The sequence below is a fragment of the Gossypium arboreum genome, chromosome 5 (assembly GCF_025698485.1).
Source record: "Gossypium arboreum isolate Shixiya-1 chromosome 5, ASM2569848v2, whole genome shotgun sequence".
In the NCBI taxonomy this organism is placed as follows: domain Eukaryota; kingdom Viridiplantae; phylum Streptophyta; class Magnoliopsida; order Malvales; family Malvaceae; genus Gossypium; species Gossypium arboreum.
In genome coordinates this window covers 17000976-17145154 of record NC_069074.1, presented here as the reverse complement: position 1 = coordinate 17145154, position 144179 = coordinate 17000976, and the positions used below count along the sequence as shown (strand labels likewise).

Below are 144179 nucleotides of genomic sequence, written 5' to 3'. Positions count from 1 at the left end.
AATTTATTTCTTAATATGTATATTAAGTGTTTTGAAGTAAGAATTATTGTGTTTTGCAAATGAAATGGATTGATATAGTATGTGATGAATTTATTGAATTTATATTGATTGAATTACGATATATATATAGATATATATATATTGAATATTGAATATATATTGATTATTTGAATTGAATTGAAATATAAATTGTTTGAAAATTTTAAATATGAGATTTGTGATATTTGGATATTTGTTATTGAAAAGTGAATTGAATTGTATTGAATTATGAATTTATGTGATTAATTAAAATGTGTATTGATTGAAAAAATTGAAAGTGAATTGAATACCCTATTAATGATGTCGGGCTGAGTCGGACATAGTTGGCATGCCATAGGATTGGAAGTGTTCAGGATTCTTCGACCTCGAGTCGATGAGACACTGGTGTCACTATATTTCTTCGGATAGATTCGATGAGGTATCGGGTACCAACTTTACTTGGCTAGGCCGATGAGACACTGGGTGTCAAATATTGCTTCGAACTATCCGATGAGGCTTTGGGTGCCATATTGGTGTGTTTGGTTGGATCCGAGTATCTGCCAAGGTCCGAGTCTTGTTAATAGGGGTAAATAAGTGAAAAGATAAGTTGAGTGAATTTGATTGATTGAGCTATTGGAATAAAATGAGAAATTGAATTGAGAATTGAAATTGAGATATGAGATTGAAAACATGAACCAAAAGGTTCATGAAATGAGTGAAGTTCAAATGGATGATGATTGATGTTAGAATGAATTAAAATGGTATATTGTTAAGAAGTAAAGTGTGAAAACAAGTGAATTGTGAATATATTGTATAGAATTTATAAGGTAAGTAAATGAAAAGAATTGAACAAATATGTTATTGTGTTTGTTATATGACTTGTATAGAATTTATATGGTAAGTAATTGAAATTTTATCTATAAAACAAATAAATGAATACTTATAATTGTTATTGTGATTTTAAGTTTAATTGTTATATTATTAAGTGTTCGGATTATGGAAACACCACTTGAGTATACCATACTCGCCAGACGGTTTGTTTCCGCTTGCAGTCTAGTAAAGATAGAACGTTGAATCAAGATCCCAATTCGATCCCGAATTCATTAAGGTAAAGTGTGTTAACTATTGGTAATGGCATGTACCTAGGATGTTTTATGAGAGTAATTTAGGTTGTAGATGTACTCATGAAATGAGTAAATTATGGTTGGCAACGGTATGTAGTATGAATTTTGAAATTTACTAAAATTCAGTAGTGATTCTAAATTAGTCCCGAATTGAATTTATCGTTCATATTGGACCGCGAGGGCCCATTAAAGGGACGACATCTTAAAACTAGGATGTGTGTAAATATTTATTTTAATTAATGACCGAAATTGGATTGTACTGACTGGTAATGTCTCATAACCCTGTTTCGATGACGGTATAGGGTTAGGGGGCGTTACATTATCAATTTTCCTGCTGATTTCATGCCCTTGCCGTCCAACCCAAATAAATTTTGGGTCTAATTGCCTTTTAAATCATTTCTCATTAGACTCTTAAGCTATTTAATCATTCTAGCAACTTTTACACCTATTACAATTTAGTCCTTTTCATTTAATTGACTACCCAAACATTAAAATTTCCTAACGAAATTTTAATACCACATTACTAACATTTCATAAATATTTATAAAATTATTTTCGACTCAGTTTTACAAGATAGAGGTCCCGATACCTTATTTTTACCCAATTTCATCAATAATTTTTTTTCTAACTAACCACTAAATCGGTAAAATTTTTCTATCAATATTTTCATACAATTTTCCTATCATATCAATTTTCATGCAAAAATATTGAAATAAATTTCTCTTTAAATCGGATTTGTGGTTACGAAACCACTGTTCTGATAACTTTAAATTTAGGTCATTACATCATGTTACTGGTTACATGTTGTTTTAGTGAATGTTTTTTAATATGCATGCAGTGATTGTTTGTAATGACTTAAAATTTACGAGTATCGAAAAAGTACATTATCAGGCCTCCGTCTTAACAAAATGGATTCGTAAATAATTATTAGAAATATTTATGAGTCTAGTGGTGTGTTTAATTAGGTTTTAATTAAGTGAATTAGTTTAATTTAGAGTAATTAGGAAAAAAGACTAAATTGAATAAAGGGTAAAAGTTTAATAATACATTAAAAGAAAATAATGAGGACCAAAATGGAAATTAAGCCATTAAAGAGGAATGAGGCCGCATATAAGTAATAAAATCCAAGATCTTATGTATTAGCATATCTTATTATATTATTGTTATTAAATTGAATTATATTATTATTATTATTATTATTATTATTATTATGAAATAAAATATGATTTTGACAAATGGATGGTTATAAAATATACAAATGTAATAATATATATATACAATTGTAACATATTTATTTAATTACTTTTATTAAAATAAATAGATATTTATTATTATTTATAATTGTTTAAATAGATATTATTTTAATTATATAATATTATAAAAAATTATATGACAAATAAATTAAATGGTGACAAATGTAAGTGATGATGAATCCAAGTGTACTAAATAAAATATATACATTTGTAATTTATATATGTACTTACTTAATATCAAAACAAATATATATTTATTATTTTATTAAATTAAAAGATAGTTATTAATTAAATAATTATTCATAAGATTTTTATGAAATAATTAGATAAAATCATGACAAATGTATGGTATTGATCATGTACAAATGTAGAAAAGTAAATGTATACATTTGTATTATATTATTAATTATATGATAGATATTTATAATAATTATATTATAATATATTAAGTTAAGAAAATAAATAAAACAAATGAAATAATAAAAGAATAAAAAGAAAGACAAAAGAAACAAAAGGGTAAATGTAACAACCCAAAATCCGTGGGCACCAGAAAAGTGTGTTATCGGGCCTCCGTCTTAGTGAAATAAGTTCGAAAATAATTATTAAAAATAATTATGAGCCTAGTAGTGTGTTTAATTAGGTTTTAATTAAGTAAATTTAGCTTAATTTAGAGTAATTAGTAAAAAGGATTAAATTGAATAAGGGTAAAAGTTTAATTATAGATTAAAGAAAAATTAAAAGGACTTAAGAGGAAATTAAACCATTTCCTATAGCTGAGGCGGTTTAACGTGAAAAATATCAAAGATTTTATTTATTAAAAATATATATATATATTTATTTAATAATTAAGTATATTATATTATATTATATTATATTATATTATATTATATTATATTTAAAAGAAACAAATAAGTTAAAAGAAACAAATGAAAGCAAACGAAACAGAGAAGAACAGGGGAGAAAGAAAGGAAAGAAGAAAGAAAAGGGGAAATAAGGTTTATGAAGCTTGGAGTTAATTGGTAAGCTCAATCAAGTCCTTTTCTCATAATTTTGATATTTTAGAAGTCTTAAAACAAGTTTTTGATGAAATTAAGTTGTTAGTTTGGAAGTTCTTAGGTTTTTAAACAAAGTTCATGTTGAATAAAATGATGAAATAGGGGTTTAATTGAATGAAATTCAAGTTAGAATAGATATAAGGATTGAATTGCAAAGTAAGCTATAAGTTTTGTGTTTTAGGGATTAAATTGAGGAAAATTCGGAATTAAGAAAATATGTTGAAAATTTAATAGTTAAATTTGAGTTTAAATGAAATTTTAATAGGAATAAGGTGTGAATTGGTGTTATAAATTTGGTTATTAACATTTTACATCAAAACAGTTTTGGGAAGTAGCAATGGTCTGACTTTGAAAATTCACTAAAAATTTTATAAATTGAACTAGAGGATGAACAAAATATGGAATTAAAGCTTATTGAGTCTAGTTTCTTATAGTAGAAACAGTGTAAGCAATTAATTGATGAATCAAGAGATATTTGAAATTTTGTAATACTGGTTCGGGTGATTTCGAGATGCCCTGTTTTAACTTTGGAAAATCATTAAAAATTGTACAAAAATTATTATGGAGTGTAATTTATATATGTGAACTCCTTAATAAATCTAGTTTCAAAATAAATAAACAAGAACCTTATTCGAGTTCTGTACAATGAGATAATTTATTATTAGTAGAGAGAGGTCAGAACTGTCAAATGAAATAACAGGGGAGTATTTAACGAATAAACTGTACTAAATGGCTAGACCAAAAATTCTTAAAATTTTATGGTTAGAAGATATATGAGTCTAGTTTTAAGGAAAATTTACGGATATTAATTTGGAGTTTCGTAGCTCAAGATATAAATAATTTAGTAACAATGACTCAAGTAGACAGCTTAATGGTGAAATTATATATATACATTAAAAATGGTTAAATTTGCATGTTTAGGCTCATGAATTAAATTGAATCATGTTGTATTGATGATTATAAATTATTATTTTCGTAGCCAACAAAGAACCTGAAGCATCAGCATCGAAAGGAAAGGAGAAAGTCATCGAGGACTAAAACGGGAGAATTACGGTGTGTATTACTATAATTCGAATTTTAATTATTATTGATTGCTGAATTTTTTTTTATTGTTATGGATGGTAAGTAAGACTTGAGGTAAGTATGTGAAATTGATATGAATATTGAGTGAAAATGAAAGTGATGCAAATTGAATCAAATTGAATTAAATAAGTGAATTATGGAATATGTAATTATTTGAAAAGCGTATTGATTGAAAAATGATTGGTGATTTGAATTGTGAATTGAAAGTGATATAGGATTGAGAAAGTGAATTGAATACCTTATTAACTAGTCGGGCTGAGTCGGATATAGTTGGCATGCCATAGGATTGGAAGTGTTCAGGATACTTGACCTCGAGTCGATGAGACACCGGGTGTCACTATATTTCTTCGGATAGATTCGATGAGGTACTGGTACCAACTTTACTTGGCTAGGCCGATGAGACACTGGTGTCAACTATTACTTGAACTATCCGATGAGGCATTGGGTGCCATATTGGTGTGTTTGGTTGGATCCGTATCCGCCAAAGTCCGAAAGTTACGTTAATAGGGTGAAAAATTGAAATGTGAATTTGAGGCATTGAAACGAGAAAAATAAATTGAATTACAATTGAAATTGGAATTGTGATAATAAGAGAAAAGTATGAAATGTATATTCATAAGTGATATAAATTTAAGTTTGAGAAAATACATTGATTTATGAATTAGTACATATGATATTAATTGTTAGGTATTTTAATATTTATGTTTTTACTATTGTTGATATAATTTGAATTATGGTAATATCATTGAGTATATCCATACTCAGCAGACGGTTGTTTCCGCATGCAGTTAGTAGAAGTCAAGTGTCCCAGTTCAGCATCCAGAACATTCCCGATTCCAACACAAATTTGGTGATGTATATTTTTCTTTTGGGTAAAGGTGGCATGTACATAGGTGTTGTTTAGTCACTTGAATATGTATATTACTTTGGGTAGTGAAGGATGAATTATAAAATTTAGATGGTTAAATGAAATAGTAAGGAAAGTACATGATATTTTGATACATGAACATTAAGTTGTTAAATGAATGAAGTTTTAATCAATTTTGAATGATGCTATGATAGTTATTAAGTTAAAATTTTGTTAATGCTATAAATAATAGTTATATGAATGTGAAATATTGGTGTTGGTTGTTTTGGTTTGAATTTGCAGGAGGTTTAGGTAAAAATAAGCAGAAATGCTACCGAAATTTTTATAAAAAAAAAAAAATTGGAATACTCGAACAAGTCCCGTTCTACTTTTAATACGTGCTTGAACTTTGAGAGTTCAAGATAGGGACTCAATTATTATACTATACTATGAAAATTTTTAATAATTGTAAATTATTAGTAAGTTGTCTGATATGTCCGGTAATGCCTCATAACCTCGTTCCGGTAACGGTTTGGGGTTAGGAGGTGTTACAGTAAAAGAACAGAAAAGCTTTCGAAATAGAGCAGGAAAAAAGAAAGAAAGAAGAAAAAAAAAAGAAAAAAGGGGAAATAGAGAATTTGAAGCTTGGAGTTTAATTGTTAACGTAATACAGGAGACCTCGACAAAGAAAGGAAAGGAGAAAGTTGACGAAGAGTAATTTGAGAATTACAGTTTATATTTCTATAAATCGAACTTAACATTTAAATTTTTGTTTTTATTATTATATGTGTATGGAAAGATATTAAGGTAAGTATTAGTGTTTTGATATTGAATTGAATGTATGTGAATTTGTGGTTATTGTGAAATGGATATTAAAATGATTAATTACTGTGAATTGAGAAATGAATTGAATACCCTATTAACTGTATCGGTCTGAGTCGGATATAATTGGCATGCCATAAGATTGGAAGTGTTCAAGGATACTTCGAACTTGAGTCGATGAAGCACTATAAGTGTCGTACTGTTACTTCGAATTCGAGTCGATGACTACTGTACTGAATAATTGATAGATACTGAATAACTAAATTACTGTATAGAATAATTAATAGTTATTGAATAACTAAACTACTGCACTGAATATTTGATAGTTACTAAATGACTTACTGTACTGAATTACTGTTTGTTATTGATTGTTTGATATTGAATAACTGATTATTATTGAATAACAATAAACAAATAATTGTTATTGAAAAATAATAATTGATACTGAGTTTGAAATAAAATAGAGTCTTGGATTAAAAGGTGAATATTTGAATAATTATTGAATTTGAGTAGTGTTATATATGTATTTTATAATTAAAGTGTTGATTTATAGAAATACCACTGAGTGCATACCCAACGTACAGTTTGTTTCCGTACGCAGGTTAGGTACAAAAGTGACTAACGACTCAGCATCTAAGTCAATTCCGAACTCAAATACATGGTGATGTACTTTTCTCTTTTGAAAATGGCATGTACCTAGGTTGTAATTTGTTGTTAATTTGATACATAAATATTAATGATAAATGATGGTAATGGTTGTTCCATATAATTACATATGTCCTAAACGTAGTCTATATCATAGCTTTAGGCAATTTTGTTTAATGATAATTTAAATGAATCAATTAGACATCTTATGGTAGACTGTTATAAACATAAAAATGTTGGAACTTTATATTATTAGTTTGTTATAATTAGGGATGTATAAATTCATGAATTGATTTATTTGTATTGGCCTTGATTTGAATTTTTAGGAAAGGTTATATATTTATAAATGGGTTATATTGAGTTCGCATAAAAAAAAAAGAATATTTGGAGTACCCGAACAAGTCCCGATTCGATTTTAACGTGTGATTTAGACCTCGAGGGTCTATTGTAAGGACTTTTTAATTAAATCAAGTTATGTATGTCATTTAGTTTGAATTAATTGTAAATTGTTTGATAGGTTCGGTAATGCTCCGTAACCCTATTCCGGCGACGGTATAGGGTTAGGGGGTGTTACATTGTTGGTGTGTTGACTATTTTTTAATATGCATGTAGTGAGTATTTTTTTATAATATGCATATAGTGACTGTTTTTTAGGGTGTGTGTGTGTGTGTGTGTGTGTGTGTGTGTGTGTGTGTGTGTGTGTGTGTGTGTGTGTGTGTATCATTGTTGGTGGGGCTGCTCAAAAAGTTGTTTTAGTGATTATTTTTTAACCAAGCGTGCTGACTATTTTTTAGGTGTGTTCTATTACATGCTAGTGAGGACAAGTATCAGGTTGAATATGGTCCTGACAGCTAGCATGTGGTGGACTTAGTTGAGAATTTGTGCTCCTGCAAGAATTGGGATCTCACTGGCATCCCTCGCATGCATGCATTGGCTGTCATTCATATTCCTAGAGACCTATGTACAAACCTGGTACACCAAGCAAACTCAACTTCAAATTTACTCCTACTTTATAAGTCCAGTAAGGGGTCCTAAATAATGGGCCTCTTTGTCAAACATGCTGCCAATACTGCCTCCTACTCTAAGAAGACCACCTGGCAGGCCTACTAAGGTAAGAAAGAAAGAACCTGATGAAACACAAACAGCAGAAAGGTTGAGCAAGAGAATGGTGGACATGAGGTGCAGTAAATTCAAAAAAATAGGCCACAATAAGAGGAGTTACAAAGGGGAAGTTGGCCAAAACATTCCAGTAAGCCATTTACCTTAAGTTTTTGTATACTTCTGTTTATGAATTTGTTTGACACATTTTTCTGGTTCCTGTAGGTCAAAAGACATAAAGTTGGTGTCCCAACTCAACAACAAGCTACCCCAAATCAGCAAAAGAGTACCCCAACTCAACAAGCTGCCCCAACTCAGTTACCTAGTACCCCAACTTATCAACAAGCCGCCCTAAGAGAAAAACTCTCATTCAAGAGAAGACCAACCACTGTTAGATTGATGCCTCCTACTCAAAGGTCATCCATGACAGACCATTGATAATGATGTGAACAAACCTTATTTTGTTAAATTTTGAAAATGTGTAAATTTGCTTGCTACTGATCTATTAACTTAGGCAGATAAATTTTTTGTAAATTTGCCTATGATTTCTACTGTTGATAAACTTAGGCATATAATCACTGAATTTTTTTGTAAATTTTTCTACAATTTACATCTGTTCACTTGTGTTGAATTGTAGGAAAATTTGGCAATATTTTGCCCCTCATTCCTTTTGTAAACAGTTTGGCGTTTTGGCCTTAATATATGAGTATTAATCTATGCTATTTTTGTTATCTATTATCTTCTAATATATTAGTATTGAAAAAACAAATGTGTGAGAATTGAGAAATACATATGTGTTTTTTCATCTGTTATCTTTTTCTGCATTTTGAGTATTGAGAAATACATGTGTTTTTCCATCTATTATCTTCTCTTCTAACTGTTGTAAGCAACAAAAATATTACAAAATAATTTGTAATCAACAAAAATATCTCATTTCAAGTCTTTCAAGTGTTTGTAAACAACAACATGAGCTGGTTAGCCATGTATACCAGCAGCCATGTATAACATATGTTAAGCAACAATATACCAGCAGCCATGTATACCAACATAACCAACAATATACCAACAACAATATTACAAAACATAAGCTGGTTTTCAATGCTAACAACAACAACTTAAGCTGATTTTTAAGGTTTAAAAAACAACAACAAAGTTAAAAATACAAGCACCAAAAACCAGGTTCTTCTCTCCCTCCTCGCATCTTCCAATGTCCTCACTTTTTTCAGAAGACCCAACAACACAATTCATGATCGGGGCGTCAATGGCAGATCAAACCAGCTGAAAAATCGACATGGTTTTCGAAATCCAGAGCCAAATTTGTTACACCCAAAAAACCTCCTACCTGGATTGTCATTGGACCAAGACATGTTTAACTTGGCTGGGTTTCCACAATAGCACACCGGAATCACTTCAGGCATCTCTATTTTTCCTCTTCTCCTTCTTCTTTTTCTTCTTCTTCCTTTTCTTTTTCTCTAACCCTAAAATGGTACTGGTAGGGCTGTTAAGTGAGAGTAACCAGCCAACTGGACAATTTTTTGACACCAACGACACCGTCAATTGCCGTGTCATTTTGTTGTAACGTCTGTGACGGAAAACGGTAAAAAAGACTGTTTTGTAACTTTTCAAAAGTTGAGTGACTGAAATGAAACCTAGGTGACTGTTTTGTCAGCTACCCCAAAGTTGGGTAACTGATGGTGTAATTTACCTTAAATTTATCTTACTTTAAGAACACAAAGTTATCCAGAAAAGAGGGTAGTAGCTTTTTTTTCTTTTTTCTTTTTTAGTACAACTATTATTAAAGTTCTAAATTTCTAAAGAAAAAAAGAGGGAAAATGTTTGAAGCTAAGGATAGTAACAAGAAAATGAAAGGACAAAAAGGTTAATATATTATTTAACACTCGAATTTGGTTTCAAAATTTAATTTAATACTTGTATACATAAATTAATATTTATTTAATATATGTATTTAAGTAGATTAATATTTATTTAATACATGTTTTTAAGTAAAAGTATTTAAATACTTAATTGAAATAAAAAAGTAAAGTACAAAATTAAAAATTCATATTTCAATTTAAATATTGAAATCAACCTCAAATATTAATTTTGGAAAAATTTAGATATCAAATTAAAGATTAAAAATAAATTTAAATATTAAATAATATATTAAAAAAAAAAGGTGTTTGGAAACTGTTAAGATTACGTTGTTCAGTTAAGATGAGCAGGGCATCCAACTTCGTCGCTTCGGTGTAAAGTAATGAATTGTCACTGCGCTTTCAACAGAATGACCCTTCATAGATGTGATTTCTCGTCTTTGACAGTCCAATTGTTTTGGACTTGGAAATGATAAAAAGCTCAAGAGCCATCAAGCAAGGCAAGGCCCGCAAATTGGATTGTGGGTCCACTTGCAAGAGACTACTGACAGTTGGCCCTCAATCTTACACTGTCTCCAAAAATTATAAGAGTATATGTAAAATTAATATTTTCTAAATTTATAGTTGTTCCCTCAATATTATTATTAAAATTTGAACTCTTCAAAAATACAACATATTTTAATAAAACTGACCATTATTAATCATGCCAATCTTGTCAAAATCCCAATCTGTTTTCAGGAAATATAAATGGGAAAATGGAGACCCCGTAGAGAGTATATTAATGGTAGTATTGATACTCTAAACCATGTTGGATTATTAGGTCAAAGTTCAAACTCTAAAGCATAATATCCAAAACCAAAAGAAAAATCTCAAATAGCATTGGTATTTGACCGAGACTTTAGGATTAAGATAAGGGATATGACTTGATTATCTTCTTGAAATCGGTTCCACGTTGTCTTCCGTAAATTGCAATCTTCATGCAATTCTCTTCAAGAAAAGAGTATCGATTTCGTGCGTAAATTTGCTTTGATATGAATGTAGCATATAATTCCAAGCAGATTTTACATAAAACAATCACCATCTATATATATTGGATGATCTCAAATGGTGTTTTCATCCATTAAACTAAAATAAGCATCTGTTCTGTATGCGATTTCACGTATCCTCCAGGCACTCCGTCTAAAACTAAAGTAGGGTTGGTCATTGGTTCTTATCAAGTAGCTAAACCTTAGCTCATATATATTTTTTCTTAAGTCTATAGTTAATTATCATGTCCTACAGAAAAAGAAGATGAAAAAATGCTGAGGTTTCACCTATCCTTTAGTCTTTCTCCTGGAGCTCAATGTGAAACGGTTGGCGTGAGGGAAAGTTGAGAAAGATTTCTCCCATGAACTGGTGATACCGGAGAAAGTGATGTCGCTGCCAGTCGCAGGAGGTTGTGTTGAATTCAAATGATGAGCATTTTCCTTAGATGTGTGCATATTGATTTTATCCTGCATGGGACACATGGTCAGAACTCTTGGGAACTAAATCTATTTAATCTTTCCATTTTCAAAAAACAAAAATATCTTTCATGGCGCTAGAGCTGAATCAGAACCATACTCTGCTACACGAAGGTGACTGAAGTTAACTGGTTAGCATGATCCACATGCTATGACATCGACTTTAACAAGATACATACCAGATGAACATAGAGAAATGGTGAAAATCTACCTGTTGTGGATATTGACGTACTCATCGGTCTCATCTAATATCTCCTCCTGTCAGAAGCAAGCATTGACAAAAGAGATTAACACGTAATTCCCATAAACCTTTTTAGCATACTGGAAATAGTTGTTCCAAGCTATCAAGCCACCACCAGAGGTAAAAAGATTAATATCATTACACCATGGGGAAGGGAGAAGTAATATGAAGATCCCAAAGATGGTTGGTCTCTTCATTACCCCCTGATTGCAAGAGATTTACCTGAAGCAGTTCTTCAATAACATCCTCCATGGTGATAACACCAACAACCTCTTCATTTGATCGAAACTCAGAAATAGGAGCGTTTTCAATGTCCAATATGCAGTATGAGCAACCTCTGTGTCGTTTCTTAAATGCAGGAGTAGTTGGTGGACTCTTCTTTGTCTGCTGACCTCCATCACTGTTAGTCACAAGTGTCTGAACATCTTGCGAGTCCGACTTAAGCCCTAATTTTAGGGCACTTAAGCCAACCTCACGATCATCTGGAAATGCATGAAGGTCGGTGATATTTTACTTCAAAAGAACAAGATCAGTCAACCTAATGAAGGTATACTTAACCAAGAAAGAAAGGTACTTGTGGTATGTAACAATATGCTAAAAAAATTTGTTTAGAGCAATTGCTTTCCTAGTACGTATATAATCACCTTTTCTTGATGTCTCGGGTTCACCTCTTCGCTTCTTACAGCTGTCCTTAAACTCAAGTCGTTCACCATCTTTACCTTTCTTCACAGATTCTTCGCTCTCATTTAGATCCTTATATACCACAGCAATGTGGCTGTGACCTTTTTGGAATTCATTAAGAATATCGTATAGTGGCATGTCCTCTGGCACCCTGTACAGTGAACAAGAATAATAGAAGAATAGATTTTACTTCTTTCTTGTTGTAAGGAAACAAAAACAACAACTAAACCGACTGAAGCTGATTATAAACATTCCAAAGGGACATACATATCCATTGTTAAATTTTGTGTCCTTATCTCTTTTCCACCTATTTAGATACTAAAAAGTTATGCTATAGCAGAAAGACGAGATACTGTACCGTGGGATTTTTCTTATTATCATTTTTCTCAAAGGAACTGGACCTTCTGAATCAATTGTTAACAGATTTTTAACCTGCACATTTCAAGCCAAACCCAGAAGAAGAATGTAGTAATTAAAGAGAGGAAAACATAAAATAAATTCGAATAAAGCCATGCCGGAGATAACCAATATAAATAATATTATAGAAATGATCTTAAAATGAAAGGAATTGCTTTTTTGGGAACTACTAAACAAAAAGGCAGCAATGGAAGTGAAGTGCATCCTTGCAGGAGCTAGTAGGAATTTGATACAAAGTTTTCAAGTGACAGAAATCAATAACATGTATTATGAATGGTACAAACACAAACTATTTCCAAAATAATACTCAAGATAGGAATAAGATAAATACACAATGGGTGAGCTGATAACTGTTTAAACAAAGGTTTCAAGTTGTACCTACTAGAGTGTCTTAAAGGAATAAGAGAAGGCAAGCAAAGAACAAGGTATTTTTAGGACAGATAACAGCACAGCTAACATGATACTCATAGCATTCATCAACGCCCCAAAGATGCATCTTAGCATTCTCTAACTCCAAGGTTATACATGGCCAAAAAGAATCCAAGGTTTTACCAGCAAAATAAACAAGAAATAGTAGCTCAGTTCTAAATTTCGAATGCATACGTTTATTGGGCTTCGTCATTATGTAATAAGCTTTTAGGTCAAGAAAATCACATTTGATTACCAATGGCTATTAGTAATGTCACTGCAACTCCCTGCCATTATTCTTACCTTATTCATCATTTTGTCTCTTAAAAAGATATGCGAACTGCCATTGTTAACAAAAGAATCGCAACAAAAAAATAAAGGAGAGATTTCCGTCAAAAGTTTTTCAGAAACAAAGACAGGAATGGGAGGCAAGGTCTCATATGACCATGGAACAGAAGTGAATAGCTGGCAAATAAGTGTAAAGTATCCTAGCAAGAAACTATCATAAAATGATAGCTTGTGCAGAGAAAGGAAATTACCAGAACAAGTCCAATTATATTTGTTGGGTTTCGATAATACACTGGAACTCTGCTATGACCCACTGCCATTACTTTATTCAGCGTTTCCCTGATTTGCAAAGAGAGAGAGAGAGAGAAAAGCTTAGAGCATAGGTAGAGTGGTAAATCCTGTTAGCAATTCACTGGGATCCACGAACCCACGAATCAAGAATGGTATCCAGATCAAGGGAAAATGCGTTTGATATTGGCGTCATGGCAACTTTAGCAGTCTTTTCGGTCATTTCAAGTGCTCCGGCAATGATAGTCGTCTCATCATGAGTCAGATCACCACCTTTCCCAGCCTAAAAAAAGAGCATACATATAATGACATACAAAGAAAAGCCAAGGACTGCATAAAGCATTCAAACATAAACCAGCGGTTTTAAACATATATATAGTACCTCATTGCCATGAAAATCCACAAAAGTCTTTAGCTCTGCTCTCCGAAGGAGGGCAGCGTGTCCCTTACCCAACATCCAGTCCAAAATCTGGAAAGTACATGATATTGATTGAGAGAATATAAATATAAACCCGGTTTCTAGTATAATACTAGCAATATAGTTGCCAAATTCAACTATATCTAGTAACAACTTATTAAGAGCACAATATACAGAAAATACCGATATTCCTAACAGCATAATAGAAAAATTTGTAGATGACTATACCTTGCTAATTGGATAAGAAATTGGAAAGAAAAGAAAAAGAAGAACACGGACAAGAGGTGCCATTATCGCTCCGACTTTCAAGCCATAACGAGTGCAAATGGCTTGGGGCAATATCTGCATGCAGACATAAAAACATATTTTAGCAACACTACTGCAACTTCCTCCTAAAGATAGCAAGCTCAATCCATTAACAACCAACCTCTCCAAACATGAGGATCAGAGTCACTGATATCAGAATTGCAGCCCACGGAGGCACAAGCTTGTCCAAAAAAATGGGAAGAGCCTGCATAGAAGGAAAATAAGTTAGGAAACAAGCAACAACATTGAAGAGAGAAACCGATAATGATAGTTTAGAGCATTAACCTCCATTGCCAAGGAGTTTCCAATCAATAGAGTACATAGCAGAAGATGCTGATTTTTCACCACAGGAAATATCTTTGCTGCCAAAGAAAAAACAAAACAAAACGAAAGTTATTATTGTAAAAAACGCCATAAAGTTCTCACCTTCTTGTAATAGATCAGCTAACATGCTAAATAAAACCCAATTCTACATGGAACTGATTGTTGCTTTGTTTATTGACTAGTTTACTTTTACTATTCTTTTTTTCTTCTTCCAGAATCTAGAATACAGTCAAAAGCAAACAACAAAATAACAACCAAGACAAAGCCTTTAAGAAACCTTGAAGTCAGTAACCGGCCGCCTCACTTCGGCATCAACGTCATGTAATAAACCTATCGTAGTACGAAGTAGGAACCGAGTAACAGGACTCGGTGAGTGGACTCAATTCCAAAAGCTAATTAAACCTTTTTTTTGGCTTTTAACTATCTAAAGATTCTAAACATAAACTATATATGATCAAGCTCTTACATTGATAGCTTAGTAGACCAACCAAAGCATCCCTATTCAAAGCACCGACAAGCTATTCGATACAACAGTATTAAAACCCCGCAATCACCAGCTATACCCGAATTAACTGAATTGACAAAATCAAGCGAACGAAGTACAAGAATATTGCAGTCAATAACTCATTAAAAATGAGAAAGTAAGGAGCGAAGGTTACCAGCATGGGTACGATCTTGAGGACGGCCAGACTTGATGAATACTTCAAGGTCCACGAGACCCAGAGACATAAGTCCAAGTGTTAGCCCAGCCATCAACCCAGCAAAACACACCAACCCCGCAATTATGAGCAGGTACAACGAGAATTCAACTCCGCAACAAGGAACGTCTGAAGCCATCCTTTCTGTTCTCCCTTTTCTCTCTGTTTAGTGTTGTTTTATTAGCTCTCTTGAAATAGCAATCAGGATTCTGTAGAACAGCCGGGAAGTTTGTCTGTTGCTTTGTCCTTCCAAATGATCGGAGAGACAAAAACAAATGTGAAAATTTGAGCGGCCCAAATAAATAATGTGCTCACGTGTACTGTAAGGATTAGTTTACTACTGCTTTGTGTTGTTGAAATAGGGAATTCTTAGGCTTTTGTCCACTTTATTACGGATCTCTGCAGCTTCGATTTGCTTACGTTTTAACCAGCAGTCCCTCTGGGCTCACTTTTTTTTTTTTTTAAAGGTAAACTATCTCATTAGTTAAATTAAAATAGAGTCATTTATATCTAAAATTTTTAATTGTTTTTTTAATTTCTCAACTTATTTATCGTAACAAACCCAATAAAATAGAGTAAAACTAAAAGTACCGCAGTTAAAAATAAACACCCATCCAGAACCCTTCATAGTTGGAAAGCTCGAATTTAAGCTCAAGTTCCATTTCTTCATTTCAAAGCTTACAAATGGTTGATCAGGACCTCACGACATGGTGGCTTGTTTCTTAGCAACAAAATAGTTCCTTCCTCATTTCATTAAAGACCCAGAAATGTTTTGTTGATAAAACTGAAAATGTGTGTTCGGTTTCTTGTTTTTCTAGTGGTCGGACACTGCGTCCTGTGAAGTCGAGGAGAGGTGGTGGCAAAGAGGGCTGGGTTTTATAGGCGAGTTTGTCGAGGGAGGAAGGGTATGTTGGGGAATCAGGAGAAGATTGAGGGCAAAACGGGGATAACAATTTAGAAGCGGTGGAAATGGTGGAAGAGGAGAAAGGGAAGAAAGGATCAAGTGTTTTGAATACCACTAAACATCTCTGGGCTAGTGCTGTTGCTGTTATGGTTTCAAAATTTTATTTTTTCTTCTTCCTTTTTTTAAAAAAATTCTTTTTGATTGTTGGGAAAAAATGGGTATGAAGACAATGATGGATGATTTGTTTGTGTCTTAGTTTTAACTTTTGTTTCAGATGGAAAATTGAATAACAAAACTTCGATGGTGGATATTCACTGTTTTAAGACTTTTTTTAAATTTTCCATAACTGGGAAAAGAAACCAAACCAGCCCCGTCGGCAGCCCATTGGCCGGAAACATCTCTGACAATTCTTCTAAAGAACAAGATCGATTCCTCCCCGTAGCTAATGCGAATCGCATAATGAAAAAAAAAATCCCTCCCCGTCAATGCAAAAATATCCAAAGAAGCCAAAGAGACAGTGCAAGAATGTGCATCGGAGTTCATCAGTTTTATCACTGGCGAGGCCTCCGATAAGTGTCTGAGGGAGAAAGGGAATTGTTTGGGCATGTCGTTTTCCTATAACCCAATTGTCGTTTTACATTGTTTAAATCCAGCGAAATTTAACTTTTTAATTACGTGGATAATAGATGGAAAATTGGCTGATTTGGCATGGCCCGGTCAGCTGCTGTTAGTGAGATAACAGTTAAGTGATCATTCTGAAAAATAAAAATATTAATAAATTAAATTAAAATGATCAAAATATTAATAAATTAAATTAAAAATGATCAAAATAGAAATGACCTTAATTTAAGGTGAATGTCTAATTTTTAATTATAATTACATTAATTAAGAGGTTAGAGACAAGTGTTAACTGAAAAGTTGGTTGGTGTACAAAGTGTAATATTACTTTTTTCAAAATTTAGTTTTGGGAAGATGAAGAAAATTAGACAATTTAAGTAAAGCCGTGGCATGCGATGAAACTTGAGTTTGCGTGTGATTTTAAACTTCTTAATTTTGATGTTTGTAAAACTTTAAATAAAAAGAAAAACATAATCGGAAAGTTCTTGATTGTCACTCGGGCTTCAACTTTTAACTTTTTCTCTAAAAATGCATTGCGTTTTTTCGGATTTCAATTTATTTCCAAAATATAAAGATTAATATGTAATAATATAACAATACAAGGAAATTTTAAGCGCCACTTCCACTGTGAAAATATAAACATGAACATTAACAGATTCAGATTTGTCATAATTTGATTTTTTTAACATTAAATTAATTTATTTAATTATAAAATTAATTAAATTTAACCTTTATAATATAAGGATTTACCAGGTAATTTAATTTAAAATGTAATTATAAATCTTAACTATTGGATGAACAAATGTTTCATTTTACTCTTTTGCCTCCTTCGTATCTCTCATATCCTTGGCATAATGTTATTTTTCTTTTAAAAGGAACTTATTGAAGTCGTGGGATAAACAAATTAGATGTATTATAAATTCAAATTTCAATTTAATTAAATAAATTAAGATAAATTATATTTAGAAAATTTATGTTTTGATCTTTTATTTTAAAAGTTTATAAAATGATCACAATATTATTTAAATTTTTTATTTAAATCATTGTCTTGATAAAATTATTATTTTATGGTCTTTTTCTATTTGCACGGCTTGCAACAACCAAAAGCTCACCTTTTCTTTTTTTCTACAATTATTTTTTGGATAAACTATATAAATGGTCACCCAACTATGCTTATGTTTCTATTTTGGTCACCCACCTTTAAATTTTTTTTTAATTTAGGCACTAACATTTGATTTCATTCCTGTTTTGGTCATTCCTCGTTAAATTAATAACGGAAAGCATTTTTCTAACTGGTATTATAATACATTTAGTCCTCAATACTTGCATATTCTATCAATTTGATCCTAATTCTAAATAATTCAATAAATTTAACCTTTCACATTTATAGATTCTATCAAATTGATCCTTAAATGTTCTAACAAAAGCTTTCAACTTTTAAATAATAGGCATTTCACATCTTGAAACTATATCTTAAAAAATTCTCTCAACTAATTGAGTTGTTTTTCAATCCAATTCTTAATATCATTGAGTTTATCTTGAAATTTTATTTCATTTTATTTTTTTCATTAGTTTTCTTCTAAATATAATGTTTTATAACATTTTATTGATAAAATTTTAGCTAAAGAAAATAGAAAAACCTTTAAAAAACACTTTAAATTTACTTTTTGGTTAATTGTATGATATTCCTTTTAAGGTACATAAAAATAGTCTTCAAAGTTGACTATTGATATTGAAAATTAAATTCAGAGTTAAAAATATGGCTTTGAAAAATCCAAATATTCAGTAAATGATTATAAAAGAAAAATTATGAACATTTAAATTTCATAAGGAAAAATGTAAAAGAATTAATTGAATTTCCTTTTGTTATATTGATAATGAATTTTTTTAATTTTATAAACCGATTAAGAGATTATTACGTGTTTTATTTATTTTAAATTTTAAATCCACAATAAACAATACATATTACTAATAATTTGATTCAGTGTCAAATCATTTATCAAATTAATTAAAACTAAAATTATGCAAGTTAGAGTGAAAATTTATTTTTATAGATATTAAATTATTTATACAATTTTATTATATATTGTATTTTTAAATTTGTATTTTTTTTCAATGATATTTAGTTAATTTCTAACAATAACTTTTTAAAAATATAAACAAAATGATTATGTATTGAATTGAATAATTTCAACCATAAATAAAACAAGTAATAGATGTGGAATACTACATTTTAAAAGTGAAAGTCTTGGTTAGGAAGTTTAAGGATCAAATTGATAAAATTTATAAATATGAAGGTTAAATTTATTAAATTATTTAGAATTATGATAAAATTAATAGAATATGTAATTGTTGAGGACTAAATGTGTTATTATATCAATTAAAAAAAAGCTTTTCGTTATCGATTTAACTGCGAGTGATCAAAACTAGAATGAATTCAACTTTAGTGTCTAAATTGAAATTTTTTAATGTCGAGTGACAAAACAGGAACACAAGTATAGTTGGGTGACCATTTGTATAGTTTACCCTAAGTTTTTTATGAAATAGTTCGAATGGCACAAATCTGCAAACTAAAATCGAAACAATTTTTTTTTAATATCTTCAACACTAACTATCAGATTGATTTAAACCTATGGTATGTTCTTTGATTGGTACTAATCTAATATATCAATTGTCGAATTGTAGTTTAAAGCTCGCTAGCCAAATTTTTTTTAATAAAAACTTAACGACCCAGTAACATAAATACAAATTTTCAAATAATTTACACCCTAAATAAAAACTTCTAAAAATTGCAATAATCATTTTTTAATTTTTTAAAATGAATCATCAAAACCTAAATTTACTATTAATTTAGTGTGTTAGTTACCAATAATTTATTATTTTAATTAAGTATAGAATTAAGGCTACCGGGGCCAGTACTAAATCTATAATCCACCATAAAGACATTATCCAAGTTTTGTTTTATAGTGATGCCACGTGTCACTCCATCTTCACTAACTAATTTGTTTGCCTGAATGTTTTCCTACAGTGTTTCGATTTCTCCGGGGTGGAGTGAAGGCTAAGAACTGAAATCAGGCATATTAATTTCCCCTCCCGCATCTTCCCTCGCTATTTTTTACCATATTCCATTCACCATCCATCATGGATGAATAAAAATGAATCCAGTTCTGATGGCAAATTCCATACTAGAATAAATAATCCTTCTTTTGTTTTCCTTTTTCTTGAAGCAAACAAAGGAATTAGCTCAATTCAATTGTTTGGCTCGTTGTTTTGTTTCAGTTGCAACTTCCTTTGTCAACTTGTAACTGTACATTCCCCTTTTCTTTTTAAAGCATCGAAATTAATTTCACTGTTTTTATCACTTCCACTCGTTCTTGAGATGTCTGTTTAAATCCACCTTGCGAATTCCCAAAATACCAATTGCCTTTTCCCGCTCCCGTGACTTTCCTCCTCCTTTCTTCTTCCCCGTTTCTTCGCTTCTTCTCTGGGTTTCCCGCCGAAGTTAAAAGCTATCAGCGCTGCAGGTTACCAGTTACTGTTTTAATCTTTATTTGTTTGTTTGTTTTCTCTCACCTGCTATTTGCATGTTGCATTTGAGCTATTTTTCCTTTTTTGGTTGTGGTTGAGTTTGGGGAAATTGTTTGTTACGTGACTTTTGTTAGTTTTGATTGATAAATTGGAGATTTAGGTGTTACTTGGAGCATATGTTCAAAGATTCTTTGTTTCAGAAATTAACGTGGTTCACTACGTGATAATTTTTATTTGGCTCCTGAAGTAAGCTGTCAAGTTTCTGTCTAGTCGTCTATAGGAAACCTCACTGTTTATTTTTATTGATTAGTAACTTCTTTAATATGATGGAAATAGCAGATGTTCTGAAATTTGTTATAGCTACTTAATGAAATTGAGTTTTCAGAAAGAAAAAAAAAATTAAGTACCGGATACTTGGAATTTATACTAATTTATTAGGAACAATGCATGATGTCGTGTGGAACAAGTTAATATATGTCATCCATTTGGTTTCTATGTTCTAAAACTTGCAGTCTCACATGAACCTGACCAATCCCGTATGATGTCATCTAAAATGATTTTCAACATAAAGCAGACCAATGCTCATTCTACTCACAGCACTTGGAGTAAATTTATTCCTCTGGGACATGAGGACTGCTTCATGTTACCGGTTGGACTCTATAATTAACATTAATGCTAATCCGGTTTTCTCCCAGCTAATCTATCCAGGGGCAAAACAGCCACACTGTTTCTACTCAATGGACCATAGTGGCAGGACTATGTTAAGTGACAAAGTATTACAATCTCATGGTGGTGAGAAACCACATATATGGTCATCTCTTGAAGGTGGATCTCGAATTGATATAGGAAAACAAATTTTCTGCAACAGATCATTGAATATGAGGAATATTGTTGCTATTGGATTTGATATGGATTATACCCTAGCACAATACAAGCCTGAGACGTTTGAGTCCCTTGCATATGAAGGCACAGTAAGAAAATTGGTGTATGATTTGGGCTATCCTCAAGAGGTTTGTCAACTTTCGACATATTTTACATCAGCCAAGAAAAATTTTCCTAAGTTTGAGTGGTATGTGCAAGCATGCTGATAAGGACAAATTTTAATGCAGTTACTAGAGTGGACGTTTGATTGGAAATACATGGTTAGAGGTTTGGTTCTTGACAAAAAGAGAGGCAACATTTTAAAGGTCGATCCATTTATTTCTGCTGTAGTTTCTCCATAGCCAAGTTAATGGAATATTTATCTCTCTCTCTCATCTACTTTTCTTGAATATGATTTGTATTCATGGTTGTGCCTTTTATAGATGGATCGACATAAATATGTGAAAGTAGCATACCATGGATTCAGAGAGTTGTCCAAGGAAGATAAAGTTGGCACCTACGGAAATACATTCATACGGGATTCCTTTGATGAGCCAGATTATGCCCTTATTGATACACTATTTTCACTAGCTGAAGCGTACTTGTTTGCTCAACTTGTTGATTTGAGGGACAATAATCCTGGAAAAGTTCCAGAGGGTGCTGAGTAAGAAATTAATTTCCTCTTTTCTTTTTTTTCTTTTTTTTTTGGTTATGATCAATAGGCCATTTAGTCCCATCAGTGCAATTAGTAGTCCATGCTGGTAGAGGCATTTAAGATCATATCAAGTTTGAAAACAGTACATCGTGGTTGGAATTTAGATGTGATCCAAGTTTACCTATGTAGTTTCTGAACTTGAATTTAATGAACAAACTCTATTGTTTTGATGCTGAACTATTAACATATACTTGGAATTACTAAGTATTTAGATCTTAATTCCTTTTATCAGGTTCTGTATATTAACCAGTGCCAGCTATAAACGATTCTTTCAGTTACCCTCGCATGTACAAAGATGTACGGGCTGCAGTTGATTTGTGCCACCGGGATGGAACCTTAAAGCAAGTGGTTGCAAAGGATCCTAAAAGGTAAGTTGAAAAGAGGCATTATTTTATTATTTAGATTACCACTAAGTTTAAGAACGGTTCTGAATTCCATTTAAATTCACATGGGAAAATTTTATCTTTGTTTGAAGATATTGTTATAGTGCATCTTGAAGTGGTTTTCATGTATTTATTTTCCCTTTTTTTTCAAGATATATCAATGAGGACACTTCTATAGTACCTATGCTCAAAATGCTGAGGAATTCTGGCCGTTTAACTTTCTTGGTGACAAATAGGTATATTTCCTTGGTGATTTTAGAATCTAATTGTTTAGGCAAAGGTAATATGGGATTCAATGCAATTTTTCTTGTCCTCTTTTTTTTTTCTAATAAAATATCCCTAAGTTGGAAAAGTAACATTTTATACCTATCCTACTAATGGTTTTGCTTTCATACTTAATGATTCTCAAGGCTTTCTTTTTTGCCTTTCTGACTTCCATTTCTAAAAGGTTGTGCAGAGCAATCATTTGATACTTGATTGAATCTCTTGCAGTTTATGGGACTACACAAATATTGTAATGAATTTTCTCTGTGCATGGCATACGTTGGATGGTGGTATTACATTCAAGTTTGATTGGCTCCAATATTTTGATGTTGTCATCACTGGCAGGCATGATCTTTTATTTCGTATTATTGATTCTAAATGTTGATGCTTTTTGACCTTTCATCATTTGGAGTTGTGAATTCATTTCAACCTAGTTTAACATGATCCTAGAGTTACTCTTTGATTTTATTTAATATCTATGGTACATGTTATCTGTTCTATCCTTTGATTTCTCGTGCTGAAAATGGAAGTATTCATGCAGCGCAAAACCTGGCTTCTTCCTTGAAGACAATCGTGCCAATATTTTTGAGGTTGAACCCGAGTCTGGAATGCTCCTCAATACTGACAATGGCACTCCTATGCCTCAGGTTGGGTAAAATATACTTTCCTCATTCTGTCTAATTGTCAGTTGATGATTTAAACATAACTTTGATATTAGGTGGGAAGTACTTCACCAAAAATGCTGCCGAAGGGATTAAACAAAAGATACCGAGTTTTCCAGGTATTTTGAATATTATCTATTATTAAAATTTAAAATAGTGGAGTTTTATTTCAATTAAAGTTTCTTCAAACTTGTCAGGGAGGCAGTGTTGGTCATCTACATAAGTTGCTTTCTATCGAGTCAAGTACACAGGTGATTCTTGTTAACTTCTTAAGTTGTTCTATTTTGATCATTGTATCTTTGGCTTGTTGAATTCCATAATAATTACTCTGTTGTCTTTTATAATCTAATTAGTTTTATGCTTCTATTAGGTTCTCTATGTTGGGGATCATATCTATGGAGATATTTTGCGCAGCAAGAAGGTTCTCGGTATGAATTTATATCCTTGTTCTCCTTTCCCCTTTTTGATGTAGAAGTTAAATTTCTTGTTTTTGTTTAATTTAATCTTGTTAGATTGGACCTTTGAACCTATCTGAACGAGACAATTCTAATATATATTGGTCTATGGATTATAAAGTGGTTTGTAGTATTAATGCAGCACGGTTAGATGGAATTATGACTCTAATTTTTCTTCTTCTTTTTCTTTTGCCTAGACTGCAAGTATTCAGTGAACTATATTCAACGCTTGAAAAGCAATAGAATATAGGAACAATAAAATCCCGAATCGAAGGCAATGTTTATGCCAGAAAAAAATTAGACAATATTAGTTCTTATTTTTGCTGTATAAGTATGCAATATTTTCTCCTGATTTCATTGTGCTTTTGGGAACTTAATATTCCTTGTGTCATCGAATTTCCTATATTTCTTCATTAATTCTCATCAGTAGTTTCACGATGATCATTGCCTTTAAAATGAGCTAATAATGTATTTTTGCGCAAGATGTTAACAACCTTGTTTCTTTTGGTGCATGGGGCGCTTTTAATTCTGTAATTTGTCAATGATTAGGATGGAGAACGATGCTTGTTGTTCCAGAGCTTGAGAGGGAGGTTGAATTGCTTTGGGAATTAAGAGATACGCGAAAGGTGGGTTTACATGTTGAATATGATGTTAAACTGAGATATTGATCATGATATTTCAATTTCATATCATACTGTTTGGATAATTTATTGTAAAATTCTAATTTATTAGGAAGAGTTTGTTGTAATAACACATTAGTGAAGAACAGTTTGCATGTTGCTTTTTTCTTCATGGTAATTTGTTAATCTATATCTATATTTTCTCATGGTCCTTCTAACTGTTTAATAAGTTTTGAGGGGAAATCTGCACAAAAAATGTAGAAGTTTTAAAGCATGAGAGTTCTTACTAACGGTCCTGTTTATCATAGTATTTTAATTCCTTGCAACTAATACATGTACTTCCATGCAGCAACTAAGGTTGTTGAGGAATGAGCGTGATCTTGTTGAAGACCGAGTTCATCATTTGAAGTGGTCTCTCAAGTACGTACTTATTTTATCATTAAAACTGATGTCATCAGTATCACTACCCTTGAATGATGCATAAGAATCACTACCCTTCTCCGTGTATCACACATAATGGACATGACAAATTAATATCGAAACCCTGGATTTGATTTCTTATTAATTTCTACTTGATTGCATCAAATCTTTAGTACAAGGGAGAATTTTCATCTTTGCTTTTGTAATTTTTGGTTATTATTTTTTGGTTTGGTTCCATTGGTTCTCTTTTGAGCAAAGAGAGTTGCATTCTTGTTATTTAGATTTGAAAGTCTTGGTGATGATGAAAAGCAGAATATGATTTCAAGTCTGGGTGAATTGGAGGTTAGACCATTTGACCTTGATCTGTTTTATGTAGTGCCAGATGGATGACTTGAAGCTTTCTAATGATTTTATTTTCAATTCTCTCTTTTAACAGTCGCAAAGAGATCAAGTGCGTCTCGCTCATCAACAGGCTCAAGGAGATTATCACCAAAAGGTAGAAGAAACTTTTCTATATCCTTAGATTATTTCGAGACGTTAAGGGGGCTATCAGGCTTACGCAACCTTTGAATAAAGATACTTTCAATGACTATTTTATTACGAAACAGTTCCATAAGATCTGGGGGCAACTCATGAAGACTGGCTATCAGAACTCTCGCTTTGCTCATCAGGTACCAATACTATTAGCTTTGGATGCAGTTTCTGAAGGATCTGAGAAAACTGCCTAGATTACTGTATCGTTAGTACTTGTTATTATCACTGATAATTTGCTTTACGCTTGGCACGACGCAGGTTGAGAGATTTGCATGTCTTTACACTAGCCAGGTCTCTAACTTAAGCTTGTATTCCCCAGACAAATGCTATAGGCCAAGTGAAGATTTCATGCCTCACGAATTTCATATTCTTCCCTCTTGAAAAGTGAAAACTGTTCCCTGACCGACAGCTGAACGTAGAAGCAAATAATTTTTGTTCTGTTCTGGTGCCGCAGAAGTAGTAAAGCCGGATCCTCGTATTCATCTTAACCCCTTAATCAACGAGATTCATTGTACTTAAATTTCCCCATTTACATTCTTACTCAAAAAAATGCTTCTAGTCATCGATACTCGTTTAGTACATGTGTTCTTTTTTTTCTTCTTAAAATAAAGTTTGACATAAGTATTAAACTTATTCTCTAAATATCTGAAAAAGTAATTAAAAATGGTGTTTGGGACACAGATATATATATATATATATATATATATGATACTCATCATTGATGAATTAAAATGACAAACTACACTGGACCTCGGATTGATTATAAAATTTTATTTTTATTTTTATATTTTTCATGTTTGTTTTACTCTTTATATTTATATTTAAGATTTGTGATTATTTTTAACGAGATCATTTTAAAACTTTAATGTATCTTATCAATATAACCTTGTTAGTTTAAATTGTTGTATTTTGATCGTTGATGGAGAGTACATTTTTTTTCAATGGCATTTTATGCTTCATGTTCTTGGTATTAGTAGTGGCCATATTTGTAAATGGACTCAAATTGATGTACTTGTACCAACTTAGCCCATAGACAAATTATACGTATAGATGACATTGGAGTCTCAGGACTAAGATGTCGACTCGCCCAAGTCTACATACTGGACTGGATGGTTTAACATAACTGTGATTATGGTCCACCCATATTACTTTTTTGTTTTATTCTTTCTCTAAAAAAACCCTTTAGATTCGGACCATATTCATATGATCCTTTATCCGCGGCTCAACATTGGCTTTTATACAGTGGTCCTAATTTGTTCAGTCAAATTTGATGGTCATGATTGAACGAAAAAATCCCTCGATAGCTATATCAGCCTATCACCCTAGATTGGGAAATATAAGTGTAAAACCCCCAGAAAAAGATCAAGAAATCGTCTAATTCCAATCTAGGTGAAAGTACTTGTTAAGACTCTCTATTATAGGTATTGACTTAATTTAGTCCCTTTTATTAGATAGATTAATTTAATTTTTGTCCTGTTAAAAAATCAAATAAATTTAATAATTACTGTTTAAAAATAATATAAATTTTTTATTATTTACTATGTAATTTTAAATAAAATATTTTATTTACAAAACCATAAAAGCCTACAAAATATAACTATGTTATACAATAAATGACATTTTAAGCGATAAATGTTAACTCTAATAAAATTTAAATTTATTTGATTTTTAATATTACAAAATTAAATTGATTTATTTAATAATATAAGGACTAATTTGATGTATAATACAAATATCTACTAATTGCATTCACTCATCTCTCTAACATTTCAGTAGATGAAAAAAAAAAACTAATTTTCCACACTTTAGAATTAATATGCTTACTATAAAAATTGCAATAATATGTTTTAGGTAGTGTTTGGAAAGTCACTTAATAATATATTTTAGTAATCATTGTAGTTTGTAGATTCTATTAAATTAGATGTAATTGGAGCACCACAATTATTCTTTCCTGTTCTTAATGGGAGGTGAGAATTGAAGTAATTATATTGGTAATTACATCCAAATCCAATTAATTTGTGGCTTTCAAAACACTTTTATAGGATTTAACTTTAAAAATACTTTTATACAAGTTTAAGTTATAATATATACATATATATATATATTATAAACATAACACAAATAAGTATGAGTGTTTGGGATGGTTATGACAAAAAAATTCTAAAATTCTATTATATAAATAATTTATAATAAAATTTATATTATTTAAATCGTAAAAAAAACTGAAATTATGCTAAACAAGTATATTATAAAATTAATTTATGTGTTATAAAGGTGTTATAACGTACTTAATTATAAAAGTTATGACTGAAAAATATTGTCATAATTTTTTTCGTGTCCATGCTATATTTTATAAAAGGCAATATACTTATTTATATAAAAAAGTGTTATAATTTTGAGCCATAATTTATTTATAAAAAATACCTTTATATAATTTTGAAAGAAAAATTATATTATTTATATATGATTTATAAAACATTTTCTATAAAGGTTATATTTTATAAATTTTATATTATTTTTAACTTAATTTATTTATTATAAAAAGGTTATAATCTAACATAATATTTAAATTTTTATAATCAAAGTTACAAATTGTTTGCACTATGAACCTAACTATAATGTAGTAGATGTTATTTATGTAAATACAAAATATTTTCTTGCACCATATCATGAGGCACAATATCATTTGAGAGAATAGTGTCAAACACAAATGCCACAGATAACTCATGAAATCTTTAATTTAATACATTCAAAGCTTCAAAATGTCGTTGAGGACATTTGTTATTCTAAAAAATAAAAAATTTCTCGTATTAACAACATCACCTCAATAAACATAAAAAAATTGGATCGTACTAGTATGTTGTATACTTAACAACTTCATTCGTAAGTAGAATTAAGATGATCCATACTTTAAAAAGTACACGGAAAAAAATATATTGATACAAATTTATATTCAGATGATGATAAAATATATATGTTAAATGTTAAAGAGGAAATAACCAAACAAATATAGAATGTTAGAGCAATTAAAAAGAATGCACATAATGTTTATTTTATTAATAACTATATTAGCAACTACTTTCTTGAACTAACATATTACATTTTATTTTATTTCAATTTTGTTATTCATTTAGAAAATTTTTATTGTACTTGATATTTTATAGTAATTGATATTTTTAAAATATATATAAATTATGTCATTGTGTTATTACCATTTATAATTATAATTTGTACTGCCAAATATGACACAATAAATTATGATTTAATTACACATAGTCAATCGATATATCAAGAGAACTATAATTCTTTATAATTATATAAAAATATAATTACTGTTCTAATAATTATACTTTTTCTAATTATTTTGTGTTACGTAAATAACGCTGAGTTACTCTGATTTTTGTTTTGTAAATATATTTCTTGTTGCATTCAACTTCTTAATAAATAACTTTCTTTAAAAAGTTCTTAATAAATAACTAAATTAAGGCACAAGATGTGATAAAATTCAACAAATTTGGTTAAAAGACAAGAGTTAAAATGATGAAGAATATGATGTTTTAGGGTAAAATTTTATAATCCTATGTATTTTTTAGGTTTATCAAAATCATAATTAAAGTGGGATCGGATTGACGAGTAATACTAACTCAATCAAATTCTTAATAATAACTTGATTATGGTACACTACGTGTGTAAAAAGAATATGTAGAAAATATATTTATAAAAATTTGATTGAAGGATAATACGAAGTCATAGTTGAAATGGTAAAGACAATTAAATTTATAATATTTTAATTTAAATTTTATCAAACATGAATTTTAAGATTTCAAGTGATTCAAAATGATAAAATATCCTCACAATAATATTTATTATTTTATAAAAAAATTCGATAATTAGTCAACGGAGTGAATAACAATTTATTTAAAACTAAAGTGGTTTGGTGTTTCTGTTACTTCTAGCCAAGGGCATTTGTCTTTCGAAAGCATTCCAGCCCAAGGCATAAATTTCTAGATATGGGTCAATTTTCGAAAATGTAATTGCACTAGAGTTGCTCAGAATAATGGTCCACAGATTTTACTTGCATTTGGATTGGGCATAAAATGTGATCTCCAATGTGCTAATTTCATGGAAGAGGTAAGGAAATAATTTGGATTGGAATTAAACTGTATAATTTTATAATAATTATAAATCAAAATTTAATCTTTAAAGGGTCCAAAGTTGAATTTCTCTCCTGGCAGAATACAAAGAAAAGGGGAATATGTTTTTTGTACTCCATTTCTATGGTGCTCTTTGCATGGGAAACAAAGGGAGTTGTAATTTTACAGCATTGGGTCAATTGGCTAATGAATGTTTGATTTGAGCAGTGAAAAAGTTGTCATAAGAAACAACAAAACAGAAAAAGGGAGGAGAATCTTCATCTCACGCCATTGTCACTGCTTATTCAACTCTATGAATCTCAAGATTCGACTCTCATCTTATACAGCCTGGCAAAGTTTGACATTCTTATCTCTCAGCTCAACCCATGCATGCATATCTTTCTCATGATGCTGAACCAGACGATCCAACTTTCATTTGCTTTGTTAGCCCCAAAGTGGGGAAGGAATTCTCAAAGTTGAATATACCTATCAACTTTGTACTTATATTCATATTAGCTTTTTACTGATTCCTTTGCTTTCATGTATTTTTTTCCCCTCTTTTTTAAGACATTGGTCGACCCAATGAGATATTAGTTGTTTTTGACAAATTATTTAATTCTAATGATTAATTCAATTTATTAGTTGTTATTTTGAATCATATATTTGTATTATTACTATAGTGTTTAGGAGTGAAATTCATAAAATCAAACTAATTTATGCATAACTTTTATCTGTGTAAAAACTACAAATTATTCTGCAGAGATCGCCTCAATCACATTAAAGTTAAACATTATCTCTTATAAATGTGATTGATATATATTTTTTCCTGATTAGGTTTTGGTCCAGAAAAATATTTCATCATTTGCTCTTAGGGATCCACAACTTTTGACTTTTATTTGAAACAGGTTGCTGGCTTGTCCTCGTATAGATTATTCCCCGACGACTTCTTTGCTTGTTGGATGTTGCAGTTAGGTTAGGTCCCCCACAATGTAAAGAGGCTATGCAGTAGTGCAGACAGCAGATTCATGGATCCTCATCACTCACCCTAAGCAGGAATAATATTCAGCCCCCTCGTCTGGTGAATCCGACGGACACATCTTGCAACTTCAGACCATAATTTGATAGCCCTAGATGGCTAATCCTAATCTCTCCAACTAGAAAACAGAATCTAAATTATTCAAGTCCTTAAAAGGCTGTTGATAGCAGGAAAATGGTACACTTTTACTTTTGGAAATGACATGGTTAATAAGGTAGCCTGATATTCCAAGATAAAATAAGCATGTGTTTATGAACAAGCAGCCCTATCATAGACAGCTTATATGGCATTGCATGTTGTTACTCAGCTTTTAAATTTATTAGGAAGTTGTTGATAAAAAACTTGTGTTAAAATTAATAAAAAAAGAAGCTAAGTTTGTTTTTAAAATACAACTAGTTATAAAACAACATGAAAATATAGTAACAAAATAGCATTTTGAGTATTATATACGCACACTATAATTTTTCATCAAAGAATGTGGTGCTTACATTTTTCTATAATATAACAACTTTCCAAAAACTTATTTTTTTCTCTACAAAATTTTCTCAAAAAATTATTATTTTCAAATAATTTAGGTAAGATGCAAATAAGAATAATTATTTTTAAAAATAAAAAATTGTAACACTCCCTAATCCCAAACCGTCGCTGGAACAGTGTTACGGAACATTATCGAACCTATTAGACAATTTACAATTAATTCAAATAAATGACATACATATCTTGATTTAATTATAAATTCCCTATAATGGATCCTCGAGGTCCAAATCACACGTTAGAATCGAATCGGGACTTGTTCGGGTTCTCCGATTTTTTTTTTCCATGCGAACTTAATATAACCCCTTTATAGATATCTAACATTCCCTGCAAATTCAAATATTCACCTTTCAATCCAGTGCTCTATTTTATTTCAAACTCAGTATCAATCATTATTTTTCAATAACAATTATTTGTTTACTGTTATTCAATAACAATTAGTTATTCAGTATCAAACAATCAATAACAATCAGTTATTCAGTCTAGTAATACATTTATTCAATGCAATAGTTTACCCCTATTAACATAACTCGAACTTAGACGGATACACGGAACCAACACACCAGTACGGCACTCAGTGCCTCATCGGCTTTGCCAAGTTAAACAATAGTAGTACGGTACTTAGTACCTCATCGGATTAAACCGAAGTAACAATAACAGTACGACACACATGGTGCTTTATCAACTCGAAGTCGAAGTAATAGTACAACATTTATAGTGCCTCATCGACTCAAGGTCGAAGTATCCCTAAGCACTTCCAATCCTATGGCATGCCAACTATATCCGACTCAGCCCGATACAGTTAATAGGGTATTCAATTCATTTCTCAATTCACAGTAATTAATCATTTCAATATCCATTTCACAATAATTACATATTCACATACATTCAATTCAATATCAAAACACTAATACTTACCTTAATGTCTTTCCATACACATATAATAATAAAAACAACAATTTAAATGTTAAATTCGATTTATAGAAATACAAACCGTAATTCTTGGATTACTCTTCGTCAACCTTCTCTTTTCCTTTCTTTGTCGATGTCTCGGGTTCTTTGCTAGTATAAAAATAAAAATAAAAACAATTTATACTATTAATACAACACTAATTTATATTGAATAATTGCATTTTTTATTCAATTTCTACCTTACTTTCAATTAGGTCCTTACTAACTCATTCACTTTAATTTATACTTCATTCTTATTCAAATTCCTTCCATATTCTACTTAACTATCTAATGCTCATGATAAAACTCTAATTTAAAACTTCTTTCAATTTAATCCCTACAACACAAAACTTATAGCCTAGTTTACAATTTAATCTTTTAATCAATTCTAACTTAAAATTCATTCAATTAAATTCCTAATTAATTATTTTGTTCAACATGAACTATGTTCAAAAACCTAAAAACTTCCAAAACCTCAACTTAATTTCAGCAAAACTTTGTTCTAAAGCTTCTAAAATATCAAATTTAAGTAAAAAGGATTTAATTGACTTACCAATTAAAGCTTAAAGCTCCCAAACCCTACTTTCTCCTTTTATTTTCTTTCTTTCTTTTCTTTCCCCTGTTTCGAAATGCTTCTGTTGTTCTTTCTTTCTTTTGTTTTATTTATTTATTTTATTTATTTTATTCTTTTACTTTAATAAATTAATAATAATAATAATAATAATAATAATAATAATAATAATAATAATAATAATTATTATTATTATTATTATTATTATAAATATCTTATTTATTAACAATATATATATTACAATTGGACACACATATATTTTACACTTGCCTACTATCATTACCATCCAATTGTCCTTATTTTATTTATTTTATATAATATAATATTTTAATATAATAAAAATCTTTTACTTAAATAAAAAGTAATTAAATAAATATATTACAAATGTATAAATATATGCATTACACTTCTATACTTTAATCACCATACATTTGTCTTTATTTTAATTTATTTTTAATAATAATAATTATAATTTAATAATATAAATTATAATTTGATAGAATAATAATGATAAATAATAAATATCTATTTAATAACAAATATATGTATCACAAATGTAAATGTAACAGTCCGGTTTAGACCCTAGTCGGAATAGTAGTTTCGGGACCACAAATCCGAGTTAGAAAATATTTAAATATTATTTTCTGTGTTTACAGTATGCGACTAAGCATGTGTGAAAGTTTCGTATGAAAATTTTATTGTTTGTGTGCCTGATTGGCAAAAAAGACTTAATTGCGCAAAATGTAAAAGATGTGTTCCAATTGTTAAAGTATCAAATTGTCATGTCTTTATATATGTGGAGTCCTTATGATGCAATTATACCATGGTTTAAATGAACGGGCATATTTGGATATGTGATAGTGGATTTTAAATGAATTTAGCAAGGCTAAATAGGTAATTTGTGTAATAAAGATTAATTAAATCAAAACAAAAGCAAAAATTCATTCATTTTCACATTGCTTTGCCGAAAATCAAAAAGAAAAAGAAAGAACAAGAGTTTAGGGTTCGACTATTGATTTTGGTGATTAAGGTATGTGTTTTGATCCGTTTTTGATAATTTCTATGTTTTTGTGATCGTTGTTTTGTGTTTTACTAAGCCCATGTCTCAATTTCTGTTTTTGTGGATGATTTTGAGTTGAACTATTGATGAAATTATGAGCTTTATGAAGTTTGATGTTAGTAAATGAAAGATATGTATTGGGTTAGTATATTTTGTCTTTGAATTTTTTATGAATTTGAGTAAAATGGGCTAAGCATGTGTAAAAGGAAATTATGTATATTTTGTGATTTTGTGAAATAAGGATTAAAGTGTCAAAATGTGAAAATGTGAGGGCTAGTTTGTAAAGTACCCTAAATATGTGTTTTCGGATTTATTTGAATGAATGTGAAAGTGAATAAGTTAAATTTGATTTGATATAGATCAAGAACTAAAGAAAACGGAATTAGATCGGGAAAAGTCGAAAGTCGTCGAGTAGCTGATTCTGTTTATTAGAATCCGTATGATGTAAGTCGATATACAAATAAATGTATTTTGAGTTGAATTTTTATTGATTATATGCTTTTGAACAATGTTGAATGATTATATGTGTTGAGAATGAGATATCCAAGAAAGTATCGACAAAGTTTCGACGTTCGAAAAGCCCTGTACGAACCTTAGGAATAGTTAGGATACATATGTCATGACATAGGATCTGATATGTGTTATCGTGTAAGATCACGTCTGGGACGTTGACATCGACTTATGATTTATGTGTAAGAGCATGTCTGGGACGTTGGCATCGTACTTGATTTCGTGTAAGACCCTGTCTGGGATAGTGACATCTATATTTGATTACATGTAAGACCACGTCTCAGACGTTGGCATTGTACGAGCTTTCCGAGTTATCCGCGTATCCTTATGATTCCAAATAGTTCAACGGGCATTCCAAAAAAATAGATGATTATGTGAATTTGTATCCGACTCAAGTACATTTAAATTGTATACCATGTTTGAAAATGAAAGGTAAGTATATGTACCTTGGTGAATATATGATATAAGTATGAGTTGTTATAAGAATGAGATATGATATGTATATGTGAATCATGTTCAAATGAAATATAAGAGATATATGGCTAAATGAATGTATTTTGCCTTAATTTACTTGAATGAATTGATGTTATTTGTTAAGTTTATTTGTATGGCTTACTAAGCTTTTGAAAGCTTACTTTGTGTGTGTTTGCATTGTTTTATAGATATTGTAGCTATCGGGAGCTCGGGGATCGTTGAGGATCATCACTACACTATCGAACCTGTAATACCCCTAACCCGTATCCATCGCCGAAACGGGGTTACAGAGTGTTACCAATACATACAGAACATTTACAGATTAATCGAAACAGTACTATTCACTTTCTGAGATCATATATATATATATATATATATATATAACGACCTTTATTTAGGCCCTTGAAGCCCAACATGAACATTAAAATCAAGTCGGAGCTCAACTGATTTCTCGTAAAATTTTTCGCTTAATTAATTTTTTTTTAAAAAGTTTACTTGTGAACAGTACCCACACGCCCGTGTGATTAGGCGTGTAGATTCCACACTGTGTGGCTTGGGACACGCCGTGTCCCTTGTCCGTGGAGCTTCGCTTTATGACATCATCATCAATTTAGGGCACACGCCACATCGCACGCCTGTCCTAAAGTCGTGTTCCATATCGGGTGAGACACACGGCCGTGTCTCTGCCTGTGTGGTCAATATCTAAGCTATTTTCCAAGCCTTGGTCGACCTTAATCTCTTACACACTTATACAAAATCAAAAGCATATAATATGGTATTCATTTAATGATTAAACATTCTCAATTAAACTACAAACATAGCATTTGTATGTCATCATACATGTGTCTCTCATACTCATTTTACCTTGTCTATTATGGTACCACTTATACTTTTATACCATGATTATCATCTTACCAAATATTTTCAGCTTAATCATCAAGCATATATATTTAAAGCTGGATCATATCTTTATAAAATACCACATTTCAGATGCGCGGAATAAAATACTTGCCTTAGACATTTCAATCCAACTTCATACCCAACAAGCATCATATTAAAACTAGTCATATATATACATGTCATGATATGTATCATTCTCATACTGTTTTCTTATAAACATATATCATTTGTTTTCCTCCTCCTCCTCTCCATTCCACATCCTTAATGTATATAACATTCTTGTAAGTACAATTTCACAATTTACTTATTAATGCTCACATCAAGCTGTTCACACGAGTCATAGTCACTCAATCATTTATAATTCGAGCTACAGAGCTCGAAATTAAGATCCGTAAATTTTCCCTGAAACTAGACTCACATATCATTCCACCATAAAATTTTCAGAATTTTTGGTTTAGCCAATTAGTACAGTTTATTCATTTAATTTTCCCCTGTTTCACTATCCTATGGTTCTGACCTCTCTTCACTAAAAATTAATTATATCATAGTACAGAACTCGGATAATATTCCATTGATTTCTATTGAAAATAGACTCATTAAGGATTCTAAGCATATAAATTTGAGCCTCTAATTAATTTTATCCAATTTTTGGTGATTTTCCAAAGTCAAAACAGGGGAACCTGAATTCGTTCTAACCTTGTCTCACAAAATTCATTATATTTCATAATTTACAATTCAATTGCTTACACCGTTTCTTCTATAAGAAACTAGACTCAATAAGCTTTAATTTCATATTTTATTCATCCTATAATTCAATTTATACAATTTATGGTGATTTTTCAAAGTCAGCCTACTGCTGCTGTCCAAAACTGTTTTAGTTCAAGATGTTTATTACCATTTTTCCTCTAAATTTCACAGCTCATACAATTCAGTCCTTGCTCAATTAGCCCATCTATTAAGCTAATTTTTCTCAATTAACATTTTATTCCATCATTCTAAACTATTACACAACCTTTGAAAATCAGAATTTTAACACTAAACCTTAATTCACAACTTTTTCACAATTTAGGTCCTAGAATCAATTTCTATTGAAATTACTTGATAAAATCATCAAACAACAAAATCAAAGCTTCAAATTCATTTTATATCATCATAAACAGCCAACACTTATCAATGATAGCTTTTAATTTTGTTCATAAAATCAAAAACTAATGAATTAAACACTTGGACCTAATTGTAAAAGTCACAAAAACATAAAAATATCAAAGAAAAGGGCAAGAATTGAACTCACATATGTTAAAGTATGAAAAACCAGCAGCTTTCAGACCTCCCATGGTGTTTTTGCTGAAGAAAAATGATGATATCTCTAGATTTTTCAAATTTGTCTTGTTTTATATGTTTAATTTACAAAATTTCCCATTTTGCCCTTGTTTCTCCTTGTCTTTTTTGTTGATTTTCTTGCCCAACCGTCCAGCCCATACAATTTGGGTCCAATTGCCTTTTAAATCCCTCCTTTTTAATCACTTAAACTATTTAATCACAATTTAATAAATTTGGCATTATTTTCAATTTAGTCCTTTTTAATTAATTGACTAACCAAACGTTAAAATTTTCTAACTGAAACTTTAATACTAACTTAATAACACTCCATAAATATTTATAAAATATTTATGGCTCGGTTTATGAATCCGAGGTCTCGATACCTCGTTTTCACCCTAATTTCTTGATTAATTCTTTTAAAGTCGCAAAATTCATTAATTAAAAAATAATTCTTTTAAGTTCGCGCTTGGCCTATAATTATTATTTGTTAAAATTTCTAAAATTAATCGTCGGATTTAGTGATCTCGAATCACTGTTTCCGACACCACTGAATAATTTGACTGTTACAGAACCTTATTTTGGTACCTTTTGACATTGTGAATATTAGAATATGGCATGTATAGGCTAGGAGTATTTGGATATGTCTTGTAATGTATATATATCATGCCATGTGATATGGCTAGTTTGTGGTTGAACTTATGGTTTGATTTTAGTATATGATATGTGATGCAAATTATGCTTATGTGATGTGTTTATAAATGACCAAATGAAATGGTCAATATTGGTAAGTTTTAGTATGTGCAAATTTGAGATATTGGTAAGTGTATAACATGTGTTTGAATGATGTAAAATGAGGTTATGAAACAAAAGTTTAGATATGATTTCGTCTTATGTTTTGGTGTGATTTGGTATGACTATTAAGCATGAAATTGGTTGATAATGTTATGGTATGAATGATGTAAGTTTTGGTATTGAAATTGGCTGAAATTATAGTGCAGATGTGTTTGGTTTGATACTTGTAGGTTTGACCCAAATTGGGTGGCAAATTGGCTTTTCAAATGGCCTATTTTTGTCCACACGGGCAGAGACACGGGCGTGTGCCTCAGCCGTGTGCAACACACGGTCATGTTGCATGGCCGTGTGTCCCTAAGGTACCCTACGATTTTAAGTTAGTCTTGAGCACGGCCAAGGCACACGAGCGTGTGGCTAGCTTTGTGACCCAAGTCAGTTTTGACCACGGCCAAGGCAAAGGGGCATGTCTTGTGACCATGTAATTAAATCAGTATGTATGTAACGCCCCTAACCCGAATCCGTCACCGGAATAGAGTTACGGAGCATTACCGGAGTTACCGATTCATTTATCAGATATTTCATTAATCCGATATATTTTCTTTTCCACGTTCAAGTCTCGTATTCAAGTCATCCGGATCTTTATAAAGAAGTTTGATCGTCGTTTTCATTTATTTCATGTTCTAATACATTCAACTAATGCTCTAAACAAAATTATCATTTTACCCCTAAAGTTTTAATTAATGACGATTTCATCCTTAGGTTAAAATAAAATAAAATTATTGCAATTTAATCCTTATTTCCAGCCGTTATTCTCACACAAATTGATAACAACCTATGAATTCAATAAAATGTCAGAATTTCCATAATTTCAACACTTTTCAATTTAATCCTTAAAACATGTTTTTCCCTGATATTGAGCTAAATTAATAATTTCATTCAATTTTGTAATTTAAATAATAAAATAATCTATTTCATGCTAATTGGTCATTTCTAACATTTTTTTACAAAATTTCCCATAAAATTTTACTTTTATTCAATTTAGTCCATGAGCCTAAAACATACAAATTAGCCATGCTAGCTGAATATTCATACATATTTTCCTCCTCCTCCTCTCCATTCCACATCCTTAATTTATATAACATGCAACAAGTAACATTATCAATAATTTCACTATTTACTTATGTATATTCAAAACTATCCATTTGCGTCATAGTCACTAAATTATTTATATCTTAAGCTACAAAACTTGAAATTAAGATCCACTAATTTTCCCTGAAACTAAACTTACTTATCTTATTACCATAAAATTTTCAGAATTTTTGGTTTAGCCAATAAGTACAGTTTATTCTTTAAATTTACCCCTGTTCTGCTGTCTGACAGTTCCGACCCTTCTTCACTAAGAATTAATTATCTCATCGTACGAGATTCGGATGATGTTCCCACTTATTTCTATTGAAAATAGACTCTTTAAGGATTTTAAACATATAAATTTAATCCCTTAATTATTTTTATCCAATTTTTGATGATTTTCCAAAGTTAGAATAGGGGAACCCAAAATTATTCTGACATTGTCTCACAAAACTTATTATATCTCATGATTTACAATTCCATTGCTTACACCGTTTCTTCTATAAGAAACTAGACTCAATAAGCTTTAATTTCATATTTTATTCATCCTCTAATTAGATTTATACAATTTTTGGATATTTTTCAAAGTTAGACTATTGCTGCTGTCCAAAACTGTTTTAGTGCAAAATGTTGATTTTTATTTTGCCCCAAATTTCACAGTTCATACAATTCAGTCCTTACTTAATTAACCCCTCAATTAAACTAATTTTCTCAATTAATACTTTTCCTGGACATTATAAGTTATTTCATAACTATTGAAATTTAGAATTTCCACATAAAACTCTAACTTCAAACTCTTTTACAATTTAGGTCCCAAACATTCACTTTCTATTCAATTCTTTCAATAAAATCAGCATATAAACAATTTAAAGCTCTAATTCTATATCAAATAATCATATACTTCCAGCACATATTCATAGAAACTTTCAATTTCTTTCATAGAATCAAGAACTAATGAATTCAACAAATGGACGTAGTTGTAAAAGTCACAAAAACACAAAAATTTCAAGAAATGATCAAGAATTGAACTTACTTGCAGTAAAAATATAAAAAACCAGCTTAAGGGAACTCTTCCATGGTGTTTTTTCTGATGAGAATGCAGAAAAATAAAGAGAAATCTAGATAATTCCACTTTAGTCCTAGCTTTATTAAGTAAATTTTGCAATTTTCCAATTTTGCCCTTATTTTCTTGGTGATTTCATGCTCTTGCCGTCCAGCCCAAATAGCCCTTGGGTCTATTTGCCTTTTAAACCCTCTTTCTTTTATCATTTAAGCTATTTAATCATTTCTTACAATTTTGCATTTGATACAATTTAGTCCTTTTGTTCAATTAGCTATCAAGATGCTTTAAAATTTCTTGTGAAACTTTAATACTAACTTATTAACACTCCATAAATATTTATAAAAATATTTATGGCTCGATTTAAAATTCCAAGTCTCGATACCTCGTTTTCAATTCTAATTATTTTAATATATATATATTTTTGTACATTTCACTATTTCAAAATTTTTCCTAACTTCACATTTAACTTATACTCACTAAATTAATAATATTTCCTACTCATTTGTCGGATTTAGTTATCTCGAATCACTGTTCCGACACCACTGAAAATTAGGCTGTTACAATGTATGCCATGTTTTGACACGGTCTAGACACACGGGCGTGTCTAGTACCGTGTGAGGCACTCGGCCTGTTCACACGGGCGTGTGATCTGTTCAACTTTGAAAAATGTTTAATTCAAAAAATTTTATATGATCTCGGTTTAATCTCGTCCCCTTTCTAATGTATGTTTAAGGTCTCGATGTCCTATATAAGGGACATTATGATTATGATTGACTATGATTATGGATAATTTATATGAATTGTTCGTAAAATGTTTCGATTCGTCTGGTAACGCTTTTAACCCTAGTTCGGTGACGAATTCGGGTTAGGGGTGTTACAGTAAACATATGTATTTTACATTTGTACATTATCATCACCACCCACTTGTCATAATTTCAATTTATTTATCATATAAAAATCTTATAATATAATTATTTTAAATTAATTTAACATAATTTATATCTAAATAATTAATTATATAATTAAAATATAACATAAAAATCTTAGATTTTTATTACATATATGCCGCCTCATTTCTTGTTAATGGCTTAATTTCCATTTTAATCCTTTTTATTTTCTATTAATCTATAAATCAACTTTTATCCCTTATTCAATCTAGTCCTTTTTACTATTTTCTCTAAATTGAGCTAATTTCACTTAATTAAAGCCTAATTGAACACAATACTAGACTCACAAATATTTCTAATAATTATTTACGAACCCATTTTATTAAGACGGAGGCCTGATAATGTACTTTTTTGATGCCCGTGAATTTTGGGTCATTATAAAAATAATACTTATGTTCCATCAAATTTAAGCGCAAACCTCTATCTTTTGATGATATATATATAAAGCCCAATAGGTATGGGTTCGGCACCAACTCAATTATTCAAGTTATAAAAGATTTATATATTTGTTAGTAAAGTGGAATTACTAACATTGTAAATTATTAATAGTTGTTTAGAAATTGATATAGGTATTGGTTAATTAGGTTTAAATTCCTTGTAATAAACTGCGGTTGCAATGTAACCTAATAGTCACGTTGTAAACGTTTTGCAAGTTACCGTGCTACAATATCAACAGAACGCAATAGAGGTATTGTATCACGAACCGTTGCGAACAAAATTCGTTACGTAATACTACAATGCGATAATATTCAAACATAACGTCGCAACAATTTACTGCATAAAGAATCTTGTTTTTTATGTTAAAATTATTATAGGGAATTGAAGAAAATAGATAAAGAATTAGTTAAAATTAACTTTTAACCTTCTTTGAAAGAGTTGGATAACATAATTGAATTATGCAATGAATAAAAATATAGCCATGGATGATTTGCAGATTTTCGAGTTAAAATAATAAGTTAGAATTATTCAATAGTTAAATTTAATAACCAGGTAACATAGTAAAACCAACATAAAATCAAGAGTAAAAGGTTTCTTTGTTCAAAAGAAAAATATATAAATAAATTAGAATTTTTATTTTTACAAATTAAATAAAACTCATAAAAAGAATTATTAAGATTAGAATAGTATAAGTATAATGTTTTAAAATATTATGATTTTTTGAAAAAATTGACATCCACAATAATCATTATGTGATATGTAACGTCCATGATATCCGCGATGGCAACCACAATTTAATACTTATTTTTGTGAGCAAACTGTGTTACTTTTTTGAGAAACAAAAAAAGTTACCAGGTTTGAGCAAGCACCTCAATGCAAAATTCCGACCTGAGTTAAACAGGACCGCTTTTACAAGTTGGGGTGGTCTTCAAACTTATGAGCTTTCTGAAATAAAGTCCTGGATTCCGTAGCCCCATCCTCAACTTGCAGAAAAGTTAGGGAAAAGAAATATACAGAAAAGACATGTATCCAATAGGAAAATGAAGTTCTCCTTGCAGTGGACATGGATGATAAGGATTCTAATCATCACCAAGATAATCTTCTTTCTTTGTAGATATTCCCCCCCAAAAGTTGGAAACGCCATATAGCCAACTACATATAATTGGCTTTGCCGTTTCTCCCGTCCTTGTCCAAACTAAAGTTAAACTTAACGCTTTCTAATATATTATGTACTTACTAGTTTACCTCAACAACCTTCTTTTCTATCCAAATTGTTTTGAATAATTGTAAAGGGATGTAATCTTTTAATAATGTAATCAAGATTTAATTTTTACTTATGAAAATAGACTACATTTCATATAATAAAAGAGCAACCGCAACCAATTTCCCATGACCTATTAGAGACGTAATCTAACTTTTACATCTATAAAGTGAGATCATTTCATTTATGATTGATCGGTTTTTCAAGAATTTTTGCAATACTGTGTTTGACAACCTGTCAGGTAACTGATAGTAATATTCATTAACTACGACCAGATTTCCAGTGCAATAATGTGGACTACTTTAAATTAATAACCAACATTTTCAGTGCGTTTACCATTACTAGCATCTAAGACCTGATGAATCATTCTCAGTAGGGGGAGGGGGGACATGAACAAGTACAAAAAAATAGTACGGAAAGATCTAGGCAGCCATCTAAAACAAAACAGTCTTTGGATGCTCCTGAGAAGACATTAACAACAAATAATAAGGGCAGCTTCTGCCAGTTTTAAGATCAATTCACCACACAGAAAACGCCTCGAAAGAAAACAAAATAAAAGAGGTACAGCAATCTCGACGTGAATATTTTACCGGGTAGCTATGGTGAACCCGTGAATATTGTTAAAAGGTTATCAGCACACCCACTGGTTGGCCCACCCCTGAAGATGAAGCCTGTATCTTACTTCTGCATACACTGGTTGGTACACCCTGATGTTATCCACAGCTACTGGAATAATCCTTGGCCCACCCTGCTCAAGGCTGTATCTTACACACTGCCATTAGAGTACTGAACTGATGCTATGTTAACTTCACTTGGGAGATTTGTATATATTTATTTATTATCTGTATCCATTACTAGAATATTTAAGCAAGTATCATTTAAACCTGATATTGGACAGTCGGGAATCTGAGATACAGGAGGATAACAAACGAACTAATAGCACTGCTTTGAATTCTAGTGTGAAGTATAATAAATGAGGAATTAATTAGTACCAATCTGGGAAAGGGGTTTTAATATAGCAAGTTTAAATATATAACACCTTGATATCAAATTTATATATGTCACCTTAAATACGTTTATTTTGAAATTTTGATTCTTTCTATGAAATGTTGTCCACAAAAAATAATCAGTTCCAGCACATTTATCATGAGGGTGGACAGTACACTTTCGAATCCAGTGCATCACCGCAATCATCACGAGTAAAATTTTCCATCCACTGTAATAAACCAAATCCTATTTGATCCTAAAAAAACCACCTATTTTTCTTACAAGGTCCCGCTGTTTTGCAAGGAAAGCAACGGCAAAGTATCAGACAAAAGCCCACCGGCCCACCATTTCCAACCCCCACTTTCGATTACTTGAGCTCCCTCTTCTATATAAAGAGCACCATTGACAGTTTCCTCATACACAACCTTCCTACAGTTCTTTCTCCACTTTCTTGTGCGTTCGTTGACCCTTGTGGTTATCGTTGCATAGTTTCTGCAACTGCAATGGCCTCAGCTTCGAGCTGGACACCAAAGCAAAACAAGTTGTTCGAGAATGCTTTAGTTATCTACGACAAAGATACCCCAGACCGCTGGCACAATCTAGCCAGGGCAGTTGGAGGGAAAACCGTGGAGGAAGTGAAGCTACATTACCAGAACCTTGTCGAAGACATCCAACAGATTGAGTCCGGCCAAGTGCCCTTACCTCCTTACAAGAAAGCTGGAGAGAACAAAGGATACAATTTCATGGATGGAGAACAAAGGTATACCCATGCCTTTCAGCCCACCCCCCCCCCTTTTTAATTTTCAATGTTTTTCACTTCCCAGTGTTTATTAAGATGGGAGAGTTTCATAAACTTATTAAGAACCATTTATCCATGTACTTGATAGAGTACTGCATGGCTAACAGCTTACTAAACACTGTTATACACTACTTGCAAATTGCAATATTAATTGTGGCATTTAAGTTACCCATGCACAGCGAAGACTGATGTTTCTTGGATCTGTTGTTCTGCAGGATGAGGAATCTGAGGCTTCAGTGAAATATGAGCCGGAACCGGTAGAAACAAAGGCCTTAGCCTTTAATAAAGCAAATGCAGCCAGTTGTCTGGTGCAACAAGCAGCAAATATGTCGCCTATTATTTCGTCTCAAAGTGTATCTTAAATTGAAAGTTGTATCTTCATTCTATATACTTCGTTTACACTAGTTGTGCTTCCTTATATGTACCAATTAATTATCTCATAGCACTGGTACATAAAAAAGTTCCTCTTATGTTGTTCCTGTTTTTAATGAATATATATATCGTCCATTAATCATTAATGAATGTCTTTGTCTTCGTTTATATTAGAAATAGATGTTGCAACTTTTATGTATTATTTTTATCAGCCGATAAATCTAGATACAAATGTGTATTTTGATATAAAACCTTTTAAATAATAATTATTCGTATTTCAGCAAGAAATTAATTTTTATATATTATAAATGTCTTAAAACTCAACTAATTAAATTAATTTTAAAAATATTATATGATTAAGTATAATTTTAAGTTGTTACACTTGAATTAATACCCAATCATCATAAAAATTTTATTTTAAATTGTACAAATATATATGATTAAAGTAATACTCAATAATCATAAAGTATTGAGAATATTGATATCTTAAGTTCGAGTTTCACGAGGCGTGAATATTTTGTATGAATTTTCTCTTAAATTTATCTTAGTTTTAAGTCTACCATTTGTGGGTTGATTTCAAATTTACTTGCTCCGCCATACTTAGTACTGATTTTATTTTAGTTATAATTATGTGATTGAATTTGTATTTTAAAAAAAGTCCTATTTGTTACGGGGTTGGGCTTCAATGTCAGAACAAAGTTTATTTAATATAGTAGCTGCATTGGTGGGCCTAATGGCCCTTAAGTTGAACTCTAGAAACGCAATTAGGGCTTGGGACCAGATTTTATTTTGGTCGTCTTGCTAAACTCACGCGCCCTCGTCTCTTTACCTAGTTAGATGAGTCTCGTCGCTCTGTTTTTCTCTACTTGTTCGTTGGCTCCACCTTTGACAAAATGGAAGACAAAACTAGTCCCTTCAAGGTACGCTAAAAATCGTCATTTGCTCAACAAAAAAAAAAAAAAATTGTTTTTTATTTTCTCGTAGTTTTCCAAAAAATTCGGGACTATATTTGCTGGCAAACAAGAAATCTTAACATCTGCTTGTATAATTACCAAACTTTCTTGATCAAGGCCACATAAAGTAAATGTTCTCAGCTGTGTCAAGTACCTAATGAATAATATCAAGAGAAAATATCTTCAAGAGCCCTAACATATGTGAGGAGCCTTATTATATAACACATGTTCTCAAGTACGAATACCCAACACCCAAAATTGTTTTGGTTTGAACCCAACTCTCATTCCAATGTCCTTTCATGATTCCTTGTTTATGTGCGTATTGGCTACAGTTCTCCAGCTTTCTTGTTCCCATTATTGGTACCTGGACCCACCATGGTAGCCACAGCCCACGGAAATGGCATCAAATGCATATGAAATAGTAATGGAGTGTGTCTTTTGCTCTTACCCACTACTTCATGAATGTTCAATTACCATTTCTATTTACTTATCTGAAGGGGGTAAAAAGCCCATTGTTGATTGAAAGATCTGCACTATCTAAGGTCTTGGAATTATATGGTCATAGGCACTCGATAGATATTGTTAAGGTTACAAAGCTGGAATTATGTGGATTGCAGTTGTTCATACGTCCAGTCTGAAGCAGCATCTTTTTTTTGTGGTAGTTGGTGGGTTTTTACTAACTGAAAAATAATATTTTAAATATCAGAGGTAGATAAAATGTCGTTTGTTATCTTTATTTGTAGGGTCAATAGAAAGTGTCATGGATTTGCCGAAAGCTCTCACAGACACACTAGTAGGAATATCCGTTTCTCCTCTAGGAGCTGCATCGTTTGATTCTTTTGTAGGACCTTGAGGGGAAGCGAATTTCGTCAAAAGAAATTTGTGATCTGGCAAATCCTTCCATATTGCTCTAGGTGAAAGTTGTGTCTCCTGACTCTACTGAGAATCCGAGTGTCTAAAGAGACGATTGGTTCAACCAATCATATAACACTTTATACTAGACTCGATTGTCGGGTTTAAGTTATAAGGTATCACATTCGTAGTCGGAGCAATTACGATCATTTTACACTCGATTTGAATTATAAGCAAAAAAAAGTTGTATGAAATGATATGTTGTAACACCCTTAACTAGTATCCGCATCCAAAACAGGGTTACAGAGCGTTATCAGAGATTTTCAGAACATTTACAGACATTTCATGTTATTAACTATTTATATATTGAGATCCTTCAAAAAGTCCCTAAATTGGACCCTCGAGGCCCAATATGAACATTAGAATCAAGTCGAGACTTAATCGGGAACTCTAATAATCTTTTTCGCGAAATTTCAAAATTTTTCCAATGTAACAGCCTAATTTTCAGTGGTGTCGGACCAGTGATTCGAGATCACTAAATCCGACAAATGAGTAGGAAATATTATTAATTTAGTGAGTATAAGTTAAATGTGAAGTTAGGAAAAATTTTGAAATAGTGAAATATACTAAAAATATATATATATTAAAATAATTAAAATTAAAAATGAGGTATCGAGACCTCGGGAATTTTAAATCGAGCCATAAATATTTTTATAAATATTTATGGAGTGTTAATAAGTTAGTATTAAAGTTTCATCAAGAAATTTTAAAGTGCTGATAGCTAATTGAACAAAAAGGACTAAATTGTATCAAATGCAAAATTGTGGGAAATGATTAAATAGCTTAAATGATAAAAGAAAGAGGGTTTAAAAGGCAAATAGACCCAAGGGCTATTTGGGCTGGACGGCAAGAGCATGAAATCACCAAGAAAATAAGGGGAATTAAGGGCAAAATTGCAAAATTGCAAAATTTACTTAATAAAGCTAGGACTAAAGTGGAATTATCTAGATTTCTCTTTATTTTTCTGCATTCTCATCAGAAAAAACACCATGGAAGAGTTCCCTTAAGCTTTTTTTTCATACTTTTACTGCAAGTAAGTTCAATTCTTGATTATTTCTTGAAATTTTTGTGTTTTTGTGACTTTTACAACTAGGTCCATTTGTTGAATTCATTAGTTCTTGATTCTATGAAAGAAATTGAAAGTTTATATGAATATGTGCTGGAAGTATATGATGATCTGACATATAATTAGAGCTTTAAATTGTTTATATGCTGATTTTATTAGAATTGAATAGAAAGTGAATGTTGGGGACCTAAATTGTAAAAGAGTTTTGAGGTTAGAGTTTTATGTGGAAATTCTGAATTTCAGTAGTTATGAAATAACTTATAATGTCTAGGAAAAATATTAATTGAGAAAACTATTTTAATTGAGGGGTTAATTAAGTAAGGACTGAATTGTATGAACTGTGAAATTTGGGGCAAAATAAAAATCAACATTTTGCACTAAAACAGTTTTGGACAGCAGCAATAGTCTAACTTTGAAAAATCTCCAAAAATTTTAGAAATATAATTAGAGGATGAATAAAATATGAAATTAAAGCTTATAGAGTCTAGTTTCTTATAGAAGAAACGGTGTAATCAATGGAATTGTAAATCGTGAGATATAATAAGTTTTTGAGACAATGTCAGAATGATTTCGGGTTCCCCTGTTTTGACTTTGGAAAATCATCAAAAATTGGAGAAAAATAATTAAGGTATTAAATTTATATGTTTAAAATTCTTAAAGAGTCTATTTTCAATAGAAATAAGAGGGAACATCATCCGAATCTCGTACGATGAGATAATTAATTCTTAGTGAAGAAGGATCGGAACTGTCAGACAGCAGAATAGGGGAAACTTTAAAGAATAAACTGTATTTATTGGCTAAACCAAAAATTCTGAAAATTTTATGGTAATAAGATAAGTAAGTCTAGTTTTAGGAAAAATTTTCGGATCTTAATTTTGAGTTCTGTAGCTTAAGATATAAATAATTTAGTGACTATGACGCAAATGGATAGTTTTGAATATACATAAGTAAATAGTGAAATTATTGATAATATTACTTGTTGCATGTTATATAAATGAAGGATGTGGAATGGAGAGGAGGAGGAGGAAAATATGTATGAATATTCAGCTAGCATGGCTAATTTGTATGTTTTAGACTCATGGACTAAATTGAATAAAAGTAAAATTTTATGGGTAATTTTGTAAAAAAAAGTTAGCAATGACCAATTTGCATGAAATGAATTATTTTATTATTTAAATTACAAAATTGAATGAAATTATTAATTTAGCGCAAGATCAGAGAAAAACATGTTTTAAGGATTAAATTGAAAAGTGTTGAAATTATGGAAAATTCTGACATTTTATAGAATTCATAGGTTGTTATCAAATTGTGTGAGAATAACGGCTGGAAATAAGGATTAAATTGCAATAATTTTATTTTATTTTAACCTAAGGATGAAATCGTCATTAATTAAAAGTTTAGGGGTAAAATGATAATTTTGTTTAGAGCATTAGTTGAATGTATTATAACATGAAATAAATGAAAACGACGATCAAATTTCTTTATAAAGATCCGGATGACTTGAATACGAGACTTGAACGTGGAAAAGAAAAGATATCAAATTAATGAAATATTTGATAAATGAATCGGTAACTCCGGTAATGCTCCGTAACTCTATTCCGGTGACGGATTCGGGTTAGGGGCGTTACATCCAAGCTGCAGGGCTTACACACCCGTGTGGTCCGAGGACACGCCCGTGCTACAGGCTGTATTCGATCTCGTGTAACTCTCTGACTTGTACACACGGCCATGCCACGCGTCTGTGTGCTAGGCGGTGTGGTTAATTAATTCAATTCGAAATTAGGTGCAGGTTTCACACGGCCAAGACACACACCCGTGTCCCTGCCCGTGTGCTCAATTCTGAGCATTCTGTTTCTCTAATTTAAGGTGCAGGGGACACACGGCCTAACTCCACACCCATGTATCTGGCCGTGTGTCACACACGGTCTAGACACACGCCCGTGTGTTTGCCCGTGTGGACAAAATAAAGCCATCCTAGCTTCATTTTCTACCCAAAATCACACTCATGACCTGCACTTGAATCATACATCCTAATACCAACCATTTCAAGCATTCAAATTAAGTAATTCCATCATTCATCATGGCATATCAATTCATGCATACATGTCTATAATTTAACCTTAGTTAAGTCCTCAAGTTAGACATAGTTTGATCAAAACTTAACATATATGTAGCTACCATAGTTTGACATTACAAGTATTTTAAAACAAACCATTACTAGCCATTCCAATGGCTAGATTACAAGCATCATTTACATTTACATGCCAATATGACCAATATATCCTATATATGCTATTACAATCATAATTGATTTACCATATTGTACCGACATGGGCCAATGGATAGTGTGAGTGATCCCCGCCAAGCTTTTAATCTAACGAGTTTCTGATTTACAACAAAACAGGAAAATAAAATTAAATAAGCATAAAATACTTAATAAGTACGTACAACATAGTACTTAACTTGCCATTCATTCTATTATGAGGTAACTATGTAAAGCATATTCAATCAATTTGTCCTCAAGTCCTACACACACATCCTCATTGCCCTTATTAGTCATATAATCCATAATAACATCAAAACATATATGGGCTCAACAACAATCAAGATTCCAAGCACATATTCTTTCTATAACATGTATTCATTCAACATGCATAATTCATCTCATTATTACAAGTATAATTTGATACTAGTTCATTTCAATGTTCAGATCATTTCATATCAGAACTTTACTCATGTTACTTGGAATGTCAATGTCATGATTAGTACACTCAAGGTGTATAAGTCTAATCAACGGTGTACATACTCATCAAATAAATTCCATATACAATATCATCATTTCATATTTCCATAAATCAATTATCACGTATTTCAGGTCGATATGTGTAATAACTCATTTCTTATTCATATCTTCTCATGTCAAGAACTTTTACCCGTTGAATTTATCTAAAATATCGATGGATACACAAGTACACACGTGGTGTACGAGTCAGGATTTGTCAATTCATATTCAATGGTACTCATAAGGTATTATTTCAGGGAGTATACTCGATCCACACATGTATACAATAGGATTACTAGTCCAGGCTAAATCCTTTTTATGACATATGCTCTGAGGAGCTTGATCTAGATTACTCGTTCAGGCTAAATCCAATCCATAACATATGCTCAAGAGGACTTATATCAGGATTACCCATTTGGGCTAAATCCTTTATGTAATAAGGTCAATAGGATTACTCATCCGAGCTAAATCCTGTCAGCAACAAATGCAAGACCTCATTCATTTCAGGAAATCACATATCCATCGAATTTCCATTTTATTCAACCGGGATTTTAACATTTTTCTCAAGCATTATCGGGCATGTGATTATTTCATACATCCAAAACATTCATATAATTCAAATAAACACATTCCACATTCATTTCAAGCATGTAAATAACATTCTCATCGTTTATCCTTTATCAGCTATCAGACATTATCATTTAATTTAAACCTTTTAATTTATCGGGCTTGATCGAATATGTAATCACTTTACACAATCAATGCAAGCATGTAAATAAACACAATTTAGTTACATGAACTTACCTCGACAATGTTCGTGTAAGTAAAATCTACTAATCCGACATTTTCCTCTTTCCTCGTTCTAGTTCCGAATTTGGTCTATCCAGATCTATACGAGTAGATTTTACATCAATTTATCATATTTCATACTCATTTGGACTCAATTTATATCTTAGGCAAAATTATCATTTTGCCCCTAACTTTTACATAAATTCTCTGTAACGCCCCCTTACCCGAGACCGTCGCCGGAGTCGAGCACGAGGCATTACTAAACTTATTTGAGCACTTAAACAAATTCAGACAAGCTGTCCAACTGCGTCACAGTTGCTTAAAAATTCATATCTCAAGTTATGAAACTCGAAATCCAATTCTGTAAATTTTTCCTTAAACTAGACTCATATATCTATTTACTAATTTTTTTCTAGAATTTTTGGTCGGGCCAATCAGTACAGTTTATTAGTTAAAGTATCCCCTGTTTTAGGGTTTGACTGCTCTGACCTCTGTGGATTATGAATCAGATATCTCCTTGTACAGAGTTTCAATGACTATGCCGTTTATTTCTAATAAAACTATACTCAATAAGGAATTTGTACATATAAATCATGACTTCTAATTATCTTTGTACAATTTATGGTGAATTTCCAAAGTCAGAACAGGGGATCTAGAAATCGCTCTGGCCCTGTTTCACAAAAATTTAAACATCTCATAAAATATAACTCATATACCTGTTTTGTTCCATTCATATGAAAATAGACTCATAATTCTTTAATTCCATATTTTATTCATCATCTAATTATATCTCTACTATTTTTAATGATTTTTCAAACTCACGTCACCGCTACTGTCTTAATCTATTTTATGGTAAATTTTACCTATTTCATGATTTCCATGGAATAACTAGCATTTAGGCATACATAACACCAAATATGTCCTGATTAGCCATTCCAACAGCTAATCATTATCAAGCATTTCCATACCACTCAATAACCATATCATAAGACTATATACACAAAATGATTATAATGCTATACATGCCATACTCAAAATATACAAACCGTTATACCAAGATAATACACGGATAGTGTGAGCGAGCCTCCGACCGTTCCTGATTTCCGAGCTGGCTTGTCAAAACTACAAGGAATGAAAAGGAGGGAGTAAGCATAAATGCTTAGTAAGTTCACATGCAAATAGCAAGTAACACAGCTATATAAGTAAACATAAAACATCATTTTCATAATCATCACCGAGACATTCATATCACATTTTCATTTACAATCTTACCATATTGTTGTTATGTCGAGTTTTCAACCCGAGGGTTAAATACAAACCTGTTCAAAGTATTCATTTTACGAAACTTACCAATACGTCCCTTTCATCTCTAGTATTCCTCCATTTGAGTAGAATTTTACCCGTTTAACACATTGGAATATAATTCGGATACATGGAAAGTTTGCACATAAGTGCCACATATGTAGCCAAGCTACCATGTAACCCGCCCATAACCAAACTCAGACTCAACTCAACGAGCTCGGGCGTTCGCATCCATAAGTGAACTCGGACTCAACTCAACGAGCTCGGATACCTAGTTACATCTCTCGAACTCGGACTCAACTCAACGAGTTCGGATGTTCAACCATCCTAGTGACATGTCACTTGTATCCTAATCCATTCCTAAGGTTCAACGGGACCTTTTTCCCAATCATGTGTCCCAACTTTCTCCTACGGAATGCTGATACCGATACTCAGTAGTATTTCACATTTTCCAAGTATATCACATAATTTGACATATTATCAAACAATTATCACGAGTATAATATTTCATAATAATTATCATATCATTTAAATAACATAAAAATATTTAAAATAATAACTATGTTACCAACATTTACATATGAACTTACCTGGCTGATTTGTAGAAGATATTGAAATTTAGGGACTATTCCGCAACTTTTTCTTTTTCTCGTTCTTCTTTGGATTCTTGATCTATAATATAAAGTATTTCTACTCATTAGCATTTATTTGAATTCTATTTCACTTCACAATTTATGCTGTTCAAATTTTGAAATTGCACTTTTACCCCAAAATTTATAGTTTTTACAATTTAGTCCCTGCTCATTTCACCCATCAATTGAACTAATTTTTTTCTCAATTAACATTTTATTTTATCATTATAAATTATTTCACAACCTTTGATATTCTGAATTTCAACACTAACATCTAATTCACAACTTTTTCACAATTAGGTCCTAAATACCATTTTCTATCAAAATGACTTAATAAAACAACCTTAATATGAAATTAGAACTTCAATTTCATAATAATTCATCATATACTGCCCTTACTCAGCCAGGGTAACTTCCAATTTCACCCACCAAATCAAAAACTAATGAATTAGATGATTGGACCTAATTGCAAAAGTCTTAAAAATACAAAAAAATAAGAAAAGGGTAAGAAATAAATCACATGCAGTGAAATTGTACAAAACCAGCTTAAAAGCTCTCTCCCATGGCTGTCTGGCTGAAATTATGAGAAGAATGGCCTAGCAATCTCTTTCAATTTCAATTTATTTGTTTAATTTTGTAAAATTTACCATTTTACCCTTAGTTCACCTGATTCCAGATTTTTTTCTTGCTTATGCCGCCTCATCCATTCCCTTTAGGCTAATTTGCCTTTTAAGTCCTCCCTCATTTAACACTTGAGTCATTTAATCATTTTATCAAGTTTTGTACCTTTTTCAATTTAGTCATTTTTAATTAATTGACTATCCAAACGTTAAAATTTTCTAACGAAAACTTAATACTAACTTATTTACACTCCATAAATATTTTTAAAAATATTTATGGCTCGATTTATGAATTCGAGGTCTCGATACCTCGTTTTTATTCTGTTTTATCTACAACTTCCTATACTACATAATTTCATTTAATTCAAAATTATTTCTAAAACCACACTTAACATTTACTTACTAATATCTAAACTCACATGTCAGATTTAGTGATTTTAAATCACTGTTCCGATATCACTGAAATTTGGGCCGTTACATTCTCATTTCGTTCCTAGGCTCGAAAAATAAAATTTGTGCAATTTACTCCCCATTTCAAGCCTAACCAAAATTCCGTTACAAAATTTACAACACATGTATTCATAAAAATTTAGCATTTTTCTTCAATTTCACAACTTTCATTTTAGTCCCTAAATCATGTTTTCATCAAAAATCACATTGTAAAAGTTGTTTATCTATCAACAACCTTTCATTTTCTACCATAAATTTTAAATTTACAGCATATTCATCCATGACCCAATTTCCATACCTTGATAACTTTTCAAATTGATCCCCAAATAGATAAATTAAGTTATCCTAGTTTAAAAAATATCAAAATTATTAAAAACAAGCCAAGGAAACTTACCTAATTTGGCCATGAAAGTTTCTTCTCTCTCTTAGGGTTTTCATATATTATTTTGAGGAAAAAGATGATAAAAATTATTTTTATTTCTATTTAATAATTTATCATCTTTTAATAATTTTGATTTCTAAATTAGTCTTTAGCCTTTTTCTAATTTTCCATGGATGAATCATCCAAAAATATCTACTAACTTTTCATTAATGGTCCAATTACCATATAAGGACCTCAATTTTTGAATTCCATAGCTATTTAATCATTCTAGCTATTAGAATTTAACTTTTAGATTTTCTGCGATTTGGTTATTCCCGTAATTAAACACATAATCGGTAAAATTTTCTTATAAAAAATTTCACATGACATATCTATCATATTACAGAGCATGTAATAAAATAAAAATAAATTTTATTTTCAGCTCGAATTTATGGTCCCAAGACCACTATTCCGATTTCACCGAAATTAGGTTGTTACATATGTATTCATTTATGGGTCTTATACAAGTTTACAAAAGCTTTATTGTTAACCCGAGATCAAGTTAAGACTAATTTGTAAATGTTTAAAAGTTTGAGGTTGAAGTCGCGACTTTAGAAGTTCCTTAATGCGACATCACATACTGACTTAACTTTGTCGATGACCAATGCTTCACATTGTGACGTAACAAACAGTTCGAAAAGGTTAAGATGACGCCAACCTGCAATTAAATAAAACAACCAACCTATATTTTTCAACCACATTTCCGAGCCAAATACTCAACATCAACAAGTTTAATTCCAAACCTTTATACCATACCTATACAATCACATTTGTAGTTTAAGTATCTAACCAATTCCATTCAACAAATAAACAATATTCGTGGTTCTAACTATATTAAACAAGTAACATGGTTTCACACTTCGTTGTATCAATGTAATAACATTCCTTACATTTCAAACTCTATAGTAAATTCACATTTGCAACATTTAACTACTTGCAAAATATCGATTCAAGTTTCAATCATTCACATAAACATATATTATACCCAAAAATCAGCTCAACCTAGGTATTTGCCATACTTAAAATAAGATGAGATTTATATAAATTTTGTTGAGTTGCTGGATCTACTACTCGAACTCTTGGGAATCTATTATACTTTGCGCACTAAGAAAACAAATCGTACGCTGAGCGAAAACGCTCAGTGGTATTTCTATTATTCAATATAATATAAAACAAGCTTATACAAATGCACAATTCAATTCATAACCTAATCTCAAGCCATTTCATGTCATACATGTTCATTTTCTTATGGTTATGCACATAACCAATCTTACACATCAATTCATAAACATGTTCATGCCAAATCTACCATTATTACATAACTTGCACATATTCATTTTACACTTCAATTCATCATATGGGTATCTAAACATACCATTCATGTTATTCATCATTAAGTATCATTTCTTTCATTTGTAACAAGTTAATTATTAACATAATAAAATAACCAACTCATGTAATTGAACTATGCCATCTAAATATATATTTGCTATATCACGCTTTTACTTATTTCACATTGTAATTTACAAGCATGCAATAATTAAGTTGTATTTATTAATAAATGTATATACTCAATTCCTGTTTCCATTTTAGTCATTTCCGAGCCTATAAGCTCATTCATATTCAATAGGGCCCTAGGACTTGTTTTCAAATTGTTTCGGCCAATCTTTCACATGTTATCGTATATCATTTCATTCCTATATCATTTAACCAATTCATATGTTTATAACCCTAATAACCGGACATAGACTCAAAATGGATATGTGGATCTGTCACCCAGGGCTACCTAGCAACGGTGATGCTATACATGTACATATTACCACTCCGGGTTGCTTGGCGGTAATGGTTTTCTTAATTTGATTAATTTGTCACCTCGGGTTGCCCGACAACGATGAATCTATATGCACAATCTACCACCCCAAGTTGCGTGGCAATGATGGTTTTCAATTAATAATCTAATCTTATGGCATGCTAACTATATTTGACTCGATTCAAACAGCTAATAAAGTAATCAAATTTCTGATTTATTATATAATTCAATTCATATACCAATATTCTCAATTCATCAACAATTCATAATTTCATAACATTTATCACATGCTTCAATCCAATTTCATACCAATTATCACATATCAAGTAAGTTATGCAACTTTTTATTCTATTCAATTTAGTCAATATAACGAAATTTAATCTCAATCATAGTAATTCAATTCAGACAACCATTTCCAAATCACTTCAATACCATTTAATGTAAAATGTTATGAATATGCAATAAATAAATTGGTCTTGAATAATAGAAATACAAAACAAATTTTCGAGCTACTCGTCGATAATTTTCGATTTTTTTTCCCTCTCGAAGGTTCTAAGTCAACATTAGCTAAATAAAATTACAAATTCAAACATATTTTATAATTTATTCAATTTAGTCTCTAAATCTAGGACAAACATAACTTTCAATCTAGTGTTTCAAATTAAAATCCGATTTCACATATATTCATTAGGGACCTTCTATGTTCTATTCCTACCGAAATTTCATGACACTTTTACATTTTAATCAATTTGGTCCCTAATGTACAAAAATCAACAATTAAGTTTTACAATTTAGTCATTTTTCTTAATCTAAGATTAATTTCTAATAATTCCACACCAATTTCATCTAATTCTCATCAATGGTAACTTTTTAAAACTTTAAAATTTTTACAAATTAGTACATGAGCTAGCTAAATCAAGCTCCCATGATTCAATTTTCATAAAAATTAAAGAAAAATTGACTAGGGACTTACTTGAATTAAGGGCCAAATACCTAAAAACCTAATAATGGTGTTCTCCTCCTTGGTTTTTTTTTTTTTTTGGTCTGTTGGAGAAGATGACATTTTATCGCTCCTTCCACTGATTTCCCTTTTATATTAAGGTTAATTTGCTAATTAACGTAATTGGTTATGTTTTATTTTAATTAATCATTTTACATAGTTAATCAACATATAACATTATCGTCTACTATCTCATTTTTATTAAGGGTTTAGTTACCATTTTAGACCCTTGGCTAATTGCAATTTAAATTCTAAAGCTATATCCTAATTAAAAATCTATAGCAAATAGATTTTTACAATTTAGTCCTAAGCCTTAACTGACCACAATTTCGGCTAAATTACTTAACCAAAATTCAATTCATCTATATACAAACTCCATAAATATTTATGGATTTAGTTTATGAAAACGAGGTCCTAAAACCTCATTTTTCAACAGCACTAGAAACCGGGTCGTTATAAGTAACCTTTTCAGACAATTGAACTCTTGATAGAGTCAAGAAAAAAAGTTCCCATCAAAGACAATACTAAAATTTTAAGGGTCCATTTACTTTCGATGATCACTCTTCGCAGATTTCTCCCAATAGAATCGATCCCCTCTCAATAGACATTATTTACATTTATATTAATCACTTCATAATATGTGTTAAATATTTTACTTCGCTTCAAATGTACTTAATGTTCTTAACTTTTAACAAATTACTGAAATTTGCCCACCTTCGTTGAGGATTTTAATTTTTTTTTTAATATGGTAAAGAGAACAAGTTCTAACTGCTAAGTATTATAATACAATATTTACTAAAAGTGATCCTTGATGCATCACTAAATACAACATTTTCCAACTCCTTGGGTGGAGTCTCTATTAAATTAAAACTTAATTCTTCAACCATACATGTATAAGGTGAAACTTAAGTTTACTAAAACTATCAATTTTTTCAACTTGTGTTCAGTCCTAGACATTTTTTTTTAGCGATGAATATGTTCGCCACTAGATCCACTACTCAATTAGTTTCACGATAGACGTGAGTAATTTGGATTTGCCATTGCCTCTGAAGCAGGTTTCTTTTCTCACCTGCCTTCTTTCAAATCCTAATTCTTCGATTGTCAGTTTCAATCTAGTATTGGTGAAAAAACATTTTATAGTTTATCACCCTCAACCTTTGGATTGTATGTAGACAAGCAACATTCTTTCAAGTGTACATAACAAACACATAGTGAAACCCATATCTGGTATAGTTTAAAGTATCATGGAAAGTCATTTATTGTATTTTGTCTTTTTATTAAAAATTATTTTATTTTGTAGTTTTTAAAAACTTTTAATATATTTTTAGTTTTTATGATTTAAAAAATTGTATATACTTTTATTTTTATTTTTTATTTCTCTTTGAAAAATCGAATTATGATGTTAATGACGTCAATATTGCCATGTGCCATTATCTAAAATTATCACGTGTATCAGACTTAATACCATTAGAAAAAAATATTAAAACCCTATACAAAATGAAAATTCGGGTACCAACTTGAAAAAAAATCCATAAGTACCAGTTTGTGAAAATGTGCCAAATTCGGGGTTTATATTTAAGTCAACTTAAAACAACAACAACAACAACAAAAAATTTATATTTTAATGATTTCACTTATATGGAGAAATGATTAAAACTTTTGTAAGACATTTATTTAACATAAATTCAAACCCTCATACTCGAACCCTCACTCTAATATTATATAAAAAATATATTATAATTTTTTTCCCGCATGACAAATATGGATAATACCCATTGTCTTTAGATAGATGGTTTAAAAATTAATTTTTTTAATAAAATACATGTCTCTAAATTAGAATACTATAAAATTATTTAATTCTTAACTTCGTTAGTATTGACATTGTTGCTAGTATAAAAGGATGTGAGTTTGAGTGTCTTGAAGTGCATTATCCTTTTATTTAAGAACTGGAAAAGGGTTATAAGTAGTTTTAGACATTGTATAAAAAATATTTAATAATTTTTGTACTTAATTTTTTATATTTGAAGTATATAAAATTGAAATTAAAATCAAATTATTATAATAAACTATAAATATATGAGATGAGTTGAAATATAAAAGAATAATACTTTTTTAATCAAAGAAGAGAATAATAAAATAAAATAATTAAAACATGACAAACATGAAAAGAAAAATAACAAAATAATTAAAACACGAGAAAGGACATAAACAGTGATATCAAACAAATAAAATTTTATATAAAACAAACAACTAATGTGTAAACAACTATATAAATTTGTAATACTTTGAATGTGAAAGAAAAACAAATCATGAACACGAAGATGTTAAACAACACAAATATTTTAAATAAATTATCGTGACATTTATATAAAAGTTGACATTTTAAATATATGCAATGTTATTTTAATTCAATATTCAATGTTAATATTATATATGAGTTTTAATTTTGTGTTTTATATATGAAATTTTGATTTGGTTTAATTTTCACAAATTATTGACAATATTATCGAATTAGCACAATTTTGATGTTGATATATTACATACATAAATAATTATATTAATCCAATATGAAAAATAAATATATGTATTTATTTCTTTAGATGAATATGATTGAAGTTAAAATCAAGTTTAATGTATACATATGAAATACAATTCAAGTTTCATATATATAATTGCACAAAATCAAAATTCATTTATCAAATTATATATTTGACAAAGTTCATGTAGTTATATTTTTATTTATCAAACATTTTTTCACCAAATACAAGGATGATAATAAAGTATGCAAAATATAAACAAATTAACATATAACAAAACACAATCATAGTCATCCGAAAGGATGTGGATTCAAGTGTTTTAAAATGCGTCTATCTTCTTATTAAATGTTTGGGAAGGTGTTATGGATAGTTTCTAGATATTGTATCAAAACCTACATTTGTTGAATTAATAAAACCTTTTCACCCCTTAATCAAAGTTTTATTTTGATGTGTTTTATATATTTTAAATTATACGTATAGATATATTCCATATGTTATTATAATTAGCTTCAAACCATAGAATTGATTTAAGTTTTTAAATTGATTATATCACATTTATGGATCAAGTGATTAGATTTTTGTGAATACTTATATTCAAATTTTAACATTATTATTCATTATTGATTTAGAAAAATGAAGATGGATATCCTGTGTATCTATTATTTAAATTTAAATTACATTTTCAAATAATTAATTACAAATTTATAATTTTAATTTTATTTATATAAATTTTTTGCATATTTAAATTCAAATTCTTATAAATTTAGTTAAAAATACCAATATAATTTATAGATAACTTTTGACCATCTTCCACGCCACCATCATTTGATGAACCCATTTGCTTTCACCGGCATAAGAGGAATGACTTTGACCACCAGTTGGCGAGATTTAAATAAATTTAATCGAAATTAAACAACAAACAAATTGTCATGACGAGAAATAGCTCGCTGAATTGTTAGTGGTAACGCATTTGAATAAATGCTAATTAATCTGACTTTGATTATATTTTAAATTTAAGATTGTGTTTGGTTTATAGTTATTAAAATTTACTTTTTACATTTTTTGTCTTTTTTTATAGTAAAATTTGACTCGTAGATAATGGAAAATACATTTTTTAAATTGAATTACTTTTTTTAATGGTGTAAGTTATTCTTTGAAGAAAAAACTTTTCTACAAGTAACTTGATTTTTAATATAAGAATTAACTTCAATAAAACTAAATATTATTCTATTTTTAAATCTTAATCTTTAAAAATATTAAAATATTGATCTCAAGTATTATAATTTTCTAATACTATTAAACATAAATATTTATATTTTATCATATAATAAATTATTAATGTAATGAATTAATTATTATTTTAATAAATATTTAATAGTACAATTTATTTTAATAATAAAATTTAAAATTAATGATAATTTTAAATATTATTCTTAATATTTTTGATTTTTTCTCAATATTTTAATAATAAATATATTTTAATTTATACATAGTTAGTAATAAATGTTTTATAGTATATAATATAACTATTTTAAAAATATATATAGATATGAGTATTTGTTTAAAAGTTATTTAGTTTGATTTTTCCTTTAGTTTTAATGTGCCACTATTTACTCTTATATATATATTTAATATATATATAAGGAGTAATATTTGGTGCCCTACGGGTGAATCTAGGGAGGGTTGGCAAGGGCTCCACCCTCTTAAAATGAAAAAATTTCTATTTTGACCATTTAAAATTAGTAAAAGTAAAATTACACTTTAACCATTTAAAAATATAAAATTTTAATTTAATCTTTTAAAAATAGCATTTTTACCATCATAAAAATTACAATTTAATTTTGCCCCCCTAAAAATATTGTCTTGCTTACCTGCTGCTAGTAGAGTTTTTAAACACTACAAGTAGGATTAAGGGTTGACAAATGACTTATAGAGACACAGTAAAATATTAAAATAATAAATATTAAAAAAGAGAAATATTAATTTTTAAAGTTACTTGTAAAATAAAAAGAGAGAATACACTACTAGTGTACCAAATACTAACACTATATTTAATATATAATTTCAAATTAAATTTTAATTACGCATAAATATTATATTTAAAATGAATTTCGATTATCAAATAAAAACATATCTATAGTACTTTGTAATAAGTATAATTTATGTCATGATTATTTTTTAAAATAATTTTAAAAATATTTAAAAAATGTAAACTCAAGATAATCTAAACATCAAATTTGTAGTACTTAAAAATGAGTCTTATAAGAAATGACACACAACCGAAATCTAGATAAAAATAATAGAAAGGACTAGTTTTGGTCGTAAAGCTTGACGTCCTTATATTTTAGGGTAGGTGGAGGCATAAATTTTTTTTTAGCTGAAATTAAATAGTATATTTTGATGATAGTAAAAATACAAGTTTATCATTTTAATAGTTTATATAATCCAATATTACTTCTAAGCAATACCAATCAAATCGACCAAAATGGTATGATTATGATGTTGGATCATGGAATATTCATCTTGACAAGAAATTATCTATATAATATGATAAAATATGTATCACAAACACAAGGGCTATAGCTCAGTTGGTAGAGCACCTCGTTTACACGTGCGCCAATATTTTTCAGGGAAGTCTATCATGCAATCAAAAGAATTGACGTGGATCAGTGTTAGTCGTAAAGCTTGACGTCCTTATATCTTAGGGTAGGTGGAGGCATAAAAATTTTTTTGGCTGAAATTAAATAGTATATTTTGATGATAGTAAAAATACAAGTTTATCATTTTAATAGTAAAAATACAAGTTTATCATTTTAATAGTTTATATATTTTTAATTTAAAATTTTATAAATTATAAAAGATTTTAAAAAAGTTTCATTTAAGATCGACCCCACCAGCCCCCGGCTCAGCCACAGACAGTGGGGCTTCCCAGCTGGCCCCCGATGATCCCAGTAACGTACCTTTTTCCCATGCAGGTTGGCAATTTTGTATTATTGCAATTTAACGACCGGCTGACTCAGTTTTCATAGCTGGCATTTCGACATAAGTATTGAAGAACAGATTTAAAGCCGCGGAAATTCACGAGGTTTATGTTTGCCGAAAAAAAAAAGTGAAAAAAGGGAAGCAAAAACCTATTAGAAAAGCTGAAATGTAAGGTCTAAACAAATAGTAACAAATAAGGAAAGTACGTCTAAACCACGTCCAATACAAGGAAAAGAGTTTTTTCTCCTGGGGAGGGGCCTTTAAAACTTGAGATTATATTCCATCTTTGCCCTTTGTTTTTACCCTTCTTTGGAGCTTCCATATTTCTGGAACAAAGTTGATGCCCTTGGGCAAGGACCTGCTGTAAATCTAACTCTTAGATTTTGCTGGTCCCGAAAGCATCTACTGGTCTGAGGAAATTAACGATCTTCTTATCCCAAGCGTCAAAATCTGACCAGACCCCTGGGCTCATTACTGTTAACAGACCAGGTCGGCACCATGAACCAAGGGGGCGTAGCCACCACGAACGGTGGCTCGGGAAGCGGCTCAGTCGGCGTTCAGATCCATCAATCCCGAAGGCTCCCGGATTTCCTTCAAAGCGTTAATCTCAAGTACGTAAAACTAGGCTATCACTATTTAATTTCCAATCTTTTGACCCTGTGTTTTATTCCTCTCATCGCGGTGATCTCAATCGAAGTTTCTCAAATGAATCTCGATGATTTACGCCAGTTATGGGTTCACCTTCAGTACAACCTGGCTAGCATAATCATTTGTTCTGCTATCTTAGTCTTTGGGTTAACAGTCTACATCATGACTCGACCCAGACCCGTTTACCTTGTTGACTATTCTTGCTACCGTGCTCCCGACCATCTTAAGGCGCCCTATGGTCGTTTTATGGATCACTCTAAGTTGACCGGTGATTTTGATGAATCGTCTCTGGAGTTCCAGCGCAAGATTTTGGAGCGCTCGGGGCTCGGGGAAGAGACTTATGTGCCTAAAGCTATGCATAACATCCCTCCAACGCCCTCCATGGCGGCGGCGAGGGAAGAAGCTGAGGAGGTTATGTTTGGGGCACTGGATATTCTTTTCCATAACACAAATGTCAAACCCAAAGATATTGGTATTCTTGTTGTGAATTGTAGTTTGTTTAATCCAACACCTTCATTGTCTGCCATGATTGTGAACAAGTACAAGCTGAGGGGAAATATTAGGAGTTTTAATTTAGGTGGGATGGGGTGTAGTGCTGGGGTGATCGCCGTAGATCTTGCTAAGGATATGTTGCAGGTACATAGGAATACGTATGCTGTTGTTGTGAGTACTGAGAACATCACTCAGAACTGGTATTTTGGGAACAAGAAGTCCATGTTGATCCCCAATTGTTTGTTTCGCGTCGGGGGTTCCGCTGTTTTGCTTTCAAATAAGTCTAAGGATAGGAGGCGGGCTAAGTATAAGCTTATTCATGTGGTTCGAACACATCGAGGAGCAGATGATAAGGCATTTAGGTGTGTGTATCAGGAACAGGACGATGCAGGGAAGACAGGTGTTTCACTGTCTAAAGATTTGATGGCCATTGCCGGAGGTGCACTGAAGACCAATATCACTACTTTGGGTCCTCTCGTGCTACCAATCAGCGAGCAGCTTTTGTTTTTCACAACCTTGGTGGTGAAGAAATTGTTCAATGCCGGTATTAAGCCTTATATTCCAGATTTCAAGTTGGCATTTGATCATTTCTGTATACATGCTGGGGGTAGAGCTGTGATTGATGAGCTGGAGAAAAACCTGCAGCTGCTACCAATACACGTGGAGGCTTCTAGAATGACACTCCATCGTTTTGGAAATACTTCTTCAAGTTCCATTTGGTATGAATTGGCCTACATTGAGGCCAAGGGGAGGATGCGGAAGCGAAACCGTGTTTGGCAAATCGCATTTGGGAGTGGCTTCAAATGTAATAGTGCAGTTTGGGAAGCTCTTCGGAATGTTAAGTCATCTAGCAATGGTCCTTGGGAAGATTGCATTGATATGTATCCTGTGAAAATAAACACCTAGCTGAGCAATATTTTGAGTTAGATTCTACATTCAAATAGAGGATTTCATTGGTAGGCAGAACCGCTGTGCCTTGGTTTATCTATAGTTCTTGATGTGTACTGTTGTGTCATTCTTATTCTCGGCATGTTGTCAAATGTGTTTTATTTTTATCTTTTTTCTCTCATTTACTTGCGCTTGCATGCATATCTGGAGTACCATCGTGTGAGACTTGCTCATTTTGTACTATAATTCTCCATGTACTAGTAATTGACCTGTTTGAGACTGGTAGTTTTTTTTTTTTTGAAAATTTTCATCATTATGGCATCATTGCATTAGATGCTATTTAGATTATTCATTTCTCAATTTTTTGTTATCAATTTCTCTTAAAAGTATTCATGCCAAACAATGTCTGACATAAAACTATCATGTACGTTCATAAATGACATACATTTCAGCTGCGGCTAAACGTGGAAAGTAGTTATAGCATGAACTGAGATTAGTGGTCCTTGCTTTCCTGCTGTTTCTATTTCGGTCAATACGTTTATTCCTAAGGTAACTGATTTAGATGAACTTATTGTATCTGACCTGCAATAATAATATTGTCCCAACACATGGTAAAGACCAGTCATTTATAGGTTGTGATTGGAAGACGAGGGAGAAAGAAAGGTTGTAGTGTTTGTTTCGTTTTTGTTCAAGGCAAAGCACTTTCGTATTTTGTTCAAGGCAAAGCACTTTCGTATGAATGAGTTAATATCACTAAAATAGGTAAAGACAATACAGATATTTATTTGACGATGAAATTATGCCTTGTAGAAATACAAGCCAGCAACAAAGGGTGCTGGCTAGAGCGTGTGCCTTTTTCCATGCCAGAAGAAGAAAATAACATAAAAAAATTATATATCTATTGAGATATGTGACAAAATGAAAATTACTGTGACAAAATGCGAATTGTAGGAACTGGCTTGGCTTCTTTTAAGTCAAAGGGAAATTGCAACCATTGAATCATGAGGGTGAAGGGAGATCGAGTTTGTCAGGAAGCCAAAACAAAACATTGCTTCAATTATGGTGTCCATGTTAGTTATTTGAGATTTCATAATTTGATATTCAAATTTTTAGTTTTTGTTAACACTATCAACCTTGTCTGGCTGTCCAGTCATTATAAACAAAGGACCAGTTGGACAGTCAAAGTCCTAGTATAACATAATATCAGTGTTTGATGTTGCATTTAGCAACGAAGGTTAAAAACAGCAATAGCACGAGTATAATTAACTCCATTTTTCCTTAAATAATTTCCGGCTGTGGACTGAAGTAAATGTTGATGGGCCAAAACCTGCGCAATAGGTGGTACGTTACGTAACTAGGGCTAGTCCTAGGCCGGCTTGATTTGAGCAACCCTTTGGTGTGAAGTGATAAGCACGCGCTGTAAATGGGAGTGGAATATGAATAAGCGATAAAACTTTACCTTCTCGGGAGACAACACTTGTTCGGCAACTGAACTGAGATGCAAAATTAAGAACACAGTTCAGAATTAGATTGACAATTTTAAGGATTAAATAATAAAAAAAGGGGTCAGTCACTCCACTGATCTATGTTTGGAGTCATTGGACTTGCTCTCACAATACCTCCACTCGCTCATCTATTTTCCTTCCACTACTTCGACCCTTAACCCCGCTGCCCATCGTCAACGTCAACGTCAACGCCAACGCCAACGCCAACGCCAACGCCAACGCCAACGCCGCTTTCATTCTCCAAAGATTTTTAAATTATATCTCAGATTTTGATCGATTTCAAATGGGCGAACAAACCCCGTCGCAGCCTCAGCTGCAGGTTCAATCTCAGCCACCTAATGACTCCTCTACTACGACTCAAGCCCAAGTTCAAAACCAATCTGGAGACCCGAGTAATACCTCCACGGCCGCTGTTTCCACCGTTACCGCCGCCTGTACCGCTATTGTAGCATGTGGTCCGACGGAGCTAGTCAATGTTCCTCTCCCAACCTCGTCTCCTCCTTCGAAAATCCCTTCCCGCCCTCGAAAAATCCGGAAACTCTCCCCTGACCTGAGCTTCGACCCTAATGCCTCCCAACAAGCAACGACCTCCTCCTCCACATCCCTGACCGAACAGCGTAAAACTGTCGGCAGAACTTCCAAAACAAAACTCAGTCAACATCGAGCCCTAGCGGTTGTGGCTCCACGAATCATTGCTCGGTCCCTCTCTTGCGAGGGCGAGGTCGAAACCGCCATCCGCCACCTTCGCGACGCCGATCCCCTCCTCGCTTCCTTAATCGACCTCCATCCACCTCCGACCTTCGACACTTTCCATGCCCCTTTCCTCGCGCTCACTCGGAGCATTCTCTACCAACAGCTCGCTTTCAAAGCCGGAACCTCCATCTACACCCGCTTCATCTCTCTCTGCGGAGGCGAAAACGGGGTTGTTCCTGAAACTGTTCTATCTTTAACCTCTCAACAGCTGCGACAAATTGGTGTCTCGGGACGAAAAGCGAGTTACCTTCATGATCTCGCGAGAAAATACCAGACGGGGATATTATCGGACTCGGCGATCGTAAATATGGATGACAAATCACTTTTCACCATGCTTACGATGGTCAATGGGATTGGTTCTTGGTCGGTTCATATGTTCATGATTTTTTCGCTTCATAGACCCGATGTTTTGCCAATTAATGATCTCGGGGTTCGAAAAGGGGTTCAATTGCTCTACAATTTGGAGGAGTTGCCAAGGCCTTCGCAGATGGATCAATTGTGTGAGAAATGGAGGCCATACAGGTCGGTTGCTTCCTGGTATCTTTGGAGGTATGTGGAGGCCAAAGGAGCGCCTTCGAGTGCTGCCGCGGTTGCTGCTGGTGCTAGTCTTCCACCGCTGCAGCAACAAGAGGAGCCGCAACAACATCAGCAACAGCCCCCGCTTATGGACCCCATTAATAGCATTCTCAACCTTGGGTATGATCTCTTTCTTGGAGAAAAGAAAAATGTGTCCTTTGTTGCATGTTTTGGTGTTACTAGTATTAGTTGCCATCTTAAAAAAAAAAAAATGGATTGTTTTTTCCTCGCCTTATAGTAGCTGGTTGATGCCCATTAAGAGACATTTGACATTTTCTATGACCTTGCCCCGTTTTACCTTTTTGTGCCTATTAGAAGATTCACTTCAACAGTTATATTTTCTATGTAGGATTGATAGTAACCAGGGGCTATTTTTTATATGTATTTCAAGTGCTGTTTGTTAGACTTGAAATTTATTACTTTGTTGTCTTTAGGTCTTAAGAAAGTTATGGAAGTCTTAGAATACAAATCTCCTGTTAGGATTAAATATTTACATGCATGGATATTATGTATACCCTGCAATGTGTTATCATTATCGGGGGAAAACAAATCTAGAAAAGGGAACTGGCCTCCTAACTTAAGGCAACTGGCAGGATTTGTGTCAACTTCGAAAAGTGCTCTGAAATGCTATATGAATTTATAGAACGCTTTGTTAAAGGATATGATTTTTATCGAAAATTACTAAATAGAGGTGCTAAGGGTATACTTTAACTAACATTTTGTAGAATTTTATACCAGTAAAGCAAATTTAACTTTTTGTTTTCATTTCTATATTCTTTCAATTTACATGCTATGGGAATCCAGTTTATCCCTTTATCTTTGACCTTGGTTCTTTAGTGTTATTATATATATTATCTATTAAAAATATCAAATCTTGATAGTAATTACAGAATAGTAATATGGATTTGGGAGAGCATGTTTAGATCTATGTTTATGTTGGCATGAAAACACCTTAATGATAACTTGTTCATGTTTTGCATTTGAAAGAAGACAATGAATTAATGTTTGGTCATCACTGCAGTTAGAGTTAAACAGAAGTAGAAATAGATGTTAGTTTGCCCGAAAGTGTAACATTGCAAGCTGCATAAACTTTGGGGACACTTTTTCTGGGAATGAAGTTTGGGACTGTTGTGGATACTCGTGAGGCGTGACACCATGTTCAAACAGATCACTGTTTTATGATTATATGTCATATGTAGCTTGATAATGGTGCAAGTCAAGGTTTGAATTGGAGATAAATAGCAAATAGAACCTGTCCATCATTATATGCTTTTCAGCCTTATAAGTTTTATGTGCCTGAATTCTTATGCTACATTGCTGGGAATTGTGGTAGACTCTTATTATGGTCATGGATTATGAATCTAGTTACCTGGTGATTCAGGGGAAAGTCCGATTTAATTTGATGAAGCCTTTCCCTTGTGGTTTCTGTCACATGAATAATTTATGAATAATACATGGAACTTGTCGAAGGGAGCTCCTAACCTTGAAACTGGTCGAAGGGAGCTTCTAATCTCAGATTCGTAAGGAAGAGAGTCTTAACCCCTATAAATTGGAATCTTTCCATGCTTGGTGCCTTTGACCTGTCTTGTCCACAAAGGCAACGGTAACAAATTTTGAGGTTTGGATTCCCATTCTATTTAATGAAGTTTTATGCAAAGTTTAGACAATCTTACTGCTGATTGATTGTCTATGCAAAGTTTAGACAATCTTACTGCTGATTGATTGTCTATGCAAAGTAGCATCTGTTCTTTAGTTATATTCTCTTCTTTTTTTTTTTTTTTTCTATGACCAGTTTAGTTATATTCTTAGTTTGTTATGAAGTTGCATCTCTTTCACTAGTTTAAGGAAAAAAGCCTGAATAAAAATTAGCCTAAGGAGATATCCCTTATTATTTTTCCCTTGTTTCTTTAATATTGTTCTCCAAGTGCCGTAAAGTTTCTATAATTTTCAAAAGAATGGTTGTTGTCCTCTGTTCAAAGTTCAGTTAGATTACCCTGTGGTATCCTAGGTAAAGAAGTAATCTTCAACATAGATCTAAACTATCAAATTGATATTAAGATATCAACAAGGATAGTAATGCATAATTGGCTCCTCTTAGAATCCCAATCTACTAACTTATGCTATAGATTTACATGGTAAAGTACAATATCATCATGAGGTTATATGATCCATGCAACCTGAAAGCTATCTTTTTCTTCTTTATTTCTTGCTTGCTTGGCTCTAAAATTTATGTATAATGTTTATGTAATGATTTTTCTGTCTGTTATATGATCAGGGCCTGTGCCTGGGGGCAATGATTGTCATTGGAGATGGAATGTTTGGCATTTGTCACAATCCATGGATCTGAAAGGCAGGCACTTGAAAGGAAAAATGTTTGCGTGAAAATTATTGTTCTGAAAGCCATTAAAATTATAAGCCTTAAGAGTAAAGTCTTTTTAACTTTGGTCTCCTAAATCTGCTTTGAGATTGAATAAACACACTGCCCGGTTCTTTGGTCTTCTTATTTTAGCTGTCAGCTGTCTCATATAAGACATTAATGGATTGCAATTCACTGTTGGAGTGGCTTTGTGTCTCTTGAGTCGTCTAATATCTGGCCGCATGTTAATTAATCAGGGCCCACTCCGAATTAATTGAGAGCCGCAAGGGAATACTGGGTTCCTGGTGATATAAACCGGAAATGTTGAAAATCTAGATGGAGAATAGTTTTAGTAGCTAAAGTGCAAAGATTAATGTAACAGGATTACCATTAACCAAACAGGGTTTCGTTATCATGCCATTTGATTTGAAGACATGAACTAACCAAAAGATACCTAGACTTAATCATCTATTTGCCGCATATTCCATATCATTATTGGCATTAAGCCCTTGGAATTCCCGCAAACTGTTTGCAGGGGTTTATGGTAAGATCCAACATTTAATTTGTTATATTCACCTAATATTCTATTGTTAATCCGCTTCTGTGAGAAGCTGGGACAGCATCTAATAATCAAGCAAAAGCCGTCTGGGATGTAACGGGGACAATTATGTACAAACATGAAGAAGGTGACATTATTACCTATTTACGGGTAAATCATTCCAGGATCATACTTGGATATTCTCACGAATATTTTGTTGTGCTCAGTTTTACTATATGATGTCTTCAATCAATGCTGACGATATACGCACCTTATCCCCCAGCGTTGACCTCGCTTTCCTTGCTATAAAAGTGGATTAACAGGTAGACAAAACATCAAAAAGCACAAGACCAAGAAATATGAATTATGAGAACTACGACCCTATTTTCCCTGACCAACCAGTTGTTGACCAATACCTTCCCCTATGGGCTAGCCTGTCAGCCTTTAGGTCCAAGCCAGCTTTCATTTGGTCCGAAGATGGCACGACCAATGTAAGCAATGGCTCAACACTTACCTATGCTCAGCTCAATGATTCAGTGCAGTCCATTTCTATCCAGCTGCTGCACTCACTACAAAGAGGCGACACTGTAATCATTTTATGCACGCCTGGGCTGGAGCTGGTTGAGATTATTTTTGGGTGTCAAAGAGCCGGCCTTTTGAGCGTGCCCATATTCCCACCTGACCCTTCTTTTTCCAAACAAAACCATCATCACCTGCTCAGAGCTCTCTCCCAGACAAAGCCTAAAGCTGCCATTGCTCACCATGATTATATCACAAAAGTTCAGCAATATCTCTCTTTGCCCTCCAAAGACAAGAAGCTTGCCCAGATGTTACAGAACCTGAAGTGGGTTCCTACTGAAGATGTCAAACATAAAAATGCAGATTCAAGACTGGATTCTATGTCTTATGACGGTTGCAAACCTGATGAAACTTACTTGATTCAATACACCTCAGGTGCAACAGGGATCCCAAAGCCAGTGCTTGTGACAGCCGGATCAGCAGCTCACAATGTTAGAACAGCAAGGAAAGCTTATGACTTACATCCAAATAGTGTAATCGTCTCTTGGTTGCCTCAGTACCATGATTGTGGCCTAATGTTTCTGTTATTGACCATTGTATCTGGTGCAACATGCGTGCTAACGTCACCTGCAGCTTTTGTCAACCGGCCTAGTCTATGGATCGAGCTCATTACACAGTTTAAGGCCACTTGTACTCCGGTTCCATCATTCACCTTGCCACTAGTCGTGAAGCGTGGTGGAGTGGAAACAGGAAGCTCACCTATCAATCTATGGAGTTTGAGAAACCTCATTATCATTAATGAGCCCATTTACAAGGCATCAGTTGAAGAATTTCTTCATGTGTTCAAGCCTTTTGGATTAAACCCATCGTCCATCTCCCCCTCTTATGGCTTAGCAGAGAATTGCACTTTCGTTTCCACAGCATGGAGAAACGATGACAACTCTGGAAACTCCTGTTTCCCCGTTTTCCCTTCCCACAACAAGCTCTTACCTATTGCGAGACTTGCCAGTGAAGAAGAAGAAGAGGACATGGACATCATTGTAGTGAACGAGCACACACACGAACCTGTTGATGATGGAATCGAAGGCGAGATTTGGGTTTCGTCTCCAAGCAACGCCTCAGGTTACTTAGGCCATCCTTTCTTAACTCAAGACATATTCAAAGGTAGACTTAGTAACAAGGTCAGTCGGTGTTTCGTCCGGACCGGGGATAAAGGGATTGTTAAAGGGGAAGAAAGATTTCTCTTCGTAACAGGTCGTTGCGCAGAGGTGATTAAGCTCCCAAACGGTCAGGACATACACCCTCATTACATAGAGACTGCAGCTTACAATAGTTGCCCACAGTTCATAAGAGGGGGTTGTCTCGCTGCATTTGATGTTTCAAGAATGATCGCTCTTGTTGCAGAAATGCAGAGGAGTGAAAAAGATACTAAGATTTTGAGGAATATATGTGAAAGAATCAGAGAAAATGTTTTCGAAAACGAAAAAGTTGATGTAGGGATGGTAGTTCTTGTAAAAAGTAGAAGTGTCCCGAAAACAACTTCGGGTAAAATTCAAAGGTGGGCGGCTAAGCAGTATTTTCTAGGAGGTAAAATGAATGCTTTAATGGAACTCAAGTTTGATAACGATGGCGGATTCTTGCGGTCAGGTAATGGAAGAGGAAGCTACGGAGAAGGGGAAGAAGGAAGAGCAGTGATAGCCGAAGAAAAAGAAGAGGTTGTTTATTCACTCTCAAGTGCTCCATGCTTGGCTCGATTGTAAGTAAGTGCATTAAGAATCTATATAAGAAAAGGATGTTGTGTTTTACTGGTGTCATGCCCCCAAAGGCCAAATTAGTGTAAAAGCGTAGTTCTCTTAAACGCCCTTTTGCATCTATTTCTTTGTGATTATCGACCACGGGTTGAGAACTAAAGAGTCGACAGTGGTTAATTTGTATGTGGTTGCAAGCCAACTATATGGCTCGTTGCATGACTGAGTTCATAATATATTACTTACTATTTAAGCTTTTTGTCTCTGCATTTAAACTAACAAAACCTGAAAATCTTTTTATCATACCCAAGTAAACTATTAATTTATGAATGATGTTTTGGTTTGGATATGAAATTCAGTTTATTGGGCCCAAGTCTCCAGGGGAGTTTATAATGTTTTTAATGACAAAAATATTTCTATAAAAACATAAAATGGAATTATTAAAATAATGATTGTTAAATATCATTAAAATATTTATAAAATAACTAGTTTTCAATCTCCTATTTTCCGTAACATTCATTCAGCATCCTAACTCAAAAAATTTGGTTCCTGAAAGTATTAAAAATAATTTGTATAAGAATTTCCGGTGTCGAAGATGATATTATTTCAGAGTTCAAATAGTAAGTGTTTTTTTTTTTGGGGGTAAAAATGAATGTGCTTGGTACATTCTCAACAATGTTAATCTGGGCTCGAGATGGGAAATTGGAATTGAAGAGATGCATGAGGGATATAATCCCATTTCTCCACCTGAATAATGGGAGGACTTAAAAAGGGAATTTGACTATATATTTGGGAAAGCCCTTGGATTAAATGAATTAATGTTGGTTAAGTGGACATTTTGTTAGCTAAAATACATGTCTTACGGTTAACGGAAGGATAAATATCATCCTTTGGATCACTATTAGTTTAGCTAAATATATGAATGACCCTTGGATTATTATGGATAGAAGTTCGTTTATAATTTCCGGGATGAATGAAACAGGCAATGGACGCCTTCCTAACCCACTTGCCTAGTGTGTGTGAGATGTTAAAGAGAGATAAGAAAGAAAAGGTCAGTTGATGAGAAAGCGAGAAAAAGAAATTGGTTTTGAGCTTAGTATATATCCAAAGTGAGAAGTAATGAATAAGTTTATATTTTTATGTTTAATGTCCTGTATTTGGTATAAATAAGATTAATCGTGTTTCTGTGTGTATTTTAAAGAGGAAGAGGAAGAGGAAGAAAGCTTTGGTAGGAATGAAGGGAAAGAGTAGGACTTTGAATAAAGGAAAGGGTGGAAGGTTGGGATATTGTAATTAAACAATCGATAGTTTTGAAATGTGTGAAGATGACATGACAACAATGTTTAAAGTTGGTAAATGAATGTTTAAGCTCCAATTGGAATGTTGTTATAATAAAAAAATGATTCCACATCTCAACATTGTATATATTAAAAAGATTGTGGTTAAAGAGATATCTAAAATTTCTTTAATTGAAAAAGTGGAAGATGATTTATCGCATATATATAAACAATAGCAAGTTACATGCACTATAATTGCGTGCAATATATTTTCATCTTTTTTTTTTTAATTTTTTAATCAAATTGAATTAAATTTTATTTAATTTGCAGTTTATTTATTTTTATCTAAAAATAAACCGTTTAAATTTATTTAAAATAAATATTTAATTAAATAAGAAAATTAATTAGACAAATATCCATTTTCTTTTAACTTAAATATTTATTTATATATTATCTATTCTATATTTTGATTTTAACTTAAATTTTTTAAATAATTATCAAAATTGGATATAATTTGGATAATTTAAGTAAAATTAAAATGTAAGTAAAATTTACATTTCTATTATATTTAATAATTAAATTTTATTTAAATTTTAATTAGATAATCAGAATTTAAAATTTAGATAAATATTTAATTAAATAAGAAAATTAAATAGATAGCTATCCATTTTATTTAAATTAAATATTTATTTATATATTATCAATAATATTATATTTTAAAATTTTAATTTAATTTTAATATGAAAATTTTAAAATTAATTATATAATTTGGATAACTTAAGTAATATTAAAATATAAGTAAATTTTACATTAAATTTTTTTATATATTATCCATTTTATTATAAAATATTTACTTAATTAAATAATAATATTAAATATAATAATTTGGATAATTATTATAATTAATAATTAAATTTTAATTACATAATGAGAATTTTTAAAATCCCTTATTTAAAATCTTTAATTACCGTGTCTTTATTCAGGGTTATAAATAGGTGATTGCTAACAATAATTTTTAATCACAATCTGTAGGTTTCTTAGCATTTAGCTTATCTTTTTTGAATGAGAAGAAAAGGGAAGCCCCAAGCACTTGCTCTACATTGGGAATAGAAAAGTCAGAGGGTAGCATTAATATATCGTCAAAGATAAAGAGAGTTAGAAGTGCATATTGGAAAGTCATCACAATCAAACCATTTCCATTTATCAGATTCATAATATGGGTTTTTGAATAAATTATTTTCAATTATTTATTGAATAATATTTTAAAATATTGAATACGAAACAATCTCACTAGTATAAATTTCACAACGCCTATATTTAAATTTAAAATGTTTGATCAGAAGTATTTCTAATTACACTTAGTCTTTAACAATGCCCGGTCAATTTGGTGGAGTCATGAATTAGAACTATAAGGGTATGTTTGGTTGGTTGTAATGTAATAGAGTTATAATCAATAATTTAATTGTTTGGTTGAATAGAATGGAATAGAACTTTAATAGTATTCTTGTGATTGGTTGAATGGAATGATGTTGTAATAGCATAAAGAAAAAAACTAAAATGACCGAATACCTTTAGCAAAAAATTTTTTAGGTAGATGATTATTGTTATTTCTATTAAATTTTAATAAGATTATTATTAAAAATAATTTAATAAATATAATAAATAATTTAACCATATTTTGACATAATTATTATTCATTATAATTTAAGAAAATGATATATAATTTAATAAAATTCTTAATATAATTATTATATGAATTAAAAACCATAATATATAACACTATAAAAATAATATGTAATCTACTTTATTATATTTAAACTACAATACATATTTAATGTGCTAAAATATCATTAGTGAAATAAATAATTTAAATATTTCATGAATACATAAACTTTTAAATCATGAAATAAGATCATTATATTTTAGATATTTTATAAATAATTTTCCATAACAAAGATATGAAATAATAAATTACTACTAAATATATATATATATATATAAAACTCAATTCACAATTTTAATAAAAATACATTTTAATAAATTTATAATCTTTTGTTTTATATTTAAATAAGCTTTTCATTTTATTTATAGGAGTTTTTAAATTTCATTAAATAGGGTCAAGAGATTAACAAGTGTCTTAAAAAATATAATAAAATATTAAAAAAGAGATGTGTGACAATTTTAAAATTTGTTAGTGGAATAATAAAAAACATATTATTAGCATATCAAATACTAACCGATTATTTATTTAATATGAGATAAAATGTAGGAATGTTAATTGAGGAAAAACCAAAAGATTGATATGTATAGAAAACTCAGCATGAGTAAGTGATATGAAGGCATATATGCCAAAATAGTTCTTTCCCTTTCTTTTAAGGTGCAAATTGCAATTTGTTTTATATTTGCCCTAGGCCTTTATATCTATCTCATCATCTTGATGAAATATCTTAGAAATTCTCATTACTTACATCAATCCTCATAAATGGTAAAACATATCTTTTATATAATGCCAAAGATCTTGCTTATCAATTTTCTTTCAAACTATCTTTGCTAGCAATATTATTTGATAGTTTATATTTAAAAAATTGCATTATCCTCCCAATAATTATGCAAATAACAGATTTATGCAAAACAATACCCAATAATTATTGTAACTTGATCATTTTTCTATCAAGCTCTATGGTCCTTATCTTGAAGTCAATTCTGTCAAAGAAAACACAACCTTATTAAACTACATGCCCCTTGTTGAAATAATAATATACCACTAAGCATTTAACACATAATGGTTCCAACTAAAAATGATAAGTTATCAATTACTACATTCAGTATAATGTTATGACCATAAATAGAATATTAACTAAGTTTAAAGAGTTTCTTAAGGGGACTCATTAGCAAACCCATCTTTAATATCTAATTCACTCTAATCTAACAAAAAAATCAGCAGTAATAGAGTTTAGATTGACCCTTTGTACAATTATTAGGTCCATCCTTCAAAGCTAAAGAGAATACATACACATACACACACACAAAAAGAAAAATAAAAACTGTTTGACATGGCAAATCCAGCAAAACTAGAAACACAGACATATAAAGAAAAACAAATGAAGTTTTATTGCCATTGAAAGAGATGGAGCTGATATTATATGCTAATTATTATTCCAAGATCAAGGAACTCAAAGCCCTTGCCCAAAAAATAAGTTAAGGAATCAGCCATTTCTCAGATATAATTTACTTAGCTAAACCCCTAAAAACAAAAATGAAACTATGAAAAGATAAAAAAAAAATACATTATTTTATTATTAAAATGGTGTGAGTATATGAAATTATGTACCAAATCCAAGCTCAAATGTTATATATTCTTTGAAGAAACATCTATTATTAATCAATACATAAGATTCTATTGAGCTATCACTTTAGAATAAGAACCTCATTCATTTCATACCAAATTTATTCTTAGTTATTACCTTCATATAAATGATAAAAACAAAATAAAATTTCAGAAATTTTTTATCAGCATTCACAACAATGACAAGTTCCAAGAGATTTAGGTATTGAAAATTACACTAAAATAATCCTTAAGACTGTGGAAATCGATAATCAAGACTGAAGGTCCAGGAACAACAGTTGATGAAGTATCATCAGTACCACAATTTCCACATAAACTTGCATTTGCATTATTAAAAATCTTGCTTCTAAGGTTACATACATAATATACATAATCCAACATTAAAGAAAATCAATAAAAAGAAACCTTAATGGATGGATGTCTAAAAGTGAATCACATTAAACAGAGTGCAGATGTCAACAATAAACAAGAATAGCAAGATTGATGAGAAACTAAATTTCTAGAAATCGGTAAGCAAGACATTCTGAAGCCTGCCATCAGCAGATGTTATAGCTCATAGTATGGTCATCTAAGAATATTATTGTAATACTTGATGAAAAACTATAATTCTAAAGATTTTACAAGCAACAACTGCTAGTGACTACTTCAAAAATAAGGCAATTTCCAAAAGATGCATTAAAGAAACTCTTTATGGATAATGATCCCTTCTTAAAGAAAATTTTATGTCTGCAAACTCATTGCTTAGTTCTATCATCCTCTTAAAAATACATTTTATTTCAATATTTTCAAAAAGATAGTGAAGGCTTTAACATGATCCTTCACCTTCCTGTACAAGGCAATAGAGGTGACCAGTGAAACTGTCCAGAAATGTGCCCTATCAGTACTACTGAATTCCAAACTCCAACTAGTGATTGCAAAAAAAGGTTACGTTTCAGACTAAGAAAAGAATTGTTAACCCAAGAACAGAAAGAGATAAAGGCACATCCAGAGAGGATTAGCAATCACAGAGACCACACACTATACCATACTGCTCATTCTTAATATGTCAGAATTTATACAAATAATTACTTAAGGATTCAAAAAAGGCGTTGAACGGATGATAACTTAAAATACCAAATTAAAAAAGAAATCAATCAAACAACTCTCGGTTCTTGCTTCCAAGAAAAGTAGAAAATCAATAACAAATCATTGACTTTCAGCATGTTACCTTAGACAGTAAATCAAAACTGAACCATGCTCAAAACCATAAAAGTTCTGCACAACCTTCGAAGAATTATACCTTTTTTAAGAAGCTAAAATATTCTGACCATAAAGAAAATTGCAAACTCCGTTTTTTGAAATCCAAAAACTCCATTTGTTAAAAGTAAAGTTTCGATTTTTAGATTGAAGTGAAAATAGAAAATAAGAAAAACGTAAACCATAAGCTTAAGTTCCCAAATTTCTTCAATCAAAAAGGAGGGAAAAAAACTGAAATACTATCAACTATTACTGGATCTTGATCCACCGACCATTAAATTTCCCAAATTTCTTCAAGCTTAAGCTTTTTTTTTGGGTTTGGGGGTTTTGTATTTTTGAGGTTTATGAGTTTTCTTTGTCGAGAAATGGATCGCCGATGAGTCCCACAGTGGTAGACCTTTCCTGTCATCCAAATGTACACATTCCTTAAAGTCAATTGATGAAAAAAATAAACACAGACAAAAGAGAAGAAAAGGAACAGGAACTCAAACAAATCACCAACTATAAGCTGTCATTAGATAGAATACCTAATTGAAAAATCCTTCGTTGGAACTTGGGAAGAGGTTGGAAGGAAATGGGGAAAAGAATGAAAAAAAGAAGAAAGCTCCAAAGGTGAGAAAGAAATGGATGAAGAAAGGTCTAGACCTGAGAAAGAAATGGAAGGGTAAAGTTGAACTCTGACCTAAATTTTTCACGCTGAATTGGTATTCCGTGGGGGAGTGCTAAATATAAACCATTTAGTTCTAAAATTGAAAGAACACCTTAATTTTAGGCATGGAATTATTATATTAATATAGGCATTATATATATGTATAATATGTTAAATTCAAATTTATTATTCTTATAATTATAACCAATTGTAGTAAATGCAAAATACAAAATTAACTTGAACTTTTTAAGTTAGGAATTAGTTTTGATTTTTTCATAATTAAAATATAAATGTAAAGTAGTAATAAATTCAAAATATTTTAAAAATAAATTCTTCTTTTTTTAGGTGAAATATATAGGAATATTAATAGAATTACATCAAGTTGAATTGAACAAAAGCATTATTAGTCTTATATTCTCGAAAGAGCTCTAGGACTTCAATCGAGACACTATGAAAAACCTGAAGACTTAACTTTCCCGCTAGACTCAGTTTCATAATTAAAATATAAATGTAAAGTAATAATAAATTCAAAATATTTTAAAAATAAATTCTTTTATTTTTGTAATCTTAATTATTGCAAAATTAAATGCCCTCATTTTTTAGGAAACTATAATTAATAAATATAACTATTTTAAAATAAAAAAAGTATAACTTGAATTAATTAAGTGAAGATCATGGTATGTTTAAAATGATGTAATAATTGAATTAATTAAGTCCCTAATGGTTGAGAAGAATGATATTATGTTTTAGTTGATACTTGCATAAAGGTAAGGTAATTTGGAATTTTATTTGAGCATCACTTAGCATGCTTGAATGCTTAGCAAGTTGGATTGTTTTTAATGCATAGATTAGATGTCGATCTCGTAAAGAGATTTGTTGAGGATTGTATCAACTTTTGGATCACATCACCTATAAAAGATCATGTACCGCACATATCAGGATTGGTTATGGCATATATCTAGGATAAACAAAATTTTAGTTGTTAAATTTGTATATATGTAACACTCTTAACCCGTATCCGTTGCCGGAATAAGGTTATGAGGTATTACTTGACTGAACAAAACTTCTATAAGTTCAAAGATACTTACCAAACATAAATTATCAACAATGCAAACCTGTCTCATTGATTTTCCATAAGAGCTCTTATAAAATTTCTAAAATTAACTATCAAAACATAACCGAATATCTAATAATAAATTAACTACTATCAAGTTATAATAAAAAAATTTCAACACTTTAGTTCAATTATAAGGCTTCCCTAAACAAAATGAGCAAGCCATCTTCTCATGGCTATAATGTATACAAAGTCGAAATATCATTCTACCTATAGTCTATCCTATACATGCCTTAAACCATGATGATATACAATCTTCTCAACTCACCTAATGACTCGATAGTGTGATGATATCTCCGGCTCTTTCAACTCGAGCTAAAGTATAAACCTATAAGAAGTAGAAAAGAGAACACGGAGTAAGCTTCAATGCTTAGTAAGTTTTAAGCAATGCAAACAATTAATTTACTTATAGATCAATTACTTCAAATTTTCAAGAAATCATTCCTAGATAATTGCCATTTTGGCCAAGTATCCATGAACATAATGCATATTTAGCAAATTCACCTCACTTGAATCTGAACTCAATTAAAACCAAATATTGAAATCACAAATAAGATCATAAGAACTCGAAAAGCATCTCATTAACTAGTTTTAACCATGTTTGCAACAAAATCACAAATTCACTACAAGCTGTCTTCCTGAGCAATAGTCACTAAATTATTTATAACTGGAGCTAAGAAACTCAAATTCAAGTGCCGTTAATTTTTCCTGAAAATAGACTCATATATCTTCCATCCATCAAATTTTCAGAATTTTTGGTTTGACCAATCAATACCAGATTTTTATTGAAGTTTCCCCTGTTTCACTGTTTGACTATTCTGACCACTCTTCACTACGAATCAATTTTCTCATTATACAGAATTTGAAATATGTTATCGTTTATTTCATTTGAAACTAGACTCATTAAGGAGTCTAAGTATATAAATTTTATCTTATAATCATCATTGTACAATTTACAATGATTTTCTAAAAACAGAACAGGGGATTTCAAAGTCATTTTGACTCTATCTCACGCCACTTCAAATATCTCATTATCTACAATTCTTTTGCTTACAAGGTTTATTTTATAAGAAACTAGACTCATTAAGCTTTAATTACATAATTTATTCAGCTTCTAATTCAATTTCCACAATTTATGGTGATTTTCCAAAATTAAGCTACTGTTGCTGTCCCAAGCAGATTTATTACAAATTTGCTCTTTCACACATTCCTTGCATTCAAATTATCTAAACATGTGTATCATGTCATTCAAGTTCGAACTCATAACATAGGCATTAAAATGCTTCACTAACAGCTTTAGTTCAATTGAAACGAATAAAATACAATATCATATTCACATTTAATTTTCCATGATCGTAATCACCTAAAAATAAATCATATACTTCCACAAACCTTTCCACAAGGACCAAGTGTTTATATTTGAATATAAACATAGAATCACTTCACATAACTTCACACATTTACTGAATATATCACGATCACATTTATAGTCATAACACTTATTCACAGATGCATCACTTTATATATTTATAATTTAATTCAAATCAAATCGCATACGAGTACATGATACGTACCTGGCCAACTTAATATGTAATGCACTTTCAATTTGTCAACTTAGTGTAGGATCTTGTAGTTGTATACTTTTATCAAATTCATCGGCACTTGGCCTGCTAGGTATAAAACCCGAAATTATATTACCAGCACCAGTACGAAGCCTGCGGGTCTTTAGCCCGGACACATTTCCAGTACGAAGTGTAACACTCCTTACCCGAGACTGTTGCCAGAATCGAGCACGAGGCATTACTAAACTTATTCTATCCCTTAAATAGGTTTAAATCGTTTATTTAAGCATTTTGAAATGTGCTGCCATTCTGCGTCAGAGTCGCCTAAAATTCATATCTTGAGTTCGAAACTCGAAATTAAGATCCGTAAATTTTTCCTGAAACTAGACTCATATATCTATCTACTAATTTTTTCATAGATTTTGACTTGGCCAATTAGTACAGTTTATTAGTTAAAGTTTCCCCTGTTTCAAAACTCGACTGCACTAACCTCTTGTTACTACGAACCATGTTTCTTCCTGTACAAAATTTATATCACTAAGCCGTTTATTTCTCTTAAAACTAGACTCAACAAGGATTATAACCATATAAAGTATACCTTCTAATTAGTTTTGTACAATTTATGGTGAATTTCCAAAGTTGAAATAGGGGTTCCAGAAATCGCTCTGACCCTGTTTCACTAAAACTCAGATATATCATGAAATATAATACCTTTACCTATTTTTCTTATTCCATAAGAAAATAGACATAATAAGCTTTAATTTCATATATTATTCATCTTCAAACTATGTTTATACAATTTTAGTGATTTTTCAAAGTTACGTCATTACTGTTACTTGAATCTGTTTTTAGGTTACTTTCACATTTTCATAATTTTCATGTGATAATCACCATTCAATCATACATATTAATAAACATGCATATCATCGGCCATTTTTATTAGCTAATCACTAGCAAGTATTTACACATCATTCATTGTTCATATTATACCAAAAGTGGCTAAGTTTCTATACATGCCATACACAAAACAAAACGTCTAATTATACCGAAGTTATTTCTTTGATAGTGTGATCGGCCTCCGACGTTTCCTTCGATCCCGAGTGGCTAGATAAGTACTATAAGAAGAAGAAAATAAAGAGATTAAGCACTAGGCTTAGTAAGCTTACAAGAAAATAAATCACAACATTCAACATAATGGATAATTATGCATAATATCATCTAACATCATAAATTTCTTTACTTCTCAATTTCTATCTTCTTCTTTATTCCTTACCTTCTTTCTTACGACCTTTCCTTTTCATAAGTATAATCTACTTTTCCTTTGCTGTTAATTCACTGTAATTTAACTCGTATCTGACCCGTTGAACCACTCGAATACTAAGGATACTAGGGTCATTCCTGTCTATCAATATCACGCCTAATGCCATGTCTTTGACATGGACTTACATGAATTATTCTGTCTCCAATGCCATATATAATATGGACTTACATGGCTCAATCTGTCTCCAAAGCCATATTTCTAATATGGATTTACATGGCTCATTTCATTACGTCTCTGTCAACCCTAATATCCTAACATTCCTAGGGTTCAACCGGGGCTTTCTAACACTTTTCCTCTGTCACTTCACCTTAAATTCGACTTTAAATATTTTCATAACATAATATATAAATGCTGGAAATTGACAATAATAATGTAAAATAAAATAATATTGCATTTATTTACTGTAAACTTACCTCGATACAAAATGTGACTAAACTTTACAATTTAGTCCTTTACTTTTTCTTTTCCCCGATCTACTCTCGAATTTCGCTCTTCTTGATCTATAATAGCAAATTTAGCTTATTTAATATCAACCTTTATCAAAACAACCCTTTACTCAAACTTTGGAAAAATTACATTTTTACCCCTAAACTTTCACATATTTGCACTTTTTCCCCAAGGCTCGTAAATTAAACTTCATCCTATTTTCTTATGTTTTATGACATGCTGATCATTTTTCCTTCTATGGCAACATCAAATTCACACACTAACATGTACTTATGACTATTAGGTATTTTTACCGATTAAGCCTTTTACTCGTTTTCACTTAAAACCAAGTAGCACAAGTTGTCTAACATAATTTAAAACCTCATATTCCATCATAAAACATCAAAATACACAAATTTCACCTATGGGTATTTTTCCAAATTTGATTCCTAACTTAAATTATTGCTAGCATAAGCTTTATCGAGCTAGGGACTTCAAAACGTAAAGATCATTAAAAGCGGGCTTGGAATCACTTACTATGAAGCTTGAAAGTTGAAGAAACCCCAGCTATGGAGAGAGGTAAGGTTCTGCTGGTAACTTGAAGAAGATGATACAATTTTATCATCTTTTTACCTTTTATTAATGTTAATAACCAAATGACCAAAATGCCCTCCTTACTAAACTTTCAAAAATTCCTTCCATGTCCTAATTTTGTCCATGAACTTAAAATTGGTCAAATTACCATTTAAGATCTCCTAATTAATATTCCAAAATAATTTCATACTAAAACTTCTAGAATGCAAGTTTTGCAAATTATTCGATTTAGTCCCTAACCTCAATTTAAGCACTTTATGCATAGAATTTTATCACGAAATTTTCACACAATCATGTAATCATACCATGAACCTCAAAATAATAATAATTTTTTTTACCCTGAATTTGTGGTTTCGCAACCCTTTATTCCGTTTAGGCCCTATTTGAATGTTACACGAAGCTCGGGACTTTAGCTTGGATACATTTCAAAGACGAAGCTCTGGGACTTTAGCCGGATACATTTCAGTGTCTTGCATATTTATTCACATGTTAACACATTTCACATAACATATCACATTAGCAATTCAATTGCTTCATTCGAATATAAGCACAAAATGTACACCTACCCTTTAACTTTCGGTTCAATAATCATACACAAGGAACACAAAATCTTTTCACTATCCAGTTTCACTTTTAATAACCATTCGGCTATATGCCATATTCACAAATTATTTCACACACAACCTCGATCCAAGAGGAACAATAGTCACAATTCTTCTATTATACCAATATCCCATTCTTTGACTTTGTTTCATAATAGCTATTCGGTCACCACATATATACCATTCAATTCACATTCGACTTTATACAAACAAGTACAATAAAATTGTATACACATATTACACACTTTCACATCATCACTTAATAGTCATTCGCCACATTATATACATAAATCATTCATTTCATATTGACTTTATAGCCTAAATTCAATATACTTATTGCAAATCGAACTTGTAAAGGTCAAATAATTACATATCATATTATATAATCTTAAGCGCGCAACAAGTCAAATTTATTTACTTAAGGACTTACCTCAGACAACGATAATCGGAACGAGACGACTAATTGACCACTTTGATTTTCCCCCCGATCCAAATCCGAATTCCACTTTTACCAATCTAATTAATATCAAAATTAACTCACTTACTCAACATTTCATTAAATTTTATCTAAAGACACATAATTTGGGCATTTTACATTTTATCCCATAACATTTCACATTTTTACAATTTAATCCTTATTTCAAAATAACACAAATTACTCAAAATTTCCAATTACCCATGTTTAGCCGAATCTTACCCATTACTATACGAGTCCATATATTTCATTAATTTCACATTTTAGTCCCTCAATTTATTATTTTTGTAATTAAGTCCTAATTACTCAAAATTATCAAAATTCCAAAACAAAATATGTTAAGAAAAACATATTTTTCATTTTTCATCATTAAACCACAAAAATCACAAGCTATCAACAATGGCACAACTCAAAATATTCATCAAAATAAAAATTCAAGCATGGGCTTTGTAGTACTCAAGCAACGATCTCAAAACGTAAAATTATCAAAATCGAACAAAACGAACCTTGTATGGGCTTGAATATTGACCGGACCCTAGCTTGCTTTCTTTTCTTTTTATTTTGTTTAGTTTCGCTACCAAGAACATATGAACACTCAAATATGGCTTTGTTTATTTTATGTTTATATTATAATATAACATATATTATATAATATTTAATTTACTTATATATCTTTACTAATATAATAGAAAAACCATGTAACTTATATTTTATGTCGTCCCACTTACTTATTAATGGGATATTCACAACATAAATGTCCCAACTTAGAAAGCCACTAACAATTTGGCCTCATGCTTTAAACTATCAAGTTTTTAATTTATGCGATTAAGTCCTTTTATTAAATCAAGCACACAACAATAAAATTTTAAATACGAAAATTTCACACATATCAATTCACATACTTTAAACACGGAAAATAATATAAAAATATTTTTTTTTACTCGGATTCGTGGTCCCGAAACCACTGTTCTTACTAGGGTCTAAACTAGGCTGTTACAATATATGTGAATTGAGACTATGGTGTTATGATGTTTGGTTTTTTTGGTTGCACATATATATTGTGTTTATTTGTAAACCAATGTTATTGGTTGATCAATAGGTCAATAGAATGGTATTTTCAAATTTCATAAAGTCTTGAAATGTTTGGGAATGGTTTAGATTATTTTGTTGAAGTTTTGAAAATGTTTTGTGTTACTTTTAGGTATCGATGCCATATGCTTAGGTATGAATATCTTCTTTTGAAGCATAGGTACCTCAATTTTAAAATATAGCAATTGAAATTTTATGATACATGATGAGTTAGGATGATAATTACAAAGTTATGTTTGAGTTATTGATATTAATTTGAGTTCAGGTAAGATCAAATAATTGATTACAAAGTCAAAAAATGTCTAGCATAAATTATTCAGGATTGTCATCGGTCTGGGTAAGGGTGTTATATAAACTATCAATTTATCCCATTTTCCTAAAAAATGTATACGGTGTCTAATGAAAACGTGTCACATATCATATTCTTGTCGGTTGTTATCATTTTTTTTAGGTAAATCAATATCAAATTTATTAGTTTAAGTACTACTTTTGACAAAGATTGTAACACCCCTAACCCGTATCTATTGCCAGAACAGGGTTACGGAGCATTACCAGAGATTACAAATTAAATATCAGACATTTCATTTAATCTAACATTCATATTAGAAACTAATCAAAATCAATTATATTGTCCCTTAGGTTTGCCCTCGAAACTCAAAATACACATTGGAAATAAGTCGGGACTAAATTGGGAACTCCAAGAATTTTTCAGAAAACATCAATTTTTTTTTCTAAAGTGCAAGGAACACACGCCCGTGTGGTCAGGCTGTGTGGCTCACACGACCAAGAGACACGCCTGTGTCTCAGGCCATGCGAACAATTTAAGCATACTGACTTGAGTCACACAGCCAAGCCACATGCCCGTGTGCTAGGTCCTGTGAGCATTCTGCTTTTTGCAAATTTAAGATGCAAGGGACACACAACCATGTCACCTGGCCGTGCCATGGTTGAGACACAAGCTCGTGTCTCTATCCGTGTAGACGAAAATAGGCTCTTTTACAAGCCATATTTCTCACCTAATTTTGTGTCAACCTACAATCAACATTATACATATCATCAAACCATAATTAAGCATCCAAAACAAGCCAAAATAAGTTGCTAATCTCAACAAATTACATATAGGCCAACATTAAACAAGTTACCTATGCATGCCATTATAACCAAAATCAAATCATTTGAAAGTACCGATAAAACCGATGGATAGTGTGATATAACTCCGATAAGCTTACAATCCAATCAAGCTTCCGGTAATCTGAAAAGTAAAGAAAAACAAAATAAGTAAGCAATAAATGCTTAGTAAGCTCGTATAAGCTTTAATCATATCCATTCATTCAAATATGAAATTTATAAATATCAAGAATAATCTAATATGGATACCACAATACTCATGTGGCTATATTCATCAACTCACAATGTAAATAAATCCACAGCATCACTAATACATATTATCCCTAGCATAGTAGGGTTTTAAACAAACTTTAACTCTTCCAAATTTATTTACTTTCATTTGCATTTTTTTACTTTCTACACTCATTCCATATACATAACACACCAGTAATAATCATATTATACCACCACAGCCACAAGCTAGTGCATGCAAACATAGCCCTTTTCAAATTAATCATATAATAGGCTATTTTATAAGAAATTGTATAACTTAAAACTTGCCACTCTTTCATGAGCACAAGTATATTTTCATTTGAGCACTTACCATTTCAATACAACTTATAATTAAACATATTACCATTCAACCAATAGCTTGGCATTGCCTAAGCATCAAACAACAACACTGGTTAGCATTCTTGAACATATTTCATATAAATTCAACATCGATAATCTTATTATTTCAACAAGTTACACCTAAGTTTATTACTCATCTCAACTTACATAATTTCCATGTATCAACATATCAAGATATTGATATATATACATACCATGATACATATCATTCTCTTACAATTTCTTCATATATATATAGCATTCAAGACAACTCCCAATAGTTTACCTTTCGAAGAACAACTTACAAATTTGAGTATATCGTTAACAGAAGCTCGAAAGCTTAACAGAAGCTCATGAGAGCTAAACAGAAACCCATAAGGGTTGAACAGAAGCTTGTAAGAGCTGAATGGAAACCCATAAGGGTTAAACAGAAGCTCAAAAGAGCTGAACGGAAACCTATAAGGATTAAACAGAATATTAAAAGAGCTGAATAGGAAGTAAAACACGAGAGTTTGCAACAAAAGCTAAACCTCGATTTACTTGGGTAATTTTTCGTCACTTTCCTCCAATGCCATCAATTTGCCATGTAACACCCCTTACCCGTGTCCGAGGCCAGGAAAAGATACGGGGTATTACCGGACTTAAACATACACAACCGCATAAAATCGAGCCATAAAATTTCATTCAATTTAAAATGAATCAAACACATGTACATTGTCCCTTATACAGGCCTACGAGGCCCGAAACATACATCGAGGGTGGTTCGAGACTAAACTGAGAACTTACAAACTTTTTACAACACTTAGAAAATTTTCTAGTTTTGGAGAGTCACACTGTAACGCCCCCACGCCCGAAACCATCACCGGAGTCAAGCTTGAGGTATTACTAAACTTATCTTACCTTTTAAACAACTCTAAATCACTTATTTTAATTTTCAGAATAAACTATTTTTCTGTGTCATGGTTACTTAAAAATTCATTTCTCGAGTTTCAAAACTCGAAATTAAGATCCATAAATTTTTCATGAAACTAGACTCATATATATATCTACTAATTTTTTTCTAGAATTTTTGACTTAGCCAATTAGTACAGTTTATTAGTTAAAGTTTCCCCTGTTTCAAAACTCGACTGCACTAACCTCTTGTTACTACGAACCATGTTTCTTCCTGTACAAAATTCATATCACTAAGCCGTTTGTTTCTCTTAAAACTATACTCAACAAGTATTATAACCATATAAAGTATACCTTCTAATTAGTTTTGTACAATTTATGGTGAATTTCCAAAGTTGAAATAGGGGTTCTAGAAATCGCTCTGACCTTGTTTCACTAAAACTCAGATATATCATGAAATATAATACCTTTACCTATTTTTCTTATTCCATAAGAAAATAGATATAATAAGCTTTAATTTCATATATTATTCATCTTCAAACTATGTTTATACAATTTTTATTGATTTTTCAAAGTTACATCATTCTCATTACTTGAATCTGTTTTTAGGTTACTTTCACATTTTTCATAATTTTCATGTGATAATCACCATTCAATCATACATATTAATAAACATGCATATCATCGGCCATTTTTATTAGCTAATCACTAGCAAGTATTTACACATCATTCATTGTTCATATTATACCAAAAGTGGCTAAGTTTCTATACATGCCATACACAAAACAAAACGTCTAATTATACCGAGTTATTTCTTTGATAGTGTGATCGGCCTCCGACATTTCCTTCGATCCCCGAGTGACTAGATAAGTACTATAAGAAGAAGAAAATAAAGAGATTAAGCACTAGGCTTAGAAAGCTTACAAGCAAATAAATCACAACATTCAACATAATGGATAATTATGCATAATATCATCTAACATCATAAATTTCTTTACTTCTCAATTTCTATCTTCTTCTTTATTCCCTTACCTTCTTTCTTACCTGACCTTTCCTTTTTCATAAGTATAATCTACTTTTCCTTTGCTGTTAATTCACTGTAATTTAACTCGTATCCTGACCCGTTGAACCACTCGGAATACTAAGGATACTAGGGTCGTTCCTGTCTATCAATATCCTGCCAATGCCATGTCTTTGACATGGACTTACATGAATTATTCCTGTCTCCAATGCCATATATAATATGGACTTACATGGCTCAATCCTGTCTCCAAAGCCATATTTCTAATATGGACTTACATGGCTCATTTCATTCTGTCCTGTCAACCCTAATATCCTAACATTCCTAGGGTTCAACCGGGGCTTTCTAACACTTTTCCTCTGTCACTTCACCTTAAATTCGACTTTAAATATTTTCATAACATAATATATAAATGCTGGAAATTGACAATAATAATGTAAAATAAAATAATATTGCATTTATTTACTGTAAACTTACCTCGATACAAAATGTGACTAAACTTTACAATTTAGTCCTTTACTTTTTCTTTTCCCCGATCTACTCTCGAATTTCGCTCTTCTTGATCTATAATAGCAAATTTAGCTTATTTAATATCAACCTTTATCAAAACAACCCTTTACTCAAACTTTAGAAAAATTACATTTTTACCCCTAAACTTTCACATATTTGCACTTTTTCCCCAAGGCTCGTAAATTAAACTTCATCCTATTTTCTTATGTTTTATGACATGCTGATCATTTTTCCTTCTATGGCAACATCAAATTCACACACTAACATGTACTTATGACTATTAGGTATTTTTACCGATTAAGCCTTTTACTCGTTTTCACTTAAAACCAAGTAGCACAAGTTGTCTAACATAATTTAAAACCTCATATTCCATCATAAAACATCAAAATACACAAATTTCACCTATGGGTATTTTTCAAAATTTGATTCCTAACTTAAATTATTGCTAGCATAAGCTTTATCGAGCTAGGGACTTCAAAACGTAAAGATCATTAAAAAGCAGGCTTGGAATCACTTACTATGAAGCTTGAAAGTTGAAGAAACCCCAGCTATGGAGAGAGGTAAGGTTCTGCTGGTAACTTGAAGAAGATGATACAATTTTATCATCTTTTTACCTTTTATTAATGTTAATAACCAAATGACCAAAATGCCCTCCTTACTAAACTTTCAAAAATTCCTTCCATGTCCTAATTTTGTCCATGAACTTAAAATTGGTCAAATTACCATTTAAGATCTCCTAATTAATATTCCAAAATAATTTCATACTAAAACTTCTAGAATGCAAGTTTTGCAAATTATTCGATTTAGTCCCTAACCTCAATTTAAGCACTTTATGCATAGAATTTTATCACGAAATTTTCACACAATCATGTAATCATACCATGAACCTCAAAATAATAATAATTTTTTTTTTACCCTGAATTTGTGGTTTCGCAACCACTGTTCCGTTTAGGCCCTATTTCAGAATGTTACACACACGCCCATGTGTCTCGGACACATCTGTGTCCTCAGCCCGTGTAACTCTTTGTTTATGACGTCAGCAATATTTTAAGGTCACACGACTAAGACACACGCCCATGTACTAGGCCATTTTCCAAGCCTTGGTCAACCTTAATCCTTCACACACTTATACAACATCAAAGGCATAGAACATGGTATCCAATTAAAGATTAAACATCCTCAATTAAGTTACAGCATAACATTTGCATGTCATCATACTTGTGTTTCTCATACTCATTTGGTCTTGTCTATTGTAATACCACTTATACTATTATACCACATAGAATGCCAAAGCCATGTCCCAGACATTGTCTTACATAGGTCTATATATCGATGCCATATCCTAGATATGGTCTTATACGAAGTCTGATGTCGGCGCCGATGCCATGTCCTAGACATGGTCTTACACGGGACCTCATATCGATACCATGTCCCAGACATAGTCTTACATGAAATCTCATATCAATGCCATATCCTAGATATGGTCTTACATGAAATCACATATCGATGCCGATGCCATATCCCAGATATGGTCTTACACTGGCACACATATCAACGCCGATGCCATGTCCCAGACATGGTCTTACACTGGAACACATATCAACGCCGATGCCATGTCCCAAACATAGTCTTACACGAGATCTCATTAATCGTGGTGTCATGATATCCGAATCCTAAGCATTCCTCAAGGTCACCTGGGACTTCCGAGATATAAAGCTATCACCAAACTTTCATTTAATCGTCACAAGCCAATTTCATTAGGGCATACATACATATATCATAGAATGTCAATTATTAAATGTATAATAATGGAATTGTTGAATTACTTACACACAAACTTACAATTCGTGTAATATCAAGCATTAACATTCAAGTATAATATTGCATTATTATTATCACACGAACTTATCTCGATACCAAAAATGGTGAAAAAGGACTTAATCGTCCATTTCTCGTTTTTCCCCCGTTCTAGGTCCAAACCATGTTTTCTTTGATCTATAATATCACATTTAGTCTATTTATTAGTAACATTAGTCAATGTGATCCAAAAATCATACTATAGAAAAATTACATTTTTGCCCCTAAACTTTGTCATATTTACACTTTTGCCTCTAGGCTCATAAAATGATTTTCATTTAACTTCTTTGTACTTTAAGCCTAGACGAATCATTTTCATAACTATAGCGCCCACAATTTTCACTAAATCACACTTTTATGACACTTTTATATTTTTTTTACAAAATGGTCCTTTTAAACATTTTCACCAAAAATCACTTAGTAAAAGTCATTCATTTAACACCCAACATTAATTTTCTACCATTAGAAATCAAAACACATGCATATCACTCATGGGTAAATTTTTAAACATGAACCCTAGCTCAAAATAATGGTAGAAATAGGTAAATCGAGTTACAGGAACTTTAAAAATGTAAAGAACATTAAAAACGGGGCTAGGATGCACTTACTATGGAGCTTGGAAGCTTGAACCAAGCCCTAGCCATGGCTTCCATGGTAGTTTCGGCTGGAACAAGAAGAAAATGGACAAATTGTCTTATTTTGGCTTTTAAATTCTTTTAATTATTAGATTACCAAAATGCCCCTAACTTAAAAATATTCAATTTCACCTATTTCGTGCCCATTTTTGTCCAACAAATTAACCAATGGTCTAATTACCATATAAGGACCTCCAATTTAAAATTTCATAACAATTGGACACCTCTAGCATGTAAAACTCAACTTTTGCACTTTTTACAATTTAGTTCTTTTGACTAAATTGAGTGCCCAAACGTCAAAATTTTCGAACAATATTTTCACGAAATTATTCTGTGAAATTTTAGACCATAAAAATATAATAAAAATGAATTTTCTTACGTCAGATTTGTGGTCCCAAAATCACTATTCCGACTAAGCCCAAAATCGGGTTGTTAAACGCCAAATCACGAATGTACTCAAATCCCGCGTTCAATCCAAACTGAGTATTAATTTCGATAATATTTTTCCAACAATAATTCAATTCCAACAACAGAACATATATATATATATATATATTTATATTACCAATCACTAATTAACATTCACTTTAATCAAAATTATACAGAATACAGTTCATACGAACATACCTGGTTAAATTGCAGAAATACCAATATTCAGGGGCATTTTGAAAATTTTCCATTTTCTTTGATTTTCCACTCAACCTTGATATAAATTAATAATTTCATTCAATAAATTAATTTATTCAATAAAACAATTCATTTCATACAATTTGGTCATTTTTTACATTTTTACAGAATTACCCTAAAATTTTACTTTTATTCAATTTAGTCCATGAGTCTAAAACATGCAAATTAACCATTTTTAATGCAAACCCATGCTAGATAAATATTCATGGCATTCAATAAAACCTATTTTTTTCATTTTTATGTTTTTCTATCACTACTAAACTTAAAAATAACATAAAACCTTAACGTCCATATCTTATTCTCTCGAAACCAAACTTTAACTTAACTTTTTCTCTCCTCCAGCTTCTATTTCTTGAATCTAACTTGACATTCTAGCTCCTCATAGTCTCCTTATTATCTTTCTCTCTTGGTAGCTATGGTAATTCTTTTAATTTCTAAGTGAATGGTGAATTTTTTATGAAAGGGCCAAATTGTAAAGAAAAGAAAATTTCTTTCCTTCTTTCTTCTTCTCACGTTAGTAGCATGGAAAGGTGACTATAATTCATCATCTTTCTTTCTTTATATACTAAACAAAAATAAATAAAATATAAATAAATGTCAAATCAACATATTAATCAACTAATATTTATTTATTTATTTATTCTAAAATATCACCAACATCATTATTACTCTTCAAAATTATTTTCCTTATTAAATGACCATTTCGCCCCTTATGATCCTTTAAAATTCTTCCATTGATTCATCACTCATTTCAGTAAAATTGTGATTTAACCCTCCATACTTTTTCCACTTATTCAATTTGGTCCAATTCATCCATTTTTCTTAGCTTCTAGATCCTTCCACCCTTAAATATTTGCACTATTGGTCCTTCAACTTTTTCATATTTACTTTTTAACCCTTTAAATTTTGAGTATTTACTCTTAGGCCACAAAACGTTTCTCACTTTTGCAATTTATTCCTTTCTTGAATTAATATATCATAATATGCTTCCCAAATAAATTTTGTTGACATAACTCAAAATTTCCCTTTTTGTCACTTTATTCCATTATTTTACTATATCAAGGGCAATATCTCACTTTCTTACTATAGCAACTTTTGGGGTATTACAAATATCTTTAAGTACTAATTTGAAAATTAAGATATAGTTTAAGGGCCAATTTATTAATAAAACCTATCTAATAATGTAAATTTAACTTTATAAAAATAAAATTTATTCAAATCACATATGAATTCTTTAATTAAAATGAGTATTTTGTGCATTAATTATGGTAATGTATTAATCATTCATCACATATGAGTTTATGTTTGAATGTTTAATAAGTTGTCACAATTCACACTGGCAATCTTGAAGTAGTTCAGGCCTTGACTGAATTTGGATTGGAAGATCCAGGTATTATTGTGCTTAGAAGGACCAGCGGATAATAAGAGCTAAAGGGCAATGGAAGATCAGACATATGCCGAGAGAACAGAACTTGGTTGTGAATAGACTGGCTAAACTGAGTCTGACGTGAAAGCAAGTCTATAGGTCTTTGACGAGGCCCCCAAAGAAATTTTAGAGTTATTTCAAAAAGATAAAGAGAGTGGTGCTTTTATGCATTTGATTTGATGTAATTTACCTTTTCCTTTTAACAAAAAAAAAAAACTTTTAAATTGTAATGACCCAATATTTTATGGTATTTGTAATGACCCAAAATTCACGGGCACCGGAAAAGTGAGCTATAGGGCTTCTGCCTTAGTGAAATAAGTTCGAAAATACTTATTAGAAATATTTATGAGTTTAGTAGCGTGTCTAATTAGGTTTTAATTAAGTGAATTTAGCTTAATTTAGAGAAATTAGTAAAAGAACTAAATTGAATAAGGGTAAAAGTTTAATTCTAAAGTAATAGAAAATAAAAAGGATTAAAATGGAAATTAAACCATTTACAAAAGATTAGGCGCCATATGCATTAAAAAAATCTAAGATTTTATTATTAATATTAATTATTAGCATGGTTTTATATTATTATTATAATTATTATTATTATTATTATTATTATTATTATTAAGTTAAAGATATTTATTAATTAAATAATTAATTTATGAAATTTTTGTTTGACAAACAAATTGAATAATGACAATTGTAATAAAAATATTGGTACATTTGTAATAAATAGATACATGTACACTTGTAATAAAATAATTAAGTTACTTAATATTAAAGTAAAAGATATTTGTTAATTAAATAATTAAATTATTAAATAATTGTGTGAAAAAATAAAATAAAATAAATGGTGACAAATGTATGGTATTGATGGTGTACACTTGTGTGTATATAATTAAATGCTTAATAGATATTTAAAATAAATATATTATAATATATGTTAATTAAATAAATAAAGTAAATAAAAGAATAAAAGAATGAAATAAAAGAAACAAAATGAATAAGAAACAGAGAGCATTCGAAAAACAGGGGAAGAAAAGGGAAAGAAAAGAAAAGGGGAAAATTGGGATTTTGAAGCTTCAAACTTGTTTGCTAACAAGGAAAACGAGGCATTGGCATCCAAAGTAAAAGAAAAGATCGTTGAGGAGTAAACTCGTGTTTCGGGTTTGTATTACTATAACTCAAACTATTTATTAAATGTATATTGAATTTATAGTTATGGAATAATTAAGATAAGGTAAGTATTATATTTAAATTTAATTAATATAAGTATGTGTGAAAATTAATTTGTATATGAATTAAGATAATAGATATTTGAATTGATTGAGTATTGAAAATTTTTGTGTAAATGAAATTGAAATTAGAAAAAGTAAAATAATACCCTATTAACTTGTCGGACTAGATTTGATACAAATGGCATGCCATTGGATTTGTGATGTGATGAGGAGATTGTAGTTCGGCCGAGAAGATGTTTCTATTATTATATACTTCGGTTTATCCGAAGAGGCACTTAATGCCTTACTGGTGTGTTATGGAGGATTTATAATATTCTGGGTGTGTTTGGGTTAGACATTCTGGTGTGTTTGGGTGGAATTCGCGTATCTGTCAGAGTCCGAGCCTTGTTAATAGGGTAAATAATTGAAATGAAATTTTAAAACTAAGATTATTTGTTTTGGCACTATTGAAAAGTATGAGAAAGAATGTATGAACTAAAATATGAATTGAGTTGGTATGAGAAAAATGAATTATGAATTTAAGATTTATGAAGTAAAATAATTATATATAAAATTAGTTTAAATAATTATAAAATTTATGGTTGATGCTTGTAATTTATTAATGTTAAATAGTCCTGATTTATAGTAATAACACTGAGTATGACATACTCAGCGTACGGTTGTTTCCGTGCGCAGGTTATTAGAGTTTCGGATCCGGTCTAGCATCCAAAACAAACCCGACTCCAACAAAAAGATTTTGGTGATGTATTTCTTCCTTTGGTTAAGTGGCATGTACTAGGTAGTTGCATATAAATTATATGTATACATTAAGTTAAATGATTTTGGTTGTATATAAATGATTATAATGTTTTGGATTATGAATATGATATGAAGTTATGAAATGGTAGATTTGGTATTAAATAATTGAAATGAAATAAATATTATTAATTATACATATATACTAACATGTTATATTGTTTAAACTAAGGTATTAAATTATTATTTGATATAAATTGGATGTAATTGAGTATACTTAATCATTGGTTGGAGTATTGATGTAACAACCTAATTTTCAGTGGTGTCGGAACAGTGATTCGAGATCACTAAATCCGACAAATGAGTAGGAAATATTATTAATTTAGTGAGTATAAGTTAAATGTGAAGTTAGGAAAAATTTTGAAATAGTGAAATGTACTAATATATATATATATATATATATATATATTAAAATAATTAGAATTGAAAACGAGGTATCGAGACCTCAGGAATTTTAAATCGAGCCATAAATATTTTTATAAATATTTATGGAGTGTTAATAAGTTAGTATTAAAGTTTCGTCAAGAAATTTTAAAATCTTGATAGCTAATTGAACAAAAGGACTAAATTGTATCAAATGCAAAATTGTGGGAAATGATTAAATAGCTTAAATGATAAAAGAAAGAGGGTTTAAAAGGCAAATATACCCAAGGTCTATTTGGGCTGGACGGCAAGAGCATGAAATCACCAAGAAAATAAGGGGAATTAAGGGAAAAATTGGAAAATTGCAAAATTTACTTAATAAAGCTAGGACTAAAGTGGAATTATCTAGATTTCTCTTTATTTTTCTGCATTCTTATCAGCAAAAACACCATGGAAGAGTTCCCTTAAGCTGGTTTTTCATATTTTTACTGCAAGTAAGTTCAATTCTTGATTATTTCTTGAAATTTTTGTGTTTTTGTGACTTTTACAACTAGGTCCATTTGTTGAATTCATTAGTTCTTGATTCTATGAAAGAAATTGAAAGTTTCTATGAATATGTGCTGGAAGTATATGATTATTTGATATAGAATTAGAGCTTTAAATTGTTTATATGCTGATTTTATTGAAAGAATTGAATAGAAAGTGAATATTTGGGACCTAAATTGTAAAAGAGTTTGAAGTTAGAGTTTTATGTGGAAATTCTGAATTTCAATAGTTATGAAATAACTTATTATGTCTAGGAAAAGTATTAATTGATAAAATTAGTTTAATTGAGGGTTAATTAAGTAAGGATGAATTGTATGAATCAGTGAAATTTAGGGCAAAATGAAAATCAACATTTTGCACTAAAACAGTTTTGGACAGCAGCAATAGTCTAACTTTGAAAAATCTCCAAAAATTTTAGAAATCTAATTAGAGGATGAATAAAATATGAAATTAAAGCTTATTGAGTCTAGTTTCTTATAGAAGAAAGCGGTGTAAGCAATGGAATTGTAAATCATGAGATATAATAAGTTTTGTGAGACAATGTCAGAATGATTTGGGTTCCCTATTCGACTTTGGAAAATCATCAAAAATTGGAGAAAAATAATTAAGGGATTAAATTTATATGTTTAAAATCCTTAAAGAGTCTATTATCTCGTACGATGAGATAATTAATTCTTAGTGAAGAAGGGTCGGAACTATTAGACAACAGAACAGGGGAAACTTTAAAGAATAAACTGTACTTATTGGCTGAACAAAAAATTCTAAAAATGTTATGGTAATAAGATAAGTAAGTCTAGTTTCAGGAAAAATTAGCGGATCTTAATTTCGAGTTCTGTAGCTTAAGATATAAATAATTTAGTGACTATGACGCAAATGGACAGTTTTGAATATACATAAGTAAATAGTGAAATTATTGATAATGTTACTTGTTGCATGTTATATAAATTAAGGACGTGGAATGGAGAGGAGGAGGAGGAAAATATGTATGAATATTCAGTTAGCATGGCTAATTTGTATGTTTTAGACTCATGGACTAAATTGAATAAAAGTAAAATTTTATGGGCAATTTTGTTTAAAAAAGTTAGAAATGACCAATTTGCATGAAATAGATTATTTTATTATTTAAATTACAAAATTGAATGAAATTATTAATTTAGCTCAAGATCGTGGAAAAACATGTTTTAAGGATTAAATTGAAAAGTGTTGAAATTATGGAAAATTCTGACATTTTATAGAATTCATAGGTTGTTATCAATTTGTGTGAGAATAACGGCTGGAAATAAGGATTAAATTGCAATAATTTTATTTTATTTTAACCTAAGGATGAAATCGTCATTAATTAAAAGTTTAGGGGTAAAATGATAATTTTGTTTAGAGCATTAGTTGAATGTATTATAACATGAAATAAATGAAAACGACGATCAAATTTCTTTATAAAGATCCGGATGACTTGAATACGAGACTTGAACGTGGAAAAGAAAAGATATCGGATTAATGAAATATCTAATAAATGAATTGGTAACTCCGGTAATACTCCGTAACTCTATTCCGGTGACGGATTCGGGTTAGGGGCGTTACAATTGATACTGGTTTGTTTTTGTGTTTAAAGTTTGCAGGGGGTTTTATGTAAAAATAAGCAGAAATGCTATCGAAATTTAAAAAAAATAAAAAAAATAAATTACAAAAAAAATTAAAAATTAAAAATTAAAAATTAAAACAAGTTCTGTTTCACTTTTAAATTTATGTTTTGGCTTCGAGCGTCTATTATTAGGACTTAACTATCATATTATACTCTGAATATTATTATTTATTTGTGAATTATTTTGTAAGTTGTCTGATTTGTCTGGTAATGCCTCGTAACCCTATTCCGGCGACGATTTGGGGTTAAGGGGGTGTTACAGTATTTTAAAGCACTAAAATTAAAAAGTTACAAATAAATTGAAAATCTCCTAAATAAAAAAAGAAGAAGCTAGAGTAAGTGGTTTAGGAATCTTTGAAGAGAATGAATTTAAAAAGCTAAAGCAAAAACATTCTTTTAAGGCACTAAATTTAGAAAGTGAAGTAAATTGATATGAAGAAGAGCATAATATGATCGTAAATTTGTTTAAATCACGAATTTGATTTAGGACTTCAGGCGAATGAAGAAAAACTTGAGTTTGATACAACCTAAACACAAACAATTCCAAGTCAAATATAAGAATTAAAGGTAACAATTAAAATAAATAATAAAGATAGAAAAAAGGAACAATTAAATAAATCAAACATTTTGAACAATTAAACAAGAATAAAATAGAATAAATAAGATAGATGAAAAAGATAAAAGTGACATGTAGAAGTCCTAAGGAGCTTTGGAAACAAAATGAATCTACAACCCCCTTCAAAAGGTTTTAATTTTTCCTCTAAGAAAAAAAACTTGATAAGAAAAAGCTTGAAGATGATTCCTACAATCTGAAAAGATACTTAAAAAGAGAATTTTATTAACTCAAAGTGAATAATGAATGAATTGATTGAATTGTGTACAATGAAAAGGACTTTATACATGCTAGCTAAGTACATCTAAATAAAACTCTCAAGTATACTGAAACTCTAGTTAATCTAAACAAGAAGTAGTTTTAAACTAAACTTTCTTCCTGATACAGAACACTTAAGTAACTTGAAATACTTAGAAATTATCCAAAATTCGAAATAATAAAATAATAAAACTTAATAAATATAATATTGGACTCATATAATAAAAATCAAGCCTAAAACTCGAACCCAATATGATTTAAACTTGAACAAAAATCCAAAACTCATAATTTCCTTGATAATCTCGTTCAAAAAGTCTGCTTGCACAATCTTTACTAAAATGATCTTAACTTGAGTTTCTGGATTCAAAATTAAGTAATTCAAAGTTCATCGTGAAGCTAAGAGATAAACTTTCGATCGACAAGAGACACATTGACCCAAAAATGCCTGGATCCCTCTCAAAAATGCACTGCAAGTCAATTGATTATAACATGACTAGGTGTGTGGGCTTGATTGGGGTTTTTGAAGTGTAATTCCTAAGCTTGTTAACATTTTTTACATGGGCTTGTCATCATGGACTGAGATTTTAAGTCCACAAACAAAATTGATTCCTTTTAATTCATCCTCGCTTCATATTGAACTCCAAAATCCATTGTCTTGGATTTTCAACTTTTTTTCTCGAAATTTCTTCATGATAAAGTCTTGAACGAAGAAGTTGAGTTTTGACTTCAATTGCTTGGAATTGGATTTCGTAATTCGGCCTTAAGAGAAACTAAGCTCATCATGTCCATGGACTTGAAATTAAGCCTTGAGACTCGTATCATAAATGCTTTCAGCGTATTTTATTATTGAATGATTGCGAAAAATGTAAGAAAAATAAAATACTTAAGAGAGCTAGAATAAATGCTTTTTGTGTATTTTATTAATGAATGATGAAGAATGCAAATGTGGCTGAAAGATTTTTATCTATAGTTGAGTTTCCTCAAACTTATAGTATAGATAAATTACATTATTGACTAAGATTCAAAAGATAAATCATACAAAAGAATTTGAACTTTATTAAAATCTCTATCTCTTAATATTTAAATTAATCTAATAAATTATAAATTATTGCCACGTTTATTGACCCTTGACTTTCTATAGATGGACATTTTAGAATGTTGTAAGAATTGGACCACTTTTAGTGAGTTAAGTAAATCTAATTTACTCATATGAAACACTTTGAATATTGAACGTGCCTTGGTAACGTGACTCAAGTTTTACCCCTGCCGCTAGCAACGTTGGGTATGGCCCTTTATTGTGCATTTTGATGTATCCCACCAATAATCTTTAAACATGTATCTTTCCTTATTAAAAAGATCATATTGCCGTTAGGTTAACCTTTTTCTAACATAAACGAGCATAAGGCCTTATACTAGCAGGCATTTTAAAATACCAAGGAGATAGAAAAAATTAGATCCAAAGCATTTTTTTTATTGGTAAAAATATCAAATTTATTAATTCAACAGAACTCGGTACAAAATCAAAAGCATAACATAATCGAGTACTTAGGAAAAAAACAATAATATGCTAAAATAGGAGCATACCTGAGTAGCAAAGGTCAAGGAATGAAGTAAAAAAAGGTTAAGTAAAAGTATTTCAAGAAGTCACACTTTCTATTGGCCCCTATTTTGGTGAGATTATTTGCAGTGCGGGATATGTGAAGAATAATCCAAGAACCCGGATAATTCTTCCTAATGAAGCTACTAACGAAATTCTCAATGTCGACACCCTGTGCTAGAGAAGGATCAATGCACCAATTGGCAGCAATATCACAATCAAATCCAAAGCAATTTTAATGATATTTTGAACTTCAATAGAGAAATAAATTTAATCACCAAAATAACGAACACATCCTTTATACTTCTCATCATATAAGAGTTAGTTACATTAATTTTCAAAATTTTAGTACAATATCCAAAATAAAAGAAAGAAAGATAATTACATCGACTATAAAAAATGAACTGAGATAATTTATTACAATTTTTTTTTTTACTTTTGTTAAGTAATATTTTCTCGTGTTGTATTATGTGAAATATATGGGGTAATTATACACATTCTTACTGCTACTATTACAACTCACAATAGGGCCCACTATTTTGTCTCTGTCTTTGGGACGAGGGTACTGACATTCCCTGTCCCTAGTGCTAACATTCTCTTCGCCTCCTTAAGCTTTTTGGACACTTGACTGGGGAGCACACGGTCCTTTCTGACCCTAGGACTGACTTTCCTAGCGGACCTCACACCTGCCAGTCACGATCGGGAGTCCTTTTCGCGGACATGGCTCGCGACCTTGCCCCCGTGAGGCTTACATGAGCTATCCTCTTGGGACCTCATTCCTACGAGGCTTACGTGAGCTCCCTCCCGCGAGTTTCTTGTGCGAGCTATCTTTGCGCACATCTTGCATTCCCACGAGGTCCTTAGTTGATTGTGTCTATAGACGAACATTCTTCTTCTGAGTCGGGTTCATCCAGATCGATCACTTAGATTATCGATTCTCAAATCCTAATGACTTTAAATTATTTGTAATAAAAAATCTCATAAAATAAATCTAAGGGAGGGATATAATTTTATGGTTAGGTATTTTGAATTTACAAAGTAAAAGGAGAAATGAAGACGCGAATGTTGATTTTCTAGAAAATCAGACGTTTTTTACAAGAAAAAGGAAAGTGTTAATGGCAATATGCTACAAGGCGTTTGTGAAAGAAATGTAAACTTTAACGGCAATAAGAAGAGAAAAATAAGAAAATACATATGTTAAAAGATCAAAAATTATTTTGTTCGTCGGCTATTTAGGCCCATGGGAGCTTTACCTTGCTTTCTATATTGGTGTAAGAAATTCTATACATAAATTTAAAATCATAATTAAAATATTGAATAACAACATAGTGCTTGTATTTCTCTAAAAAACATAAATGCTAAATATTTAAAATATAAATTAAATAAATCTCAAAATATATGATTCAATACGTAAATTTATACATAAATTTTATTTTGATGCAATTATAGATATGAAACTTTAATTATGGTTCAAATGTATATATAAAACTTTGATTTTGATTAACCATATACATTTAAAGAAATAATACATTAGATAAGTATAGCATTTTTGCAAAAAATAAAAATTAGAATAATGTTATATCAATAATTATGTTAATGATTTGTGAATATTGAATTAAATTAATTTTTACATATAAAATTGCACAAGATCAAAATTTATGATCAAAATCCATGTATAATTTTAAAATTTATCCTATTAATTTTATTAATCCAATTCTTATTTGATTAAAATTAATATATAAATTCACTAATTATTACAATTTATTAAATAAAAATTCATTTTAAAATCGATTCGTAGTTTAGAAATTTCAAATTCTTTATTTTTATAAATAAAATGAGATTCTGTCCAAACAAAATTAAAAATCATTTTTAATAAACGAATTTAAAAACACAAGTTGAAAATTGATATAGTGTAAAATCATATACCAATAAGAAAATTAATATATATTTGGTCAAATTGTGTTATTTGTCCCTATATGGATTTAGGTATTGTATTAATACTTTTTCAGATTTTGAAAATTCAGTCTCAATCTAAATGCATGCGGTAAAATTCTACTATTAGTCCCATATTATGTGTAAGTAGTAAATTTGGTTCATGTTCTATAATCTGATATTTTAGTTTATATATTTTTCAAATTTTGAAATTTTCATCGTGACTCAAACAATAAAACTCAATCATGATTTTTTTATGAATATTTAGTGAAAACAACAAGTTAACATTGCATTATACATTTGGTAATATGTATACAATATATATTTTAAAAAATAGTAGAATTTAACTTAACGAATTTAATGGTTATTATTTAAGTAAGGATTGAAAATTTTAAACTAAAAAAATAACTAACTTAGAGTATCTATACTATCGTTTATGCCCCTAGGTGACACGAGTTAACTAGGCATCAACTCAGTCAGAAAAATTACGGAAATGTTCTTATGTAATTAAAATAAGTTATATTATTTGAGAATAATTTAGTCTTTTTATTTTTTAAAAAGACCAATAAAAAGTTTACTTGTGGTCAGTGACGGAGTTAAGGAGTTGCTCCTTTTATAATTTATAAAAATTTTAAATTAGTAATGGTGAGGTTGCATTTAGTCCTCAAAATAATAAAAATTAATTTAATCTTTTAAAATTATAAAGGTATAGACTATTAAAATGGTAAAATTATATTTTTACTAATTTAATTATGATCCCTAAAATTTTTTTGACTTTGTCCATGCAAATGATTGGATTTGAACTCGTTTTTACACCACTAAAAACCAAACCAAACATTATTTTGATATGATATTTTCATATTTAAATTTCGTTTTATTCATAATTTAGTTTATTTTTATTTTAATATAATACATATATTACATGTATTATTATTAATTATTTATTATACATCTATATTTTTTTATAAATAAAAGAAGGTTATATACTGCCTTAAATTAAATTATTCGTACATATGTATCATTTAATTTATCTTTTATAAGTAATTTCATAACAAGAGGTGTAAGAATATCAACATAAACTAAGTTAGCATTATTACAACATCTGTATTCTAATTTTACGTTGTATACGTGATAGATATATAAGTAAAAATTAAAGTCGAAACATAGTAAAAAAAAACGACAACATAATTTGATATTTTGTATTGATTGTCTCATCCTGAGCTGACGTGATAAGTGTCCTGGGTGAGTGAGGATTCCTTGAATTCGAGGTGCCATTGGCTGAAACTGTACTGCAGCCAAACAAAACATGAAATCAATACAACGTGGACAAGTGACAAATGAAGCCATCGATTGCATCACGGAAAGGTAAAGACATTGCTTGGGGCAAGCGTCGTTATTGCCAGAGTCTGAGAGTTACAGAAATGCGCACATTAGGGTTTGAATTTTGATGTTTCAGATCCCATTCACTCAGCAACAGGACCACAACTCCACTGTGGACCATCCCCAAAATTTTTTTTTTCATTTTTTGCTTTGAATCTGCAGCTACTGTTAAAAAATCTATCTTTTTAGCCTGTAATGGCGTGGTTATTAGTTTATGGAAAGCAGTTTTTATGAAGAAAAATTGAGGTTTATGCTGGGTAGTGGGAGAAGATTATGGAAGAAGCAAAGCTACGTCGCATCAGGGGCCGAGTCTATAAGACTATAACTATCTGCTTGGTCATTTGGGGAAAGGGGGGGGGGTTGAATCAACTGGGCTAAAGATAAGAACTAGGAAAGAGGGGAGGGGAGGGAGGGGGGAAGGCAATAATGGAGGGTAAGAGTGGGACCCAAATGTGGCAGGGCGTGGAAGAGGGACGAACATGACGTTGTCGGTTGTTTTGTACATAGAAAAAAGAAAAACCCCTTAATCTCATCATAAATCTCCCTCATTTAAAGAATCATTCTGATCTTTTCCCGGCCTCACTGCAAGCAACCAACCTGTCTCTTGTTGGGATATATATCTGTAGTTGGCTTATTGGGAGCACAAACCCAAACACTGTATCCTTAACCCTAAACTCCAACCCCCCAACCCCAAATTCCTTTCCCTCGTTTCTCTTTGCTTCTTCCTTGCTAATTACAGATGTTTACACCCTGCTTAGATGGTGTGGTAAAGGCGTAAAAGCGGTGGCCTGACTCTGCCGTTTCCTCATCTCTTTCTTAAAAGTCTGTGAGTTTTTGGTCCCATTTCACTTTAATGTCTTTGTTTGTTGTTTGAGGGTTAATGCTCTTTCATCATATCCATTTTTATTTCCGTAACAAATCTCTTTCATCTCTCTCTTTTATCTCAGCTCTCGTTGAAATTTGGGGTATGGGTCGAGGGATTTTAGCACCATAATGCTGAATACATGAATATCTGAGGAGGAGGAGAAGGAGGAAGAGATAAGGGAAACTAACCATATATCCTAGATAAGCTACGTACTTCAATCTTCTCTTTTATGAAATGCTTCAAGTTGCACACAAAAGCACAGGAAAACAAATCTATTATTAGTTGAACTTTGAGCTTGTTTAGCTTGGATAAAATATCATAAAAAAGTTTGCTTCTCTTTTTTGTTTTTCAACCAACGACTCCTTAAATTATGGAAGTGAGAGGCCAAGAACATGATATTAAAACGCCAGGGTCTTCAGCCTTTGGTCTTCACTCTCCTGGAGTAGAGAGAAGAAGAGATGGTAACCATAATGGTACGGCCGTTCTCACTTGCACTCAAACCCTAGATCATATTCATCGTCTCCAGAGGCAGCAATCACTCGGTCAAGGGAGATCCCCACATCCGGATCGAGTCGCTGCCGCCACTGGTGCTGCAGCTGTTGCACCCATTTCAGTTGGTTCAAACGCAAAGCCGTCCAGCTTCGTCAGATACCGAGAGTGTCTTAAGAACCACGCCGCCAGCATCGGCGGGAATGTGTACGATGGCTGCGGCGAGTTCATGCCTAGTGGGGAAGAAGGAACACTCGAGGCCTTGAAATGTGCTGCCTGTGACTGCCATCGCAACTTTCATCGCAAGGAGGTTGATGGGGAGACTCAATTCGGGGCTAATCCCAGTAGAACTTTGATGCTTAACCCACTTCAGTTGCCTCCTCCGTTGCCATCCCCAACCATGCTGCACCCTCATCATAAGTATTCAATTCATACAAGTCCGTCCAGTGCAATAGTTGCATCGATGAATAACATGGCGTTCGGAAGCGGCGGTGGCGGTGGGAACGAGTCTTCAAGCGAGGATCTTAACGTGTTCCAATCTAACGCCGACGGAGTGCCCCCGCCTCCGCCATATGTGTTGTCAAAGAAGAGGTTCCGCACAAAATTTACGCATGAGCAGAAGGATAAGATGTTGGAGTTAGCCGAGAAAGTGGGTTGGAGGATCAATAAACAAGACGAAGAGGAAGTACAGAAATTTTGTGCTGAGTATGGGGTGAAAAGGCAGGTATTCAAGGTTTGGATGCATAATAACAAGAACGTGAAGAAGCCGCCACCGGAATAAGAGTTGTTAATTTTCATGGTTGCTAAACGAGTAGAATGACATGTGAGACATGTATATATAAGAGGCAGCCTGGATTAATGAGACAACTTGTTAGTGTGAGGAGGGAGCTGTCCTTGAGCTTGAATGGTTTTGTATGATTCTTCACTGTAAACCACGGTTATATCTTTGCATTGAGCACTTATCTCTTGTATTAATTGTTTTCTCTTTAAATTATGCTAGTTTCTTTCTCATTATTTCTGAAAACAAGGAAATTTGAAATGGGGAAATGATGGTGTCTCGTTCTTCGTATTTAATGTCATGATTGAAATGGTGAATTTCATTGCATGCAAGCTGTTGTTGTGCTACTATTCCATCGGGTCAACCGGATTTAAGTTCTTGCTAGTTAAATCTGGCCCTTTTTCTTCCCAGAAGTTGAATCTGGCCTTAAGTCCAACCAAAAAGAAAGAAAGAAAGAAAAAAAAAAACAAAAACAAAAACCTTTAGTAGGGTCCTGGCTTGCTCAAAGGTTTGACCCTTTTGTTGGGGTCCAATTTCAACATACCTTTTGATCTATTGTGTTTGACATGAACCTGCCAGATTATATAACAACAATCTCTTTGGTATTCGTATTTGGATACTTTGGAACTATCTCATGGCTCTTAACTCTCAACAGGAAAAATGCATACCAATTCCACCCCAAAACAAAAAAGACTGCTGTGGAATTGGACAATACGTACGCTCTCTGAGATTGTGACACAAAACTTTGGTTGCATGTTTAAACAACAAACCAAGAATAAAAACAATTTGTTCCTACCGTTCCCACTCTCTGGTTTTATTTCGATACTTTTACATAATTCAGACAGTTAAAATTTTAAATCGATAGTTACATTAGCCAAATTCTGATACCCTCTCAAGTAATTAGGCCCTCAGCTTAAACCCCATAATTAGCCAATGCATGCGCCCCGCGTTTCCATTCAGAGTCTATTTGTTTGTATTCATGAGCACCTGCAGGAAAAAGCGCTCTTTCGAATTGGTAAGCAAATGATGATTTTACAGGCTTTTGTGTGCTTTTGAGTTCCCTGAACATGATGAGGAAGAGTGGAAAAAATTACTTCATCTCCATCTCCATCTAATAATATTATTACTATTCGAACTAGACATGGTTGATTTCCAGAAAAAATAGATCTAAAACGAAAATGTATCTTTTGCAGTACAAAATTTATTGGACGAGAAACCAGGGGAATATAAATAGATAAGTAGTATACAGTATACTACTCTAATTTGGTGCCTCAATCCCATATTGTATTTAATGGGTGCGGCCTCATATCCGGGTCCAAAAGCCCTCGAGGATGGTGGTGACGGCTGTGGCACATTCCTGAACGTTAATTTACCAACAAGGCAATTACCAAATGCAGTGTAAACTGGGATATTTATCAAGTAGTAAAATCACAATTAACTTGTCCCTGACCCAGTGGCAGTCAGTCAATGGCGAGAGGCGGTCTCTTCACATGGTCCGGGGCATTTCATGCAGTACTTGGGACGCTCTTGGTGGCTTTTTTAAACCCTGATGTAGTAGCCTTGTCTATTTGTTCTGGGAAAAGTACGTCATCGGCTACCGCAGGCCGGAGTGAACGAGCTGCCATCAATGAGAAAACAAGTATTACTAAAGCCATCTTTGCCATCTTTAATTTGTTCGTTCGTTCTATAAGTCGTTGGATTTTATATCCAAATAAAACAAAAAAAATAAAAATTTTCCAAATTAGAACACCCCGCAAGACGTTACAAAATACAACAAAGTGAAAATCAGTTTCCCAAATCGATTTTAAGGTTTCCCAATAAATTCTCTAATCCCAAAATAATTTTTCAAGTCAAGTCAATTAATGTCAAGTCATTATAGAAATCAAATCAAATGATGTACGAGCCATTATAGAAATCAAATCAAATGATGTACGAGGTCAAATATTTATAAGAAAATCGATTTGCGATAATCCAATTTTCAAGTCTATGTAATTTTTGAAATTTAAAATTTAAACAATATATTTTAAATAAAACTTAAAATTTTAAAACTTCTATTTTCATATCTTCAATAAAAAATAGAAATTATAATGTTTTAAAAATAAAAAATATGAAAAAAACTCTTTAAAATTTTACAAAATAATTTTAAAAATATAGGAAAAAAGTTAAAATTAATGTTATCTAAATAAGACCAAACTGGCTAGTCGAATAGAGAATCGATATCATTATCGATTCAGTGAGAGATAAAATATCGGTTGATTTACGAACCATTGGCATAATAATAACTACAATAAGGATAGTAGTAATACTTTTTAACACCACCAAAAGTGGAAACATACAAAACAAAAAGAGTTCTAAAGATAGCCTTTGAAAATTAGAGATAAATTATGTTATCAATGTGGTAATAAAATAAGTCAATATTAATATAATATTTTATAGTGCAAAATTAATTTGAAGCTACTGAAGAGCTGATATATAAATATCTGAAAGAAGATAATTTTTATAGTCAATGCATTATGTTCTAGTCAATCTTAAGTAAATTGATAAGTTTTAAAAGGATATTTGTTGTAATGAATATTATATTAAGACTGTGGGTGAGGAGAAAATTAATTTCTATATATTAAATATATTATATTCGGTAAGAATTTTGTATTGAAAAACTAGCGTCTTTTACTCTAGTTCGTAATATACAAATATTAGTATGCTTAAAACACATGCAATTGTAAACTAGAAGTTTATATTAGTATTATTGAATTATCATATGAGATGGTAAACCAGAATTTTACTAGTACAAATATATTAATTAGTTAGCATGATCGGATAGACCATCCTGACCAATAATAATGCGACAAATGAGAATTTACATGGATATTTATTAAAGAACATGAAGATTATTCCTTTTAAATATTTCTCAATTGCTTCATGTTCTCAAAGTAGATGATTTATTAGAATCTCACGGGCAAAAATTGAGATTAAATATTTTACATTTCTGAAAGAAATATAGACCAATTTATTCAACAAGTAGGTGTTTTGATATGATTTTAGTAGATGCATATATAAGATAATCACATTACATTATCAAATTGTAACTTGTTGTTTGCGAGATTATTTTTTTAATGATTAGTTTAAGAATAAAAACTTTCAAATTATGTAATCTACACAGTTCTTGATATTTTTGGTGAGTTTATTTATCAAGCTTTCAATGATTATTGTATGCTAGATTGTTCGTGCGAATAACTATCACAAAAGTTTGTTATTTATACGTATAAAATGGTTTAGCAAAATTAATAACTAAATGCCTCTAGTTAGTAGTTAAACCATATCTTTTGAGAATAAAACTTTTTGTATATGTATCATGACATGATACTTTATATGAATCTGCCCCTGTATGCATCATACTGATAAGTTATGATAAATACTCTCCGTTACATATGCCTTTAGGTTAGGAGCCAAATGCAGCTTATGTTAAAATTTTTGAATGTACGGTATATATTCAAGTTGCCCCACTACAATGGACAAAATGAGTATTCAAAGAAAACTTAGAAATGCATATTAGTTATGAGTCTCCTTTTATTATTAAATATTTTAAACAGATTGAAATTTCAATTATGAAATGATTTGCTTATTACTATTTTAATTTGACTGTTTTTCCAATATTAAGGAGAGAAACAATGGTCAGATGAAACAATTACTTGAATGAATTATCATTATTCAGATCCTTGTAAAAAGTAAATTGAAATAGAAGTTCAAAAGATAAATTTTATTGCAAGTTAACTGTCAGATGTATTTACTAACCTAATTAAAATAACCAAGTGTTATATAAACAACAAATATTTTGATTTAAATCAAAGTCGTAGCAGGACAAATTGTTAAAGTAAATGAAAGTAATGCATGCTTGAAACATGGTAGATTGGTTGGTTCCAAAGATAAAAATCCTCGTAAAAATAGAGAAGCAAGTATCCAATATGGTCATATTTTGGAGGCAAGTGTCCAAGAATAAGCCAATGACATAATTGATTAGAAAACCCAAGAAGAGGTTTGAGTACCTGAAAATAGGGATAATGAAGAAGTCTCAATAAGTTATGTCATTTCAGGAAAAAGATGGAACTAAAAAATATAGTTGTAGACAACATTTTTACTTACAATGTTATTATTGAAGTATAGAATTTGTTGAGGAAGGTAACATAGAAAAATTGATCAAATTAAAAAGATGCAATTCAAGCAAAATTGAATTCACTCGCTAAATGTGAGGTTTTTGAACTTATTATCCAAACATCTAAATATGTAAAACCTATAGGATATAAATAGTATTTGTGTGAAAATGAAATGAGAAAAATGAAACAGTAAAATATAAAGCATGACCTATATACAAGGATTTTCTCAAAGGCTTGACATTGATTATGAAGAAACATATTCCCCTATGGTAGATGCAATCACGTTTAGATATCTTATTAGTCTTGCAATACGTGAAAAACTTGATATACGCCTAATGGATGTTGTTACAACCTATTTGTATGGTTCACTAGATAATGAAATTTATATGAAAATCTTGAAAGATTTAAAATCACAGAATGATATAGAGTTCCTTAGGAAAAGTGCTTGATTGGATTAAAGAAATCTTTGTGAATATTATTGAAAGAAGGTTATAAAAATGATCCAATTTGTCCACATGTTTTTATAAAAAGATTTGGATCCAATTTTGTGAGAAATTTTATTTATGTTGATGATTTGAATATTCTTGGAACTCCTAAAGAGCTTCGAAATACAATAAATTGTATAAAGAAAGAATTTGAGATGAAAGATCTTGAAAAAAACAAAAATTTGTCTTAGCCTACAGATCGAGCATTTAAATGATAGAATTAATGCCTATTAGTCAACTTATACAAAAAAGATCTTAAAGAAATTTTACAAGAATAAAACATATCCATTAAGTACCCCCGATGGTTGCATGATCACTAGATGTGAATAAAGACTCATTTCATCACTGCAAAAATACTGAAGATTTTCTTGATCTTAAAGTACCATATCTAAATGCCATAAGGACATATATTGCAAGCAATATATGACCTAATATAGCATTTGTTGTAAGCTTGTTAGTAAGATTTAGTTCTTTACCAACACATAAGCATTAAAATGAAATTAAACATGTATTTAAATATCTCAGAGGAACTGTTGGTATGAAGTTATCTTATTCAAATTAATGATTCAATACCTCTATTAGTTGGCTACGACAATGTTTGATATTTATTGAATTTACATAAAAAATCGATCTCAAATAGGATATTTATTTATATATGGAGATATTATCTCTTAGAGTTAGACACATAAAAATTATAATGTCTAGAGCTTATGTAACGTAAAGGAAAAGTTGAAGAGGAATAAATCAATTTATGGTAATAACTAATTCTATGTAAGATAATTCTTAAAGTCGTGGAAATTATACTATTCTAAATGTTGTAAAAGCATTATTGGGTTTTGATTTGCAAAATACTCACCACCCAACTCATGAGTCTAAAATTTTATTTGAGATTGTTTATTTTTTTTTAAACGAAATTATTTGTTTAATTGAATAAAGTATCATTTCATAAAATAGTTTGCTCTATTTATATTTCTATACAAGTTGACAAGATTTTTGGAGATACGTGCGTTCCACATTACTATAACTTTATATAGCAAATTAGCTTATTGCATTCGAATAATTTAAAAATTCAGATATTGCCAAAGAAAGTGATTCCAAATTACTCTATCTCTTGTAATTCAGAATTATGAAAGATTATTCGAGCTTTAATGATTATGTTCGATTCTTGCAAGCATATGTCAAACATGAGTTTCAATAAAGATAGAATATAACAACTTCTTTGAAATTCGTAGGAGGACATTAATATGTTCTTAACAAATATGTTGTAAGGCTTTTCTCCTATTTGATCATATAAACCAAAAAATACAAAAGTTTTATTAATTAATTGTTGATATTTCATAGGAAATTTCCAATGGGGATGTAGCTCAGATGGTAGAGCGCTCGCTTTGCATGCGAGAGGTACGGGGATCGATACCCCGCATCTCCAATCTTAACCCTTTTTCTGTTTTTCTTTTTCGAATTCCAATTTTCTTTTATTGGAAAGAACGAAATTTAAAAAAAAAAAAAAAATCCCCCCGCCTTTCCATCTTTCTTAAAAACACGGCAATCCCTTCTGCATTTCGTTCTTTTGATTTTTAACCTCTCTCTCCTTGATTGCTTCGGAAAACCAATATCTCCTCTCTCTCATTTTTTTTTTCCACATCCAATCTTTTCAGTCAATTGCCTGACTGGTTCTCTATTCAGATTCAGAGTACAATTTTGGAGGCTGAATTTCAACAGGTAAGATGTTATGCATATTTTGATTACTTTCATTTTATTCAATAATTATTAAAAATTTGTGTTTTATTCTTTAAATTCCATGCTATTGCGATACAAGAGAATCAAAACCAAATCTGTGCTTACTGAATGAACTTTACCCTGTTCTTAATGACGAAAAGGCAAAGGTTGTCTGTTCCTTTAGTGTTTGCCATTAATCGGCTTGATTGTTATTTTTTCCATTTATTTCCAGAAAATAAGCATATTTTTTTCTACGTTTTCCATTAATCGTCTTGATTATTTTTTATTCTTATTTCTAGAATAATCTTTTTTTTTTCTCTGTTGATTAGTGGATTCCTTAATTTATTGCACTTATTTGAAAACAAACAAGGTAAACACTGATTCAGTAGCCAAAGGATATACAGCATTTAGTAGTAATACTTTTTTTTTAAATTTAAAACTGGTAACTTCAGTACAATACTCACAAACTTAATAATTGTAGAGTTCAACTTTTGTTGTCATATTAACAAACTGACACACACACACAAAAAGAAAAAACCAAACTGACTCGATCACTCAATGTAAAATAAGACAGGGAGAATCACGATGCAAATTCTCCAGTTCTTTATAATTTATTCTTTTTATTTTAGTTTTTACAGATTCTCTGACGGTGCAGCTGAAACTTGTGCTTCATTGGAGCCTTAGATTCTTCATAAACCTGTGGAGTATTTAAAGGTACAAGAGCATTAGAGTAATCTACATACATAAAATATAAAATGATTATCTTGCCTTTTAGGAAAGTAGTTTAATATATAAGAGGAGGAGCATGTGCAAATGGCTATGTGTATGTTAGATTATTGCAATTATTTGTTTTTAGCTGAAGCATTGGATGGCTTCATAACTATGAATATTTTAATAAAAGGTTACAGAAGAATCCGAAATTTATGGTTTAAAAAATGGGTTACGTCAGATATGAATACGAGAAGCACCGGCTAACTTATTTATTTTGTTATTGAGTTTCAAGCCCTTTGAATTATATATAGGAGCAGGTGCATGTGACCTAAACAAAAGGGGATTAGATTTCATGTGGGGTTTTTCTTAGTACGTTGAAGTAGGGTATGGACTATAGTTAGCGTATTATAAAAAAATAAACATAAAGTAATGGAAAATATCTTCAGGGGAGATAGAGATCGGTGTTTGGTTTGAACTTTATCAACCAGAAATGGAAAGGTGAGTACATGACATGTTAGAGGAAACACGGATATGATTAAAACCCATTTCAAAGGGTTTTTTTTTTTTTTTTAAATTTTACAAATCTAAATATTAGAACGTCTTACCATGAATGCTAGCTTGGGAAGAATAGTGGATAACGTTCTTTAAACGATTTCCAAGACAGTCAAAAAGGGGAGAAAAGGGTCACGTAATTAATTAGAAAGGAAAAGGAAAGATATCCCTTATTTAGTTACTATTATTTGCTGTGTTTTAGAGCTCGAGGAACGTCCATGTTTCATGTTAAGGGAGCCCTCTCGAAACTACAGTCGTTGACTGCTCTTAACATAGTGAACCATATTCTTTAATAGGAGTTTTCTCACATTGTTTTGTTAAAACCTTCATTCCCTGCCCTGCCACAGCACTGTCATAAGTTGATAGTGTCTGGCATTGCAGAGGAAGTCTAGAGAAAGATGGCTTCGTTTATTGAATAAGTACGTTGAGCCAGAAAATGGAGATGCATGACTGATAGTTTTCAAGTAGAAAAGACTAAAAGAAGTAGGAAATAAGTATTAAATTTGTAAATGGGAGATGGTTACTATTACAGTACCTTTGCACCCCAGCAATTCATCTTCTGTTACTCCCAGTGCTTTTGTAATTGGGTATGGGGATTTGACCAGATTCTATATACATGAGATCCCTCACTAGGATCTCATAATGCCTTCTTACTTCCTCGACTGATTTCTCCCCCACAGCTGCAGCCACCTTTTGCCAGCGGTCTGGGGTGTCCTTGTCATATACAGCAAGTGCCCTTTCAAATAGCTTGTTTTGCTTTGGAGTCCAGTAGGAGTTAGAATCACGTGAAAGCGTAATAGAGGATGCCATTTTTTACGTTGGGGGTGAATAAAAAAGGGAATGTAAGACTTTCAAGATGAGATCTTAAAGGAAGAGTAACCGACAAAAGAGAAAGTAGCTAAGAAGGAAGAAGAAGAAGAAGAAGAAGAGATTGCCGCCCCCGTCAAGGGAGAAGACTGAAGTCAAGGGGATGATGGTATGGGTAAGAAATTGTAATGGTGGCTGCTTATAAAGAGAAAAACTGGTGGGGGTTGTGCAAGTTGGCGAATTTTTTTTGGTTGGGCCTATACGAAGATGTTATTCGCTTGCTGAAGCAAGGCTTTAATGGACAAGAATCCATTGTAAAAGAACTGACACTTTATAAAAATCTTTGCTTTGTCTTCTATTATATCATTAACAAGTTGTTTTATTTTTATTTTTTTTTGAGAATTTATCAGATGGGTGGGGATTAGATCCCCAAATAGAGTCTACCCATTAGCGTAGATGCTTCAACTATAAAATCTCAGATCATCCTTTTGAAACCCGGCAAAATATACAGTAAGATATTCTTCCAATTTTTGAGTGGGAGGATTGGATTTTCTTCCCTTCATTATTTTGGCAACTTGGTAAAATATACTCTATTTAAATAAAATTATTTATGTTTATTCTTCTTTTCTCAAAGTAGTACTATCGAGAAGATTAGGGCTTGAAGCAGAGACCCTGCGATCAAATGTGACCTGATACTACCTCAGGATGCTATTAGATGGAAGGGGCTGTGGTTCAGTTTTACTGCCTAATATATGGTGACTAACTTGTGAGGTCCTGGAACGGTTAAAAAAAGCTGTATCAAACTTGAGGAACATTTATCCATCTTTTTATACTTAACTACCGGCTAGTTACGTGTTCTAAAGCCGGCGGGAACTTTATATTTTTGGACTTTCTCGACTGTGTGGTCATCATCGGGAATATTTTTCCCTTTTTTTGGGGTTAAACTTTGAGCGTAGAATTTAGTACGTCATAGATGCGGGAACTTGGAAATTGGAGATTTGGCTTCTGAACAACATTCCAAGCCCCCCTTCTTTTTCCTGCCAGGCAGAACTGTTTGGGGAGACGTGCGGTGATAGTCTTTATCTTTGGGTTGCTAAATGTCAACATATGTAGCTCTATCACAGGATCCCGTGTCAGTTTTCGAGGAGTGGCACTTTACTTCATCCACTGTTATGTCTCTAAAATTTGGATCTTAGAACATAGTTCAAGAATATGGTTTACTAGCACGTCTCCAACTCTTTCCAAGAAATTCGTTCATAGCTGTGGCGGCGGTCATGGCCATACATGAATGGTAAAACCTGATAGCCCCCCACAGTCACTATTTCTTCTTGTTTCTTTTTTATGCAAAACAACATTTTCTTTAATGTCAAATTCAAACATGTAATTATAGTGTGAGAAGATAAATCCTGCTACTACGAAACTGCAAACAAAGCTAATGCACAAGTTGTAGCAGCAGTCATATTTCTTCCTAATGCTGTCATTAATAGAATAATTATGATGGCGCTTTTCTCAAATATTTAATATTTTGTTAGAGTACATGATATGAACAAGATGGATGCGCAGGGAATCCACAGTAAAGTACTCTTTAGATCTTTCTATATTTAGAATCCTCATCATCCAATTCCAGGTTCCCTTACGTCAGTGGGTTCCTTATTCCATTTTCCTGGTGGAGACCGTTGCTCCGTAGTCCCTTCATATGATTGGAACTGTTAAATTGCGTGGTTTCGTATGATTAATCGTGTATATTGCCAAAGCCTATTCCAAAATTTTGGAAGATATAAAAGTTTGGACTTTTTGGCTTTTCTATGTTAAAATTTTGTGCACCTGTTGGAAGAGTCTACGATGTCTACTTCACTGATATACCTTCCAAGCTTAGGGTAAAGGCATGAGGACCACTCATCCAGGGAGGCAAAAACGTGAGTTTCTTACGGTAAACCTATTAGACAACTTGATAAATTAAAGCTCATTTCGATTCTTCTTATTTTCAATGGGATCAAATATATTGACCCTCTCCTATATCTTTAATCGGAGGGGCTTCGGTTGAAAGGAAATTTGGATTTCGGAGAACATTTCCATTTATCTTCCATTCAATAACTTTTATTTCGACTGACATAATAATTAATTCTATAATTATTATTTATTGATTTCATCTGGATAAAAATATTTTATATGTATTAAATAAAGAAAGAAGTTTCTACCAAGTATTTTGTATCTTCAACTTTTGCTATTTCAATTGCATTTTTCATTGAGAGCCCAAATGTTGTATATATTATTTAAAGAAAGGAAGTCCAAGACTTCTTTACAAAAGAAAAAAAAATTCTATTTAATTCGCAGTCAATTCAACTCTTCTTATTAATCCAAAAGATTAATTAAACCCATTTTATTAGAAAATATCAGGTTAACTGTTGGTGTGATTAACAAAACTCCTTAATGAAATTGATACTAGTAGAACATTTTGTTACATCAGCAAGTTCTTTAAAAAAATTATAAAAGGTTGCACAAATTTTGAAAAAGTATAAAAAATAAAAATAAAATTATAAAATATTGATAAAAAATAAAAATAAAAATTATAAAATATTGATAAAAAATAAAAATAAAAATTATAAAATATTGCTTCTCTTAAACAAAATGTACAAGCGAGTTTATTACAAAATATACTACTGACCATGCTCTTCATTTCCTTTTGTATTTCCATGTTATATTACTATGGTAAAACAAAAGCAGTTTTGCTGCCATTCTCTATGAAGCATGCAGGGTACGAATGCTGCTGCCGACGAAAATGGCAAAGCGTAAAGTGCTTCCAAACAAAATATTTACAACCAGACTGTAGTGAATGAACACTACCATGATTATGCCAACAGAGGGAACACGAGAATTGCTATTCACAAACAGGTTTTGTATCAAAGCTGCTTAAGCTGATTGCAAATGCTTGTAAAGCTGAGAGTGGGTAACGATAATCCATGGTGAAAATGTCCTTACCGATCTTGCCGAATTGCAGAATCACTTTCTCTTGTTCCGGTACTGTAACATTTTGGCTTGGCTCTGCTGCGGCCACCAGCTGGAAATTCTTTACGGAAGCTACTGTAACTCGTCCTTTAAAATTTAGGCACCAACACTGCAACTGTTCATGCCATCTAGGAGCTTTATTTCTCAATACTAGGGGTACATTTTGTGCCGATTTCAGAGTTTTGAACCCAAGTCGTGCCTCATCATTGCAATTTGTGAACGCCGTTGGAGTAGGAGCGGTCCCTCCTTGTCCGATTGCAGAGGCAGGGATCGAGTACATATCACACTTCATTCTCCTCGGACCTCGGGTCCGAAGAACATTGAGCTCATAAGAGATTTTGGCTGTGATAAACATAGGTTTCCTTGGAGACACCTGTCTCGAATGAGTTTTCTGAAGGGATCGATTAGTGGATCGGACCGGAGAGTCTTTCGGAGGTTGACTGTCAAAAATGTTGAACTTGGTTCCCATGAAATTAGATCTGTTGATTTAACTTTTCATTCTTAAACTGCACGACGACCAATCCTTAAAGCAAAAATAACACATTTAAAATCTTACTTGAGTTTTCCAGCATAGTTGTTGCTTGATCTAGAGAAATCATTGCCAACTAATGATATCACAAAATCAGTACAGGTAGCCCTTCTAACTTTTTTAGCAACCAGTAACAGCTTATTCAAATTACCTGAGAGAGCTGTAAAATTCGTAAATACACTAATAAATATCAGTTAGATCGACATATCACTAAGTTGAAACACGATAAGAAGAAAAGAAATTACCAGGACTGAGACCCATATATAATCGATATGTTGAAGTTTCCTTTTCCCTCTGAATAAAGCATTCAATCGGAGTATCCCTTGGTCCAGGCTATACCCAGAAAAATAACCTATTTATTTTTACCCTTTTTTCTACAACAAGGGGAAATTAATTGTAATAAATAAAGTTTACCTGCTTTAAAGAGATGGGGAAAGTTAAGAAGCCACATTGTTCAGGGGTTTTAACAACCTCTTTAGTGATTTGTCTCCAGGATCTGCAAACAGAAGCACAAGCAACCACATCTCCCCTTCCAGGCCAACATGTTTCCCTTGCTTCCACTCTTTGAATTATATCTAAAAGTAATTCAGAAGGTAAATTAGCCCATCGTCCGTGTTCCGTTAATGCAGTTGAAGAACCAGCCGTTGATGATAATGGTGAAGAATCGGGAGCAATATAGGCTCCTCCCCTCCTACATTCATGTTTTTCATTCTTGGTAAATTTCTTTGACATATTTCCTATCTCCCGAACAAAGCTTGTCAACGGCATTTCTCTTGACTTCTGCCTAAATACAGCTAAAGAAAGAGGATAAAGCATAATAATAAATTAATAATCACTAAAAATGCTAGAAAATATATATATGAAATCTTAAAGGGCTTGTTTTTGTTTTTCCCTTTTTGGTTTTTGATATTTACCTGAAACAAGCAAACAAACAAAAAGGAAAAGGCTTCAAAAATTAAAACTTTGAGGGGAAGACATAGAAAAATGTTGGAATTTTCAGAAGGCAGAGACAAATTCATTGGAAAACAGGAAACGGAAAGCAGAGAACTTACACAATCTCCAATCAAACCTTGAAATTTGCAACCTTTATTTTGTTTATAAAACATAAACACAGGCTGTTTGATTGTTTTCTTTATTTTCTGTTTCTCTTTCTCTGTCCACCTATCTCCGTCGCTGCCACCGCCTCAGACTTCTCTGCGTTAGCGAGTACCGCACCGGCTTTCTCTCTGTTTCTAATTTGAAAGACTGGTGATTTTTTAAAAAACCGTTTTCCTTTTTCTTTTTAAATATTTTTCAATTTTGTCCGTTAATTTTAATTGGCGGGTTTTTGTGTTGTGAGGTGGAAACTGCGTCGGGGACGCGTGGCAGACAAACAAAGAATTAAGTGAATAATAAAACCAAATTAATTACAGGATTTTCATACTTCATCGTAAGATAAAAATGGAGGTTTTCCTATAGCTATTGTTATTTACGTTTGATGAAGCCTTAACTTGTGGTTAATCTTTGCCTCAGGAATGTAATTAATTTAAATATATTATATGAAATTTCTTTATTTACTTTCATGCATCCATGCTTTGTATGGCAACTTGCAATTTTGATTTGGGAATGGAAGGACATGGCCATTATGTGTATCCACATGAATTTGATGGCCATATTGGATATGGATAAGATTTTTTTTGTCATGTATCGAGTAAAGAAAGTTTGTTCGAAAAATAAGAGAATTTGGATAAAAATATAGACTCGAAAAATGGAATTGATTATTTTCTAAACGGGTCAAACTTCTGGGTTTAAGGTTTTTTAGCTTGAGCCCAGCCCAACCTGGCTCGAATTTGCCTAAATTTTTTTTGTTGTTGTTTTTGCTGTCATTTTGATATTATATTGCTACTATTTTAGAGACATTTGCTTACTAAATTGCAATTATCGTAGTTTTATTTAAATATAAAGACTTTTTTTTAATTATTTTCAAATTATTGAGAAATATTTATTTTATTATTTTTTAGTGTATTTGATGTATTATATTTTTTAAATTTATTCTTATATAAAAAAAATTAATATGGACGGACCAAATTGGGCTCGAAATTAATGTTTTTTTTACTTAAGCCAGGTTTGGACAAAAATTTAGGAACTTAAAAAATGGATCTAAATTTTTTATATTGACCCGATACAAGATTAGTTTTAGTTCTAATGGGAGAAGTCGAAGCGCTGCTCCACCAAAAGAGGAGAACAATGTAAGCACGTCATTAGGCCGGCCTTGGGGTTGTTTGGAGGTGCGGCCGCCCAGAGCTCAAGGCTGAAAGGGGTCAAAAATATTGTTTTTTAGTTTTAAAAGGGCCCAAAAAAATTTTAACTTTTAAAAGTACAAAAAAGAATTACCAAGTTTTAAGGGGTAAAAAAAAACTTTTAAGGGCCCAAAAAATTTTTTTAACCAAATTTTAAGAAACCTAAAGCCCTATTTTATTGTTTTTCTTAATGCCCCCAAAATGTCAAGAACGAGTTTACACGTCATAACCTTATAAGGAATTGTTATTAAGTAAAAATAATAAGATCAAAGTCTCAAAACATCAAAGAAAAGTTAAGAATGAGAGAGGTCAAATTACTAAGTGAAGTAAGTTTTCTCTCTTTAGAACCAATGTTAAAAGCAAGAACTCGTAAAATTTTCTGTTGAAATAATAAGAGAGATCAAACTACTACCAAAAAGAACATAATTCCGATGATCAAATGCAAAGCGACATAAATGCATAATAAAGACGACTCCAAAGACTAGAAAAAACCCATGAGTAAGTCGACTAAGTTACATGGACAACAATAGAAGTGATCTAGATGTCTTCAATTAGAAAAGGAATCGTCAGGCTCCATGAAGCAACAAAAGCCCAAAATTTTCTCTCTCAACATCAATCTTAAGATGACCAGAATCATGGCTATTAGAATTGAGCCGAATCGATTGATTAAATCAATTAGATTAAAAATTTATTAGTATATTGGTTCAGATAAAAAAATTAAACCAACTTTAAATTAACTTTTGAGTGAACCCAGTTAAAAAATGTAGAGTCTGTGTTAGAATTTACATGTTCAACTGCATTTCTTTATTCTTTAATACTTCTAATTTTTATAAAATTTTTAATAACTTATTTAGTTAAAATTTAAAAACAATTGTATCTGTAACGTCTCCTAACCCTATACTGTCTCCAAAATAGGGTTACGAGACATTACCAATCAGTACAGTCCAATTCCGGTCATTAATTAAAATAAATATTCACACACATCCTAGTTTTAAGATGTCGTCCCTTTAATGGGCCCTCGCGGTCCAATATGAACAGTGAATTCAATTCGGGACTAATTTAGAATCACTACGAGTTTTTAGTAAATTTCAAAATTCATACTACATACCGTTGCCAACCATAATTTACTCATTTCATCAATACTTCTACAACCTAAATGACTCTCATAAAACATCCTAGGTACATGCCATTACCAATACTCAACATACTTTACCTCATTGAATTCGGCATCGGCCTGGGATGCTGATTCAATAGTCTAGCCTTAATTTAACCTGCGCACGGACACAAACCGTACGCTGAGTATACACTCAGTGGTATTTCTATAATCTAAACACTTAAACAATTATAAAACATATTAATTTATATATATATTGAACTATTCAAACTCAATGAGAATTCAAACATTCACTTTCCAACCAATGTTTTGGTCTACTTTAAATTCAAAATCATTTATTATTTTTCAATAGCAATTAATCAATCAGTAATTGTAACGACCCGAATTTTACCGTTACCGAAAAAGTGTATTTTCGGGTCTCCGTTTCTGAAAAACGGATTCTTAAATATTTATTAAAAATATTTACGAAGTAAAATGAGTGGTTAATTAGAGTTTAATTAAGTGAATTTAATTTAATTAAGAGTAATTAAGAAAATGACTAAATTGAATAAGGGTAAAAGTTGAATTATAGATTAAAAGAAAATAAAAAGGACTAAAAGGGCAATTATACAAAAAGTATAAATTGAGGCGGTTTATCGTGAACAAAATCTAAGATTTTTTTTTATGTTTAGTATATTATTATATTATTATATTATTATATTATTATATAATAAAGATATTTTATGTTTTAATTATATTATATTATATTATATTATATTATATAAACTAAAGAAGCAAATGAAAGGAAATAGAAACAGAATGAAACGAAACAGAGAGCAGGGGAGAAAAAGAAAGAAAGAAAGGGAGAAAAGAGAAAATTTAAGGTTTGAAGTTTGAAGCTTTAAGCTTTAATAGGTAAGTCAATCAAGCCCTTTTACTTAATTTTGATGTTTTAGAAGTTTTAGAACAAAGTTTTGATGAAATTAAGTTGATATTTTAAAAGTTATTAAATTTCTAGATATTGTCCATGTTAAATAAAATGATGAATTAAGGGCTAAATTGATAGAAATTCAAGTTAGAAATGATATAAGGATTGAATTGTAAAGTGATTCATAAGTTTTATGCTTTAAGGACTAAATTGAAAGAATTTAGAAATTATGGTTTTATGATGAAAATAGATAATTATGTCTAAGTTTGGTTAAAAATTGAGTAGAAATAAAGTATGAATTAAGATAGAAAAGTAAGTGAATTTAGTTAGAATTAAATTGAAATTAAAGTAAATCAACATTTTGTACTAAGACTATTTTGGACAGCAGTAGTAGTCTAAGTTTGAAAAATCACCAAAAATTGTAGAAATTGAATTTGAGGATGAATAAAATATGGAATTAAATATTATTGAGTCTAGTTTCTTATAGAAGAAACGATATAAGCAATTGAATTGTAAATTATGAGATATAATGAATTTTGTGAGACAAGGTCAGAATGAATTCGGGTTCCCCTGTTCTGACTATGGAAAATCACCAAAAATTGAAGAAAAATAATTAGAGGCTTAAAGTTATATGTTTAGAATCCCTAATGAGTCTATTTTCAGGTGAAATCAACAGGAATATTATCCGAGTTTTGTACTGTGAGATAATTAATTTTTAGTGAAGAAGGGACGAAACTGTCAGACAGCAGAATAGGGGTGAATTTAAAGAATAAACTGTACTTAATGGCTAAACCAAAAATTCTGAAAATTTTATTGTAATAAGATTTGTGAGTCTAGTTTCAGGAAAAATTAGCGGATCTTAATTTAGAATTCTGTAACTCAAGATATGAATTAGTAATGTATTAATGATTATGAATTGTATTAATTTCAGTAGTCAATGTGGTACCGGAAATCTCGCTAAGAAAGGACAAGACAAAGTCAACGGGAGTTAGCTCGAAAATTACGGTTTGTATTTCTATAATCTGAACTTAGTTATTATTTGTTATATTTATATACATATGGCAATTGTTAGCGTTAGAATTATGATGTTTTACAATTGGAATGGATTGATTTTGGCATGCGATGAATTTATTGAATTTATATTGATTGAATTATATAATATATATGACTTATGTAGAAATTTGAATATTGAATGAATGTTATATTGAAAAATATATTGATTGGAAATATGATGAAATTTATATGAATATATGAGATTGTGATATTTGAATATTTGGTATTGAAAAGTGAATTGAATTGTATTGAATTATGAATTAATGTGCATAATTGAAATATATTTGTTGAATTGAATGAAATTGTATGAATTGTGAAAATGGGTAAATATGTGTAATTATCGGAATGAGATATTGATGAAAGAATTATTAAATTGAGAAAGTGAATGAAATACCCTATTAACTAGTCGGGCTGAGTCGGATATAATTGGCATGCCATAGGGTCTGGAAGTGTACGGGATTTATCGGCTTTATCGATCAGGCACTTTATGTGTCGTATTTTAGGCACCTCGTGTGTCGTATCAGGCACCTCGTGTGTCGTTTTAGGCACTTTATGTGTCGTATACTGATCAGGTACTATGCCGTTTTAGGCACAATGTGCCGTACTGGTGTGTTTGGGTTGGAATCCGTGTATCCGTCAAAGTCCGGGTTTGTTAATAGGGGTAAATAAGTGAAAGATAAATCGAATAAATTTGATTGATCAAGCTATTGAAATGAAACGAGAAATTGAATTGAGAATTGAAAATTTAGATATGAATTGAAAATATGAACCAAAGGTTCATGAAATGATTGGAGTTGAATTGATGATATATGATGCCACTTGATGAATTGAAATGTGATTTGAGACATATGAATCGTATGTATATCTTGAAAGCTATCGGGGATAGTAAGTTGATATGATATAAATGAAATTGATTGTTATTGAAATGAATTAAAATGGAATATGATTGATAAGTGTATAGTTGAATATAGTTTAATGATATTGAATTGTGAGTAAATTAAGGAAAGCTATATCGAGTAGTAAGTGAAAGAATGGAGTAAATAATAATGGATTTAGTTAAGAATTGAACAATTATGTTATTGTGTTTATTATATGATTTGTATAAAATTTATATGGTAAGTAGTTGAAATTTATCTATGAATAAATAATTGAATAATTTTAATTGTTATTATGATCTTAAGTATTTGTTATATTATTAATTGTTCGGATTATAGAAATACCATTGAGTATACCATACTCATTGTCGATTGTTTCCATGCGAGTTAAGTAAAGATAGTACGTTGAATCAGCATCCCAAGACGATCCCGAATTCATTAAGGTAAAGTATGTTGAGTATTGATAATGGCATGTACCTAGGATGTTTAATGAGAGTCATTTAGGTTGTAAAAGTATTGATGAAATGAGTAAATTATGGTTGGCAATGGTATGTAGTATGAATTTTGAAATTTACTAAAAATTCGTAGTGATTCTAAATTAGTCTCGAATTGAATTTACTGTTCATATTGGACCGCGAGGGCCCATTAAAGGGACGACATCTTAAAACTAGGATGTGTGTGAATATTTATTTTAATTAATGATCGAAATTGGACTGTATTGACTGGTAATGTCTCGTAACCCTGTTCCGGTGACGGTATAGGGTTAGGGGACGTTACAGTAATGTTCATTAACTCTCAGAACAATTATTTATTCAGTAACAGTCAGTTATTCGGTAACAATCAATTATTCAATAATAACCAGTTATTCAGTATCGATCAATTAATCGGTTATCCAGTAACAGTCAATTATTCAGTAAAATCAGATATTCAGTAACAATTAAGTTATTCAGTAGCAGTCATTCATTCAGTGACAATCAGTTATTCAGTAATGATCAATTATTCAGTAATATTCAGTTATTCAGTAACAGTCTAATATCCAGTAACAGTCAATTATCCGGTAACAGTCAATTATTCAGTAATAATCAGTTATTTTATACCTTTATTTACCCCTATTAACATGACTCGGACTCAGACGGATACACGGATCCAACCAACACACCAGTACGGCACATAGTGCCTCATCGACCGAGGCGAGACGATAAGATAACGATGGCGACACATTTGAGTACCTCATCGCAACAAATTTGGAACAGTAATAGTAACGGTAACAGTAACAATATCCGACACACAAAGTGCCGAATCGGTAATGATAACTTGATATTGATAATGATGAGTCGGCACATAAGTGCCTGATCAGTAAGCCGGCAAAAACCCGTACTCTTTCATATCCTATGGCATGCCAACTATATCCGACTAGCCCGACTAGTTAATAGGGTATTTAATTCACTTTTTAGTTTTCAATTAATTCATATTTTAATTAATAAATTATATTTTTTTTTCTTTTCAATTCAATATAATTCTATTCACTTTTCACTAATAAATATTCAATTTCACAATAAACACATTTTCATAATTATTTCACCACATTTTCAAATCAAATCATTTCAATAAAAACACAATACTAATAATTCATACTTTAATTATTTACCATAACATTCAATTAAAATACAACAATTATTAATTAAATTCACCTTCAATTTCAATCAATATTCATTTTATTTCAAATAATTTAATCAATGCACCTACCATACATAATAAATAATAAATTCAATAACTAAATATTAAGTTAGGGTTATAGAAATACAAATCGTAATTTTCGAGCTAACTCCCGTTGACTTTGTCTTGTCCTTTCTTAGCCGAGATTTCCGGTACCACATTGACTACGAAAGTAATACAATTCATAATCATTAATATATTACTAATTTATATCTTGAGTTACAGATTTCTAAATTAAGATTCGCTAATTTCTCCTGAAACTAGACTCACAAATCTTCTTACCATAAATTTTTAGAATTTTTCGTTTAGCCATTAAATACAGTTTATTCTTTAAATTCACCCCTATTCTGCTGTCTGACAGTTTTGACCATTCTTCACTAAAAATTAATTATCTCATAGTGCAGAACTCGGATAATATTCCCGTTGATTTCTCCTGAAGATAGACTCATTAGGGATTCTAAAAATATAATTTTAAGCCTCTAATTATTTTTATTCAATTTTTGGTGATTTTCCAAAGTCAGAACAGGGGAACTCGAATTCATTCTGACCTTGTCTTACAAAACTCATTATATCTCATAATTTACAATTCAATTGCTTACACCGTTTCTTCTATAAGAAATTAGACTCAATAAGCTTTAATTTCATATTTTATTCATCCTCTAATTAAATTTCTAAAATTTTTGGTGATTTTTCAAACTTAGACTACTGCTGCTGTCCCAAACAGTCTTAATACAAAATGTTGATTTTCTACTTTAATTTCAATTTAATCCTAACTAAATTCACTTACTTTTCTATCTTAATTCATACTTTATTCCTACTCAATTTTTAACTAAAATTAGACATAATTATCTATTTTTCATCATAAAACCATAATTTCGAAATTCTTTCAATTTAGTCCTTAAAGCATAAAACTTATGAATCACTTTACAATTCAATCCTTATTTCATTTCTAACTTGAATTTCTATCAATTTAGCTCTTAATTCATCTTTTTGTTCAACAAGAACAATGTCTTATAATCAACTATCTTGCAATATATCAACTTAACTTCATCAAAACCTTGTTCTAAAGTTTCTAAAACATAAAAATTAAGTAAAAAAGGCTAAATTGACTTACCTATTTAAGCTTCAAGCATCAAACTTTCTTTCCCTTTCTTCTTTCTTTCCCTGCTTTTCGTTTTGCCTATTCTGTTTCTATTTCTATTTTCTTTTTCTTTATTTCATTAAACCATTAGATATATAATATAATAACCTAATAATTATCTATTATAAAATCTATTTAACAACAAATATTCTTTTAACATTTGTATCCATTTATAATATTACACTTGTCTTTCACTAATGTATTTATTATATAAATATCTTTTACTTAATAATAATATATAATTTAATAATATACTTATATAATAAGTAAATATACATGTATGTTACAAATGTACATATACTAATATTACACATGTCACTATACATACCATACACTTGTCAACTTTTTATTTATTTTTCACATAAAAATCTTATAATATAATTATTTAATTAATAAATACCTTTTATAAATAATTAATATCTATTAATACTTAAATACAAGCATTACAAGTGTATGTATTTTTTTATTAATACACTTGTACCCAATCATTACCACACATTTGTCTTACTTTTATTTATTTATCATATAATATTAATTTAATAATAATAAATACACTAATATTTACTTAAATAATAAACAAATACATACATGTATTACAAATGTGTGTATTATATTTATTACACTTGTATTTTATTTTTGCCATATATTTAGCACTCTTTTGGCTTATTTACTTATTTAGTCTTTTCAATTTTCTTTATTCTATAATTAAACTTTCACACTTCATTATTTAATCCTTTTATCCAATTATCCTTAATTTAAGCTAATTCACTTAATTAAACTCTAATTAACCACTCGATTAACTTTGTAAATATTTTTAATAAATATTTACTAATCCATTTTTCAGAAACGGAGACCCGAAAATATATTTTTTCGGTAACGGTAAAATTCGGGTCATTACAGTATCTATCAAACCTAAAATTAATAGTCTGATTGGTTCAACTAATTGTCTAGTTTTAAAAGTTCTGGCAAAAATCCAACATTGGAAAGAATGGTAAAAAGAGAAGTAGTCGAATAGCTAGACTTGATCATGGATTGGGTCAGCTTGGCTTGGTACAAAATTTTAGGTCTGCTTTCTAGGCTCGAGCCCGACCCAAAAATGAGTCTAAAATATTATTCAAGTTCGGGCCATTTTTAAAATGTTAAACTTGAGCTCAACCCGGTCTGACCATAATAATTTATTTTTATATAAAAATAAATTTTAAAAATATAATACATTAAATATATTATAAATATTAAAATAAATATTTTCCAGCAAATTAAAAATAAAAAAAAGGTATAAACATGTAATTTAGGCCAGACCCAAGCCACAAATTCTGCCAATACCTGACCCGTTTAGAAAACAATTCTTATATTTTTTTATGGAAGACGTTCCACTTTTTGGTCTAACGTTGAAACAGAAAAGAAAAGAGAAGCCGTGGAGGATAAAAGAGAGGAGCCGAGGAACAAGCAGATGACTGGGACAAGATTTGGAGTTCAGAAAACTGTAGGCTCCCATAGAAAAAAAAAAGGAAAAGTCGACAAGTTGTGTTATTTGATTTCGTGATGACTTATTTTTTCCTAACCATCTTATCATATCACTCTTTTACGTTCCTTTTTGAGATTCTGATTAATGGTTAATTTTTTGTTGTTTCCATGTCATCCACTGAGGCATGTGTATGAGATTGGGCTTGAGCAAATTCTTCTTTTGACTGTGGGTGGACTCTCATTCAGCCCGTTTCTCACATTTGTAGCCAGGGTTAATCCCTTAACAACTGACCTGACCAACTTAAACCTTAGCCCATTCCTGTAAAAAGGACAGTGGAGACTATTAGACAGCCACCAACTTAGAGGTAAAGGAACCAGCGAAGCCATGGTCAACTCACCCATTCAAACAAAGATTACATTACATATCCGTCATTATATCTTAAACTGAAAGTAACAAAGAATTTGAACCAGAAAGTTACATTCTTTGTGTAGGTTTCAAGCTATACCCAAGACTTGCGCAACATGAAATTAATAATATTCCCGAATTGTTAGAACACTGGATTTATAACATTATCCAAAGCAGCTGGAGCTCAAATAAAAAATAAATAAATTGATGGTTGAAGTTCTCAAGTACTAGCCTAGCTAGCTAGAGGAAAAATCAAATGGCGGCCATGGTCTGTCCAGTTCCTCCAAAAATTTGTACTCGCCGGCTACTTGTGTTAGGGGCTACCGTTGGCCTTTTCTAATATTAATGCATACACGGTTGCTTGAAATTCGTTGTATACGTCACACTTTCATGGCAAGAAAATGACCCCTGATATGTATATAAAACACCACATCCACCATAATCTATGCATAAACCAGAGATCATAGTATACTTCATTTCTTCATTTACTGCAACACCTTGATCATACCAACAATGGCTCCAGCATATTCTAGCTACCTTTGCATGTTTGTAATGGCTTTATTCATGTTCGTGTTGGCAAGTTCTCGTGTAGGTGCTTTAGTAACTTCTACCGCCATACTTGTAAGAGTCGACCAATCGGGAAAAGGAGACTACAGGAAGATACAAGACGCCATTGATGCAGTGCCATCCGATAACAAAGAGCCTGTTTTCATATTAGTTAAGCCTGGCATCTATCAAGAAAAGATTGTTGTCCCTGCTGACAAGCCCTTCATTACCATAAGTGGCTTAAAAGCAAATGGCACGATAATAACTTGGAATGATGGTGGGGAGATATTTGAATCTCCTACCTTCACTGTGTTGGCTTCAGATTTTGTTGCCCGATATCTCACTATTCAGGTACATATAACAATAACACTGATGATATGATGCTTAATAGAATACTAAAATTTTCAACAATTCAAGAAACAGTCTAACTTGTAATATTTATATTTAATCTTTTTGAATTTGTTTTTTGATAAATAGAATACATTGGGGGCCAGAACTAAAGCAGTTGCTTTAAGGGTATCAGGAGATAGAGCAGCTTTCTTTGGATGTAGAATTTTAGCTTATCAAGATACTTTGCTAGCTGACAATGGAAGACATTATTACAAAAATTGTTACATTGAAGGAGCAGTTGACTTCATTTGTGGGAATGCCGCTTCCCTTTTTGAGGTAATAAAACTCAGGAATATAAGTAATATATAATGATTTTGCCACTTGCCAATATTCCTATATATATTGTTGGCCTGTCTAGTAGGCCAAACCATTGACATACATATGCATTTTTTTTTCAGAAGTGCCATTTACATTCACTCTCAGAAGGAGATGCATCTATAACAGCCCAACGGAGGGAGTCTCCTTCGGAGGACACAGGCTTCACTTTCTTGGGTTGCAAGATAACTGGCGTAAGGAGTGCTCTACTAGGACGGCCATGGGGTGCATATTCCAGGGTGGTTTTTGCCCTATCTTATATGTCTGGTGCGATACTGCCCCAAGGGTGGGATGACTGGGGAGACACATCCAAGCAAAGGTACATGCAAAAACCAGACAAAGATCAACCTGTTCTTTTCTTTTCTTACATGATTACCGAAAGGTTTTGAAACTGAACTAATGGTGTTCTGGTTTCTTGATTCTACAGCACGACGTTCTATAGAGAATATAAATGTTATGGACCTGGAGCTAAGGCAAGGAAAAGAGTTGAATGGTCGGGAAAACTAACGACAGAAGAGGCAGAATTTTTCATGACAAAAAACATGATTGGCGGCAGGAGTTGGATCAGGTCTACACCTACCCATTTCAAGAAAGCTTCCACTGCCACTTCTAACAACCCAGCTACACATGCTTGATCATAACAAAAAAGTAAATTTAAATGTTAGCTGATATGGTAATGTGGATGACCAATGTTGTTACGCATATGCTTTTCTACCTTATTATTTGGTTTTTATTACTATACTATATTTATTCGTTTATTTATTTGTAATTATTTCAAAATAATAATAATAATAAGTGAATTTCCTCATGTGTGAGCATGATACAAAACATTAATAAAGCAGTACAAGATATTTTGAAAAATATGCATTATGTTTTATCAGTTAAGGTTTTGAGGTTAATTTGAAGGCTTTAGAAATTAATTAATTTATCGTAAAAACCTGAGATGCAAATTAAATTCATTTGTGGCAGGCCAATGACTAAAAAAGAAAAGGAAAAAAATACACGTGTATCAATATACTTTTTCCTACGACTCCATGGATTTCTGCCTAGAAACTGGTATGTTAATGGATGTTGAATGTCAAGTTTGGAGTAGTGGAATTAGGAAATAAGACCAAAACGCGTGCCCTCTGGGAGACTATACAAATCAAAGTAATTAATCTTTTTTATCAGTACCTTAATAAATAGCCCTTCTGTATTCATTTTCTTGTGAAAAGAAACATGGTTTTGAGGGTGAGAACGAGTCAAAAGGTTAACTTCCCGACTGAAAATAAAGGAAAAGTTAAGATCCCACTCCCCTATATAAAACACTTTTTCTCAAGATATTTGCTACGAGACAGTACCTAGTTTTGGTCCAAGCAATTGAAACATCATCATCAGTGAAATGGGTTCTCTAATGGCAGGATGGGATTCTCCTGTATCGGCTTCTAAATCAGGTTGTCAGCTTAATGTTTTCCGTGGTGTTTTTATTTATGCTTAGTCTAATTTCTGGTTATTTGAAATTCTTCCAGCAACAATCCAAAGGAATCGATCACTTACCAAGGAAGAGATTGAAGCTTACTGGAAATCTAAGAAGAAAACTGAGGAAGATCATCTTAAGGCTATTTATAGTCCATCAGATAGCTCCAACCAGCTGGTGCCAATTTCTTTTCTTTTTTTTTTTTAATTAAAGATTTAGACATGAATAAAGTTTTTAATCAAGTAGTTCACATTAAAAACAGGAAATTCCATCTCAGGACTATGGAAGGAGCATTATGAGATCAAGCTCCATGCCTTTACCTCATACAGAACAGGGTTTCCTGCACATGGACGCCGAATCAAGCCTGGAGGATATCGTAAAGAAAAATGGGTGGTAAGTAGCTATAAATCTTAGTCGACTCATCAAGACATAAAAATGGTGACAATTTTTTGTTAACGTGGGTGACTGTATGTAGGTGGACACGAAGCAATTGGGCATTCTTAAATGAACCTTCCGTTCTTGATGGCCCTACTAATAGTTACACATCGCAGTTCCACACTGCCAACCTTGCTGCTTCGAAGCTTAACAAAGATAGAGGAATCAGTGCTTAATCTTTACCTCCTAAACCTATCTTTTTTTCAGCATATTTGTCTACCTAATCTGCATGTAGTTATGTTCTACAAAGTTGTAAGAACATTTATGTGTTGGGTGTGTCACCTGGTGAGGAGTCATATGTGATCCCGGCTTTCAATTCTTTAATGTATGTATACATCCAACACATATTCAGGCATATGTATGAAAATAAAATCTTTCAAAAAAATAAAGATAATAGAACATAACTATTCCATACATTATAGATTTTCATATTTGACGCTCAACTTTGATAAGATAATTGTACTCTTTGGCTCCAATTCCTTTTCTTGTGTAATCAACCGGCAGAATTGTAAGTTAATCTTCCCTCCTCTCTGCTCTATGCAAAGTCCAGCTTAAGGGCTTAGCTTTCTGTAAAGAATTTGTGTAGTTAATACTTGCTGAATTGGTGTTGAAAAATCCATCCATAAGCTTCCCTTTAATAAAAACTAGGTTGAGGTGAAAAAATTTTCTAACGAATATATTTATTAAAATTTATATACACATAGGTTATAATTGTAAAGTTAATTGTTTTTTATGCATGGTGTTACAAGTTCAAATCTTAATATTATCAAATTTTTATTGATCTTCTTATATACAAAAAGAAAAAATACTCATAAAATATAACTTAATTTATATATGCGAGGGTAATTTAATAATTTTATAAGCGAGTTGATAACCGATTAACCCGTGAAATCAAACTCAATATAAGTATAAATATTGATATCTTATTTTGACAAAAATAAACTTTATTTTATGGCTTCTAAAAGTAATTAAAATTCAATATAAATTCAATAAAAATATAATTTGATTAGGTTCAAATAATTGCAAATTTTAAGTTGTATCATAAAACCATTCAGACATCACGGTTCAAATTAATTTTTCAAAAATTAATTAAGTCTTTATGAAAAATTTACATCCAATTAAACTCTCGTAGATGAAAAAATAATCAATGAAGCATTTGACTGTGACATTTTTATTGACTTGACTAACAATCTAATTAGATAGTGACATTGGCATGTCACACTAGCAAAACTAAGTGAATTAAATTAACTAAAAATAATTTTAACATAATTCAGTGGCTAAATATAAGTGTTACTATTTACATTTATAATAATTTAATAAAAGAAATTCGAAAACAAAAACTCAAGTATACATCACATCAACCTTATTAATCTAATAAAGTATAATAATTTATAAACAGTGAATTTACTTCTTTTGAAATATCTCAATTTTTCCAATAAAAGTATCTCTTTATTTATTCTCACCTTCTCCACAACTACATAAATGGCAATACAATGTGATACTCTCTGGGCCACATCTATCCTAACAATCAAGTTTTAAAATAATAATCCATGAGACAAAGATTTATAAATACAAACTTTCAAACTTAATCCGAGATTAGCTCTCAATTACTAACAAGATCGTCGTCCATCGTTAAACATCGAAAAGGTGTTATCCATTTGTTGAAACAAAATCGTCATAATACCATAAACATAGTAAATCACGAATTATACGCGCTTCGTGTTAAGTAACATATGATTAGCATTAAACACACTAAATTGAGAACTTAATTAAAGTGCGAATGGAGACATTTGTTCTTCCAACTCTAAGAATGGCAATGAAAAAGAAGAGACAACTTAAAAGGTTGTTTTCATTAGTTTTGTGCATTCAACTTGTAACACATTCTACTCGTATCCGTTGCCGGAATTGGGTACGAGGCATTACCAGAGTTTATTGAGCATTTTCAAATAATTCTAAATCATTTATTATTTATATTCTGAAAATAATCATAATGTCCCTCTATTGAGCCCTTAAAGCCCAAAACATACATTTAAATATTCAATTCACATTCATCCCACATAAATGTATAGTTTAAACATTCAATAACTCAATTCAAGTTGCACAAACTTACTTCGTTACTTATTCGTATTTATAGTTTTACTAATCTGAAAACTTTTTCTTTTTCACGTTCAAGTCTCATATTTGAACCACCCGGATCTTTATAAATAAATTTGATCATCATTTTTATTTATTTCATATTCTAATGCATTCAATTAATCTCTAGGCAAAATTACCATTTTACCCTAAACTTTTGATTAATGACGATTTCATCCTTAGACAAAGAAAATAAAGTTCTTGTAATTAAATCCTTGTTTGAACCTAATTATTCTTATATATATTGATAAAACCCATAAATTCTATAAAATAACAAAATTTTCCACAATTTCAACTCTTTTAATTTAATCCTAAAACATGTTTTCACCCGATCTTGATCTAAATTAATAATTTCATTCGATTTTTATAATTTAAATAATAAAACAATTCATTTCCTTCATTTTGGTCATTTTTGACATTTTTACAAAATTCCCCTACAGTTTTTCTTTTATTCAATTTAGTCCCTGAGTCTAAAACATACAAATTATCCATTTTAAATGTAAACCTATTAAGGGTGGCAACAAACAACAGTATGTATGTTACTCGGATGAAATACTTCTCTAAATTTTTCATCCCATTTGCTTCTGTTCGTTTGGTTACAACTCCTAAGTCCTTGGATTTCAAACTTACTTCATACTTCATCCGGAATGTGACAGCTCTAAATTGACCCTAGTCGGAAAGTGGTTTTGGGACCACAGAACCGATTCATAAAAATAATTAATCGTTATTTTCTATGCTTATTGTGCGTGAACATGCATGTGTGAAAGTTCCAATCTTTAATTTATTCATTTGAATGTGAATTTATTTAATAGGACTTATGTGAGACAATTGTGAAATGTGATAGGTAATTTTAAAAGTGGTCCATTAATGCATGTTATAAAAAAAACTTGGACTTGCATGTCAAATACCCCTTTTTGTTAATAGTGGCCAGCCATGATGATGATTTTTATTAAAATATGTATTAATTTTTATTTGAATGGTTTTATACTTTATATAAAATAAAGGAATAATAATAATAATAATAAGGAAAATGGGTGATGAAAACAAAGCTTTATCTTTGTTCTTCTTGGCCGAATGTAAAGAGGAAGAGGGGAGAAGAGCCATTCGGTCATCTTAGGTCTACATTAAGGTGAGAAGTTTATGTTAATTCTTGAAATTTTGGTTAATCTTGAGTTAGATACCAAGTTCTTTTTATAACCCATGTTGAATTTTTGATTTTGGGAATGACTAGAGCTTTCGGCCATAGTAGTTAATAAAGGTTATGGCTGTTGTTTCATATAAATTTAGATGAATAATGGTAGATGAGTGTTTGAACTATACAAATGATCATATGGGAGCATTAGATGCTAAGGGAAAAGAATCGGCTATCTTGTTATGTGCTATGACCGAATGTGAAGTTGGTTATGTTTGAGTAATGTATATGCTTAAAATTGATGGAGTAAAAAGGGGTGCTTAAAATGTGTTAAAAAGAATTAGGTGTTAAATTAAAAGTTGCTAAATTACCAATGTTCTTGCCGAATATGTGCTTGTTTAAAGAAGAGTTTGTTATTGAATGTTTAAATAATTTATAGATAATTATAAGTTAAGTTGAGCTTGAAAAAAAAAATGTATAAGTGTGGTTTAATGGTTTTAATGGCAAGTGGCTATCTTGGTGAAAGGCAAAATTCGGTCATGGAGTTCAATGTATTCCTTATTGAATCTTGATAAATTTTGTTATAAGAGTTATTAAAGATGAGTTTGAGGTGGCTATTAGAGTTTTGTATGATTCTTTTTACTAAGTAGGGTGTTGGCTAGGTCCTCTTTAAACAAATGTTTGGCATTAGCTAAGGAGTGAAAATTTTGATAGTCGATGTATATGTGAATTGTATAGTGTTGCATATATGTGATTTATTTGGTAATATTTGTAGTAGTTAAACTAGTGTATAAAAAAAAAAAGATAGGCTATGTGAGTTTGGCTTGTGTATGTGAAATTGGTAAAAGTTGAATAATCGTTTATTAATGTCATATGGTCATTTTGAGTTTGAGTTATAAGTGACTTTCATGGCCTGATAACTTCTTGCCATTTTCGGTCATGAATATATATATGAAATTGAACTATGGCATATTTACAAAATATAATACCTAATGAGTTCGATATGTGATTGCCGAATGTGAATAATAAGTAAACAGAATTGGTCAAAATATTAAACACCTCTATTTGTATTTATTAAGCTCAAGAGCAAGGGGGATCAAAGTTGGATAAGGGAAAAGAGAAAGCTATAGAGTAGTCAATCGACAACCGTCCCAATATACCGAGGTAAGTTCGGATAGTCACATTTAGTGCATCTTGATAATGTCTTGATATGTGAATAATAACTGTATTATGCTTAATTGATTCTTTTGAATATAGTTGTATGTGAATAAATTATGCTTCAAGCTTATAGCAAAAAATTTTATAGTTGGTGCATGGCATATCACTATTGAATGAGTAAATAAACCAAAATTTTGAGATGTTATGTGAATTGAATTCATTGTAAATAAACATGTATGGTGCTCATTGAAGGAATATATTCGGACTTATAGTCCATGAGCTTTGTCTTTGGTAATAGATATCCGGTTAAATCCATGAGCTTTGTGCTAGAAATTGGACTCGGGTTTTAAAAACCTAGCAGGCTTAATGCCGGTGATTTGAGTAAGATTGTGATTTCGAATGTTCGGAGGAAACCACCATTGAATATGTTCAATGCATTAAGTTGGTCAGGTATGTATTATATACTTTTATATGTTAGATTGATCGGAATTGAATCATGAATGCGAAATGAGAAGTATATGTGAAAATCTCATATGTGTATGTGTGTATTCGGTTATAGTGAAAGGTTACATGAGATTGATCTGGTGATATACATGTTAAATAATATGAATGCAAAGAATGTGTAATAAATCTGCTTGGGACAGCAGCAGTAACATGATTTCGGAAAATCACCATAAATTGTGGGAGTTGAGTTAGAGGTTGAATAAATTATGTCATGAAATCTTAATGAGTCTAGTTTTTTATAAAAGAAACTGTGTAAGCAAAAGAATTGCCAATAATGATATATTTGAAGTGGCATGGAACAGAGTCAAAATGACTTCGAGGTCCCCTGTTCTGTTTTCAGAAAATCATTATAAATGGTACAAAAATGGTTATAAGATAAAATTTATATTCTTAGACTCTTTAATGAGTCTAGTTTTAAATGAAATAAACTACAACATATTTTGAATTCTGTATAATGAGAAATTTGATTCGTAGTGAAGAGTGGTCAGAATAGTAAAACAGTGAAACATGGGAAAACTTCAAGAAAAATCTGGTATTGATTGGTCAAACCAAAAATTCTGAAAATTTTATGGATGGAAGATATATGAGTCTATTTTCAAGGAAAATTAACGGCACTTGATTTGGAGTTTCTTAGCTCCAGTTATAAATAATTTAGTGACTGTTGCTCAGGAAGACAGCTTGTAGTGAATTTGTGATTTTGTTGCAAACATGGTTAAAACTTGTTAATGAGATGCTTTTCGAGATGATCTTATTTTTTATTTCAATATTTGGTTTTAATTCAATTTAGATTCAAGTGAGGTGAATTTGCTACATATGCATTATGTTCATGGATACTTGGCCAAAATGGAAATTATCTAGGAATGATTTCTTGAAAATTTGAATAATCGATCTATAAGTAAATTAATTGTTTGCATCGCTTAAAACTTACTAAGCATAGTAATGCTTACTTCGTTACCTTAATTCTCTGTTTTGTAGATTTTGTTCGTCAGCTACGATCTCGGGGATCTCAAAGTCGAAGTCGACCACACTATCTAAGCTTCTTGGTACTCTAGTAGTTAAATTTCGATAATGGCATGTATAGGCTTGACTTTTTGTTGTTAAATAACTATCTTTTTGATGATGTATATATGGGTAGTCATGCGAAAATGGCTTGATAAGTTACTATATGTGTTCCAAATGGTTAATGTGAATGCGTGGTTGAGATTTGCTTAATGTTTTCAATGTCTGATTGAATTGAACTTAAGAATAAATCGTTATACCTAATTATCTTGATATGACTCTTTTGTATATGATAATACTCTTTAACCCTCCGGCGACGGGTACGGGTTAAGGGTGTTACACGGAATTATTACCTTGTTGCTCTAACTTCAACAAGAGCTTCATATTTCATCTGGAATATTTTTCATCCCATTTGTTTCTGTTCGTTTGGTTACAACTCCTAAGTCCTTGAATCTCAAACTTACTTCATATTTCATCCAGAATTATTACCTTGTTACTCTAACTTCAACAAGAGCTTCATATTTCATCTGGATTAATTACTTTGTTGATCTAGCTTCAACAAGAGCTTCATATTTCATCCAGAATAATTACTTTATTACTCTAGCTTCAACAAGAGCTTCATATTTTATCAGGATAACTTAGTTCTGTTTTTCTTCCTGTGTGAAAAACCCAACAAAACCCTTGCTAGCTGAAAATTCATATATTTATTTTTTTCCTCCTCCTCTCCATTCCACATCCTTAATTTATATAATATGCTTATAAGTAACATTATTAATAATTTCACTATTTACTTATATGTATATTCAAAGTTGTCCATTTAAGTCATAGTCACTAAATTATTTATATCTTGAGTTACAAAACTCCAAATTAAGATCCGTAAAATTTACCTGAAACTAGACTCACATTTCTTCTTACCATAAAATTTTAAGAATTTTTTATTTAGCCAATTAGTACAATTTATTAATTAAAGTCTCACCTGTTTTGCTATTTGACAGTTCTGACCACTCTTCACTAAAGTTTAATTATCTATTTAAACAGAATTCAAATGATGTTATCATTTGTTTCTTATAGAAATAGATTCATTTAGGAATCTAACCATATAAATTATGTCCCAAAATTATTTTTATATAATTTTAATGATTTTTCCAAGTCAGAACAGGGGATCTCGAAATCATTTTGAACCAGTCTTACAAAAATACAAATATCTCAGAATACAGAATTCCTTTACTTTCTCTATTTCTTTTATATGAAAATAGACTAAATAAGCTTTAATTCCATATCTCACTCAGATTCTAATTAAATTTCTACCATTTTTTGTGATTTTTCAAAGTTTGCCTATTGCTGTTGTCTAAAACTACTTTAGCGCGACATATTGATTACCAAGTTTATAACACTCTTATTTCCATTCTCTACCATATTTCTCATTATTTTCTCTCATTTCCCTTCACTAATATATCAAGAACATGGATCCTTATATAATAAAACTCTACCTTAACATCATTTTCATGCTTTTGATATTACCTTACATGAGAAACTCTACTTAAAATATGTTGAAATCTTAAAATTCTTACCTTGTTTCATTGACTTCAATCTTTAACTTGATTTTCTCTCTGCTCCAGCTTCTATTTCTTGAATCTAACTTAATATTATAGCTCCCCATAGTCTCATTGTGATCTTTCTCTCTTGATGGCTATGGAAATTCTTTTGATTTCTAGGTGAAAATGGTGGATTTTTGGTGAAAGGACCAAATTGTAAAGAAAGTAAAACTTTCTTTCTTTCTCTCTTCTTCTCACGTTGGTTTGCATGGAAAAGATGATGAAAATTTTTTATCTTTCCTTCTTTTATACTTAATAAATAATAATAAAATAATAAAATATCTTATTAAAATATTAATAAAATAATATTTATCTAATTAATAATTATAAAATATCATCAATATATCATTACTTTCTAGATTTCTCTCTCTTCCAATTGACCATTTTGCCCTTTGTGATCTTTTAAAATTCCATCAATGGATCATCACATAATTTGGTAAAATTACGATTTAGTCCCTCATAATTCTTTTCCTATTCAATTTAGTCCTAATTCATCCATTTTCCTTAGTTTCTAGATCATTCCACCCTTAAAATATTTGCACTATTAGTCTTTCAACTTTTTTATGGTTACACTTTAGCCCTTCAAATTTTGAGTATTTATTCTTGTGCAACAAAACTTTTCTCATTTTTACAATTTAGTCCTTTCTTGAATTAATATATCATAATATACTTCCCAATGTTGACATAACTCAGAATTTTTTTTCTTTTTTTTTGTCACTTTATTTCCTTATTTTACTATATCAAGGATAGTATTTTACTGTAAAAATTTTCGGAATATTACACAACTTCTTGAAATACCTGTCGTATACACATATACACTCTTCATTCTATAATATTTCAGAAGACTATAGTTTTTCTTTTTAAACTTGTTGTTTGTTTTATTTATCCTCAAATCTTTTAGCAATGTCAAGCTTAAAAAAAGGAAACTAAGGAAGACAAAAAGAGATTTAGATGAAGATTATTGAAAATGAATTCTCGAAACCCCATTAGGGGCTCCTGTTTATAGTGCAACCAATGCCGTCTCCCTATCGGTCTTCGTAATTGATTCCCTTCCCACTGTAAGGCATATCAATTATTTTACCAGAAAGCAAATGAACTTTCCACTTTGTGTTATATTGAAATTCCTTTTATTTGCTTCTCCTCTGACAGGTAAGCATTTTCATTTAGTCACCCCACTATTTATCAATTTGTTGTTGTTTTCTAGGCTTGTCATTGTTGGGAGCCCTAATGACAAACATGATCATGTTCATGTAGAGCCAACCAACTTCAAGTCTATGGTTTGTTAAAGCATTGCTGAGCCTTGACTGCTTAGGGATAGGGCTATTTTAGTTTGACACTTTTAAAAAAAATTGGTGATTAATAAAAGTGTTGCATCTTTTATTGGTCCAAATATAATTTTACTTTTTTGCTAAGTAAACATTTGAGGTTAAGCTCATGAATTTACTTATATTAATTATTTGATCAAGTTTCAATTTATACATAGATACATTTTTCATTGTCGAGATACTACTAGAGATGAAATTAAAATTTATTTTAAGAGATGAAATTGAATTATAAAATTTTTAGAGATGTCATTACGGATGTTCATATAGGAATAGAATAATTTATTTGGTATGGAAATGTACAATTTAAAGTTTTCATTTCATGGTAAAAATTTTTAAGTCTAACTAAAATAATTCAAGATGGTATCCAAAGCTAAACATTTTCAATGGAGAGCTTGTGATAATGCTCTAGCAACTAAGGAAAACTTATGTTTTCTTTTTCGACATGGAGATTCATGTTGTCTAAGATGCGGAGAGGAAGTCGAGACGGTGGAACACACCTTATTCTTTTGTCCCTTTGCTCTGGCAGTGGTGGGGTGCTTCCGGATTCAATTATAGACAAAGACGTGAAGGCTTTCCAAGCTTTGAAGATTGGTGGATAAGTATCCCCGTTTCTTTCCCTTCATTCAGATCCTTTTGTTCTAAAAGTTTGATGGCCTATCTTTGCTCATGATCATCCCCATTTTATCTTGGAAAAAGGAGATGTCAACAGCATTCATGGTGGAAAGTAGTACCAACTTTCATGGGGGACAATGTTACTGTTGGTGAGTCGAATGGCATTGACCATAAATATTATGTGAATTAAGTTGATAAAAGTTCCTGCTATTCATAGGCTATGGTTGAAACAGTGAAACGAGTAGGTCATAGTGCTGTTTTACATGGTTGTACTGGTGAGGATGAAGCACTTGTTGGTACTTTACATGGTTGTACTGGTGAGGATGAAGCACTTGTTGGTACTTTTTAAATATAAAGCCCTGTTCTTTGTATGGTTAGTGATTCATTTCAATTCATAACCAAAAAACAAAAAAAAAGAGAGAGAGAGAGAGAGAGAGTAATTTGGATGGCTAATGCTCCTTGTACCTAAGATGCTTGAAATCTCGATGGTTCTGGCTCTGTAATTATTAAAGTCACTCTTGGCCTTATATGAGTATTGCAAATACCTAAATCTGTGGGCAAGTTGCATGACTGAGCAATTGGGTGCTGTAATATATTTTATATGATGAATGATAAGAGCAAAAGAGTGTAGTGGCCACGGGCAAACTCTTAAGGCAACTGCTCGACTATGCTTTTTTGGGCCTCATGGGCAAAATTAAAAAAAACTACTTAATTTCTTTGAACCCAACCATTGTCAGTTTTAACTTTGAATATTTGGAGCAAAAACCAATCAAGCTTGTGAGCCGTAGCTCCTCCAACATCTTTGTTGGAACCTAACCCATGTGCGAAATTTCTTAAGAA

General features: G+C 31.2%; 11 protein-coding genes, 4 long non-coding RNA genes and 1 other non-coding gene across 21 annotated transcripts; 10 read left to right on the top strand and 6 right to left on the bottom strand.

Moving 5' to 3' along the window:
- The first annotated feature begins 3310 nt into the window (after positions 1-3310).
- Positions 3311-4662, top strand: LOC128293002 (uncharacterized). The gene is made up of 2 exons (XR_008283015.1): positions 3311-3414; positions 4430-4662. It is a non-coding gene; the product is annotated as an uncharacterized LOC128293002 (long non-coding RNA).
- Positions 4663-10875: 6213 nt separating this feature from the next.
- Positions 10876-16943, bottom strand: LOC108484609 (DUF21 domain-containing protein At1g47330-like). 2 transcript variants are annotated; one of them, XM_017788461.2, is made up of 13 exons: positions 15979-16943; positions 15349-15835; positions 14651-14727; positions 14487-14570; positions 14288-14401; positions 14024-14110; positions 13785-13924; positions 13605-13692; positions 12599-12672; positions 12204-12391; positions 11782-12041; positions 11530-11576; positions 10876-11309 (listed from the first exon to the last, which is right to left on the bottom strand). In XM_017788461.2, exons 2-13 carry the CDS (start codon positions 15524-15526, stop codon positions 11264-11266), a joined length of 1383 nt encoding a protein of 460 aa, XP_017643950.1. In that variant the 5' UTR covers positions 15527-15835; positions 15979-16943; the 3' UTR covers positions 10876-11263. The 2 variants fall into 2 exon arrangements, with proteins under 2 accessions (XP_017643950.1, XP_052884839.1); XM_053028879.1 differs by having other exon boundaries at positions 15349-15633.
- A 2936-nt stretch (positions 16944-19879) lies between these two features.
- Positions 19880-25980, top strand: LOC108484589 (uncharacterized). 3 transcript variants are annotated; one of them, XM_053027718.1, is made up of 17 exons: positions 19880-20433; positions 21133-21447; positions 21547-21624; positions 21742-21962; positions 22289-22381; positions 22549-22632; positions 22889-23005; positions 23202-23307; positions 23379-23441; positions 23520-23573; positions 23693-23750; positions 24327-24403; positions 24747-24817; positions 25099-25159; positions 25254-25313; positions 25426-25488; positions 25671-25980. In XM_053027718.1, the coding sequence occupies exons 2-17, from the start codon at positions 21175-21177 to the stop codon at positions 25737-25739; spliced, it is 1548 nt and encodes a 515-aa protein (XP_052883678.1). In that variant the 5' UTR covers positions 19880-20433; positions 21133-21174; the 3' UTR covers positions 25740-25980. The 3 variants fall into 3 exon arrangements, with proteins under 3 accessions (XP_052883678.1, XP_052883677.1, XP_017643918.1); XM_053027717.1 differs by having other exon boundaries at positions 19886-20440; positions 25610-25980; XM_017788429.2 differs by having other exon boundaries at positions 19887-20433; positions 25610-25980.
- A 17847-nt stretch (positions 25981-43827) lies between these two features.
- Positions 43828-44777, top strand: LOC108485813 (protein RADIALIS-like 3). The gene is made up of 2 exons (XM_017789661.2): positions 43828-44216; positions 44471-44777. Exons 1-2 carry the CDS (start codon positions 43960-43962, stop codon positions 44493-44495), a joined length of 282 nt encoding a protein of 93 aa, XP_017645150.1. The 5' UTR covers positions 43828-43959; the 3' UTR covers positions 44496-44777.
- Positions 44778-62962: 18185 nt separating this feature from the next.
- On the top strand, positions 62963-65215 carry LOC108486761 (3-ketoacyl-CoA synthase 4). The gene has a single exon (XM_017790974.2). The coding sequence runs from the start codon at positions 63382-63384 to the stop codon at positions 64927-64929; it is 1548 nt and encodes a 515-aa protein (XP_017646463.1). The 5' UTR covers positions 62963-63381; the 3' UTR covers positions 64930-65215.
- Positions 65216-66190: 975 nt separating this feature from the next.
- LOC108483990 (alkylbase DNA glycosidase-like protein mag2) lies at positions 66191-70248 on the top strand. The gene is made up of 2 exons (XM_017787579.2): positions 66191-67865; positions 70021-70248. The coding sequence occupies exons 1-2, from the start codon at positions 66700-66702 to the stop codon at positions 70040-70042; spliced, it is 1188 nt and encodes a 395-aa protein (XP_017643068.1). The 5' UTR covers positions 66191-66699; the 3' UTR covers positions 70043-70248.
- A 136-nt stretch (positions 70249-70384) lies between these two features.
- LOC108485947 (uncharacterized) lies at positions 70385-73159 on the top strand. The gene has a single exon (XM_017789783.2). It carries the CDS (start codon positions 70999-71001, stop codon positions 72916-72918), a length of 1920 nt encoding a protein of 639 aa, XP_017645272.1. The 5' UTR covers positions 70385-70998; the 3' UTR covers positions 72919-73159.
- A 4674-nt stretch (positions 73160-77833) lies between these two features.
- LOC108484508 (uncharacterized) lies at positions 77834-79535 on the bottom strand. Its single transcript, XR_001871262.2, has 2 exons — positions 79293-79535; positions 77834-79167 (listed from the first exon to the last, which is right to left on the bottom strand). It is a non-coding gene; the product is annotated as an uncharacterized LOC108484508 (long non-coding RNA).
- Positions 79536-89872: 10337 nt separating this feature from the next.
- LOC128293228 (uncharacterized) lies at positions 89873-91337 on the bottom strand. Its single transcript, XR_008283358.1, has 3 exons — positions 91257-91337; positions 90706-90792; positions 89873-90080 (listed from the first exon to the last, which is right to left on the bottom strand). It is a non-coding gene; the product is annotated as an uncharacterized LOC128293228 (long non-coding RNA).
- A 14765-nt stretch (positions 91338-106102) lies between these two features.
- Positions 106103-108159, top strand: LOC108486675 (zinc-finger homeodomain protein 5). Of its 2 annotated transcripts, none has more exons than XM_017790847.2 (2): positions 106103-106521; positions 106643-108159. In XM_017790847.2, the coding sequence occupies exon 2, from the start codon at positions 106931-106933 to the stop codon at positions 107828-107830; it is 900 nt and encodes a 299-aa protein (XP_017646336.1). In that variant the 5' UTR covers positions 106103-106521; positions 106643-106930; the 3' UTR covers positions 107831-108159. The 2 variants fall into 2 exon arrangements, with proteins under 2 accessions (XP_017646336.1, XP_017646335.1); XM_017790846.2 differs by having other exon boundaries at positions 106106-106517.
- Positions 108160-113816: 5657 nt separating this feature from the next.
- Positions 113817-113889, top strand: TRNAA-UGC (transfer RNA alanine (anticodon UGC)). Its single transcript has one exon. It is a non-coding gene; the product is annotated as a tRNA-Ala (tRNA).
- A 696-nt stretch (positions 113890-114585) lies between these two features.
- LOC108485770 (protein RADIALIS-like 6) lies at positions 114586-116445 on the bottom strand. Its single transcript, XM_017789615.2, has 2 exons — positions 115978-116445; positions 114586-114876 (listed from the first exon to the last, which is right to left on the bottom strand). Exon 1 carries the CDS (start codon positions 116250-116252, stop codon positions 115995-115997), a length of 258 nt encoding a protein of 85 aa, XP_017645104.1. The 5' UTR covers positions 116253-116445; the 3' UTR covers positions 114586-114876; positions 115978-115994.
- A 2404-nt stretch (positions 116446-118849) lies between these two features.
- LOC108485475 (tubby-like F-box protein 5) lies at positions 118850-121267 on the bottom strand. 2 transcript variants are annotated; one of them, XM_017789321.2, is made up of 5 exons: positions 120837-121267; positions 120199-120698; positions 120030-120117; positions 119812-119944; positions 118850-119734 (listed from the first exon to the last, which is right to left on the bottom strand). In XM_017789321.2, the coding sequence occupies exons 2-5, from the start codon at positions 120598-120600 to the stop codon at positions 119128-119130; spliced, it is 1230 nt and encodes a 409-aa protein (XP_017644810.1). In that variant the 5' UTR covers positions 120601-120698; positions 120837-121267; the 3' UTR covers positions 118850-119127. The 2 variants fall into 2 exon arrangements, with proteins under 2 accessions (XP_017644810.1, XP_052884681.1); XM_053028721.1 differs by having other exon boundaries at positions 120199-120578.
- Positions 121268-127614: 6347 nt separating this feature from the next.
- On the bottom strand, positions 127615-128950 carry LOC128292877 (uncharacterized). The gene is made up of 2 exons (XR_008282841.1): positions 128843-128950; positions 127615-127892 (listed from the first exon to the last, which is right to left on the bottom strand). It is a non-coding gene; the product is annotated as an uncharacterized LOC128292877 (long non-coding RNA).
- Positions 128951-131190: 2240 nt separating this feature from the next.
- LOC108485937 (putative pectinesterase 11) lies at positions 131191-132823 on the top strand. The gene is made up of 4 exons (XM_017789776.2): positions 131191-131636; positions 131763-131951; positions 132074-132309; positions 132418-132823. The coding sequence occupies exons 1-4, from the start codon at positions 131253-131255 to the stop codon at positions 132623-132625; spliced, it is 1017 nt and encodes a 338-aa protein (XP_017645265.1). The 5' UTR covers positions 131191-131252; the 3' UTR covers positions 132626-132823.
- A 379-nt stretch (positions 132824-133202) lies between these two features.
- LOC108484812 (uncharacterized) lies at positions 133203-133917 on the top strand. Its single transcript, XM_053027693.1, has 3 exons — positions 133203-133423; positions 133499-133623; positions 133709-133917. The coding sequence occupies exons 1-3, from the start codon at positions 133372-133374 to the stop codon at positions 133841-133843; spliced, it is 312 nt and encodes a 103-aa protein (XP_052883653.1). The 5' UTR covers positions 133203-133371; the 3' UTR covers positions 133844-133917.
- The last annotated feature ends 10262 nt before the right edge of the window (positions 133918-144179 follow it).

What these genes read in the sequence shown, in the direction of transcription:
- LOC108485947 (XM_017789783.2), top strand. Translation starts at nt 70,999, where the DNA reads ATGAATTATGAGAACTACGACCCTATTTTCCCTGACCAACCAGTTGTT.
- LOC108486675 (XM_017790847.2), top strand. Translation starts at nt 106,931, where the DNA reads ATGGAAGTGAGAGGCCAAGAACATGATATTAAAACGCCAGGGTCTTCA.
- LOC108485937 (XM_017789776.2), top strand. Translation starts at nt 131,253, where the DNA reads ATGGCTCCAGCATATTCTAGCTACCTTTGCATGTTTGTAATGGCTTTA. An exon ending in ATGCCGCTTCCCTTTTTGAG is followed by an intron (nt 131,952 to 132,073) that starts GTAATAAAACTC and finishes TTTTTTTTTCAG; the next exon opens with AAGTGCCATTTACATTCACT. An exon ending in GGAGACACATCCAAGCAAAG is followed by an intron (nt 132,310 to 132,417) that starts GTACATGCAAAA and finishes TTGATTCTACAG; the next exon opens with CACGACGTTCTATAGAGAAT.
- LOC108484812 (XM_053027693.1), top strand. Translation starts at nt 133,372, where the DNA reads ATGGGTTCTCTAATGGCAGGATGGGATTCTCCTGTATCGGCTTCTAAA. An exon ending in TGTATCGGCTTCTAAATCAG is followed by an intron (nt 133,424 to 133,498) that starts GTTGTCAGCTTA and finishes AAATTCTTCCAG; the next exon opens with CAACAATCCAAAGGAATCGA. An exon ending in CAGATAGCTCCAACCAGCTG is followed by an intron (nt 133,624 to 133,708) that starts GTGCCAATTTCT and finishes CATTAAAAACAG; the next exon opens with GAAATTCCATCTCAGGACTA.
- LOC108485475 (XM_017789321.2), bottom strand. Translation starts at nt 120,600, where the DNA reads ATGCTTTATCCTCTTTCTTTAGCTGTATTTAGGCAGAAGTCAAGAGAA. An exon ending in ATATATGGGTCTCAGTCCTG is followed by an intron (nt 119,945 to 120,029) that starts GTAATTTCTTTT and finishes CGAATTTTACAG; the next exon opens with CTCTCTCAGGTAATTTGAAT. An exon ending in AACTATGCTGGAAAACTCAA is followed by an intron (nt 119,735 to 119,811) that starts GTAAGATTTTAA and finishes TTAAATCAACAG; the next exon opens with ATCTAATTTCATGGGAACCA.
- LOC108485770 (XM_017789615.2), bottom strand. Translation starts at nt 116,252, where the DNA reads ATGGCATCCTCTATTACGCTTTCACGTGATTCTAACTCCTACTGGACT.
- LOC108483990 (XM_017787579.2), top strand. Translation starts at nt 66,700, where the DNA reads ATGGGCGAACAAACCCCGTCGCAGCCTCAGCTGCAGGTTCAATCTCAG. An exon ending in AATAGCATTCTCAACCTTGG is followed by an intron (nt 67,866 to 70,020) that starts GTATGATCTCTT and finishes TTATATGATCAG; the next exon opens with GGCCTGTGCCTGGGGGCAAT.
- LOC108485813 (XM_017789661.2), top strand. Translation starts at nt 43,960, where the DNA reads ATGGCCTCAGCTTCGAGCTGGACACCAAAGCAAAACAAGTTGTTCGAG. An exon ending in TTCATGGATGGAGAACAAAG is followed by an intron (nt 44,217 to 44,470) that starts GTATACCCATGC and finishes GTTGTTCTGCAG; the next exon opens with GATGAGGAATCTGAGGCTTC.
- LOC108486761 (XM_017790974.2), top strand. Translation starts at nt 63,382, where the DNA reads ATGAACCAAGGGGGCGTAGCCACCACGAACGGTGGCTCGGGAAGCGGC.
- LOC108484609 (XM_017788461.2), bottom strand. Translation starts at nt 15,526, where the DNA reads ATGGCTTCAGACGTTCCTTGTTGCGGAGTTGAATTCTCGTTGTACCTG. An exon ending in TGGATTTTCATGGCAATGAG is followed by an intron (nt 13,925 to 14,023) that starts GTACTATATATA and finishes CTCTTTTTTTAG; the next exon opens with GCTGGGAAAGGTGGTGATCT. An exon ending in ATAATAAGAAAAATCCCACG is followed by an intron (nt 12,392 to 12,598) that starts GTACAGTATCTC and finishes TTCACTGTACAG; the next exon opens with GGTGCCAGAGGACATGCCAC.
- LOC108484589 (XM_053027717.1), top strand. Translation starts at nt 21,175, where the DNA reads ATGGACCATAGTGGCAGGACTATGTTAAGTGACAAAGTATTACAATCT. An exon ending in CTATCGAGTCAAGTACACAG is followed by an intron (nt 23,574 to 23,692) that starts GTGATTCTTGTT and finishes TGCTTCTATTAG; the next exon opens with GTTCTCTATGTTGGGGATCA. An exon ending in CATTTGAAGTGGTCTCTCAA is followed by an intron (nt 24,818 to 25,098) that starts GTACGTACTTAT and finishes CTTGTTATTTAG; the next exon opens with ATTTGAAAGTCTTGGTGATG.